Source organism: Acanthaster planci, linkage group LG14, assembly GCF_054643075.1.
Source record: "Acanthaster planci isolate LZ-2023a linkage group LG14, COTS_SCS, whole genome shotgun sequence".
Classification (NCBI taxonomy): Eukaryota; Metazoa; Echinodermata; class Asteroidea; order Valvatida; family Acanthasteridae; genus Acanthaster; species Acanthaster planci.
In genome coordinates, this window is record NC_141790.1 from 6494615 (window position 1) to 6621928 (window position 127314).

Consider the following 127314-nt stretch of genomic DNA (forward strand, 5'->3'; position numbering starts at 1 on the left):
AAGTTTCATGACTACAAATGACAGGAATACGTCAAAGCTCAGCTCATCGAATGACCCTCAAAATCCAAGCTTGCGGAGTCAAACCCAGGTGCTGACACATTAAATGTAATGTAACTGAAAATATGAAAAAGGACACCACAACTGACCAGGCATCAGAATTCAAATTCAGCTACCTCATCCTGTATTCGCAGTAACGAAATAACATAAAGAGCATCAATAAATGGGACCAGTTTAAAAATTGAAATACTCAATCATCGTCTGACCCTGCGCCAGTAGCCTCACTTCAGAAATGAATGCTTTGTACGCAGTTGGATGATCAGTTGACCGGTTCTTGGACTGAATACAACCCTATAGTAGCGCTGCACGCTACCGATTCAAGAGCGTCCGATACATCGGCTTGAGGGCAGTGCCACAGCCAATTAGACTTGAAGCACGTTCAGCAAACGTCTCTTTAATCATTGAATACTAACTCCTGTTTTTGAGACTCTGAATGAACGTCCAAGTACTCACTACTTTCAAGTGCGCTTAGAGAGAGCAATAGCAAGGAGACAATTATGTTGCTGGATTTAGAATTAAACAATAAGATACAGACATGCTTATAATGACAAATTCTGTGCTTGTATTTAGGTCCTTTTCATCACATACCTCAAGAAAACATTTAAGAAACCGTTGGAAAAAATCAGGTTTATAAGGTGCATGCAAGGCACCACACAAACGTATGAGTGTGGCCAGGATACTGGCCCTAATGGAAAAGGAAATCGGCATTCACTGTATACACTTGAGCTTATAAATACACCCGTCGTGCACTGAGAAGGTTACGAAACAAAATGTGGTCGATTTTCAAACATAATGCTAAACTGATGTTTAACACACCCGCTTGAGCCTATTAGTATTGCCTAGAAAGAGGCGCTGTCACTGTTACACAATGGATGAAAAACAGCAGAGGATTTCAGTCTTTGGATAAAATAAACCAGATTTAGGATTTGTACTTTCAAATGGCACCAAATTCCAAATATGCACTTTTAAAGACAGCCCGCTCGCATTTCCACTCTTACAAATACAACATCGATGGGGAAAACACAGTTGAGAACATAAATGATTGTCCATCTCTGACGTACACGTAAAACTCTGTTCACGAAGTCCTTTTCGTGCATTCAGTGATATTTCCAGCAAGTATATTCTTTAAAGGGATATTCATACTTCTACAAAAAGTTAAAGCATATATATATTTGATGAGAAATCATTCACCGTTGGTTTTAATGATGTACACGTTTAACCCAGTAATCTATATCTGGAAATCTTTAAAATGTTAAGAGAGTTTTCGTTTATAACAGGAAACATTTGCTTTTTGAGGCATAGTTTAAGAAAGTAAAGTATGTACTCTGAAAACGTTCATAATGTCTGCTGATCCACTCATTTTAGCTTGCCCCATGGCACTTTACCTTTGTCTTATGTTAGCGCTATGATTAATACGAGGAACACACCCGCATATGAGAAAGGAACTACACCACTGCCAAGAGACTTTTTACATTCAACGTGGGTTGCATTTTCACAGACTTGTGTTTCCACACACGCAAAGTAACATTTCGCTTGGCAGAGGTCATATTGCCGACCTTTCATCATTCTCGCCGCGATACCGTCTGTTTGCCATGTTATTACACTGACTATTCTGGAGACTTGAACAAAGTTGATTGGAACTGCTGTAATGCGAAAACTAAGTATCAGAAATTGATCCCCTTTGTTCTTCACAAGGATATAAAGTACCCAAATAAATGTCCGCCTATCTACCTCTTCGTCCTCACAGTATATGCGGAAACATCAAGCACTTGTTAACAATTCCTAGTTTCAACCATTCAAAGAATGGATTATAAGATGGCAACAAGTGTTCAGTGTTTTATTTGGTACGACCCTGAGCAAAAATCAAAGAAAACAGGAAAAGGTAGCAAGGCAAAACGGTAAGGCGATAATATCATGAACATTCTCTTTTTTAAATATATAATTATATATAATGCCCCAAACTTTAAAATGTCTAACGCATTCTTAAAAAAACAAACCAAACCAAACAATTAGTTGGGTCAGTTTTATACACGTATTGGCATTTCAAAGCTTTTGTCGTTTTCTTCAGCATTTTTCCATTTTTTTTTCGAAAATGGCTCACAGATGTGTGCTACTATGTGATTATTTAGACTCTTAAAATAATTTGCCCGCTTCACCTAAATATATAAACAGATACAAAAGGGTTTTAAAAGTGGGCATGTTTATCTCAATGCTAATTACCTTAAAGGTTACCTCAGCTCCCTTTTGTTAATTAATATCAGTGATATAGTCGAGTCCATCACAAGTCCCTGTGAGTCCACCACAACTCCATCACAAGTCCCTTCAAGTCCCCTGAGTCAGTCACAAGTCCCTTCAAGTCCCCATGAGTCCATCACAAGTCCCTTCAAGCCCCTGTGAGTCCATCACAAGTCCATCACAAGTCAATCGGTCTTAAGCCGGCTCACAGCTGAACTGTGGCAAAAACATTCTTTTGTTATAGTTCACCCTGTTACGTATGACTGGTCTTGTACATTCAACAGATTTGTGACTTGCCTTGTAAAGGGACTTGTGATGGACTCGACTACAGCACTGATTAATATTAAGATCTTCATACAATATTTCAACTAGATCTATTTTAGCTAGGCCTATGATCTTATGGTGAAGAGTTTTGTCTTGAAAAAAAAATGATAAAAGGAGCAAAGTATCTGAAAGTGATGTCTTTATTTTCTGTTTATCCATGCGATGATACTGACAATAATAAGTGTCAATCAAGATTTCGGTCTGGAAATCCAGTCGACATAATTTGCACTCTCCCTCACGCAATCCGTTCTGGGCCTAACCCAATATCGCTATTGATTTTGCCTCAGCCAATAACAATAAAGACGGGCTTAATATCCAATAATGTGGTATCAATGGTGTGGGTCGTACTGGGCTGAGGTGTCAGTACCAAACTCGCTGGAAAATATAAGAGCACACTGCGATACAGTATCAACTCACCGTCACCATGGGAACGTCAAGAGAGAAACGGGAAAGCAATATGGCCGTTTGGAGGGTCTCCCTCCCGAGTGTTATAATGGCCGTCGTATCAGATTCCGCATATCCCCGGTGTCTCTGCTGCAAGATATCGACCGGACCCACGCTGCTTTCTTCGCCGGTAAAGGTCGCGCGGGTGCTGGCACAATGACGGGAAATTTCCCCCATTCAAGGGGGCTGTCGATCGCAACAGATACGGGTGTTATTGGACAAATAAGTCCGGGCGATCTACTTGATCGCAAGTGAGAGACGATACCAACGGGGGAAACGCCAGTTGATTTGCCGCTCTCATTCGTCTGAATACAGCCGTTATTTATCTATCCCCGAGCTATTAATACAACCTCCCGAGTCCTCCGATGGCTGATGTTCTCTTCATCAACACCATGAATTCCTGGCCACAGTCTGCCAAACAATGGGTTCATTGGACTTGTCTCTTTCATACATTTGTTATTCTTGCTATTTCTGTATGGTCTTTTTGCGTTTAGTGTAGCCCTTTTAAAATTCAGATACATGTCACAATTTTTCTCTCCGAAAGGAACAAGAAACACGCATAAATGCGCTGATCCCACAACTGGTGGACTGGGCTAAAATGGTGTTCGTATAAGAGCAATATTTGAAACTGTTGAAACATCCAAGGTGAACTAATTTCACTTTATTTCCTCTTTGTCAAGTTTGCTAGTGTGGCAAGTTACAAATTCATTAAAAACAAAATGGAGTGAAAGATTTGACGCTTTTACACGTCGAAGGATAACTGTTGTTTATAGACTTCAGTGCATGATGGTCAGCAAAATAATCATTGGAATAACATCCATGAGCAAAACATCACACAACACTTCAAATGGGATTTTCGTAGTGGAACGGGTGCTAATACATGTACACAGAATGGCTGCAGTGTACATCGTAGATCAAAGGAAAACTATTCAAAGACATTGCTTTTCTCCATTTCACAAGTTGACTTTTAAATATCCCATTCATACTCCTAAGGCAAGCATATAAACACTGTGTACAGCTCTCGTATACTGAAGGAGTTTGGATCCACCCCGCAATGTACACACGCGATCACAGACTACACAATTGTAATCTTGTAAAATTCTAACATCACCGAGGTCAGCTATCTTAGACAAAAGTTTAGGGTCCTCCTTCCGATCTTTGTTTAGATCTCTGCGGTTGTGAATACCCGGGAATTGTTGACAGCAGATCCCGTTTTGCACAAACTCTAGGTCTTTCCGTTAATTCTTCTTGTGCGTAAAAATACTAAAACTGGTGAAATGGAGTATAGCCTAGGCTGTTGAGTTCTGGATTTGAATGTAGATGTAATAGTCTGTCTGATTTGTAGTCAATATTATTACTTACCATTTAAAAGAAACGTCTTGGGTTGGCCTTCTCGATTATGTTGATCAAATTTAAAAAGTACTGATGGCATCCTCATATTGAATTAGAACTAACAAATAAACCAGATGACCACTCGCAGTGGTGCAACAAGGATTTGTCGGGGGGCTAGGACCAGAATATAGCCCCCCCCCCATAGCTTGTGATTGTCAAGCCTTGCCCCCTCCCCGGTTGTGCCACTGGGGACTAGAACGTACGGCCAAATCAGAGCCAGCAGTAGTATTTTACGGTGTATCTGTGTAGGTTTTCATATCTTCCTTTTTTACCAAAAGTAAACGAAAACAAAAGAACTTAAACCTTGGTGTGGCCCTGACCACGCGACTCCTTGCAGTTGGTGTAACTACGCTATCAATACCAAATCATAGACTCCTGAGAGTTTCTACTGCCCCGTCCCAGTAATTAACAGATTTATCTCATCACCTTTATTTTCAAAATGGAAATCCAAGAGCCTTTCTCATCCAAAAAAGGGCCATGTTCTTAGAAAACATGATTTGGATTTCTTGTGATCTTCAAGTCTGTGCATCTTCAAGAACAGAAAATACTTCAAGTGACTCTGGAACCGATGAATGATACCAACATCTTGAAAATGGGAAGCGTTGTTTAAGTTAGACTAATTTGAAACTAAACCTCCATTTCCTTAACATTTTGACAATCAGCAAACTTTCCACAGGCTTCATTCCATAACCCCAAACTGTATTGACACGATTTAGATAAAAAAATAACTGCTACCAGTGTCTTTACTCAAAAGTCCCTCTAGCAAGACATATGCATCCCATGTGCTTTTGCAGTATATGAAAAGATGTCAAACGGTCTCTACTTCAATTTTACGCAAGAACAGACATTATCAGATCACAGTCCAATTTGATAAAGGAAATACTTGGTCAGGTTTTTTCTACAGGATTATTATTCCAAGTGCTCTTTCCGACGTTAGTCCAATCCAAAATTTTCTCGTAGTGTAAAATGTCTTCCCATTTGTTTTGAATGGCTGGAACAGTTTGATACAACACACCGAGAAATCTGTATCATCGTTATCTCAGTTGCTGTAAGAGACACTCAGTCAGTTTCTTACATGATTTATTGGACTTGATGATGCTCCTGAGATAAGAAGCTACCTGCACATCATTAATATTTCTATCATGACAATTTCAGAGTATTTCTTCAAAGGACAAAACGAAACCTTCTTAAACTTGGGTGAATCCGCCCACGAGTTTTGCTGTTGAGCACTATTCCTGAAAATGCCAGTCACAACATCACTGTTCCATTTGGGGTTCATGACTCATTTCCCTTTTACTTAAAAATACTACCAACCAACTTTTCTGAAAGCCCAATGTGGTCTCTATAAAGGGACAGGTCGTACGAGAACGTTTAGTTGAAGAGGTACCAAAGTATCATCCTCACTCGTTTCATGACTTGTTCCTTTTCGACATAGTGAACAAAACGTCGGCTGGAGGTTGCGTGAACTTTTCTTAATAAAGTAGACAGGCAACAACTCCAACCTTTCTTAATCAAAGGTCGGGGTTATTAGGGGGCGGTACCCTGTTGGCTGAGTTCGCATGAGCCCCAAGAACATTGTACGCGGTTTGGATATACACGTGTTGGCATACTTGCCGTCTCCATTAAGACCGCTTATCATCTCCGACAACAGTCCATATGCATGCACGTCGTCCGACCGCCCGCTTGAGCCATCGTTTCGTCTGTATCAGCGAATGAACTATATTAATGCAGCGAGTCAATAAATACCCACGAAAAATACTTAAAAACAATATCCGAAACTTAATTAAGTACATACATGTGTTTTGCACTGACAGAATAAACTGTTGAATGAACCGGCGAAGAACCATGGCAGAGCAGTATTGTGCAATAACGTACATGTTGGTTCTTTAAGCCTTTAATATAAAAGCTTTCAATATGCCGCTCTTTTCGGGATTTGGCCCAAATATTTGGTGGAGACATTTCACGGTTTGGATGGCGAAGTTGGCAAAAATGTCATATTTACATTGACAATGTGAAAGTAAAGCTCTTAGGCCTATGCGCTGGCCTGGTTTCTGTGTTCTGTGTGACATCAGAAAACGTTTTCAAGTTTGTCCATGCAAATCTATAACTCAATACACAGAACCCAAACTTTAATGTACAGAAAGCGGGTGAAATAAACATTTCGCGGATGGAGCAGAAATAGTCAACTGAAGCTGGGTATTAAGTGTTGATATGACAGACTAAATGGAGCAATTGGATAAACTGGACAATTGGCATGAAAGGCCACTTATTTCCCGTTCTATTTAGCATCAATTTTTTGAAGGTTTCTGATTTGACTTGTCTTAATTTCAAGTTGCGGGATTTTCTTCTTTTCCTGCTCTCCCGTTATCGTCAATCCTCTGCCACATAGGTCTCAGAATATGAAAACATCGTTTACAATTCGTGTGAATAGTGGATTTTCAAAACCGACAGTACATGCCGCAGGGTATGTTCCTTTCTATTGACCAAAGCTTACACTGTTTCACCTCTCGTCATGTCTTATCCTGTTCATCTCACTGTTATATCCTCATTTCGCAAGGTCAGTTTCTTCAGTTTCTGAAAACTGGATTTTGGGGCGTCCAGTAAGCCCATGGCATTCTCATAGCTCATCATCATCCGCTGCGTATTTTGCCTGACTGCCACACGATCTCATCGGCGTCCTACAATTCGTGAATACCCCAAGTATCTGCTTCCAGTAGATCGTATCTCTTGTTGGTCAATATATAAACCGCTGTCCTCTCCTTCATAATACTATTTAGATGATGGTCTCTCCAAATATAAAGATCCAAGAGGGACATAATATTTGATTTATGATGGCAAATTCGTAATTTTCGCCTTCCCACAAGGGCCCGTAAGCACGAAACTGTGCTTGTCCGCTGCCCACGGAGGATAGAAACGTGTCATTCCCCTGGGTAACGTATCCATTGTTTGTTCCGCGTTTGCCGCCTCTAGGCGGAGAGCAAATTGGATATTTCTATGATCGGAGTCCAAATTCAGCAAGATCTAGTTCCGCTGGATATATCTTTGCTCTGCTAATATACACAAAAGTCCGGGATCGCCAATCTCCTCCCGGGCCCATTGTGCAAACTGTATGTCCCTTAATTAAAATACTGTTTATGAAAGTGCAATTTCAATAAGAAGGGAGAGAGGTTTTACCCCTAATATACAGACACTCCAAGGCCACAGTATCGATGTGAAAAACGTGTTTCGTACAGTAAGAATTCTTGAATTAAAAGGGAGGTTCCAAATTAAACTTTCTTGACTAATTGGATACTTAAAGAATATAGGCGTGAAATCAACCTTGCGAAGACACCTTTAACCGAGCAACGCTCTGAAAAGTTGTTGAAGACAAATTTCTGCTTTATAGTTTTATTAATTTACATTACCAATGATATGTACAACAATAAGCCTGAAGTAACAATCCCTGAAGTACAGGGTCTTATACTGCACAATTAGATAAAATAGTGGAGGCTTCTTCAATCCAAATAGCCAAAGATTTAGCATACGGCATATTTATTAATTTAATAATGCCTCAGCACAGCAAGTGATCATGATCCATACTCAATCACAGTAGTTTGGCTTATACAATTAATCGCCTGCAGACTTATAAAATGGTTTTACTTGTAGAAAAGTGCGGGTACTCAAATTACGCGGCAAGCCTATCTGATCAATCTTAAAAGCGGCGTATTCATGAACAGCACCATGCGACCGGACAACATCGTCAATTTCCACTTACTCTTGACTTTTTCGCTTTTTTGAAGGATTATGGCCCTCTTAAAAGTTTTCAAAGTCTTATTTCTTTCCTAAATTCTTACTCCTGATGAAGTTCATATCTTTTTACCATCCTAAGAAAATTCGAACTCCTTACTCTACTCCTAATTGTATTTTGTCTATTTTGTCTCCAATTTCTTATACTTTTCTCCAGAAAAACAAAATAAAAGTTTGATTTGATTCGGCATTTTTCCAGCTTCATAGTATGAAGTGAATCTGAGAGCCAGTCAAAACAACCCAGATGAATAACGAACAAACAAAACAAACAAAAGCATCTCCAAGTGACCCTTTAAATTTTCTTACGTCAATCAGGTGCGAAACGTAACGAAACTAAATGATTACAGGTATTGATTGAAATATCCTTTAGGACTTATTTCACTTCAGTCGATTCTTTTATCTGCAATAAATGCTCTGCCGAGATAAACTCCCTTACAATTTGCTGATGTACACAATCATTAATTAACGTACAATTTTCAAGCGGCCGGGAATAATTTCCACCATTTTCTCGTAACTCCTACTCAGTCTGCATGGAGCTGAGAACGGGTGTGGTTTTTACCAGAACACGCCACTGTATGTTTTTGCGATAGACATTTTTATCTTTTCCTTTTTTCTAAGTGTTTCCTTTTTTCCTTTCCTTTTTCCTTATCGACCTTAACAAATCACAAGATTGTTTTGTTCTCATGTGATAAGAAATTTCGCATTGAAACAGGTCTCTATCAAAATAACTGCCTCTAGACAAATACATTTTTGTGGTTTATCTTCTATTTGAAGTCTATCTGTCTGCATTCATTAGAGTCAATGGGTTGCCATAGGAATATCTTACGAAGCAGAATGTACAGTAGGATGATAAGCCATTTACCCATTCAAAGAGTCATGCAAACAAGAGGTGATGATAACGTTTTTGTTGTGAAACTCATCAGCTAAATTACTGTAGATTGTTCACAATTACCGGTTTCAGGAGGTTCTTTTGAAATCATGCAGACTGGCAAGAGGACATTATAGGTCGTAATCGGCATCGAAAATCTCCAAAAGACTCGGTAACTGAATAAGCGACATGTGCACAGTTTCCAACAAACGGCCAGCACAGTGCGGGAAATTTGTATACTCAGACATTACAAAACCATCTTTATCAGATGTGCTTAAAAATCAAAGTTAACCCATTGTGCACAACCTCGATGAAGTCAGTGGTGGTCCTTAGTGAAAGACAACTTAAAATTCAAAAGTTTTCCTACTCCGAACAGCAATAAAGAGGTTTTTGTTAAAATTCATGATAAATTTCACTCACTTAACAAAGTTGCAGAATTTTACAGTCGTTAAATGGAATCTTTGAGGGTTGCTTAAAAAATGTACCAGCAGGTTTAACACCCGTCCGACGAAACCTTGGTAAGTAGATGCAAGACTAATTAAGCGGCGATTTTCTCTGCCGAACTATTTCAACTTCCTCTAACAAATCATGGCGTAACATTTTGTGGATGATACTAATTCTTTGCAGCGGCCATGCCAAAACAGAGCAATGCATTCATCAGTATGATTTTGCTGACATATTTTGAATGAGCGCAAATGCACCTCTGTCGAGGACACGAGTGTTATGAAAAATTTATACCAATAGTAAACTTCAGTATTTAAACACTGAATGCAAGAGGCATCATGTACCGGGGTGTTTTCCGTTAAAAATAGAGAAGACCGAGTTAAAGGTTTGGTGACTAAATGCAGTCATTTGGTATAGATACCCAAATTCAAGAGGTCATTTGAATGTGTGCTTACAATTTTACCCAAAAGAATTCTAGAAAAATCAATTGTCCCTGTTGAGCTGGAGGTTTGTTGTGATCTCGTTTTCTTTACTGCAGACAGAGAGTGTGGTTACAAGAAAAACAGGCAAAATATATCGTTCACCGTCCACAATATCCTTTGGTGAGGAATTTGAGAAAGTCGAAGTCGCAACATCATTCTTTCAAGAGATCCCCAGCGTCTTGTATCGGCTCTTGGATAAACATTTTCGCCTCCTTGACACCTGTCACAGAAGAAAAACAACAGAAGAAAAACAGACGCCAAATCAATTAAGAAATTTCATGTTACCAGAGTTTACATATACGCAAATAATCATCAAAGACACAGCATATGAAATGAAGGACCGAAACAAGATTACAGGTTGAATAATAAATAGTTTTCCTTCGGGTTTTATACCAAAGTGTTTTACCAAATCCAGAGTGTTTTATTCAGAATCGTGTCCTTAACGGGGAAGTTTCTGAAATTATACATTTGCAACACTTTTGGGAAGCCATGACAGCCTTCAGACTCTAATCCTGTTTTTCTGATGTATTAAGGTTTGGCATATAACAAGCACGGAGTTCATTCCCCGTCCCTGACCCATGATGCTGGTAAACCTAAGCATGCTCCCCAGAAATAGATTGTTTGTCCCAGGCTTTGCCTCACCGCACCCATTACAGCGCCTTGTGCATGGATGCTCACGCACAAAAACTGAACTTAAACGAAAACCATTTTTCTGAGTATAAAGGAAACAGGGAAATAATAGAGATTTTTCCCCCGAAAGCCGGCTGGATGAAAGGCAGTCGGTAGACCGAATAAATCAACCCATTTCTTGTTTGTTAAACTTTGTTTAAACCAGGAACTTAAAATTTAGACATTCAAATGGAGACGAGACACTTTTTTTCATGCGAACAAATGTTTCGAAAAACTTCATAGTTTCACAGTTACTCCTTTTTTAGTTATATAACTTTATAGGTGGACTGCTTTAAAAATCAATGGTGTTTCCTCTTCGTTTTATTTTCCTATGTTTTGTCTGTCGTGAATGTATCACTGCGAATTTTTATTTACTAGCTCAAATGTATTTGTTATTATAGTTCGCCAAATTCTTATTAAATGGATTCAGAGGTTCCATTTCCCAAGAACTGCAATTACGATCAAGCATATGCATAGATCCTTTCTGTCAACTACTCCTCATTTAATTTTACATGTAATGTTCCCCTACTTCAGAATTTTAGTCTTACATGAAAGATAGGTAGAGGATCCTCCCGTGTTATTTTTGCCAACCCATACCAATCTTTTAGTCCTGAAGAAGAAAGTTATTGGAGTTTCTTTGCTACAAAGAGTAACGGCCAACTCGAAGCTGTCAACCATGGTGGCGCTCAACCGATTGGACCACTGATGTTACATTTCCATCATGAGCAGCTAGCATCTACGATCCAAACAAGGAAGACCTTATAAAAAATTCAGCAGCAACGAATGACATCCCTCATGTTAAAAGTAATGACAACGTTTAATGTTGGTATCATCCATGATAATTCATTCACGATCGTCAACTGAGCATTGTGGGAGTTTCCCACTCCCAGGTTTGTTTCAATAGATCCTTTTCTCTTAAATTGCCATCAAATTTAAAGGTAGGGTCAAAATTCCTACACCAGACCAGGGTTTTCATCGCCACTTTTCCAGTCATTCACTTTTTTACTTTCGAAATGCGGTTTTCACGTTTTTCATTATTCCCTTGTCAATATCCCGCAGCTATGAGAGAATCACTTAGTTGGATTTCTGCATTCCTTTCAGAACTCTTCAGGGGTCACGACCTTTGCGACTGACCTAGCCTCGCCTCAGGCGTTCTACCCACTGCAACCGGGGCTACCAACCCCAGAACAATGGGGCCCGAATACCGGATTTGATGAACATAACAAAGCGGCTGGTTCCAGCGTGTCTGGTGCAAGGGTATTTCTTGGCAGGATAATTGATAAAGGGAGTATTTGCCAGGCGTTGGGGGTGTATTTATTCGAGGTCACAACTCAACCACACAATGATGGATTTTATAAAGTCCGACGGATGACTTGGTACACCGAAACTTTGAAAGGGTGGCATGGTCCATAGCACACGAATGGCGGCATGATTCATAAAACTTATTTAAGCCATGTTGGGTTCCATGACGCACATTCGCAATTAGCTTGAATTAAATATATGTGCAGGGGACGAGACACAGACATCACACTTTGGTGTGCTACTTGCCCCTAGGCACATATGCGGAAAAAAATACATTCTAAGAAAAATCAAACCGGTGCTTAATTTTAATTCGTGCTGAACATACATCGACATACATGGAGTTTCATTTGATTGGGATTTTAAATTTCGCGACGCATGCTTTCAATTTAATGGAACGCTGTACTCCAAATATTTGTGTGTGGTACACAGTGGTTACTTTAAACATGTGATTTTATATAATGTTAACATGCACAACATCGCATGCAGTTGAAAATTCACGGGTCTGAAAGTTACAACCTTGTCAAAGAAGAAATAGAAGGTAATCATGTCACTTATTCGAAAGCAGCTGCAAACATGGACATCCCAGTTTGCACTAAGATCACTCAGTCAGCAATTCTAAGATTTCATGTTGGCTAAATAGGCAAAACTGCTGCTTGAACAGTCAGGTGAGATTTCCGGGGCTTTGCCGGCTCTATTTTGACCGGATGCACACGCTTCATTCCCGGGAACGTTGCTCTCACGTGGCAGGCTGTGCTGTTCCAACGTCCGGGTGAATAATGCCTTGTCCAAAACTAACGAAAATTCCCTCTAAACAATATTTCCGCAGTAGATGTGGTTTTGAGATTCAAGAGTGACACTACATACTTAAAATATTTCACTTGAAGCTTATAAATTAATTTCGGATTTCAAAACTTCGTCTGACTCCTGGGAAGGAGCTGACAGCGAGTCATAACTACATAAGTTGAATATACTTTCGTTACGTGGAAGTATTTTTATCGAATGAAATACAACAGGAACCTTCGCTTGGTGTCAATTGTGTGTTATCCAATGGGAAAAATTGGAACCTAAGGAGGGAACCGGTGCTCAAGACAGAAAACGACATTAGTCATGCTCCAAACGATTATAAGAAAGTGCTGCATTAAGTTTCCATTGTATCGGGGTAATCTTATCTTTTCAGAAAGTATATCATCATGTCTTTCAAATTGATATTTGACTTCATGACATTAATTTAGTTGCAAAATATTAAAGGCATGTTGAACTAACCTTCGTTGCAGATTTTATTTACACTCACTACTGTTCCGACAATTAATTGAATTCGCTTGATTCTAACCCAGTTGAACCTTTTTTATTCGTAGTGGCAGCAAACATAAGAAAGGTCTTCAACAAGCTTAACGATGGATAATGACCCGACAATGACAGACGCCTCCCACGAGGGTCTTACTTTATAGAGTTAATATATAACATAACTTGGTTTCATTTTTATGTTGTTGCCTACAAAATTGTTTCTGTTGATAAGCAAATTCATTGTAATGTGGGTTATTCCATTCTTGTACATGTGCAACAGAAATCATTCATCAACAACGCAAATATCATTCAGGAATGTTAAGAATACCAAAAATAGACATTCCAAATATTATGTAAATTGCAAAGAAATTCGAACGACTTGTTTGATGCATTTATCAAACAAATGACACAATCTTTGACCTTCCCATCCAAGGCATGAAAGAGACACTTTAATTACCCAAGGTGCCAAAAGCCACTCAATGCAAATATTTCCAACCACAAAGTAAAAAAGCAAGTTTTTTTTCTTTTTCCGATGGGTGCTATCTGGTGAGAATACTATGGGGCGGGTACAGCCACATCACAAAAGCAAACGAGCCATTCGAAATTCGGCCATTAAACTCTGCCATTACACCCGCTGGATTTTATATTTGCATCCGTCTAGCCCCCTTTCAAGGTACTGGATTTTTCCTGGACCGCTTGGTAATTGCTTGCATATGGCGTCAGTGGGTGATTCCATCCAAACATTACAGAATGGTGATCTTGTTGGAGCGCCTTTTAATGACACTTCTATAAACCCGTAGAAAGGTTATATCCCCGAGTGTTAAGACTGTTATGCACTGATGATATGGTAAACAAGGGAAAGGCGAAAGGGCGCATTCGATTATCAACATGTGATCTTCCACATATCTCCGGTGCAAAAACTTTCAACATCCAAATTACAGTCTGAAGATACCCAATGGCAAGCCTGCGTCTGTGCTTTTAACATCCCCGACAACTTGACATACCTGGGAACTAAAGAGATCTGTTCCTCCCTAAATATCAGAAGAAGCCAATTTCAAGATTTAGGGCAACTAATACTCTTGAAGACATGGAATGACAGGGATATGTTTATGGTTTCATTAGAATAACAAATCATTCGGAACTCTCATTGACTTTATCCCCTTATGTGCGAATTCGCACAGAAAAATACACTTGGAAAAAAAGCAACTGGAAATATGTTATTAAAACTACCGACAGTTACTGCAACTGTTTTAACGAAACATATGGACGATTATTGCAAATTACTTAAACGCGAGAGAGCTACGTCCTTGTTACTGATCACATAGTTTTCCTATGGATTTAGCCAAGCATCATCTCCTCGAAGTGTATACAGACATGACAATTCAGCGAAAAGAACCGAATAAACCTGTATCACGGCTTTTACTGTGACAGCTTTTTATCCACAATAACACCAATTACCCGGCCAACAATGTAAAAACGCCTTGCAATTTTTAATGGTTTCCAACATGCAGGTTTATGATTGCCAGGGTAGCAGAAGAATGAAGCATACTTCCCTGCCTAGACACCATATACATGTATGTGATACACAGCAGTTTCAGAAAAGTGTAGAAATTCAAAAGAACAGCATACAGAAAAAAGCAGCGAAATGCCACCAAGAACATTGCAGCTGACAATAATTGTGCTGAAAGGGGGTCAACAGTCAGCAAAAACGGGTACAGAGACTTTTTAAAACTGTCTATCCGCAGAGAATTCCTATATGATTAAATGGAAACATAAGAACTCGATTTCAGTCAGCTGATAACTGCGCACAATCACTGCTGCATGCAGTATGCTGGAAATGACTGATCTCTAAACTCCTGTTTCATTTCTTCAAGTAGAAACTTCTCCACTATCTCCTTTTTCCAAGAGCTACTCTTAATTAGCCTTTTGCAAGTTAAATTTGCATAAAATCTGACCAAGAGAATAAGAACATTCGTAAACTGGTATGAAATAAGACACATGTACACAGAAACGGAAATATTGCAATACACAAGTACTTACAACAATTTACGTGAAGTGTGTTTCCTTTACGAGCAGTATATCGTGTATATGCCTAGTAATTAGAGGAAACACAGAGGTGTGTGATATGTGGTGACAGGCGACCTTCATGGTCGTCTGATCATCTTCTATCACTTTTCCTTACCGGATTTGTGACAGAACTGGGGATACTATCTCTGAACAACAAAGCATCTAAGGTACTTAAGATCCCACTCGAGCGAAAATAACGAGGACATGTGATTCGTGCAGTTTGCGACGTTTGGGTGGCAGTGCATGTGGGTTTCAATCCTACACCACTTCTGTTAAGGAATCGAGGCGGCAGTGATAGAAGGAAGAGTGTTGGAGGTCCACTTAGGTATTCGGCACTTATTGATTGGGGTATTTGGTATCCTTGTTTGAAAAATCTTTATGGCCACAATGTATTGTGTCTGTGGATTAGCTTGGTTTGGAAGGGTAGAAAACACGAAATTCTACTTGAGAGGAATCGTGACCCCATCATTTATCTACTAGTTGAGTACATTACTGTGCAAAGGAATGTGGTTCATACGCACAGTGGGGTGAAAGCTGCAGAACATTTGATCAGAATTTCAGATCATAACATCATAAGTCAACCCTAACACCCAGAATCAACCCAAATTAATGATGATAAAAATAATAATAAACATTTCTTACAAAGCGCATAATACAAGGAAGTCTCTATTCTCTCATTTAAAACAGTGCGTAACTCCCGTTTCCACAAAGTCTTTCTGTAGGTCCTAAAGAGGAACACAACTGTGATGGCAATGGTCTGAACAGACGACTGGGTTTTGGTTTTGAGAATATTGTTCCCTTTCAACACGTTATTGTAAACCAAAAGCTACAATCATCAGACTGCAAATCACAGATGTAAACTTCCTAAGGCATTTCTAACAAAAAGAGTATTTGGAAATAACAGCTTGGATTCAAACCTCCTGTCCAGCTCGCTTCTTCAAAGCTTTGAGATCAATGCCATAATATTGGAGAAAAAATCGGTATTGAATACTTGCTAATGAATGTATTATGGTGTCGATTTCTCGATTTTCAGTGCTCCAATTTTGTTTAACCGCGTTTGTCAAGGTTGTCCCTAATTCAAAAGCCAATCAGAGGAACAAATTCCCTAGGAAGCTCCTACTTATTATTTGTACAGTAGTTTTATACGTACTATTCCACGTTTGAACATGAAACCTCAATGAAACTGTTGACGTACACTTATGTGAGGGAGGAAATGGGTTTTACACTAAAACATTTTCATAACATGTCTTTTCTCTTTAAACTGTGATAAAATCATATTCTAGTTATACTTTCAAGAAGATGTTATACAGAAGCTGTAATTGTCTAGCTATACACTCCTCTTGAAAGTGTGGAACCTTTCATTATATAAGAGCTAGGACTTAGAACAATCTCCGAAAGGGCAATATTGAGAAGCTATTGTCTCGTGTAACGAAATGCTACTTTAAGGATTTAATAAGAAATTCAATTAACGAGTGGGATTTTTGTCCCTTCCAATATTTCAATCTGTGGCCAAGAGAATCAAACACTCTTTGAATTATTGTTAGTCGTAGGCTTAATTCAGAAAAAGGAACAATTCAGATAATATAACACATACTTATGTACATGTAAAATTATCTGATTTGTCAAGCAATGAACAGGACATAAACGATCCTTAAAATTTGTAGAAAAAAACCCCGACTGTAAAGAGAACAACAATTTAACTTTGAATTCAAACGGGTAATACGCATAGGCCTACTGCCCTATTTGATTATAGAAAAACACTAACTGGGTGTGTTGCTGCACTTTGTTTTGCCCTGACCTCCTACAACATTGTGGGTCGTTGGTAGGCCGTTGTTCAGTTTGGTTCAGTTTGGTTCCCCTAGAGACGTTTTAGCAAGAAAAATACCGCTTGAATGGGTAGATAAACAACATTATTAGCCATTTTGGTTCCCATATCATACTTGGGTCTGACTGATGGGAGTCGATGGGCTGTTCTTTCAAACAGAAACCACTAGGGCGAGTGACCCATACAAAATGCGCCCGAACCTGCTTGGGCCAAATCCTTAGGGGTACCATCCAAATGAAATAAAGTACTTGTGCATGGAGGCAGAAACCTAACAAATCACACCCACTACGCGGACGTCTATACCTTTTTGCAGTTCAGGGAGAAATCAACTCATTTTTTTTCTCCTGCGGGGAAAAATAAAACCTTTTGTTTGCGAAGTACGCTGGCCCGAGGTCAATGAAACTTGTTTGCCTAAAAGTTCAAGCGAGAGAATAAAACGTTGAGCGAGTTTGGGGTACGGATAACGTCTGTCATTGATGGTTGCCAATGTGATTAGTTTCCCTATTTTAAGACTATTGGTGTAATTATAGCTTGAAATTATCTCGCTTTAATTGTAATACTGCGATTGTAATAAGTTGTGATACTATCAAACACATTACTGATTTTTTAAGTATGCTAGGAAACTTGATGTGGAATATTTCACGTAAAAGGGTGGACACGTGGGAGAGTAGTCACGTTCGAGAATAAACATGCATGTGAGATACTTGACGTGGGATAGTATATAGCCTAGTCATGTGGTAGTTCAATTGTGTTTAAGTGGACATACAGCATACAATATATTCGGCAATAGTGTCTTATGTAACCATGTACAGCATAAACTTTTAAATATACTTTACTTTTTTTCAATATACTTTAATTAACGCCCATTTTTCGTGTGTAAGTGAGGGAGCTGTAGTGGCTTTTTTTTCGAAGATGACAGAAACCATATGCGGAAATACATTATGAAGCAGCTTATTCCTATTTCAGTTTAAGTTCAAACTGCAGATAGGATCTAGTTGTTCGGTGATACTAATGTTTCACCACTTGTAGAAGTTCATTTTTTACCACTGTGGAGAAACTCGCCAAGTCCAGAAAAAATTGTCAGGTCTTTCCTAAAGGTTGACTGCATTTGTTTTGTTTTTTTATTTTCACATGTCAAAACTGACTTGCATTTTGATAAAGTATCACTCCAAGCATTAGTTTATATGGACTTAGGGAGGATATTAACTGAACATTTTAAATGTCTACCGGTATCTTGTAAGGGGAAATCCGAGAGGTTTGACAGTGTACCTATTAACAACCCTAAATCTTTTACTTAGTGCCTGACAATTACGATTACAAATTATTCAACACTGACCCTTCACTTAATAACTGCACAACCGTATTTTCGATTTACGAGCGACGTAAAAATTAAAATAAATGCATGCTGAAAATATGATCAGTAATCAAGTAAATTTTAAGCAACAAATACCTTGTACCTTGAATAATAGCACGTGCGTTCTTGATGCAGAGGTCAACGCTTTCTTACAGTTAGAAGTAACTGCAGTGTGGATAGACACTAGCTGTAGACACTTTGAGATTTATTTATTTAACAAAAATTTTAAAAATACAACCCAATGCGCCGAGAACCACGGTAAATTTATTACCCAGTTTTCTAGGTGAGTTTAGTCCCCTGCCTGTTAGATGCCCTGCATGGCTTGATTTTTATGAATTCCTCGTTAAATCCTAACCACCCCCGGTCAAGATCAGTTGTCAAACAACGCAACATTTTTGGTAAACTCTGGCTTCATTCTCCACCCGGCCAGCCGTGTTGGACCCTGACCAAGCGCACTGTATTTAGCCTACGGGGCAAGCGACCCCTGTTTCCCTGTTTCTGAGCAGTATATTCAGTCTTTTGCCTGGCAGTCGATAAACCTTAAGCAAACTCGGCTGCCGATCAATACCTGGCAATACCCGGCAGGGGCCAGGGTTTGAAGTATGCCGACACAATTTCATTTCCCGGTTATTCAATTTTGGGTTTATCCCCTTCGCCCACCTCCGAAAGAAGACAGCGGGCTAAAAGGTGCACGGATGCGGTACACAGCTTACCGTGTCTTGTGAAAGATGGTAGACATCAGTCTGACGGAATAAAGACACTGCAATATTACACTGGTTTATCAGAGGCTGTCATCATTCTTAGACCCGTTAGGCTGATGTATCGACTTAAAAACAGAGCAAGGGGGAGCCGCGAGCGTCATGTGGTGAGTCACATGTGCTCAATGTTCAATTACATGTCGAAAATACTCTGAAGTTTTCTCACAGTACTTTAAAGAAGGCTCACCCAAGGCAAGCATACTTCTCCTTGCATTCTTGTTAATTTGCTTATATTTAAGCAAGTCAATGATAATCAGTCAGCATAACTGGGATCGTAAAACAAATTTACCCATTTCTTGATAACTGTATGATAAGAAAAAGACCCACTTATGCCATCCAACTCGCACTTGATACAGTTATCTGGGGATATTGTATGCGTACATGAGTACATGTACAACATAAACATGTGCATTGAAATGGTAGCTATCAATTAAGTTTAATTGCCGAACATTTATTCAACATTGGTACTTAATTATCACAATACAAGATTTGGTTTACAAAAATATATAATAAAACGAATCTACATTAGCACAGTAATACGAACAAGATGATTAAACGACGTGAGGCATATGTATATGAAGCAGAATAGCTTTCGTTCCCCATCTTGGTAACAACTACGGCCAAACAAGACAAAACGAAATTACATAACAAGCAGAAATAACCATACGAGACATTTTTTTCAAAACTTCGAATAACTGACTTAACAGACTAACAAACAGCAACAAAGTTCGCAACAAAGTTCAGAGTACTTAGTTTTGTGATTAATATAGTTGAGTTAAGAATATTTTAAGAGGGCTACGTAAACTTTTCCAGAAATAAATACATTGATCTATTTCATTTTGGACCATTGTCGATTTGCTGAATGCAACATAAAGGTCTTCTTCTTTGATTTTGCCTCAACCATTCCGAAATTTGTCTTTGTGTGCACGGAGATACCCTGCCTTTTCAAACGGTCAGCGTGTGTGTTTGTAATAGAATTTACTAACACGGTCAAGTGTGAAAAGATGTTTTCAAAATGCTCCCATTTCAACATGAATCACTCTCCTGGACCGAAATTTCGACCGAATGTCCCGTATGTGAAACACTTCAATTTGCGACAAATTCTTACACAATACAAGTGTCTCCTTTTTGAGCGATTTCGAAATACTAGTTTCGTGGAATCCTTGTGGAGACCTATACACTTTTAGAAATTATTTGTGGAGACCTACCATATTCAAGCCATTCTCCTGCGTCTCCACAAGGTATATCATGCACATGATTGTCATCTTAATGAACAACTTCACATGAATTGAATGAGTACGAAAGTACGGCTGTTACGGTGCGGGACACTGCGGTATACTGGGGCAGCTGGTCTATCGTACCCAAACCCATTGCCAAGCCGTTAGGGTGTTGTTTTGGCTTGAACGGAACTCGGCTATTAAGACCTGAAGTCTTTTTGATTTTTTTTAATTCCCAAAGGAACTGTCCGATATTGCTGGTTTCATTCGGTTTCATTCATAGTTTTGGTAATCAGTGGTGATACGGATTTTGTATTTCTTTGTCATTATCGTCCGACACAATGCATTATCCTCGATAACACGCACAATGTTGTCACTGATTAAATAGTGTTCTTTTATTACAACTAAGAGAAATACAAAACGGTAACGCTATTAGATCTTTCTTTATACTTGTCCTCCAAGTATGTGCAACCTTTTGGGTGAAGAGCCGGACACAATAAGCCGGGTTGTGTTTTTTTGGGGGGGTATTTTGTTTTTATAACAGGCGACTGAAGTAAGTAATATTTTGAAGTCCCTTTATCGTTTATCGAAGCCCAGTAATAAATAACATAAAGTGGAGTCTAGGAACCAACGACTGAAAGAGGATTGTCACACACGTTTAGCCCCCGTATACTAATTTGCCCTCATCATCCCTAAATGAACAGTTCATATGAGCAAATTTACACGGCCCCACATGCCGTCTCATGGGCTTTTGGTCGCCTCATTTCACTGCAATTATTCATGGCAAGCTTGCCGTTTGTAGCACTCGCGTGTCACGGATGTTGCTGAGCTAAAACCCTGGGGACGAGGTATTTTTTTATTAAACCCGAGGCCAACCATGATTGCTTTGAGACTAGTTATTCTGGCTGGGACAGGTTACAAGACATTATTTTAGTTGAGGATTGACAGGCTGCGAGACCCATATCTTGAACCTCTCCGGCCTCGGTTCCAATCCAACCGTAGGTCTAGTATTAGGTTCAGACTCACGCATTTTGCTTCCTCTTTTCACGTATTTGACCAATACTGAGATAGAAAAAGAATGTTTTATACTCCTCTATTCATGGTTGTACACCTATCACCTGTCCTCCCAAGTCTTTGAAGAAACAGGTTTTCGAGAAGATGTATAACACAACTTGTTCTAAATGATGGACTTTCAAAGGGTTTGTTAGTGTTTTGAGCTAATAGATTGGTTAAATTGTTGCTAATCCTAAACGGATCATTTTAATAAAATAAGACAGGTACTTCAAGGAGACGATACCTTATAACCACAGCTATTCAAGCACATTTATTGAGATAACTTAACATTTAAAATAGAGAAAATTGGGTTCGCATAATTATGATCAATCAAGGATTATACTTGTCAAAAACATCATTACCTTGATTTGTCCCAGATAAAACAGCGGATCTGTCCATTTTCACTACAGGGCAAGATGTTTCCCTGTATACAAAGTAAAACACACATTTCCATATAAAGCACTGTACACTTTCGAAAATGTAAATTTGACTTTGAAACTCTGCGGAAACTATGGCTTAATGAATCTGCATTCAACTTAATCCAAAAGACGTTTTAACTTAGATATAGTGATGTTAATTCAATTCTGTGCATTTTTGATGTGTATGTGAGAACAAAATAATTTGAAATGATGTTTGTACTGCCAACCACTAAGACCCAGTACAAATGGAAAAAAAAGAGTTGGGAAAAAAGTTATCCAAATTTCCATTGACGTCAAAAAGCATGTGGTTTAAGAAATGCAACATGAAATACGTATAATGTACCGGTTCTGACTCCAAAACACGGCTCAAGTAGAATGTCTTTTACAGGGACAAACAACGTTCTCATGCGATCTAAAAAAGCATTTGACTTTTAAAAAAAATCTTTTTAAATCTAATTTTTACAGGACATTTCTACCAAATTGTCAACAGGTTATCCGTCCCTCTCTCTTGAGAGTTGACGTGCAACACTGGTATGTAATTGAAAATCCGCGTCTTCTTGTTCTCCAGTCATGAAACAATAAAAACACTAATTTAGTTAACCAAGAGCTGAGTACATGGTTTTAGTGCTATAGACGGCTCTTAACATTGTGATGCGAATCGTTTTCTCAAACAAAATTTCCTGACAAACAAATGTATCAAACTGATTTCAGATTTATGTGATGTAAATTTTTCGATTCAAATAAAGGGAGTTGATCTGTAAAACTGTTTTGCAACCTACAGACGAAAGCGTACAAGCTCATAAACAAAACATTACGATTACAAACGAAATTTTGTATATGCTAACAGTTAATACCATCTAAAAGTAATCAAGACTGACCTCTTACATTTTTATGGTAAGGTAACCTCCACATGGCCATTTTACTCAGAAATGGAGACACTAAAGGGTTGACGAGTCATACGACTGTTTTCAGGGGAAGTTTAATCGCTACTGCAAATAGGACATATCACCAAGAAGCGAGATGATTTCAGAAACAAACAATTTAGACGTAAGATCGGATGTCCAAGCAACCATCTGTCTTGGAGATATGTATTTTAGTTATAAAAACTTATAACTCTCTGATATCCCTTTTCACAACAAATGTAAAAAAGGAGCGTAAATGAAATGACGCGAAGAGTGGGCCTTCTACTGTTTCCGAAAATCCTACAGAAATTCCATTTATTGCGTAAAGAATGATTTTTCGACGAACTAAAATGAACATGTGAGGACACGGGAGGTTTAACGGCTTTAACACAAACCCAAACAAACACTGACCGAAATGTTTCTGCAAAAACAAAGTCCTGCTAAGGCCATCAGTGGTTGATTTTATTCGTTTTTCTTCGACATATACGGGGTTTTCGTGCTGGAATACCTAAAAGCGAATTTTGGCTGAGAAAATGGCGACTGGACTTTCAAATGTTTCCCCCTTACCTCAAGTATTTGTAAGCCACAGATCATTACACACGCATACGGAAAACTAGCAATCACTCCGTGACGTCAGGCGATCGGCATACCCTCATTAGCAAACCGACCAGGAATCTCTGTCCTTCCGTCTAAACGGTAAGCCAGTCATTCTCCCGAAATGTTACCCGGGCCAAGCCCGGCAAAAACAGCACCACAAATACCCGCTGGTTGGCTTTATTTCTCTCGCGCTGACGAGAATCGTCCGTATAGATCCATGGCTAACAACTGCACTGGGAAGCCCTCGGAACAACCGTTTGGTATAATGCTTTGGTTCGAAGGGAAAAGAAACACGATTTGAAAAGAGAATAACGAATAAAGACTCGATCGTTGCAAGTTATTCAGGGAAAATAAAGCCCGCCATGGCTATGCTTTGTGAGAATTATCCCACTGTATTGACCCTAACCATACAATATCACAGCGTGTATAGCGCATTCACACGACCAGGCACGCAGAACCTTGCGGAGAAAACCCGTATTATTGGCTTTGCGCGCCCGATACAAAAATACTTTTCTTCATTTGTTGCTAAAAACCATAGAGGGGTTGGGGGTTGAAAAGGAGTTTGAGGTGGCGAAATAAGGCAAAGAAAGAGCCACACAAAGTCTTACTAAACAAGCGAATTCAATGTGTAGGTATTCAGTCCGAAAAGAAAAGATATACAAATTGAATCCTACGAATGGAGGTAAGAGATAAGGACAATGCCTTTGGCTGGCTTGATATTGATAACGTGAGAGCACTTTACTGTTGAGTGTATGCTCTTGTCCATGCAAAGCCTGTCCTTTGTTCAGTCATATTTCCTCCTATTTAAGAAATTCACTATTCCGCTCAAGATTCAATTAATTTCAAACCTCTCGTAACTTCATGGAAATTACACGTTCGTTTGTTGTTGACTTTTGTATTTCAGATTAGATTTGCATGATTTTATTGGGGAATGTATTGTTTATGTTCTCCATGGCCGATTAAAAAGTGCTCACAGTTCATTCATTTTTTCCCATCGTATTACTTAGAACAACTTGCTGGGAAATGCATAATTTATTAATCTTCGGCCCGAATTCTTGTAGTACAACAATAAATTAAAGTGCTACAACTAGGATGCAATACATTATACAAATACGTTGCCTACCTTTTTTCTAATCATTGCTTTATAGATACAGAGAAAAATAAATTATCATGGCAATAAGCTGAGAAAAAATACTGTGAACAGATTCTTTGAAACTCTGCAGAATTAAAAAAATACTGCACAAAACTAAGCAAGATCAACAACTTTTAGAGTTAATACCGGTAAATGAATTTAGGGGCCTAGTCCATGCAATATACGCACTTTACAATAATTCTATCCCCTAAACATTTCACACTGCTACATCCTCATATCATTCTTTTCTTTCATTAAAGACACTGGTATATGAGTGGGATTAACAAACACTTTCAATGAACTACAGTAACTGCGTATTTGAATTAAACATTGCACGTCGAACTAAAACAGATATAGCGTCAATTAGGATGAAACTGTGGAAAGGGGAGAAATTGCTTCAGTCACACAGTGGCATGGAGTCGATCAACTCATAACAATCGTATTATTTTGTATATTTATTCATGCTAAGTTTACTTGTACTTACTTGTATCTTTATGCTGTGTATTTCGTTTGATTTAGTTTGGTATTTGACGAGGTGGCTATGGTGGACTTATTAGAACCAGTTTGTTTAACAATTTCATTATACATGCCTTTGAAACAATGAGACATACATACATGCATATTTGTTTTGATTTGTTTCACTTCGACTGTGACGTAATTTTGGGCACTCATGCACATTTTAGGGATTCTAAATAGTGTACATATTCTGAGAAAATCACTGGATCACCTTAAAACCTAGGTAACATTTGGAAATTAAACTGAGATTTGTTTTCAGAAATAATGTAAGAAATCAACTTTGATGTCCACCGGCTATGAAACTGAAGCTTTTATTTAGGATAAATACTTGTCTTGCTTTTGTCCGAGGTAATTTATATTCTATTTTCATTCATCATGAAAATGACATGAAATAGAAAAGAGGTAAAGTGATGTTGAATATGACACCTAAATGTATATTATGGTTAAATTTAAAAACAAAACAATCTCACTATTATTTCAAAACACTGTCACTGATTTTTCCGCTTAAATCCCTTTTATCAGTACCATGATCATAACACCAGTCATCCCATTATTCTCTTCGTATGCATAACTGTGACTTTACATCTGCTTTTTTCAACTGTAGATAGTTCGTTTACTGCGCAAGACAATTAAAATAACAGAAAAACTTCTAAATTTTAGGGTCATCGTAGCATATGCATTTAAATCAATGTAAGTAAGATTGCATTGTTGGCCTACACGTTCACGGTAACCACCCAAGAGCAAATTGACTGTCGTTAAAAACTAAATTCAGTAATTACATTCCCAAAACATAAAACTCACGTTTAATTATAATTGTGTCAGCTAACTCATCAATTTTACCCTGCATGATGTCCCTCAGCCTCTATATGACTTTACTCCGTTAAACCAAAGTGAAGTTAACACGCATAGAATTTGCCGGATTGGGCGTATTCCTTGTTTTTTCCTACTCAGCAATTCCTTCTGGCCATCGAGGGCAGTGGGATATGTGGTGGTTAAAAACCTACTATCACACCCCGGCTTTGATGATACACCTATTCCTTTGATACCACCCGGTAATTCACCTTGCGGTAGGCAACCCACTGGGCCCAATTTCTCCCCCTCTATTTTTCACTCCTCCACGATAATCAGCTTTACTCCTGGACCCCCAAAGGATCACAAAAGCCAAGCGAACAAAGCAAGCTTTGGATCCAAAAAGCCCCCTTTTTAAGGTCTTGGAGGGTCGATTGTGCCCATTGTTGTGGGTTCTTCTAATTATCTCCCTGACAAAAGGGGTCTGGAAGTAGGGTCAGGACACCCTGGTTTGCTGGGAAAAACCTGGCTACAAGGCTCTTCCAATGGAGACCAAGTTGGTTGTGCTGTAGTGTACTGACACCCACGCACTCAAGCCTAATTCGATTTCTGCATACTGAGTCCGCGGTCGAATCTCATTATCACCCGCGGACTGGAGAAATTTGACGGAGCAATTATCCACCACCGAAAACATCATTTACGACGTGGCCGAAACAGCGGTATTGTTCTGGTGTGAATGGGGCGATAATTTCGTTTGGGACTCTTCACAAATAAAAGTGCACTATCTGAGCACAGGAATCGCTTGTAGACCTCGGCATAATTGCATTCGTACATTCCAGCACACAACCTAACATTACTACTTTGGCAGTCAGAAATAACGATGCTGCGTAAAGTAATCTTATTTTTGGTTTTGAAACAAAGCAGCCGGTAATAAACTGAATACTTGGAAGACAATAAAAAAAATCCAATTCAAAAGCATTTTAACTTCAACATAAATGATTTAAAACAATCGGCCTAAACTAATACTTATAAAAAATTGTGTGAATTATTAACCTTTTATCGTAAGACCCATTACAAATACATTTTGAACGTTCAGCACAAAGGTTCTGAGACAATATGACATTTAACGAGGATGCATTAAGTTTGACTATACGATAGAGATGAATTATATGTACTGATTTAAGAAGTCTCTCAGTGGAAGCAAACTTCATTTAATACGGACATAATTGCTTCTATTTAAATCTGAATTAATCCGATGTAAATGCACTTACAGTCGATTTTTGAGCAGATTTTTATGCAGATGCTCTGCCTGGAACCGTATTGGCAGGACACATTTCTCTTGTGATCTAGTTTGGTATCCCGAGACGACTGCAAACAAACTTTTACAACCTGCCAGTTTCAGGACATCAGTTTTACATTTTGGGGGCCTAAGGATCTCGGCATTGAAAACATTGCTGTTTGGAGATTTGATATTGTTATTCATGATTGCACACGTTATGTTCATTAATTAGAAATAAATGAGCTGTAGAAAATTAAACTGAAACATGGCTGATGTAACAACGTACTATGCAGACATCCTACTCCTAATGCCAGCTTGAGGGTTTCAAACTGACCTTTAAGGATTGAAGAGCTTCTCCCTTTGTGATACTGATCTTTATCTATTTTCAGTTTGATTCGATGCTAAGGCTAGTATTCATTCGATCCTTCTTTCGCTTTGCCACTATAAATCTGCCTTTTCCTTTTTAGATCAGCATTTTCAGGGATTTGATTAGAGAGTGTTCTACGGTGTACATCTTATCTTTGGACTCGGCGGGTAACGATATAAGCTCTCGACCCCTTCCACACAAACCCCTACGCGTAACTTAAAAATGTATACTCAAGATTATGGCAATTCTAGTGATAGAGAAAATATCAACCGATATTGTCCACAAGCGGATTTAAGATTTGCAACAACTCGTCCATCAGAAAAGTTTAAAGATGGAGAAGGTCTGCTACTTTGATCACTGAAATTTTAAACATGAATTCTGGCTCTCAGGGTTCATCCAAAGAAACGCCACCAAAACCTACAGAGCTTTGTTATCAGCCGATGTGTTTGGTAGTCTGGTCTTGACAAAGAGGGTTTACTGACCATAAATACAGGGCTTCTCTGATTCTAGCATGCACAGTCTCAACGGCAAGGAACAAAGCTTGCTTAGGAAATCGTCTAATTTCAACATGAACAGCCTTTCATTCGGGGATTCTCCTTCACTCGACCGTACTCGAGTCTTTTCATCCCGAAACCATTCAACCTGAGTCATGCTTCAATACCGGCCATACTTCAGTTTTAGCAAACAATGAATGATCCCAGAGAAAAAGCATTAATATGTTAATAAGGATGAAGACGTTCAGGGGTGTTTAAGTCGAGAATGACGTGTTAAGGACTATATTGTTGTATTTCTCAGTAACATATTGTGAGGGTGAGCGTCGATTCGTTGAACCATTTAGAGATTCCATCAACTTTTGCAGGGCTTTTTCCAACCCATAGCCACATATATATAAGTGAGCATTTCAGTGTTACTTGATAGCACGTATATGTTTCCTTCTTCAACGTAGTTTTACTTATTATTCAGGGTCGTACACTGGAACACCAGCGAGCTTTTGTGATGGAAAATAGACGTCTGATGGATTATTTTGTCAGTCAATGATCTTATGTAACGTATGCAGTAGCCTTTTTTTCGAGCAGCGAAAACTCATTTATTTCCTCTCTTCCTGTAAAACAAATCAATATATTCTTCCAACAGGGGTTTTCACAAGAATGTGAAACACATACTTAGGCCTATGAAGCTAGCGTTGAACTAAAGGTCATCCTGATGGCTGTTGGCTTAGAAATGTTTTCAAAGCCAGATTTACGTACTTAAAAATCTGGTTCGCTGCTGATTTTATTCTGTCACAGCGCTTTATTGGATAATCGAAACTCCAGTTGATATTCGAATATAGTGTAGAATTCAGTTATGGTTTAATGGTGTCGATAAAAATCAGTTTATGATATGTCAAAGATCGATACTGGCTTCTAATGACGATGTTGCATAAAATGGCTCAATATCACTTTTAAAAACACTCTTCCACTTTTGGATTTTTCATGTCATTACTAACGTCCATTGCAAATATATATATGTGGAGAATATCTTCAGGAAAACCCCAGCTTTGCGGCGTCTCCTTGTAAGACTACAGCATGCACAAGTATCCACCGCTACCTCTTCTGATCAAAATTCGAAGCCATCATCGCAGGAACCAGGACCAGATTATGGCTACTCCGGTCATGCGCCGCCACATACAATCCCATGTGCTACCTAATTTGACACACAGGCAGTGCTGGGTGAACATACGTGTATAGATAGAACTTTAAAAAAAGATCAGTATATACCTAACTATGCCAGTGAACCATTTTATCTATGAATTTATTAAACATTTTTTAAACAAACGTAAGGGTGGAAAGAGTGAATTGAAGTTTCCAAAGTAATTCGTATTTATCATTAACACCCCCACTGATGATTCCTTTCTAAGACAAGGCAACGTTCAAATTAAAATATTATGGAAACGATAAATCTTTTGTAACAAAGCCAAATTCACTTCATAATTCCATGCTGTTGTGTCATACACAGGAATTTAAAACCCAAGCCAACATGTGTTTTTTAAATCCTTCGAGATTTTGCGGGCTATCAGCATCGCCTGTCGGTGGATTTGATATAATGGTGGATTTGATATTTGGCACGCTCTACTGTCAGAGCAGCAAATCCATCAACATGCACAATTAGAGATCCACCCGCATTCCACACACAACGCACGCCAGACTCCAAGATTTGCGTGCTTCTGTGATATAAGCTGAAGTTCCTAAGTCGCCATCATGGGCATCTTGGAGCGATGCATTAAATTAGTATATTCAACTTCACTGAAAATGTCATGCACATTGTAAACGCCTCTGGCCATGTCGCTACGTAGACGATATATGCTAATCCCGTGTCCCGTATATTGAAATACCCCCCAACAAAAAAAATCACGCAAGTCTTTTCTAGAAACAGAAATTTTCTTCATTTGTTCAACCACCTCCCTTAAAGCTGCTCCACTTCATGGTCGTTTTTAGGGGCCTGCGACTAAAGGTTGGAAGACCCCCCATAGGCATTAACCACCTAAGGGTCTACGTTCAACGGCAAAAAAGAAGGTGGCAGGACTGCTGATAGCTTCCATCTTTTTTTTTTTTCCAAACCATCCAGTCCGCGCTTTACAAGATGCTCTTTGTAAGGACTGACATTGAAAGTGACACTTTTATCCCCAACCCACTTCTCTCTCGTAATTCGTATACTAAAACTATTTTAATGTGTTCTCATTTTGTGTTTTTATGTGTGTGTTCACAGTATTTTAGCTACATAAAATCAAAATGTTCCAGCAAAAAGCTCTAGAATCTTTGGCAACGAATAACAAGTCACTGAACCCATACAAAGTTATCCGCTTTCGATAAAGTGGTCTGCAATTATTTCACCATGAAACATTATGGCTGAAAATGTACATCTGGTACTATTCCTTTGTCATTAATCAACAACTAAAGAACTGGTCGCCCTGTTGTAAAAAGCTAGAGAAAAGGATTGTAATCTATTTGTCTACACATTGTTCTGAGGTGGTCTCCTTTAACATCTGAAACAGTTTTGATTGTGTGCTCTATTTTCATCGTCGTAACGTCGGCAATTTAGCCAATCAATTCTCAAAGAAAGTAGGGCTATAACCCAATTTTTCTGTCAATGAAGCGGTTATTTTATTAACTCGAGGTCAAAGTCATTCATGACTGTGTTTTTTGTCGCTAGTATTGATTATGACCTAGTAAGTAAAAGCCTTGATGATGACGCCCGCGAGCAGAGCCAAATCCCAGTTACGCAGGAATGTTGTATTCAAGAAAACCTATATAACTCTGTTTTAGAATTCATTATTAAGTAGTTTTAAAAAGAATGCATTCTACTGACTCCGTCAAATCACATTTCCTTGCATAATATATAATATTACTTTATCTTTATCAACCCTGTCATAATTTCCAACCATATGGTTACTAATTTCATCGACACATTCTCACAATGACCATCGTTACAACTATACAGCGGCCATGATCGTCATGGATGCCAACATTCAGTACCATCAGTTTGACCACCATTCGCGCCATCATCAAACTGACTAAAAACGTTCCACACAGTTATTCACCATCCTCATCTCATCACCATCTCATCCTCATCACCATCTTCATCCCATCACTCTCCCCATATTTCATCACCATCCTCATCTCATCACCACTAATCCTCATCACCATCCTCATCTCATCACCATCTCATCCTCATCACCATCTTCATCCCATCACTCTCCCCATATTTCATCACCATCCTCATCTCATCACCACTAATCCTCATCACCATCCTCATCTCATCACCATCTCATCCTCATCACCATCTTCATCCCATCACTCTCCCCATATTTCATCACCATCCTCATCTCATCACCACTAATCCTCATCACCATCCTCATCTCATCACCATCTCATCCTCATCACCATCTTTATCCCATCACTATCCCCATATTTCATCACCATCCTAATTTCATCACCATCCTTATCCAATCACGGAAGCCCATCTTTTTGCCTTTTCAGAAGTTACACCATCTAGCAGTTAGTACATGTATTTTTGGATTAAAAATTGACTACAGACGTGCAGCAGACAAAATGTGTTGGAATGTTTTATTCCATCAATTTACTTCATACAATAAGAGCGTTTCACAATTGTGCGCCTCCAAGAGTTTGCAACGTGGTGGCCAATCACAAACACGCGAAATCTGTTGCCCCTTTCCAAACGCGCATTGGGTCAACAGATTTCGCGCATCGTGATTGGTCACGCGTTGCAAACTCTTGGACGCGCCCTCTTGTGAATCGCCCGTATTACAGGTATTTCTAATTCTATTTAGCATAATTATACTATGAAATACATGTCCCGCACATAGTTAATTGATCGATTCCACATATAACTAACTTTACACGTATCAAATATATGAATGCAACGCAACTACTACAAGCAACAAATCTTTTACGCAGTGACACGAATTCAAAACCATGATGCTGTGGGCAGTTTCGTTAGACCATGGAGCTCCATGATTAGATACTGCAGTATCAGCCATTTACGCCATAGAAAACGTGATAGGGAAATATGTCATCAATTGTTATAAGTCCATTTCACGACCTTAATATGTTTAAGTTTACGAGTTACAATGCTGTCAAATACTAAACTGGAAAGAGAGGATGAGAGCAGAAGGTGGATTTATGGAAGTGAGGTAGGAAGAAAGAGGAAGTGAATTATCTGTACCTTGGGACAACTTCATAGAAGACCTGTACATGGAAACTGACAGTCCAAGTATCCACATCGGGGACATAGCTTGTAACAGCTAGATAGCCTCAGGGTTCAATCCTGGCAGAAACGTGGGGGGATTGGGTTAAATAATAGACAGGTAACGGGTAAGAAGGTTTACATGAAAATGTGTTTGTGTACTGGTTCCAACTTTCTCGTTTGGTTGTCACCGTCTCTTTTTAAATATTATTCACAGAATGCATGAGCGTAAATCCCGGGGGAATGGGCGTATATATCCCCACTTTTTGTGGTGGGGAAGTGGGCTACTGAACCCCCCCCCCCACATACACCCCTCCCCCGCCCACACACACATCCTTTTTGTGGTATTAAAGCAAAAACAATGAGGCGGATTGTGAAGAATTTTTCGGGAATTCCCAACGACTAAAATGCTTTCAACATCACGTAAAAAGGGGAAAACAACAATAACAAAGCCACAAGTGTGCCTTTCTGGAGTAAAATTTGAACGACTGTAATACGTATTACAAATGTACATCAATATCATGAACATCAACATATAGAGTCATATGGTGTCACCCCCCCCCCGCTTTTCACATTTTCATGGCCGGGCAAGTCTTTCCCCCACCCCAACCCCAATTTCCGGCACAAATTTACGCCAAAGACACAATGCGAACATGTGTCGCCGCTTTGAAGGATAAGAGTCTTCTACTGCATCATAAAACACTTCTTTCCATTTAATTAAAGAACTATTAATGAGCTAGTTATATATGTGCAGAATATATGCCAAAACACAACAGAGGTCAATCGCGGTGACTTCTGGAGTGTTTAAAAAGACCATATTTCTTTTCAAACGACAGCCTTCTCTTTTTAGCTTAATAGTCAACTTGATAAATAGGATTGGGAACTTGCAGTACTGACAGGTCAAAGAGGGGAAAAGGGGTTTCTCTAATCAATGGGGGACTCAGAAGATCTATGGGATTATTGTTATTATTATTGTTTATTTCGCATTGCCGCCAGAGCCCAAAGGCTGAATTGAGGGCATGACACAGACATAAAATAAGTTAAAGTAACAGATTTAAAACTCGGGAAAAATATGAGGATATGAAAATTGCAAAAATGTTAATAGATTGATGTAATGAGCACTAACATGGGTAGAGATCCTAAGGGATGGGGGATATACCCCCCAACACACCTTTTGACGCTGGGGGTTACCGGTATAATCATCCCCCACTTTTCAAGTCACTGACTTTATACGCACCCGTGACCTCCCCCAATTGAAGTGGGACCTTGGACTCTGTGCCTTGTCATGTTCTAACCAAGGATGACCTTTCAGAAATCATCCCCCTACATGTGACAAGAAATCTCAAACCCTTGAGAACTCAGCGTTTTCGTGTGGTATGAGGCTACCCTAAGCAGAATACCAGTTTAACAAAATACTGTTGAGAGACCTCTTCGCCTGTCGCTTTACGCGTTCATCAAAATACCAATGTTCAGCAATTCTCGAATACACTCAATACCAAGCTAAGAACAATGTTGATGACATACCGACAGGTGAATTTAAGCTGAAAAATGATCAAAAATGCACCGTCACGGAAATATCACTCAATTGTATTTTAAAATGCTGAATATCACAAATACTTTCAATCCCGAGCTAATATAAACTATTAAGTACGTATTTTGAAGTATTCTGCATGATTTTCATTTCTGTAGCATTATGAGGACAAGATACTCCAAAAAGGAATCGTTTCATAGACCGTCGGTGGATATCTCCAGTCCGATCATTTAAACCTACATGAAACACTTAAAGTGGTGCAAGAGTACACTATATGAAGTGCATGTCAGCATGACAGCGCGTATTTGCCAGCCTGCCCGACGGTAGCACGTCCAGGACGAGATCGATTGGTTGTTTGTGTGTTTGGCAGGTCATGTGGAAAGCCTGCCAGTTTCTCCTGCTCCAAATTCAGTCGTGCACCGCACACAACGCTACTAAACTCTCCAAACCTACGGGCTCCGTCACTAGCAACACACCCGGTTGAACTCAGTAAATTGGGCCTCGAACTGTATCGTTCAATATGGTTTCATGACTCCCTCGCGGCAAATTAGAGTGTCTTAGCTGTGCTTGAATACGCTTCCTGGAGCTACTCCGTCAACTTGCCGGGGTTATAAGACCCAGAGTCAGTTATCAGCGAGCCCTGCGACCCACGAGTGGCAAATTAACCATAAAACCTCCGCGTTTATGGAGGAATAGGATAAACTGGTTTCATCAACCAGACCAGTTTGCAAGGAGAAACCGATAATTAAAAGGAAATTCGGCGTAACGCTGGCTCCTGGATAAGGATCGGAGACTAGCTATATTGATATCATCTCGGGCGATTTCCCCTGCGGGATAAGATCCACACCTGCCCCATACCGACAAGACGGCGGCCGCGTTGCGATCCACCGGGAAGTCTGGAATTTCAGTGTTTCATTCTAGATAAGAGAAGACTTTATTTTTACACAAATTCTTGCATATTAGGTGTAGCTGAAATGATTAACTGCAGCAGGGGCGGATCCTGGCTTTTTGCTAGGCTAGGGGGTTTTCGGGAATTTTTTGTTCGTGGGAGGGGGGTTACTACAAGTTTAATTGTCGTCGTTGGTGAAGGCGTTTCCTGTCTTGTTTTGTCCTTCACCGTACATGCAAAATAAGACCCCTTGTAATTTTGCTTTTTTAGGGAAGTAGCTCCTCTGCAGACTCGTTATAATGGAAAGGTTATGCTCTTGATAACTTTTATGTTCAGACGTATTGAAATATATTTTGCAATGCACAAGTCACAGGATTCTGATCAAAATGTCTTCAAGCTTCCGTATTGGTGATGGGAATAAGCTGGTATAGCTATCGTCGGAAAGATCTCACTACTTTCGAGTTCGTTTACCGGGATTGTCTACGTAGAGGTTGGTTCATGTTGTAATATTTTTTCCACACTGATCAACAGAATTGTAGCTCTTCTATCTGTGTCTTTTAACCTTTTACTTAGGTTCTTTTCTTTGTTTTAGTGAGAAAAATACATTGAGTACTGAATCTTAAAGGGCAAATTAGAAAACAAATGCAGGAAATGTATCACCAACGACCATTTGGAGAATCTGTTAGCAGCTCAGAAAGCTGTGTACGGTGGCTTTAACAGTTCGATCTAATTACATGTATCAATAAGTCTTCCAACAATATCAAAGCATGTACACCAAACGACTGGAATAAACACTTCTTTGTTGAACTATGACGATTTTCACAATACCACTCAACTCAAGAATAGGCCAATCGACCGGTCGAATGAAATGAATAGACACATCAATTTCTCTACCCCAATCAGCTTGATAGTACGAGTAACAGTAAATTAGATTGATGAATGGCAATAAAAGAGGTCTTGTAGCTCGACAAAGATCAATTGGGGCCATTGTACGGGCATTACCATATGGAAACTCCCTGCATTTTATTTTCATTTAATGGCAATCGAAGACTGATTACTTAAGATGTGATTAAATAAAAAAGTATCATAGTAAAAGGATACACCTTTTGAATTATGTCACACTGAAAAAGAAGACGTGTAAAGCTTATGTCTCCTGACGAAACTCGATGTAGCGAAGCATACCCTTATTAGCAGCTGTTTGGTTGTCAGTTTTTGTTTGGTTTATGTTACTGGTATATTTTTTTCAATTTTATTGTTTTATATATTCCGTACACGAATCTCCTCTCAAACTTTTACAGACGAGTTCTTGTGGAAACTTCACTGGCATAGATGAATGCGAATTACACTGCTTCTTTTCTTGGTCTTAAGTACATTTGATAAACAAACTCAAAAGATCAAGATATTTTTGGCTTAAGACAAAGAAAAACGAATTTCAATGTTTTGAATTTTATTTCAAACATCACCTTCAGACCCTAAATGTACAGAGGGACCCACATCTGATGGGAGCATCAACACACGAGACGTTGAACCCAAACTACATGCGGGTACCCGTATAACTAAAAATGGATTATAAATAATACACTCACCAGTTTACGCCTGCTGGTCCCATATTTACATTGACATTTAAAGGATAACGACACAAACTGGGATACTTGAGCATTAAAAAGACTTCAAGAGATTATGCTTCAGGTGGTGTGCCTCAGGTGGTACTTTGTTATGAATGCAGCGAAGTACCAGCTTGCTTTGAAAATACTTTTATTAAAATATGTCATTACATGTATTTCATTAGTGGCGACCAAACCTCGAGGTGATCTAAAGACTTTCTCTGATGGCCAGTGACAATCCACGTGGAGTACCAATTTGTTTCCCTAACCATTTACGAGACAAATAACGATGTGTACAATTACTGTGGTCAAACAATTCACCAACCGGGTAAACGAGGCTAACCATTGCAAGTGTCTTTTTAACAGATTCCCCTTTTCTCTGAGAAGAAAATGGTATTCACAAAAGACTCAGATATTCGTTTGTATTCTGTCACACTCGTAACAAAAATGTCTGAATAAGTGAATTGGGTTTACTGAAACTCATTCGGCATCAACACGGCAAGGTTTATCAAACATGTATACACATTCGCCCCAATATTACATTTGGCCGCGATAGTTCACATAGACTTGACGGAAAAATGGAACATGGCTGTAGAAAGGGAGGGGTCAGCATATGTCAGAATCTCCTGGCAACCAAACTCGAATCACATGCAGAAGTACAAAACATTCCGTATAAATATGATATAAAAATAAGTACGCCTTTGAAGGGCACATAACAAAGCAGAAGGCAACTCACAAACGACAAACCTGAAAATATACCAGCAATAATGTTAGTGATCGATTCGAATTAGTCCACGTCAAACCAAAAAGTGCGTTTCCTATTAGTTTGTAAGACCAGATATCCTGTCGTGAAGTCTCCTTCATTCTCGCGGAGGACGCCATTATCTCATTTCGATATCTAATTTCCTTGTCTTTTGATCGCAGTCTTGTCTCTGGCCTGGGGCTCTTTTTCATAACAATTTCCTCCTCTGATTGTACCGAGCAAGTGCCTATTGCACCAAATGAATTTTTAACGAATACTCAAAAATCGTCTGGCAAACATGTGAAAATGACAGGAGAAATTGCACCAACAAAATCAAGGGAATAATGACAATGTGCCATTTTCCAAAGGCAAGAAATAAAAGGTTTGAATATTTCTGTTTATGGTTACATATTAGGAGTCTTGATTTGGCGAGATGACCAAACGAAAAAGGGTGTTCTGTTGGAATTGCCATTACACTTCTTCAAACTGTAATTGCTCCCTTCCACAAATACCATTGAGGAAAAACTTCAAGTTTGAAATTCTTCGTTGGGTTCCCCTATTCAAATATTTCTCGGCTACTCGAGAAAAGGGAACAACCTGAACATTCAGAATAGCTAAACTTTTTATCACCTAATGCGCTAAACCTTATTTATGAAAACTGGAAATATATTGTGTATTTGAGACATGATATCCAAACCAATCGTTTCTTATTCAAATAAACAAAGTTAATTCATAGATACCCTAAACCAGATAAGCCATTCAAATTCATGCCGATATAGAATTAGTTGCAAAGCAGGGAATACGGAACTTGATCCATGATAACATTCACAATGAGGAGAGCAACGCAGGGAATTAATGAATTGCTAGTAACCCTATAAAAAATTGATCATCAATTTCGGTACGAGGACTGTTCGGAAAAAGTGCATCACTGCCAATATTCTTTCACCACTGCAGGTTTTTATATCTTTCGCTTGTTTGGTCAGAAAGTGCGTTATTTACAAGGTTTTTTTACATTAAATTTGAAACGGATTTCCAACAGCTTATTCAACATAAATTCCAACGAAGAGAGCGACACCCTCCTCCCGCCTCCAGATGGAAAGCAGTGTATTGGCCAATTTAGTTAACACCGTAATCTATTACAGCTGTGCTGGTCCATTGCGTCTTCTCTCCTGTACGCTGCGTGATGTAAAAGCATCCTCAAGACCCCCCACCACAATGGACAGCAATATCAGTCAAGCATAACGCGTGGCTTAGTGTGTAATAAATCAGTCTGACTCCTGCCTACCTGTTGACGAAGAACTGATGACGATGGATCGCATCATCAGTCGCGTAGAACGGGTTAACGAGAAAGCTGTCAGACCGACTGTGATCGCTATATCCCTGATGGTTTGGCCAATTATTTTAAGGTACAACAAAACCTTGCAATAGAAGCTCTAGATAGATTTATTATGTTAACTTGATGAAGTAAATAGAAGGCTACAAGGTAACTTTGATAGCAACGTGCACACATGTACTGCATGTATCATTTTTTTTAAGTTTTGGAGTCTGGAAACTCGAAGAATCTCTCGTTTTTCAACTAGGTTATTTTTACAAATTAAATCTTGCAGTATACGGTATATCTTCTAAATGCATGACGCCGTCTAATCGCGGATTGTTTCAATTGTTAAAAAGTTGAGAGCCCTTTTCATAATGCGTCTAAGCAGTTCCTTCCATTTTCATAACGCCTACAGTTCACAGGTAGTTTAGAATATTAATAAAAAATATTCCCATAAATAAAACTAAATAAGAAAAAGTATACATGCAGTGTTTGTGCTCGTTACAAGCTTGCTATAGCTTCAAGCACAACAAAACGAGGTGAATATTGAAGGGACAGTATACAGAATACGTCTGGAGTCGTTACTATTGTGGTTAATCCATTAATCGTTTTGATAAAGTCAGGAATCTGACAATAGGCTAAAGCAGCTTTTTGATAAATTTTTCTATCCGAGGAGTGGGCAAAAATTTGTATAAATATCCAAAAAAGCTCCGTGAGCGCACATAGTTACTGCAGTTATGAGCTCACCCAGGCAATATAAATTATTAGGACAAACTGCCACAGCACGTTGCCACTAGCGTTATTCCTGGTAATCCATCATGCGACCTCAAAAGTTAGGTACGAACAACTAACAACAAGCTAAGCAATCTCCAATGTATTTTCATGCTGTTAGGGAAACAGATCCCAATAGTAAAGAAACACTTCTCAGAGAATTAATTTCTATAGCATCAGTGACATTGGTAAGATTTAAAGAGCGCCGTGATCCAAAAAGTATGGCAGCAGCCCGCCTCTCATATCGCATTCCAGCCCATCCCACCCTACCCCCTTCAGAAACATATTTCGTTCATGCGTTAGTTTCGGGTTACTTTAAACCAAACCATGATGCAGCCCTTACTTCAGACCCGCTATTGTAGACGACATTTGTAAGTGAGAAGATCGTTGTCAATTCTTGTTGCACAAGAGAGAAGTTTTCAAACCAAATCATCACTCGAGCATCAAGCTGTATACATTCTTTGTCGATATTTCATTTATTGCTAGTTGAAATAGAGTTTGTGTCTTAATAGTTGCTCTTTATGACTCAGGTCTAGAGAAGCAAAGACGAAATCACAGTATCAAAGTATACATGTACTAATTCCGGCAATAGTCCTCTAAGAAGTAAATAACCTTGTAAGAACGTATTTGGCTCCCAGTGGTTAAAGGGTGACTGTACCGTCTGGGGTGGAAAGCCAAAGGTGGGTTAAACGGTTGGTAGCCTTTCGTAATGTACAAAACACAAAAAACTAAGTTATTCACAAGCACGGAAAACGGGCTTTAGGCAAAGCGCCGGTTTCTGGTTCCACCAACGGGGGTCCGTTTGGGTCTGCCATCTGCGTTTGTTTAGCTTGCCGATCGCCTCTGCCCTGACAATATCATATTCCTGTGGGCTTGATTATTGAAGAGAGCAGCAGTGGCCTCCAGTATTACCCTACTAGCAGTACTAAATCGATAGCAATTGTATTAACAGTATTTAGTATTCCATACTGCATGTTTCCCATGGACTCGGTCTTATGACAGTTTTGTTGCTGTTTTTGTTTTATTACAAGAACAAATTGTTGTCCATCTGTAAGAACACATAGAAACTACCTATTTGAAGGCAATGCCATCCTGGTCGGCCAGAGAGGAGACATACGTGTAATCTAAAGTTGCAAGTGGATATCCACTCGAACTGGATAACAATGCAAATGGCAATTTACATGTCGTAAAAACATATATACGTGCTGATTGTTAAATTTTCTTATTTATGAAAAATGGAAAGACATGCAACGACGCCCAATGGGGAGGACTAGAAACTGGTGGTTCAAACAATGTGCATGACGTAATGGTAGTTACATCGTGCTACATGTTACAAAAACGCTTAAATTGGAAATATTGAAAAACATTTAGTTTGCAACACTGTTCACTATCTACCCAATAATCAGAGCAGTGTGAATTATAACTACCGTGTAAGCATGAATTCTTTGAGGCACTCACTTTCATGAACAGCCAGATAATTAAATCACAAAATGTAAAATAATTTGCATTTATTAAGGAATTTAAACCGTGACTTCTAAAACAGGGTGCTGACGAGCATGCATTCCCTTCAGTGTAACACCATAGTGATAACACAGACCCAGAGGAGAGCGCTTCTTGTGTTACGCAGTTGAGCCCTAAGGCAACGCCAGGTGTCACTGATTTTACGTAAGCGTGCTACTGGGCTTACTCGTCACTCCACGCGCCGTACACATCTTGCAGTGGCATGAAACTCATTCTGCGGCTGCGCAGAAATAACAGCTGATTTTTCGAGAAACTGTATATTGCCCGTCCTAAAATAAGCGCAAATTGCCGCCGTGCATCTAACTAAATGACTATACAATTTGAAAAGGAAATGGGCATCCGTGATTGTAGGGGAGAAATGCAAACATTTGGGCAAAATGCATGGGAACACATACTTCAGTTGAAGCGTATAGGTCACTACTTTCTGCTTGTTTACTAGAGAACAACCTCAGGAAAATGTGCAATTCCAAAATTCACTGCGGGAAGATATCCGACTAGATACATAAGTTATCCTAATGTTGAAAGGGCACCAATACAGAGAAACATCTATGTATCTTTACCCCATCAGCAATTATACTTAACATCTGTTAAAAAGCTGACAAAATATGCCAAGCAGAGGAGGCAGAGGCACAGGTCATGAGGTGGCATTACAACCAGAAGATATAGCCAAAATGATTTGGTATTAACACTTCTTAGTTTGACAGTGATGACCATTAGAAGAAATGGGATCATCTGGGTACTTGTGGTTTTTTAAGCACACCATTGCATACAGTCACAAAGACAAATAATGACTCGCAAGATCGACACAATTATTATTTTATACTATTAGATACTCGTCTGTTAGGCAGAGTGCTTCAAGCAACAGTGTTCTTCTCAATGAAGTCGTCCACTAGTCTGATATTATTGAGTATGTTAAACGACTTAAGTTGTACCAAAGAAGCAACCTGTGAAACAAACTTTATATCGCAGAGGTACTGTTTTGAAATGGACAAAGCAAGCACAAACACACACACACAAGCTGAATTTCCGAGTCAAAATTCTAGTGTTGCAATTATTACGCAAAACAGAATCAAAATCTTCAGTACCCACACTACTTCTGGGCAAACCCAGCAAAGTTTCCGCAAATGCGGAACTTTTAGTGGTATGTGAATATTTGAAAGGTGTTTAAGAACGCTTAAGAACAAAATGTATTATTAGCTCATTAATGAGGAGCAACAAAACGAGAAATAAAATATCGCTGGAAGAGTCCGTGAGAAATTCAACATAACGCCAGTGCGTTGTGTTTGAAACTATCTTGAATACTTCTCACAAAAGCAACAATTGCGCAGATCGAGAGATTCTTCAAAATAGTTTCCCTCTCAGAGCCCTGTGGCTAATCACATCAATATTTTATAGGAAGATAAACCTAAATTATACGTATAGCCTAATTACGTTTTTCATGGAATTTAGCAGTTGGCTCAAAAGCAAACTATACAAGCGACAAAAGGCGGAAATTAATTCTTATAAATCGAACACTGCGTGGTGAGTTTAATGAAGTGTCATGCCTCCATGTTTGCACAAGTGTTGAAAAAAAACAGGAGACAGTCATGACCATCTATGTCATCGTGGTGTTTTATTTTTTGAAAGATAGAGCACCAAAGTTTCAAATAGCAAACAGAATGGCATCAGACTTTGTGTTCATCTGCGCTTTCTCATGGGGCTCGATGGATGTGTCCCACCTCGCTGCCATAAGAAAGCACGCATGTACACAAAGCGTTACGTAATCATAATTTAGGTCGATTGTATCTCACCGACGTGTGATTTTTCAGTTCCTGCAGTACTAATTAACCATAAACAAGCGCATTCTCAGCTTAAGATCTTAAGATGGTGTATAAAACATTTGACATTATAATATGTACGACGCAAGACGTAAATATATTTGCGTGTATACCTTCGTAACTTGCTATCTTTCCAAGCAATCTTAGTGCGGAAATACCTACAATTCCTATGTTCTCACTTACGTGGCCCCTATAACAACTTGCCGTTTTTATTCAGCCGTCGCCGTCCGGCAGTGTCCGCATTTAGGTACATTTAACCGCAAGTGGGGCACCTGCCAACACGGCAGCACCAAGGTCGAGTTTCTGCATCGGTGTCCACATACAGTACAAACGACACGCAAGTCGTGCTCAACGTGTTACAAATTGCCCATTTCATTGAAGGCTAAACAGTCTGCGTACCGAGCATGTTGATTAATTCCCCTCAGAAAAAAACAATGACAACAGTGTAATGTTGTGTGCGTATTTAAAATCATGGGATTAATTTTTTTTATTGAGTCTATGAAATGCTGTTTTCTGCTGGACGTTCTACACCTTACTGCCTTTCAAAAACGTAAGATTGTTTCAAAAACTAAACTTTGTTACTGCAGCCTTCCAATTTTAAGAGAATATCGGAAGGCGTATCCCAAAAAACAATAAATTCTTTGAACTGGGCCGTTGGAAATTGTTTATTTGGAGTGATTATAATTGGAACTGAATGGAAATATTTCCCCTCCGGTGAAATATGAAAGCATATATATACAAAATTGACGAACAAACACAAAATTGACGAGCATTGTGACAGGACTGTAATTTTTAGCACTACAAATTTACGAATGATGGGCGAAAAAGAGGAGGGACTACAGGGGCGTGACAGCGTTTGACTGGATGAGATACATGGGCGTGACAGCGTTTGACTGGATGAGATACAGGGGCGTGACAGCGTTTGACTGGATGAGATACATGGGCGTGACAGCGTTTGACTGGATGAGATACATGGGCGTGACAGCGTTTGACTGGATGAGATACATGGGCGTGACAGCGTTTGACTGGATGAGATACAGGGGCGTGACAGTATTACACGATCTGTAGACTGTTTTCAATGGAACAGGCAACATTTTTGCATAATGTATGTTAACATAACTATAGACTCGGCATTTGATTTTTATTCTCACGACTTGACAAATCAAAATTACGGTGGTCGTGTTAATTTATCAACATCCGATGATGATACGTTGGATTTACGTAATGGAGTTTCGCCCATCAAGACAATAGCACTTTCATCATTAAGTAGAGAGTGGGGCACACAATAATTTTACTAACTGTGTTTGTAAAAAATGGGTTACATTAAAAATAATGTTTTCGTGATTCTGTTCCGCACTGCTTGTATAGACACTACAAACAGGTCATCTTCCCCATCCAAGTATAGGCCTATGTGTACATTTTTGTATTAAAAGTGCCTCAGGGACGTGTAAATTTATTTGTACATTGTTGCTGATACGTACACTATTAGATTGGCAAACGGGGCCATGTGCCCCCCCCCACACACACACACACAAACTGACAGGCTTTTTGGCCTTTTTTGAAATGTGACACAGACGTTTTTAGTATTTCACTTCCCCTCCTGCAGAAACATTTAAAAAGCCCCATATTTAGCCACAACTCAAGCAGTCTATGAAGATCAAAAAGAAATCCTCGACTTTTGGACGTCCCATCCTTAAGTACACTTGCAGTTGAGACAGAATAAAAGCAAGTAGAGTGACAACACACGAAGACATAATTCACTAAAGCACATGGTCATATCAATACGACCATCAAGTCATGTCGAAAGTCAAACTATGTCACCGTCAGTATAGGAGCTACCGAGGGAAGTGATCCAGGGGCTTTATTGATCCACCGCTAAAGTGGTAATAACCCGAGAGAAGACGTCTGCAGACGAGTGTCTTTTCCCGATACTAGCCTTCCCAGGTGACCGGCCGATGCCCTGAACTTAAGCGTCACTAAAGTAATTGTAAGTGTCTGATTATCCATCTGACATATGAGGGTAGTTAAAAACTAGTCCCATTTTCCCGCGAGCGAAGTTTCATTGTAGAGTTTACATTTTTTGAAGTCAAGTGGGAAAATCCTGTTCTGAGTTCGTCAAACTATCCATTTCTATCGACTTCAAACTATACTAGGATTTTCAAAAGACACTAATCATGACAAATCTTACGTTTTACCTACAATTTGATAAATCGCTGCAGTGTTTCAAATAGAAATTCAGAAAACAAGTTGAAATGTAACAGAATCGATGAATCAAATACTTTGAAATCTGTACACTTCACAGTGTTAGATATGAAAACAAATTAAAATCATGTTAAAGTCTTCATTTTTTTTACTGGGCTTTCTTTCATCAATACCTTAGCCGGACATACATGAAGCCCGAAGGGTCGATGGACAAATTCACACCAAAGTGATCATTTCAGTAGCAATCGCTATTGCCATCAGATCTTACTGCTACGCTTACGTGGACTGTAAATTGTGTTTGTTTCTGTCGAGGGATTTTAACTCCCATCGGTTCACGCTCCCATACTTCTTGGGTCCGGGACGCGGGAACAAAATGCTGGACTGGCGATCTCTGAACGAACTGCCTTGCATCTAGCTATCATCCGGCAGGTGGGACCATGGAGCCGGGCTAAGCATCTCCAAGCAGACGGCTAATACGTGATTCTAAAAAAAAAATCGTAAAATGGCACAAGACAGTCCAGCGTGGTTTTGAGCCAATAAAACATTTGACTCAGATGTAATTTCATCCAATTGTGTTTGCATTATTGCCTAGGATAAAGATTAATGACGGAACCAATTTGGGTAAATAATGCCTCAACAAAGCCAATAAACTCTTTCGCTCCTATCATACTAGTTCTTGTACATTACATTTTTTCAAATGCAGAAACTTGTGAGTTCATCTTCTAATTCCATCAACATTGCAAGATCCATAGGAAAACATTAAAAAGACGTCGGCGCACGCTACGTAAGAGCAGGTGACGCTGTCTTCGCAGGTTTTCCAAACAGAGAACGGCATTCTACAATAGGTTTTTGCTATCGTTGTCTGGGCCTAAAGGTGGTGACGTCATTATGACAACAGTTTTTATCCAGAACGATCACAAAGATTCATCAGTACATTTCCCTTGGGTGAGTCCTAGAGAAGTTAAATTCGACTGCACATCCCCTAAGTTTGTTTCTCCAATGGTCTTTTTCCCCTTTCTTTTTATTGATACGCCTTAGGTTAGTATTTTTAGCCGCAAGATAATTTTCTCGAGTGGGTCAACAGTTATTCCTCTCCAGCTTTATTATAATACATTGATTTGTGCATTAATACTGTAAATACAATAGACAGCTGCAAACCATATTGGACACATATATCTTGGTAAACAATAATTCATTAATTGCTTTGACATTCAGATATAATACAGGTATGTTGCAAGAAGCAAACCATATACCTGTTAGGAATTTAAAATTCAACCCTAATCTCGTCATGTAAGATTTCAGTCTGACTATTTTCATGCTTCTTTCACCTTTGACTCCATCCACCCTGTTTCATATATATGTAACTACCTCTCCTCTCCAGAGGTCGATCTCTTCCGTCGTGCTGTCCCGGAAATGAAAAACGAGGAAGCGTTTTAATGAACTAATGAAGACTGGCATTTCGGTGGGGGTACGTGTGTCTGGGTTGTAGCCATGGTAACTACTTTGTAACAGGCAAATAATCAATGGCCATTCTTCAAATATACAAGAATCTAGCAATGACGTAGCCTTTTGCCGTAAGGACCTACAGGTAGATCAGTTGCAGTTCTACGTCCAGTAGGGTCGATCGTAAATTTCCTGGAATTCCATGACAGAAATATTTCGTTTACTAATTGCACCAGAAAGACTAGTCTAGAAGCAACAAGCCTAATGACATGAGCTAAAAGCAAGAGAAATAATTTTATAAATGACTCTACCAAGTCTACTCCTTAGAGTTGAAGCTTGAATTAAGTATATGTTCTAGCACTAACGTACAGACTGGCTATCTCCAATGTATACACACTGGGGGTATGAACCACACCGTAAGGTACCGGCATACAGTTCAAAGAAAATCCTGCCGTTTTGTGAATTAAGCATTGTTCCCCTCGTGCTAAAAATGAAACGATTTTCCAACTTATACCAATAGCAAGAATAAAATCATTACCAATTTGAAAAGTCACTCTTTAGATGACAATCCCATGCAAACTCTATGCAGTCATATTAAGCTATAACTTGACTTGCTTACAGTAAATAGTATATCTTAATTGTGCCATTGTGAATGAATAAATTTTCATGAAGCATTAAGCTCTACTGCGGTGATGGGTTATGATAGTCAAGAGGGAACACTTCCACTTGCTAACAATTACATGCAATCTCTTCATCACGCCATACACAATGTAAGTGCACTGTTTACAGCACCGGTATTAGCCAAAAAGAGACGCTTATAAAATGTTATATTATTAGAAAGGGACTTTTAAACCTACGGTCTTACTATTGGAGCCAATTCAAATTAAATTCTTATTAGGTCGTAACTTACATGTATTTTGATAGCATAAGTGAATTGGTTGTGAGAAGGGAACCGTCTAAAGATTCTATCTGTGTCGTGGAAATCAAAATATAAAAAAAATCACAATGACGAGGGTTTTTGCTAGTGGCAAAACAAATCAGACACAAAGATAACTTGGCCTGAACTGCCAGCATATATTTTCCTCATAGATTTTACACTCCTTACGTTTTTGCTTCATTAACTCCATTAATCAGTAGTAACCAAAGACTAACTGACAAAAGTCTGTTGCATCGATAATAATCATACACTAAGCATCCTCTAGACCCCTTGCAAGGTGGGGTTTAGGATTCTGGCCTCACTAACAAGAAATTGCAATTTTTTAAGGATGGATGCAATGTTTTTTATTATAAATGGCTAGTTTTGATGTGTGTGTTGATCAAAGCGCATATTAAAAGCAAATGCCTGACTACGTGGACATATATCTGTACGACTGTTGCATGCACGGCTTAACGAGTCGCACTACAGCGTAATATGTACAAGTAAAATGACTGGAACTCCGGGTACGGCTGTAGGCTGACAAATGACACCAGTGGAAGCCCGTGCTCCTCTACCATCCCACCCCTTTGAATTTTTGAGACGCATGCAATAAATGTAAAAGGTACAGATAATTTGCTGCTTTTCAGTACCCCTTGAAAAAGTGAGTGATTAAAAAAACTACTGATTCCCCCTCAGAAATTTCACCCAAGTTACGTCACTACTGTCTGAGACTGATTACTAGTAGCTCAAGTTATAGTAATGTGAAACTTAGCTGCTTCATACTTGACATTTTTTCCAAACGTTACTTATCTTCATCACTTTATCTTGGCTCAAAAGGTCATACAAAGGAATCATACAGCTGTTCAATAAACAGTAGTCGAAAGCCTTTTTCGTTGTGGCGGAAGTTGCCCGCTTATAAGAAAAAATCGAAATGTGAGGTTCGTTTGAATAATTTATTGCAAACCGGGCCACCAATCACTTTGTCTTGTATCCATTGACAAAAGAAACGTAAAATCATTTCGATGGAGACTATCAGACCTCTGTTATTCTAAAGCATTGATGCACTTTCACAGTTGCTAGTTTTTAATGATACACAGACATATATTATAATCAACATAATATAAATAATCATTCAAGTAATATCTCAGACCGCAAGCCTCTTAAACGCTGTTCCGAGGGTGATCTTTTGTTACTACTTGAATAAAACAGCGAAGCCTTTTTTAAACAGGAGTAATGATCTTACCTTCTCCTAGAATGTTAGTTGGTCAGTTTTGTTTACATTTACAGCACATACCAATGCTCGCAAGTATGAGTGTGGAATCGGGGGGGGGGTGTTTTTAGGTTGTCTTTGGTCATACCAGTGGCGTATGAACAGCTTCATTTTAGTTGTTAGTTGTTAGTTTTTACAATGTATGCAATTCCTGGTGAATTATATAATACATCTTTTAGTTCATGCATCAGGACCAGCAATATCTTTTGATACTGTCAGCCTACAAAAGTGTGATTATTGCCAATTAGATGCCGGCCAAAGAGAAAAACAAAATAATTCTAGCCTGGGCAGAGACCTACCCTGTAAACTCGGCTGCCAACGTTGCATATTGATTGCGTGATGTAGGGGAGCTAATTAAGACTCTTCCTACAGGTTGGCCACATGTGTTAGCGCAATTATGTATGCCCATTGGATGGCACCGGGTGCATGCCATAAACTATAATGAAGCTACACTGTTTACGTTACATATAGAGTGCCTGTTGCTCCAGTAGAAATCATCACCTGGCAATTATTATTTGGGGCAAATACATCCTTATTATTTTTGTTTGTGTGTTAAGCCATAATAAATGAGTGACGTGAACTTGCACATAGAATAAAATCCTGTAGTTTGGATAAGAAATCGGACCTTTCAATAAACCTTCGAAATATTACGATGCATCCTATGACATTTTATCAAATTGACAAATATTGAAGAATGCATGAGTGAGTAGGATCTGAGAGCTTTAAAATGTTACAGAAACCTTTGAAATTGCATCCATTTTGTAATTGCAGTGGATTGAAAGTAAGAAAGGTGAATGAGAGGGAGAACAAGCCCGTGTTTTACGAGTAGGCCCAACTTGAGACCCACGTCCCCCCCCCCACCGTGCATCTTACAGGGGACATGAAATTTTCAGGCATACTTGAAATTCCACTTTGAAAGAAGTCCTCAGGAATAGTCAGGAATAGGAAACGATAAAATAATTCTCGTATGAATTTGAGACCCTTTTCCACGAACATCAGAATATTCGAAAAGTCACTATTGCGACTTAAAGCAATTCAAAATCGAGTTCTTAGCCGTAAAATGTTCATTCTGGGAAGAAACATTATAATGCATCGGTGGAAAATCACTCGCTAATAATACTCACCATAAATTGGGAACGAGTTGGTAGGCCGCAACACACCATGGAACATGCAGACATACTCCATTCATCTGTACAAGGTGGTCACATTTTGGAATTTACGGTCCGTATGCTTCATTCGGACATTCAGACATCAGCAAGTATTTCGCGAAGATACAACGCAGGCTCATTGTGACTGCATGTTGTGTTGTGAGTTGCTGGTCGAGAACTACTCTGGACCGACGCCCGTCCGACACTGTTATTGCAAGCCAAAGAATTGAGCTTCATCGAGAGAAAGGACAAAATCCCAACCTAATATGAGCCATGCACAATACGTGCATAGGGTTTCTGTGTGTACCACAACAATATAGAGTATAAGGAGAGAAAAATAACTATTGAATATGGTGTGGCTCGTGCATGTATTCATGTACAATCACTTGAATTTCCATAAAAATAGGCCTATTGGAAGCTCTTAATGTGGAACAATCATGGCCTTCGTAATAGAAAGCGTGTGACAATATTGAGCGGGTGTTATTGAAATTAAAGCGGATATTGGGGAGAAAGGAGCGCGGCAAGGCAACCGGAATTGCCCGACAGAACTGCCACCATTTTTAATTGTTTGGCTTGCTTGGTGTGGAGTAACGACAGGGGGAATTCCTTATCCGTTTCGACCCAATAATGTCAACAAACTTCAGCAACGCATCAAAATGCTCAACTTACCATTATTACAGTCGCTTTAGGCCTACTGTGTTCACTGGGTTCGTTTAACATTTACGTTTAGTGAAAGAATTACGAAAAATCTCAATATTAATTACAGTTTTCAAGTAGTTCTAAAATAAGTTGTTGAAGGGTTCTCCTCTTTTCCTGACGAAGACCAATCGCAAAATGAAAATAACAGTTTTCATGAAATACTTTTGGTTAAGGTATCAGTTTTTGCTTCTAGATCATTACAATAGGAAATAAACAAGAACATTTTAAAAGAAGAATTCTTTACTCGTGTGACAAATTTGCATTTCGTTGGTATTTTTATACCACAAATGTTTTGGTCTTGTCTCAATTGACAATTAGTCCATCCTAAGCCTGTGCTGGCTTAATTTATCAGAGGAGCTTTCCACATGTGCATCCTTTTGGGTTTTTTTCTCTCCATTGACACAGCACTCACATAATCGTGACATACAGGCCCATCCGTGAGTTCATGTTTTTAATTAAGTCATTTATTTTACATTTGAGCCCAGCACATAGTTTGATGGATTTTTATTCATAATCACAGACAATTTTCGTTAGTTGGGCAATGGCCTTAAATTAGAGAGTACTTACAGCATGTTGTTAGAAACTAGCGAAACCTAAAAGAATAAAGCCAGCTCTCGAAGGTCCAAAGAGACATTTGGAAAATGTTCCCAACGTGTTTCGGTTGCGCCAATACGACTTTATTGTGGACTTTGCAAATGTTGCCCATGAGAGTGTTCAACATGGGTAGACAGAATTCTTGGGCAATAGAACTCGAAAATTAAGATAAAATAATATTTACTGTACTGTGTGTGTTACGTTTCGTCGCGTTTGATTCAGTCAGTGTAACGCTTTTTAACCCGGATGGACTGAAAAGGCAACTAACAGACGCATCGCGGATGATGCGTAAAAATACTTGTGGACAGTTCACCCATTGAAAAAATATTGTATTGCATTAGTAGAAAGACATTGCAAAACTATAAACCTGCTGGTTTGTGAACTCTGTTCATCGAGAGTTTGTAAAAGTCTTATTAAAAATTCATGGAGAGCAACATAAACATCACATTTTACGTATTTACCGTTACCTAATCACATACTGCACTTAACGTTTTGTACAACAGATTGAAGTAATACATAATTTTCAGTAAGGCTTTTGCACATACATCTACTAAATATAATAAGATTTTAGTAATCATTACGTATTTTGGTTTATTTGAAAACTGTGTGGCTGTTCCTTTTTCTGTGTGGACTGTGAAAGGCTGAAATATTTTGGCTTCTGTTTTTATTCCAAATACATTTTTATCTCAGCACAAGTTCTGATGCCTCAACACAAGCCAGGTCACATTCTAATGAGGGGTCATTTACTGAACAAAGACGGCATAATGAAAAAGCAGCCCAGCGTTAAATTTTGTTGGTAGAGCTTTCTCATTTTAAGATACAAACCCCTAAAATCGTATGTGCAGCCAATGTAATGGTTGGATAAAGACTTACCGGTACCGAATTCGTTCGGATCAATGGCAATAGCGATTCCGGTTACGAGGAGAAAAAAGAGAACCATGATGTGCTGTTTCGATAAGTGCAAGCTCCGAAGTGAAGTTAGTAAAATATCTATAGCCAGGCAACCAAATCATTTTTGTGACGAAAGGGCGACAACAGCTACCGTCTTTGTTTCACGAGAGTTAGGTCAAAAGACGACGGCTTTGCAAGATGGCACGCTGCTCTGTCATAATTACACCAGAGCAATTCACTGCTAATCACCTGCACGGCTTGTAATGCAATGCTGCAAAAATCCATTCTAGCACAGGTGCCTATCTTGATGCACAAGGATAACGTCACTTTCGTCATCTGAGACACTGGTGGAAAACAACTTTCCTGGTGTTCAATTTCATCCAGTTTTTCATCTCTACATTTAGATGATTTAATCTAAATTTATTCCAACGGTTATGAATCATGGTCACATCTAATGAAACTCTTTTGTCTGATCCTCTCTCCATTATTTCTAGTAAAGAACGTGATGACATTTGAGATCAGACCAAAAGGTAACCTACCAAAGCTCTAATTAGCATGGGTGTGTTTTTGTATTTATTTTGATTTGAAATTTCCTTTACTTTTACAGGTTTGACTTACCAGGACTTCCTCAGATTTGGAGTAAGATAAAGTAATGGGCTTGGCCAAGCTAAATGGCAGAATGAATGCCGGTCTTTGCTTCCCATAGACGTTTCTCTTACTACCTCACATTTGTAGTTTTGCCACAGTGACTGGTGAAAAGTGTCTAACCATTGTAGTGGGAGACTAATTCTCAATGTGTTAAACTGTCAAGTAAATATCAAAACATCAAATAATAAATACTGGGTTTTGATGCAAAGGATAAACTACAGCAAACTTACTACAGCAAACGCCCATACAATAATAGGCATTAGAAAAAGATATATGGTGTATGAATGGAACGCATGAATGCATAAATACAAACATACTGTACATGAGATACTAAGGCAAAGTTGCAGTTCAGAAGCCAAACTCTTCATCTTAAGGTTTTCGGCAGGATATGTCCTTCCATGCGCATTTAACACTACCCGGCATAAATACTGGGGCCCTCCATGTGCAGTTTCATTCTCTAACTTAATAGAAAACACTTGATGTAGCATACAAGGCAACATATTGTAGGCCTACATTCACCTTTCCAAAATTCCACTTATTGTCTCTGTTAAAATATGCATGTTCTTAATCTCTACTTCCAGGCAGTTTGCAGAATGCCAAGGGCATATATGTATCTGGTTAGGATTCTCAAGTATCCAATTCGTCCTACCACACAACAACCGGCGTACAGATTATAACACTGTTGTGTCAAAATTTATTTTAACAATCATTTATAAAAATGACTATGATAATATATATATGCTGAGCTCCATGTTCATCATTCAGCGTCGCTGCCCCATAATGCAGGTCTACAAGAGAAAGAAAAACGGACAAAAACAAAATTTGCGAAAAAATTCCAGTCCTCACGCTCAACAGTCATTGCTCCTTGCTTCATTTTCCTCATTTTGTTTTTCCCCGCCGGAGGGAAGTAACGGATGTGTTCTTGCTGATACTAAGCTCCTACAATCCTTTGTATTTGAAGTAGTCGATAGGTTCGATGGTTTGAACAATTAATGGTTTTTGGCCGGTAAACGCAAATTAACACAAATGGATGGTATGCAATCTCCATACATAAAATAATTGGTTTTTCATGCTTCAGGCAAGTTCAAATTGACCACATGTTGTACAAAAAAGGCTCGCATATATTACATTTGGTTTTACAATGGACGATTTGTAATCGTGCAAGTAGAGTTTTTTAAAGCCGAGCCAAAGATAATGCTAAAGCAAGATAAATAATTGGGCGACCCATATGTAAATGTGAAGTTTGTTGAACACATTTAACTGGTATATGTACAAAGAAAATGGGTCGGTAAACAGTGAAGCGGGATCAGCTAACGCCTTTGAGTTGAACGATCTGTCTGCGTGCCAAATACTGACGAAGTTTGTACCACAGTTGAAGTGTACAAAACCGAAATTAGGGCAACGCTCATCGAGAAGACCAAATCTCTGGCAAACAGCGCTCCTAGCCCCGGGGCAATGTCGACTCATCTTCCCGTTGTCAAGGGCCTAAATCCTGGTGCACTGGCAAATTAACGCGACGTCCCCGAAACAACTAAATCAATAAAATCATCATCAATCGTTCGGTTTCTAGTCTTGCAGTTTCACTCTCGAGTGTAACGAGACAAGTTGAGAGGCGGAAAACATGAGATTTCGACCCAAGACGTTGGAGATTGCCGTATGGGCGATTTTGAAATAAAATCTTCCAAGTCTAGTACAACGAACAATCTTACTGAACAATGGAATTTGCTCTTTTTGACAAATACTGGATAAAAGTTAAAATACCTGTGAAATATATTTTTATGGCGGAAGTATGTACAATTTTAGTTTTGACTATATTGTAGGCCTACATGGATTTTCAATCTTCATTCGACGTTAAAATTGAATAACATGTTTTTCATACATGTAGATCTATCAAATTATTGAAAGAATAAATCCACTCATTTTGTTATACCAGACTGTAGCGAACCTGCTTATTAATATTAAGATTCAATTTTAGTGCACATGCCTATCTTGCCAATTAAAACAGTTTCTTTTTGATGTCGTCAACTTAAGCATCTTAGTAGAAATCTCATGCCACACGCGTTGAATTCTTCTTATTGGCGTAGCTCAGGCTCATGATGTAACAATTTGCAAGCCAATAATACGTGGACGGTAATCAGAAATGAATTAGGTATTGCGAGTCCATCCATCTCCCCGCCAAAACATATGTTTTGGCGCGCTCCGTAATATTAGCAGTGCCTGGCGCACAAAGCTCCAGGCGCGCACGGCGCGAATCATTGGGGCATAGCCAATGAGATCCGACGGCCAGCAGTGCATGGCCGACCCTGCCGTTTTCTTGGATAAATCTACATTTACTGCTCGTCAAGGATCTGAATCTAAATCATATACATGAAGTCAGCAAAGCCTCCATTAGGAAACATCACACCAATTTGAGGGTTAGTTTGGGGTGTGGAGCTAGGCATGTCGTCGGTAGCCAAGGCCGTGTCCGAAACTGGATTCCAGAGCTACGGTTGGGTCTATCGTCTTCGCGTCTCCACGCACTTCCAATGGAGTGAAGACCTAGATTTAGCTCTAGACAACAGATGCGGATGCAACCTTACAAGCAGTGAAGGATAAGTCGTGCTGTTTTTCCAAATTGCCATGTCTGATATAATTACGTGCAAAACCCTTGTCTGTTTTCATTTTTTAAATAATCAGGGAATTACACTCAAAACAGTATACGTTCTTCTGGTACGTCTAGAAAGGCAATACGCTGCACAATGCTAAACGTTATGGTTTAAGAATATGCGGCCTTATATATATGCCAGTTTTCTTAAAAACGACACCTAACCTCAATCTGACGTGTGTATTCTGAGACATTTTGAATTATTACTCTCGGCCTTTTCTTCTTTATTATCAATCCATTTAATACTAATTGTTACCCTCCACAATTTGTTTGGAAAATAATCCTGATAAATCGAATGTGGTCTTAAATCATTTATTTGTCTAAGCAATATAGAGAAACACCCCAAAAAGTATACGTACAAGGAAAGTCACGTGCAATTTTACCCTGACATTACAAATGGCAATTCAGCCGTTTATTTCTTTAGACAAACAAAAGTCATCGCATTCGAAATGAAATTTGACAACGAAACTGATATTAATAGCATGGAAATACAACGAGTAAACTAACTATCTCAAGTTTCAGTGTCTCGTATCTTGGCTCAAGAAAAAGGAGAAAGTGACAGGTAAACTTTCAAATATTAACCGTCCAAAAGTAATTGCTACCTAAATCAACTGTTAAGTTGCACAGCTAAAAATGCGAAGCACCGTTTAAAATCGGAAACCATTCACCTTGTTAGTAAGGTTTAACCATAACCACAGTTACTCAATGACAGCGTAAATTAAGCAAGGCCAAAATCATTTTCAGTATATACTTTAAGCGCAAACCTGAGCGAGTGGCTGCCAACAAGGCGAGGGGTTTCCTCGTCCAAATACCACATTGTTTCCATTGTCATTCCGCTATTCTGAAGGCAAAAAACGCGCCATTGTCCTGGACGGTCCATGGTCCTCAACGATGAAACAATATTTAGTGTGCATGAATATCAATGGCATCGTCTAGCCTTAACAATTCAACCGCACGGGGATGCCCAACGTTGCCTTGAATAGACAGCATAAAAGCAATTATTCAGCTCTTGAATACATAAAAGACGCTGAAAAGAAAACTTAAAGACTTATAGTTCGGCTGTCTGGGGATTTCCCAATGGCAAAACAATGTCTGGTTAAATTTCTATACAACTTGGAGTTAAAACTCATTACAATAAATGGATTTGACGTGAAACACTTCTGTGCAGGACTGCGTTTCAATTACGGCAAACAAAACTCTAAGTTACAACAGTGCAAATATATACAAAAATATGGTACTTCGGGTCTATGCCCTCAATTTCATTCAGTTATACAAAGTTAACCCCAAAAAAAACAAATGGCGAAATGATTTGTCGGAATTTCCATGGATTTTTGGAGAGACGACACTTTCAACGAATGTTGTGTTCAACTTGAAAAATTCCAAATACGACTGCCATTTAACAAACTTTGCGTAGGTGAAAATATAACCATTTTCGTAAATGGATAACACTTGCTTCCAACTCTTAAATAATAAAATGGAGCCAAAATTTACACACAACTTTGCAAAGCCGAGCTTAAAAACTGAGAACTTGAAGATAAATTAAATCAAGGTACAGCATTAAGGTGTAAACTCTTGTGTTAACATTCTTATGTATAAAATAACACACGTCTGTAGGTTTTAACTTGACCCCGCGTACTCAAAAATATTACAAAATATACAGAGCGGGAAGACTCCCCCAACTTTGCCTACCCAACCACAATGTCCGTGTGGAAACCGGTACAGGCAGCTTAAGTCCAAAGTTCTAGTGTCTTAAAATGGCGATTACCGTGCCCGCTCACTACCAGTATCACAAGAAAAGCTTTTTCTTACATGTGGGTTAGCGGGACTGTCCCATTGGCACCAGACACACTCTGATGGTAAGCTGCCTGCATGGCTACGGCATGTTGTCTCTGAGTGTTTGGGTCATTAGAGTCTGCTCCAGGCAGGTACATGCTGATCATGTCCTTCAACGAATCACTGGGCATGTTCCGTGCAGCAGCGACAGCAGCTGCCCGGTCTGAAACCTGCTCTGCCTTCGAAGAAGGCTGTTGCATTTGGACATGGGAGGCATAAGGTGTGGTGTAACTGGCGGAGTTCAGGTAGGCTGACCCTGGGGCGCATGTCATGGGCGGATAGGCGATTTGTCCTGCCATGTCGTAGCGGGGATGGAGTCCTGTGTTGCCGGCCATTTGTGAGCCGCTAAAGCTGTGGGCCTGCAAATGTTGCAGCTGGTCATGCTGCATCATTGGATATCCACCATTCATATAACCGTTTAAATGATGGTAACCCTGCATACCTTCTGGTACTTGCCTCTGCATTCCTGGTGGCCCTTGTCCCGGTGAAATCATGCCCGGCAGTGCGTACTTCTCTTTCTTCATCAGGGTCTTCGTCTTGCGCCGTGGCCGGTATTTGTAGTCTGGGTGCTCCTTCATGTGCACTGCACGCAGCCGCTTGGCCTCGTCGATGAACGGCCGCTTATCCTCGTCTGACAGCAACTTCCATTCAGCCCCAAGTCGTTTACTGATCTCGGAGTTGTGCATCTTGGGGTTGTCTTGGGCCATCTTACGGCGTTGGCCGCGAGACCACACCATGAAGGCGTTCATGGGCCGCTTGACTCGGTCGTTCTGTGCATTCTTACTGCCGCTGTTCGGGGTGTTGGTTGTGCCTACCATGATGGGAGTGCCGGGTTGGCCGTGATGCCCCTGGCTTAAGGACTGAGTGGGACTGGCCATCGAAGATACACTGATATTGGGCTTCAACTCCGTCTGCTCCATCATCTCCGACGTTGACTTATACATCTAGGACTTCGAATTATTCGTAAAACACGGACTGTAAATGTGTTCAGCGAACGTGAAATTTTTCGTGATAGCCGTTCGTCGCACGGGAGCTACGGTACAACTGCGGCTGTTCTGTGTGAAACTCTCGTTATTTTTAGCCCTCTTTGGCTATCACGTCCATGTGTAATTGATTGGCAGAGGTAGAATTATTCCGGCTTTGGCCAATCAGCGCGGGCGTTCTTGACGACCGAAGTCTATTGTTATGCAGCCACAGTACTGATGTCATCCAGTTGACAGGTGACGTTGCAGAGTGATAATTGGCTGCGTTGTTATGATAAGCAGCAGCGAGGGTGTTCCCTTTGGAGCGCTATCAATGCGCGCACAAAAGCAACTGAGCGAACTAGCCAATGAGAGGGCAGTTAGGCCACCTATGAATAGTTAACCAAGCCGGGTCGACCTGTCATGCCAACCATACTCAAACAAGCTGGAACACAGCTGCAGGTGCGCGCGCAAAACTGTCCTTTGACTGACATGTTGCCCACGTGCCAATCAACTTGGAAATATCAATAACGCTGAATGTTTGCCTCAGACAGGCCGAGTACAGAAATGGCGTAAAAATTGTACTCCATTCCTTTTCATTAGTTTGACCGTTTCCAGAGAATGAAAGTAAGATTGAAGGAAGAGAATCTTGCAGTTTACTCCCCAAAACTTGAGCTTAAGGCTGACAACAATTATCATCACTTTCAATTCTTTATCAGCCTGTATTTATGCCTGAACAAAACCACAATAAACTGTCAACAATATCCATTTGTACAGCATTGTAAGCTACCACCTCTGTAAGTTTAAAAGCACTACATGGTCAGTAAAGAAACTATTGTTCATGTAAGGTTACTTATCCGTGATTTGTTGACTACTGAATTGACTTCCACAGATGAACTTGTCAAAGCCGGTTTTCTCCGTCTGTGTAATAAGTAATCACATCAATAATGATACAGAAAATCTGAACGCGAAGTTCAATTGCAACCCTCTGAAAATATTCACACTGAAATGTTTTAATGCCATTCGATTCGCCAAAGCTACCCAGTTTTTGTTGGTAGATTTCATATCAGGCAAGGACGCTCTGATAACATTTTTTTTAATTTGACCCCTATATGCTTTTTAAACGTTTTCCCTGAAAATTGTGTTAAAATATAACAAGGAGCCTTTTTATTTTCATTTTAATTTAAATTTCAATGATGGTTACTCGAAAGTTAATTTTCTGTAAAACGTTCTTACCGCTATTTGTTGGTGAGAACTTTTGGAAAGGTTTTTATCCACAAAGGTCTGGATATGTTTTCTCCACTTTTTAAAACCAAAGCAAAGACAAACCTTATACATGTACATAAAACCGCAGTACTGTGCCAGTCGTGTAAGTTTCATTCGTTATCATCTGATACCAGGAATAATCTTTAGCGTGTGCGAGACTGCCTTTCACACGGTGTTTTGGCTCTTACAGCCCGCCGAGACATATGATACAAACAGCGGGTTGTGGAAAGGCTTCGCACGCGAGCTTGTCGCGAGTCGCCCTCGGAATGCGATAACGCTAAGCAAAACATCAACACCTGATAAAAGGTTTAGCAGGTGATACAGATCGTGCCTCAGTGCTGCTGCTTCATGGGGGGGTTGTTACCATTAATTTGGGGATATACAATGCAATGTAAACTTTTCAAATATGTCTTGGGTATGACCTCTCTCCTGTCTTTAAAAACTTTCCAACTATCGAACATTGGGCTATGTTTTAAATTCGTTTTTAAACCGTATAACCAACAATAATTACAAAGTATTTACTATTAAAAAAAATTGAGGAACTATGCGGCATTCTTTGTTGGATCCTGGTAAGTACGTCCATTAATGGACTTTCACTCTTGGTGTGGTACATAATGTGCAATCTTTTATAGAACCGATTTTGTGCTTAACGAGAAACGGTTGCAGTGTTCAAACCTTTCACTTGGATGGCCTCGCACATGGTTGGGCGATGCAAAAAGAAAAATCCAAGCAATTTTAAGTGGTTCTTTTTTTTACTGACAAAACACTGTATAATATAGTTTATATTACATACACAGTGCAATAAACTACTGGTTGAAACCCACCACAAGTGTTGTGTCCGTTGTAAAATGAGAGAACATTGATTCCTCTTGTATAAACAAGGCTCTCGCCTGTACATAGGGCCTACAGAATTGCAGCAAAATGAGGTTTCACGCAAGGTTTCTTTCAACTTTCCGATAAATTTTCAATTGTCAAATAATGTTTACTAAACTAATAATACTTAAACACTGCATGTAGAACAACATATTCCCATCTAGCTGAAAGTTAAATGGTGACCGATGTATAAAAGTAAAATTTGAAATGATATCATGATGGTGTCATTGGTTTTCTATCGATTTTCAAATATTTACTAAGTTCTCTTAAACTTTGTATATGGATATGTTTATTTAAATGTCGCTTGTGTATGTACAGTACGTTATTCAACAATAACATGCTTGTATACTGAAAACGTAACACACATCGTGCAGGTTTTTCTTTTTTTGACTCTGGCGATCCCTTTGCTAGTACCAATGCAGAAGGACGCGGGGTGAAAAACAAGAATAAAAGTTTTGCTCAATTATATTACAGATTAACCTCCAGCTGTATAAATTTGCTTAAACTTCTAAGTTATTTGCACGTTGAACTAGGTATGAAAGCACTATCGTCTTTTCATCAAAACTGAATATTGATCAATTTTGTATTAAAATCAAATTACTCAAATTATTCCTTCTTGGTGGTTTTGAGTAGTCGATGTTTACCAAACTTTATTTTAAAACTCTAAGAGGGTTTTAATGGCTGTGAAACCTTCCCACAAAGTCTCTTCTTGATTTATTCCTGGGTTAAAAAGCTTTCTATTGAGACTAGGGTTTTTTCCAGCTCATAAGCCATTCATTCCTTCACATCACCCTATTCATCACCGCACCCTCTCAATACCCCACACCATTCAATCGGCCCAGGGTCTTCTGGCTATTTTTCTCGGGAGCTATTCACCCTGCCCGCTGGACCAAAACCACCGGTCGTTGACTGAATCTGGGTGTAATTCCCTGCCAAGCAAGCAACAATGGTAAATAGCGAGTCATCTTCGTAACCCTTGCGGGCAAAAAATAACTGGTGATACTTGGCCACTTTTGCGCATATATTAAATGAGTCAATACCTTGGTTTATGCAGGCATCATCTGCATTATCATCCTATAAAATGAACGGCCTAAAATTTAAAAACACACAAATCAGTTTTTAGAATACGTGTTAAGGTGAAATAAATCCACAATCTCAAGTTTTAAAGTTTATTTTGTTACAAGTTACAACACTGACGTTCCAGCTCCAGAATTCTAAAAAACAATCACTAGAACATCATCATAATGACGTCTCTGATCATTGCTTAGCATCCTTTGCGTTACCATCTGTGATAAACAGAAGACGCCGTAATTTAATCATCGACGCGGTTTGGATTTTGGCAGCTGAACTGAATTAGACCCCTCAATGCTATATTCAAACGGTCACAGCTATCATTCAGTTCTTGTTGAAAATTTATACGTTATAATTTATGGTATCGTGAAACGCAGATTTCTTCACCAAAGAATGTATAGATATATTTTTGTAACATGCCTTAAAATGATTATTTGTAATTTTCTCAACGTTTGACGTATAAAATTTATCCAACCTGTTGCTGATAAACTATATTTGGCAGACCATGGGACAGAACCATTTTTATAGCATTTATAATCTTATGCAACTATTGAAACGTAATAAACGCTACGTCTGTATGCTCAATGGAAATACTTTATTTGCCAATTGGGCGAGGGTGCATATCAAGGCAAAAGCTATTGCCCATCAGGGATAAATATTTTGCAAGTTTTGGCCACTCATAAACTGATAGGTAATATTTGTAACCAAAGGAAAGTTCTGTAATTACTGATTTGATATGGGTTTTAGTCATGATACTACTGCAACAAAAAGTGTTGCTCTTCCAAGATTTCGGATTTAACCTGTGTCGGAGTCTACCACTCCAGTTGGAGGGCTCGGTAGCTTCAACTGCTTTATTTAATACATGTTTTTCAGTTATAAATGCAGTGAGACCCACCATTTCTATGTGACCAAACACTGATTTATTGAAGTCCTTAGATGTAAAGTGAAACCGAAACTTTTAACGTACCTACATATACAGCTACAAAAGGGATACCGTTGATTTTAATGACTGAAAAAAGGGATTAAAAGCTTTTCTCTGTGCACGACACTGACTGACATTGAGAGGTTTCCAATATGATCAGCTTACATCCGGGATACCAATTACACGTACATGTACTGTGAAAACCAATTATGTTTGAAGTAATCGCGTGAAATTAATAAATGATAAAGAACAGCTCTCTTATCAGGGTCCTCACAGTAGAAACCAAACCTTCCTTATCAATATCAAGATACATGTACTATCTCGTTTTACAAGTTACAGCTTAGCCTAGAACACTGTGGAAAGTGCTCTGGGAGCGTTCAAAGGGAAATCATCACAAAGTATTAAATATTAGCGGTATGCAAGCCACTTTCTTCTCCCTCAGACCTCTACTTATGGAAAATTATGTGTCTGGCTCGATCATCCATTTCACCCGCATTTAGGGTTCCCTGCATCGTAGAGACACTCGTATTGTTTTCTATTTTCCAAAAACGTTCCGTCAACAGTGACCTACTAATTTAAATATATTCCGCACAAGTGAAGTTACTATGTATTACAATGCATTTATGTTTGTGCTATACATACTACAAAACATTCCAGTCGTGTTTGGATACCCTTTTCTGACGCGACACGTACTTTTTGACTTGCCATGATATATCGACCGGGTCATTACTACCCGACACCAAGTCTTCTTCGAATTTCAGTTCCTGACGGGAAGCATCCGAGCGTTTCCAGTCTAGTGCGCACAACGCCACTAAATTCACGGGAGGTATTTCACCCAAACGCCCGCCTGTCTGTCTGCGGCAACGCTACGGCAGTTCTTGGCACGCAATCCCGCCCTCCACAGAAAATTGTCCAACGATTTCCTCTTCAGTATTTAAAGTCGTTATGTTTGATTCTGTAACTCGGAGAGGTCAATTTTCAAAATGCGTATTTATTTCCTCGTGGGCATTCCAGTGGTATATTCGATCTTGGGACGCTCGACCCTGAGTCATCTGGCACTGTACTTTCGGGCTGGGTTTGAACGCATGCTGCAAACAGGCAACTGCAATCATGCCAATGATTAACAACTAGCTGAGGAACTGCGGTAAATCACAGATTCATTTCAGACTCAGTGTGGGTAATATTTTGTTACAGGAAGTTTTGAAGTTTCTTGCGGTTGGTTAATCACATTTACGGGCAGTGTGCCACCTGTCTATAAAACCTATTTTGGAACAGGGAGTGTTGTTTTATTGCGCTGAATGCTGAATACGTGAAACAGTGGAGCTGTAAAAAGGGGGCCTGGAAATGCGTACAAGGAATCCTCTTATGCTATAATCTAGAGGCTTACTCAACCACAAGACCACTCCGACACATTGCATCACAGTAATAAAGCGCTGCATAATACGTTGTCACGGAAATGAAATTTTGGTTGGTGATGATTAAAAAGTAGGTACTTCATGTCCCACACACTGCCTGAGAAATAAGCGTATTGACTATTGTTCCAAGCAAACAAACAAACAAACAAACAAACCTTTGACGTCCGGCAAAGAACTGAAATGAATAGTTTTGATCTCACTACGGTATTCAAATTTTGTGGGATATCCTACAGAGATGATTCATTGTTAAAAATGTTGCATCTCCAGCCATGCCTCCCCTTAGCAGTCTGCTCAAATATTGCCAAAGAACAATGTACCCAAGAAAAGTATGCACTTGACGGCGATTCAAACGACACGCTGCCACAGCTTTATAAGAATTGTCGTCAAGGGTGATTTTTCATTCGCTATCAACTTTTGTTTTCTTGAACTCGTCCAGGATCCTCATTATATCCAGTGAATGGACTACTAAACCAATGCTTTAGACAAAGTAGTGGAAATCCATTTAGGTGATCTCAGTGATGCCCTGCTTTTCCTCCCTTCTGTCTCTGCCGTTGACATTGCAAAAACAGTCAGGTATTCCTGTTTAATACCATATATCAGGGCGTAAGAATGTTCACGTGTATACCAATTTGCCTTGATCGACGATATTTGTATCTTCAAGTCAATGTAAAACTGCACTCACATACAGCATGGCAAACTGAAGGCTACTTTTTTTCGGAATTTTCCTCTAAATTCTCTGTTTCTGATTTTTCTTACAACACTGGAGTAGCATTTACTATTGCCATCTGAGAAGAGTACAGTCTATGGCTTGTCACTTAACAAAAATAAAAATTACGACGTATAGTATTGAGTAGGCCTACATTGTGCATTAGAAAGTTATTTAAAGACTTCTTTTAATTAACTCACGATGCTGAGGCAAAGAAGTCACAAAGGCCCACTGTGCTATCCTTTGCTTTTAAACTGGGTGAGGGGATATATATTTTGCTCTTAAAGTTTTTATTTCACGTCTCCTCTTTATTAGATGACCTGAACACACAAAAACCGTGGATTATCGAGACCAGTTTGTAAAAAAGAGCAATGTTACATTCACAAACATAATGACTGTTTGTTCATGAAATGTGTCTATACAATTAACGGCTTTAGTACAGTGCAAAAGTACCTTGTGACGTTTGTTATCCCAGAATCCAAGACTCAACCGCGCTGTTGATCATGCACATTTGTGGCACGACTGTCTGATTTGGTTTCTTTTGTTTGTTCAAACCAAAACATTTTTCTTAACGGGAGCATGGCCAGTGGGAGCAGTGAAATAGCTTCATGGGTTTGTGTATGATATTAAATTAGATAATTTAATGCAACAAACATTTAGTAGTTGGTACAGTGGTATGCAACTATGCATAGCTACAAGAAGGGATCAACACCACAGGGAAAGTTACAAAAACTAGCCAGCGGTACATAGCTCTAGGAAGTACAATGTTGGTCCAGAACCAAGACATTCATGGTACTTGACGTTGGGGTCAGCTTGGCTGGAGGTCAGAGTCCAGATCTGAGTCACTGAGGTCTTTCAATTTGTGAAGCCCCTGTTAACGACCCACCTGCCGAAGTAGCCGGTTTGATAGTCCCGTCTACTCGGCATTTGGCCGGGTTTGGCACGCTGTGTGGTGTGACAACAGGGCCCTCGACACCGGAGATTACATATCGGCTTAGTCGCTTCGTTTGCTCAGTGTCAGTTTTGAGTGTCAGCCATATCGTCAGAAAGCGGTGTCCATGTTTGCTCTGACGATTATCAGCAAGATACGATCCTAGATACAGGAGTTCATAGTGCAAAATTACCAACAAAACTCAGCAGAGGTGACGGGCCCTGCATGTTTTTTTAAGTTCGACTTTGAACATTAAAAATAAGATAAAGCAGCATTGATTGATGAGACGAGAAATATGTTCGATGGGAACTAAAGTCGCAAACAACATGAGACCCTCGTGAAAGAAGAAAACGAACAAGTCCGGGGAATGATAATACACTAATTTCATCGGTTCGCTGCATATAGATTTCACGTTGGTGAATTAGTCTTTTCCAAGTTCAGCTGATTTGCATATTGACTGAATTTATTGCTGTACGATGCCATACAAATAGCACGATGGCGCCTTCAAATATACTTAAGTTACATCGATAGCGTGTCGTGAAGTTTGAATTTTTAAGGTCATCAAAACCTATCCGTTCATTTCAGTTATTTTTTACATGTACGTTGTCAAGAGTTTTGTGATTGACGTATAAAGTGGATAGACGTGTATTAAATTGCAACTTACGAAAAATAATCTCTGATTGTAAAATACAGGAAAATGTATTGCAGAATCTGTGATGGTACACACACGAATGGTTACTGTAACAGGTCTTCATTGTGGGCTCCGCATTGATTTGGGAAAAGTTATATTGCAGTGAAGAAAAATATACTGACTGCAACATTGAAAATAAGACAATAAAGTGTTTTTAGTGAAACACGGTTATTACAGAGGCTTAAATATGAACCCTCAGAATATCACAAATGAAGTTCATGAAGCGCCGTGAAATTGTGCATCACTTCATAAAATAAGGCGCCAAGTTCTGCTTGCATTTTGGTACTCGTGTGGACCTACAGGGCGAGGCGATGGTGGCTAACTACACACTCAACCCCGTGGAATTTGGCAAACACAAACAAGGGCCGATATATCCGGCTCATGCACGCAGGCCGCCCACGCCGTCAATCAACTCGTGTTTAAACTGGACTACAGCTTGTCGGAGGACCAGTTGGTTCTGTAAAGCTGGTAACGTAACGGCAAGATAGTTGTAGACTCTGTACTCCGAATATCGAAAACAAACTTCACGCGCTGTCTACCAGGCAGCTGGTTGTGTGTTATTCTTGAACTTGTGGTTAACGGACATATGTACTTGGACCCGCGAATCCCAGCTCACTGTGTGCGACATACGCAAAATGTTTTCGTGGCCGCCATCTTAGCAAAACCGTAGCACTGGTTTATATTATGTTAAATGACTCAACACAGCTTAACTATGGCCGGGGAATCCCTCTTGTATTGTGAGTTATTTACGCTCGTTTGTGCCATATTACATCATTTTATTCTACAGTGTCAATGGTCGGGGTCGATTCATGCAGTTACTATACCAAAAACAAACTAGCCAAAGAATAGGGGACAAAAGGCCGTACTTCAGACCTACTATACGCTCCTCCAGATAATTTTGTGTGGGAATAATAATCCAGAGAGCATTGTAAAAAACTTTGCCTTTTGTCGTGCGTCTGGGCTTTAGAAAACGGGCAAATGGCGGTTATTTGTACTGCAAGCAACGTAACCAGCTCTCTTTTCTTTGCTGGTCTTCGGTGTTCAATGGCTGCCAGATAAAGGCTGTCCTTATATGAACTTTGAAGGGACAACAAGGGACTATTACCACGAATGACTTCAGACACTAATGTTTGTAGAGTTTTTATTTAGATAACACAGCTCACTTTGATAAGGATAAAAGCGAAGATTTATGCGGAGACCTAGATAGTTAAGAAAAAGGAAGCAAAAGTAAAATACCTCAGTTAACAATAATCTAATTTATACCTTTCTTTAAAAGTTTGACACAACGTACAACCACAATAACAATGCTTTAGGTTCCCTCCTAGGTTTATCTTTGTAGTAAAGAAGATGCCCAGCTATGCATTGATTGATTTTTTTTAGGATGGTAAAGTGGTTACCAGAATCAGTCATCACTAAAGTGATACTGCTGAACTCGTAAGAGGAAGTAGGTGAATACCAATAATACAATCGAGACAATTATCACATCTTGAAAATTTTCAATGAAGTAAATGTTGATAATTGAGAGGTTCCTGAGAGGACTTATATCCCCGCAGAGGATATAAGGAGATCGTGTGCTTGTTGACTTCCGCTGAAAAAGAACTATTGGTCGCCACTGTGAGTATAATCTAACTAAACAGATCTCTAAACTGTTATGGAAACAATGGACATTTTTTTAACATATTTCTGTAGATTTTGGATTAAATTACATAGCAGGCTTGATTTCGATTCGAACCGTCAGTCAGGCATTCAGCAATGTGCTAGACTTAGACTCTTTTATCGGTTATGCTTTGTTTCACGAAATCCCCAAACGAAGTTGTTAAAGAGGTTACAATTTGTTGAGATATGATCACAAGATTTACCGGTCCTCTGAACCGAGTGACGCGAACGTTGGTTTCAGACGATAACGGCACCAGAATACATGGGAGAAACTATAGAGGGCGGTACATAAACATGCCTGTCGTCTCAAAGGCTGGGGTGCATTTCAGGAATTAAGCAAGTTGCTTACCCTGAGTGAATCATATTTTGTCGGAACGTTCAGGGAGCTTGCAAACACACGAGGGTTTGTTTGGCACTTTATTTACTGGTTTGCAACCCTTGACATGCCTTGGCCATAAAATGGTACGACTTTCACTCTTTCTTGTAGATGAGTTTGATGGTCTTTATATTCCTGTCTAAGGATATGAGGATCGGCAAAAGCCTGGACGCATTAAAGAGTAGCGACTTGAGTTGAAATTGGTATTGGAATTTGTTTGGCGTTTGTATATGGAAATTATACAAATGAATCCATTTTTATTTTGATAATCTTCACAATAAAATAACAATAAAATTCAATGGAAACACACCAGTTAATTAAGGAAAACTGGAAAACGACAGAAAAAGCCTTTGTGGCCTCCCTGATTTCTCTGTATTTTGTGGAATAACACAATGCTGTTTTAGTAATACTGTGAATAGAAACATTTTCATCAAACTCGCCCGTGCATCGCTTAAAACAGCGGTTATTGTGCTGTATTTGTTCCTAAAACATCGCATGTGTTTTTCGAAATGCTATTTGCTATTGTTAAGTGCGATATAATCGGAAATATCTAAAGCCGCATTGGCTAACGTACTTCATGGTCGTGACAAATTGCAAATGTAATGGAACAAACTGCTGGAACAGTTTATCCATATTTTTCCGTTTTCATTATATCGTACACAGTGTGACAGGAAACTTGCAAAAAAGTAATCAGGAGTACACTTCACTAGAATCTTACTTAACTCATTTCTTGAACACATTGGGTTTTTATAATGTAGAGGTCATTTCAAGTCAACTGAGGTCGGGGTTCTAAAAACGGTCGGAATAGAAAAACATCACCATGGGTCTAATTACATTACACGTATAAATGACGTCACTAAACAACGTGTTGTGCCCCGTTTTATCATTTTGGCTGTCTCCAAGGCAACAAATTCGCCAAACTTAATGTCATTGTTGTGAACTGAACAACTCAAAGAATGGTTTTACACTACGCTGTTCTTTGTATTCATTTAAAAAACATCCTGCAGGGAAAGTGTTTTACGGAGGAGTTAAATTTAACTGTAAAAAAATCAAAGAGTTTGGTGGCGACTGAAGTGCGCCTGCGTGATTAAACACATCACCTTTATTACAGGCCCAAATCAGTCCTTCAGAAAGTTATTGATAACAGAGTGAAAGCTAAGCCCATGTTTCGAAGGGGAGAATGGTTAGTTCGTGCACGGGAAGGGAAGGGGTCAGGACGGATATTTTCTTCTTTCAAATGTGAAGCGACAGAAATAAAGGATAGGAAGAACAAAGTGACCTTGGGAAATTATAATTGTGGTATACGTTAATATTACATTATAGTAAATATATATATATACACACATATACAACAATCAGTGTGCTTGCCCATTGAGGTTAATCCGAGCCAGAAAGTGGTTGGATGGGCGATGACATGATTTCTTAAATTGCCCAAATCTTTGGAGGGGCTGGACATCAAATTACACAGAGATGCTGTTCATAGAAGACAAAACATGCTTGCACGTTTAACGTGTACCTTAATCCTAAATCAAAACGGTACATTCTAATTTTGTAATGTTTTACTTTTTTTCTTAGTCATACCTGATAAATTTAGGCCAGTGGAAAGTTCAGAAATACTACAAAATTTTTGTTTTGTTTCTCCCATCAAAAAGTAAGCGAATTATAGAATGACTCAAAAGAAGATTTAGGGTGGCATACACCCCCCAAACCTATTCCGGGAATGACACCCTTATGATTTCGTTTAAAAAAAGAGAAGTCTCCTGAAATCTTTTAAGTTCATTTCATGAGTTTTTGTGTGTATTATATCAGTCCCCTCGGCCCTATTGGAGTTAATCACACTGTCCCGATTCAAACAACTTCCACTTGTGTGATGATCTATCTTGTTACGCGTCATAGATTTCTTGTATTGAATTCAAATAGGCCTAAACTTTGGTTCGTCTGCTGAGAGAGACGATGACCTTTGCCCAACGCCTCACTCCCGATTTCCACCGTGCCTGTACACAATGTACATGACCAACGCCTTATTCCTGATTCCCACAGTGCCTGTGCACAATGTACATGCGTAGAACACTAAAAGCAACATTTGAGATAAAAACAATAGTCTAGATTGCAGCAGTGGAGTTTCGATTTTCTCGAAATTCATGTGTTTTCCCATAATTAGGCAGCGAAAGTGCAAGGATAGGCCCTATGTTACTTTAAGACGACCTAATACGTCTGTTCTGCCATTGCGCCTTTTGGTCACTTAAAGGTACAGTCCCCTATTTCTCATCTGTGCATCATGTCCGTGTGAAGCAACAAAATTACTCAAAATCTTAATTAAGAAGAGTGCAACCACGATGTCAGACGCTGAACCTACGAATTATAGCACTGCGCGCGCGCGAGTCTTTTCAACGCTTGCGCGCGATTCTAATGGCAATTTTCCGGAAAATGCGGTTTCCAAAATGTGTTGGAAATGGCCTTCTTCCATTGTTTTCTTCAAATGACAGTTTAACAGAAAGAATAATTTCACTTTGAGTATAGTCCATGAATCTTTTTTTAAACCAAGTAGGCCTTTGCTTTTGAACAATAACTTTGATAATTGCAAATGATGGACTGTACATTTTAATATTAAGAGAAGCCGCTGTTCGAAAGAAGACACTGGGTGAAAAATTGAAATTGAAAATTGTACAGAAGCAGTTTCGAATCAGATAGTGTGCTCGATAATGAAAGCCGCGTGCAGGAGGTAATTACGATCGGCAATCAGGAAGAAATAATGCAAAGCAAACAGGCGAGACAACTTACAGTACCTATTCAAGCGCCTGACTGCGTCAAACAAACAAGACTTGCTAGTGATTTCTAAATTGGCAGTCAACGAGAATGGACCAGGACTTGTTTTACCCAGAATGTAGTTGGGATCGCCGTGTTTAGTTCTTTTCTCAAATTTGGAATTCTGCATAATCTATCAAGTGCATGTTCGTGAGTTAAGGTGTATTTAGCGTAAAAATGACCATGGGCGGAAACAAGTTTGGGTTTTGATTGCCATGGCAACACATTGCTTTAAAGATAACTGATTTATTGGAAAGATATTTCCTTACAATATAGGGGAGAAGTATTATGTAGAGAGTGACATAAGTTATTTATTTACTCTGTTTTCTTCGAAGAAAATTTTCTAGATAAAATGCGTTTTAATGTGTTGAATCTTTATCTTCACAAAATCCATTGTGCGATGCTGCTCAACCGGAGCCCTGTAAGTTAACTAGTTCATGCCAAATAAGGGGAAAAGTAGTAGTACCTTTATTGCAGAAAGCATGTACGTCAGTTCTTTGACTCGAGAATGGTTGATCAGGACCAACTTCAGCATCAACTTCAGCTCTTTGATTCCATTGTGTACAAATAGGCTGTAGAAGTGGTAATACCAAATCTGCCGAAAAATGAGCAAACAAGAGGATGACTCCATGCAAACGTGTAGGTTGGTTTACATTGTGTGAATTGGCTAACATTTCCTATAATCAGAATTGTTCACTTCGAGATCGAATACCAGTACTGTATGCATGAGTGTGGCAACTGTGAACCATTACCATGACATGGGGATTTGTTAATGTACATTTGCTTTGTTTAAGCTAAACATGCCAACCCATCATGCACATGCACTTTTTATGCAGCCTTTTCAGCCGGTTTAGTTCTCACAGGCATAAATTTAATTGTTAGTTTATGACTAAGACTATTGGGTAAGATAGACCCGTACCTCGTGGGCAATGTATACAGACAAACGGGGTTGACTGCATGTTATCATTTCCCTTCTTGTCACCCTGAGCAAATGAAGTCACGTTTAAAAAGAAGTTGTAGGCTTTTAGGAAAGAGTTCACGCCCGACTTGGGCTTTTCTCTGGTGAACAACAGCCAGCCGCCAAAAAAGACTCCCTACGAAATGCCAACAATTGCTAGCCTTTGGGATCCACCCAGGCACATAATCACGCTCAATGCCATTTAGTGAAATTCAATTTCAGTCATGTTCATTATGCAGGCGAGGTCACAATCTTCATTAAAAATACGTTTGTAATCATATCTTGTTCAGATTAATTTTTCTTTCCGGGCAAAATGTCGGGGACGTCGTTTGAAAATAAAAAAAATAATTCCAAAGATAATTAGATTTCAAGTTCTTCTACCAATCCAGCCGTAGTTCTTCAACAAGAAAACTGATGAAACTTTCTCACTGGGTTGATCTACCACATTTGTTACACAATGGCATTAGAGTGCACTTTTATTGGTCGAGAATCAATCGCATGATATACCACAAACACGCATGCGCAGAATGCAAGAACATGACCAATGTTCGCCGTGGTACATGAGTGATGAATCCCACAGGGTACATTTAATCTTCCCACGGTTGAAAAAGTGTCGTTTTCACCGCGTTGTATTGGCATGACCTTGGGTACGGGGTTATACAACCGCGCTGGTATTACATTAGTTCATGTTTACGAGATGTGCTGTTGGCGACAGTGAGGCACTATTTCTTCTATGATCGCCATTTTTGTTTACATCGTTCGTTTTTTAACTTGGCTAATTTCGCCGTAATTTGACCGTAATAATGTAAGCAGATGACAGCAGGTTAATTTTTAAGAAGACTTTTGTCTCCTTCAAAACAAATCCAGAAATTTGATATTTGTGCAGGACAGCATCAGCAGGAAGAAAACGGGGGAACATTCTGTGTGTGTGCGGATAAGGAGGTTCCAAATTTTACATCGCCAGAGACTTGACGGGAAGACCCGTATTTTCATAACAAAATTTGAAGACTTTCTTAGGGAAAAAATTGGAAATGTCAAAGACAAAAGATGGTACTCCCTACCAAACATTCATCAATTGAAAAAAAATTCAGTGAAATGAAATGCCTTGTGACGCAAAATGAAGTTCTATTTGTTCCTTTGCGTTCGTTATTACCGTGTTATTATCGTGGTATAAAAACAACTGTTGCCTGCTGTGTAGGGATCCATGGTGTTTTGTATACCCTCGGGGGTATATGGCACCCGAGGCGAAGCCACGGTGCCATTTTGGCACACCCAAGGTGAGTTGTTTGTTCCCTCTGGTGTGCAAAACACCACGGACCCCTACAAAGCAGGCAACAATTGTAAATACAAGTAGGCCTACTCCCATTCATGAACATGATTTTTATCAGAAGGAGAGAGTCACGTTTAGCAGAAGACGTAGAACTGTAAGCTTAACATTGCTGCTGATTTCAAGTCATGTTTTGTTTTTGCTAGGGACATACCTATATCCAGACGTCTCAAAAGTTTCTCTTTAAACCTGTAACTACCGTTCTTGAAGTTAAAGAAATTCTTAAGAGTTATAGCTACACCCCCTGCCATGAGTTTCACCATTTTTTTTCTGGGGGGGGCACTTTTTTCCATGGGTAAAATTTCCAGAGGTTTGTGGTAGCAACATGCATAGATATCTCTTTTGAGTATGTGTGGTTCTGAAAGAACCGGAGGGTACTCAACATTTCGGAGAGTATACTCTGTCCGTCGTCAGGAGACTGCAGAGGTTCCAACGATGAAGCAGTGATGTCTGGAGACGTTGAGGTGTGGAGAAGATGCTGACTCAGGATCCATCCTAGGGCACTCGAGCGGAACAAGGGTGCTTGCAGATCAGTGAGGTGCGTCAGTCTGAAGGAAAGGAGCGTGGGGGAAGGTTTCCAAGGGTATAGGAGACCCATAGGCTGGGCACTTGTCCTAGGGTATCGGAGACCATTTGGACTTGGATGTGAGGATGGGAAGCTATATCTCGCAGATGTTGAAGCCGATGTCATGCAGTACAGTGTTGTACTTGAGGATTTTGATGGTTTCTCCGATGCGGCGAGGGTACCAGTATAAATACTGGTGATGAGTTCGGCTTGGCTTTAGCTGATCTGGTGGTCTTCGGTGTTGGAGTGCTTGATGATGGCAGACTTATCGAATTATTCTTTCCTGATATGGTCTCTATGTTCATTTCATCTCGTAGGGAGGTCCCAGGAAGTGTCACCGATGTACATTTTGCCACATTGGCAGGGGATCTTGTACACTCCAAGCGTGTGCTGTGGGTTAGGCCGGTCCTTTGGGAGGTCAGCAGGTTCTGCATCTTCAAGGGGGCTGTATGGTACACTTGAATATCATGCTTTTGCAGGATGCGCTTGATGTAATGGGAGGTACTGCCTAGATAGGGAGGGTAATGGAACTAGGAGCCTTAACCAGTTGGCTTTGGGTATAGGTGACCCTTTAGCCAGGGGTTGACCTGACATGGCTTGGAATTGGCTGAGCTTGAATCCATTCCGTTGCATCGCTGTGCTGGTGTACTGGAGTTTTTGGGGTGAGATTCTTTGCATTCCCCATTTCCCCCTTTTTATTTCATTTTTCCGGGAAAGGAGGTGGGTCAAGCGCCACATTGTCTCTCCCCGCGACACCAAAGCCCTCCGCCGACAATTTAGCAGTTTACTAAAACAATACGTAAATTTTACATAAGCAGTCTTAAGAAGTCCGTAGGAAATCACTCTTCTGCCTCGTAGAGGTTTGAAACGAGAACATTTAATGACAGTTAAAATGTTGAAGCAGATCGTTAACTACTCATTATAAAATACTGTTAATGATAAAGTGAGGTGACAAACTCATATTAGACGTGTTTTAGAAAATGTACATGGTCTAGGTCTTGTCGGTTTCCCTCCAGACTAAGCACTACCTTCAACACTCATTAAATACAACCTGACTTGTCTTTAAATGTGGGAACGGTTTGGAATGACTGCATTTACTCTTTTGCAATTAATAAATTTAATTATTTTCGTTTTCCCTTTTCCGAGTCCTGGTGTGACAAAACTATGAATTATTATTTGGACAAGACAAAAAGACACAATGCGTAAGTAGTGCAGTTCAATGGAACAGAAGTGCACAAAAGAACTGCCCGTCCGTTCTCGCGGACCTAAAATGCTATTGCATTCCTTCGAGCGTTAATTAACATAGATAACTGTATCATCGAAAGTGTGAATGCACACACTAAAGAATACGCACTGCTGGTTGTAATGTCTCCAAAATTATTTTATGTTCAATATATAGCTTATCCCAGAAGGTATAAATTGATTTTTAAAAGTACGAACAATATGGTTTTATTAGTAGGAATTACGCTTACTGTGGCTGAAAATTGAAAATCTCTAACACATTTTTCCCTCTAAACTCTGAAATGTATATTTTAGATATGACTTACAACAAACTGAATTTTTCTATATATGCAGAAGTAACTGGTCATGGGATAAACTGTGATTGAAAGAATTGCGATCTACTTCTCTGGTATTTGTTTGAGTTTGTGACCGCTTGGGGAAAGTTTGTGATCGTCCAAATCTGCAGAAATATTTGTCAAGAGAAAACAGTGGTCCTCCTAGTGCCGTCCCAAGTACTCGGTATTCATGCAAAAAGTGTTCCCTTGTCACACCACGTCCGTGCAAATTTGCTCAACCCAAATCCCAGCGGTAAACACGATCGATAATGGGTCTGTGCAGTAAAATACATCCCAAGGTAAACAGTGCTGTCACACCGCAATAATGAAAGTGATGGCTGCCACTTGTTGGGCTGAAAATGTTTACGATTGAATCTGGGTGGAAACTACAAAGCTAGCATCTCTGTTGACATCATGCTAGGGGTGAGTTATAACGCTTTACTCTAACAGTAAACCAGGCAACAATCCATTTGAGATCGACAGTTGTGTTCTCCGTTAATGGCATGGGACATTGTTCCGCCATAACGTCAATGAATAAAGCTTTATTAAACCTATTATGAGTGAATGTCTGAAATGCTCAAATCTCCAGGATTAATGTATCGAAAGGTAGAGCATGCCAAGTTCTGTTACAGGAAGGCCTATCAACTGACTTCTAACACGAATCTGATCTGATGAAACGAACGCGTTACATTCGCAAAGGCAAGAATAAACTAGGGTTGGAATATTGGTTTTCAGTGAGAAAAGAAAGACCGAAGTACATAAACTGTACCTGAACAGTAGATGACACTGTGAAAAATACTCGAAAGATGTGACTAATGAGCACCGACATCTTAATCTTAACCTGGACGCAGAGTTTGCTTGCAAAACTGTAAGCAAAATTCTGATCATACAGAACTTGGTGATTACGAGGTTAAGAGTACATATGCATGCTTAATTAAAAGCCATGAGGTAGTTTGCGAAGGTCGGTTAATACTTCGCGCGAAAGCGAAAGATTAAGCGAATTTATCACGCCCTTTTTATTGCACAGAAATCCTCACAAACACGACGGCAGGCAGGGCAAATAAGTATTTGCTCTGCAAATGGGCAAAAGTTGACAAAACAAAATGGGCAAAACACATTTTCAACTCTGGCAAAATATTGCTGCAAATTATTCATAACGTCAAGCTTGATTCGGTTTCACATTCGCCTGAAGTAAGAACTGGCCTTAAATTAAAGCAAATGTTTTTTTATACTCATTCATAACTTTTTAGTCAGAAAGTCAAAATAATATTTACAAATAGGTCATTTGGGAGACTTTTTGTGGTAAATTTTTTAGCATTAGGGAGACATTGGCTTTTAGGGAGACATTTCAGTGTCTCCCTATTTTCAACCTACCAGAAGGAGGCCGAATTTTACATTCCATATTTTGAGGGATGATAGTTTAGGGCCTAAAATGAAAACATACAAAGTTTGGTTCAGATCAGATTAGGGAATATTGAATTATGGGACAGTAAAGTTTGAAAAATTTTGTGCACGTTCTTATGGGAATTTCTCCCTAATGACCCATTAGCGGTAATTATTAGTTTTAAAATTATGAATTTCCAACGGTTTTAATCAACCTTTTTGTCAACAGCCCCTCTCGCGAGTACATGTAGCCATAAACAATTGCCGCACATTGAGATAAGCGCACGCGCCACCCGTACTAAATTTTAACCATACTTGGAGCATATTTTGAAGGTAGCGCGCATATCATTCGTTAACTCCCAACTGTACAGTCGGAGTCGAATATTACGAAGTAAAGCCTGAATAAAACAGAGGCTATCGCGCAGCACGGTGGAGTAAATATTTCTCAATATTTGAGCTCCTCACGGCAGAGGCGGGACGTTTGACGTCTTCCTTGGTCTCGGTGAAGTCTGATACGTACACAGTTTCGAAATGGCTCTCGAGTCAGATGTAAGCAAACAGACTTTCTTCATCATTTCTCCGTAACTACTGGCATACGATATTAGGCTGGATTCCTTTGGACCAAATTTTTGAAATATACTGAGTGAACATTCTCAAAAAAGAAATTTTCAGCCATTTTAGGGCTGCGTGCCCCTTTGCACAGTCAGTTCTTCAATGGCTTAACTATTTATGGGGCATCCTCCAGCGGATATGTCCGCGTTCCCTAGATGTCCCCAATTTGAAATTGTGTCATGGACACAGCCTCAATACAAGCAGTAATTCATTTGATTTCGGTGCCCTCTTCCAGTGTCCTCTTGAAACACGTGTGAGATCCCGTCCCCTGGCATTCCACCCCAGTTAGAATATTACATACCACGAAATTACATTTTTATTGACATCCAGTAAAACAAACATTTTGAAAAGAATTAGAATTCTCCAATAAAATTAAGCGTCCCTTAACCCACATTGGCTTCATCTCAACATTAGGTTCCTGCCCAATGATGGCAAACAGCCTTGGTCTTGCTCTGAGAACAGCCTAGTTGTCGACGGGCAAATGGTATTAGCAGCATGTTTGCCAACATATTTGCCCTTTTTGTTTACTGACCTAAATGTTTATGAACACTTTTGCTTTATGACAGCGTGATGTCTCCATTATAGAGTAAGTGCCTACCTCAACAGCATGTCAGGTTGTTTCAACATTAACACGTCAGAGTGTCATTCAAGAAATTGAAGTGCCACAATTTTTATCTCATTTATTATTTTTTAAAGTAAATCCTTTTTTTAAACAGCCATATTAAATAGGTCTCCATCACAATTTAAAAGCAGAAAATTGTAACTTAAAAGAAATAACCAAGCTGTCCAACAAATTTGGCACTGAACACTTTGCTGGATACACTACACTTGATTAAATCAAGACGGTAGGCTTTAAAAGTGATCGTAGTTGGTTGAACACTGCCCCGCTTTGTCGCAGAAGAATTTAAGAACGAAGAGCGCGTCGTTGTTCAAGTCATCTCAAACGAAACGGGTGACATAGATTATCCTCAAAAAAGTCGAAACTTCGAAGTTTTGATTTGATATTAAACGCAGATCCGTTTGTGGTACGTGTACCGATCTTAGAAACCGTGGTTAAATTCTTGTTTCGGCACATGCAATGCGATCCAAAACTTACGGGTGTGAGTGAACAAGCACAATCTCGACGGACGCGTTTAATCACCCAGATTGGCCTGTCATGACGAGGATTAAATAGGATCTGTTGAGTAATCAATGACGGTGATATTTTGTATTTCTACGAGATTGTTTCACCTTGCAACAAAAGCACAATAGCAACTGTTCCGAGTGTTAGACGGCTTGCTATTGCATGTAAGCATCTTTCAGTTCTGTACAATACGGCTGGTTGTGTATAGGTCCACTGACTGTGTGATCATGCTCAACTAAAATATTAATGTTTATACTGCTTACGATGTCTCATGAAATAATAAAGGATTTTCCTGTCGTGAAAGCCTTGTTCATGCATAATTTAGACACTGCAGAGTGATGATGGATGGTAGGAGAAATCAATTTACGCCACGGTTGACTTCTTGTCAACACCGGTGACACACTGACTCAATGATTGATTTCAATCTTCTATTTCTATATCTGTCTCCTTATAAGCACCAATTTGAAGGTTTGAAGTTTTGAATCTGCAATTTCTACTGTAGACAGTTATTTCTATTTCTAATCTTCTTCTATGCAATCTGCAACCATTTTCCGTATCGAGCATTTTTACGGATCAAGAAACAGTTAATGAGCCACTTCAGTACATGAAAAAAGCAAGATCATTCGGAAAACAGCGCGCACACAAGTCCGCAAAGGGCAAAGCTGATTGGGCAGACCTGGCACGCGCATCCGAATGATCTCGAACGCGCTTCATTTGGGCACGCGCAGTTGAATACCGAATTGGCTCATTCTTCCAACATACAATTTGTTTCCATTTGGTGTAACGCGTTTAAAAATACACCCGGTACAGGCGACAGTCCCAATAGCGAGCGCCATAACTAAACGCTTAAACGTGGTTCTTATTTCTAGATTGTTTGGATCACTAAAACAAAATGAATATAGGATCATTTTAAAAGATAATACAAGACATCAGCAAGCCTATACTGCAATACACAAAAGGCCATCCCTATAAATGCGCTCATTTTTATCCACAAGGAAAGGGAAAAATATATTAGTCATTTAAGTATCAAAATCAACGCAGTGTGCCAATGAATCCATAAAGTGAGCGTGTCTCTGATGAAATGTTAATGTCAAGTTTTAAATTCACAGATGGAATTTCCAACTCGAGTCCAGGACATAAAAAGGTTATCTTTCAACATAAGTTACCAGCACATCAAAGATGCAACATTTCCCCAAATCTCCAAGAGATTATCCTTGTGTAAAACGATAATCCTGGATACATACTTATATTTTATTGATGAAGATGACAATTTGTCGTCGCCAAGACTGACCCGCAGGGTGAAGGTACCACCTGTGCATGGACCTATACGATGAAATCAACGTAGTATAGGATTCTAGTCATGGCTCAAAGATCTGCTGGCTCAATTTTTAGGTTCGAACGTCACAGGTGATCATTGAAATTCAGAGCATCATGACCATGTTAACAAGGCTCAAAATCCATTGGAATAAGGCTGAAAATGGAATGAAACTAAATATCAAGACAGAAGTCAGAATTACTCATTAATATGGGCCAATATCATATGCAAAGCAGGACAAGCGAATTCATTTATGAAATTCCCCTGTAAAAAGGCGCTACCGTACTGTAGCGCTATCTGTGTTATAATTGCTTTTGAGTGCGTCGTTTTTCAACCAAAGCCTTTGCCACTAAAGCATCAGATATTTATCATGAACATAACCATTTACGTTGATTGTCCGGGTCCATTCTGAGACAAAATGAACAACGAAACGTTATTACCAGCAATTAATGTTCCTAAAACCAAGCAAGCGTGAACTAATTAATTTAGGAAATGGGCCTCCAAAAAATTGAAAAATGAATTGTTAATAATTGGCGGCCATTATGTTCCTGGAAAGTGGCACAGGCAATAACGATACACTGTAATACATGCCCGAAAATATTACTGCCTTGTGCAGAAAATATATTAAATGTATTAAACCGTAGTACAAAACACAAGTAATTTTACCGAAGAAAAATTAAGAAGAAGAAATAACATGAAAATTGAAACGATGGCGAGATTCAGTGGGATGGAATTATAATTTATTCGCCGGGTTGAGTCAATAGAGTGGCCCGCCCTCTTACCCCATCCTTACGGTGAAAAATATAAGACGACCTACAGTAAGGTGACATCAGAAGCAATTAATTATAAAGGTTATACATATATATTGTGCATTTGTGTTAACTTCTTTTCTGAGAAATGGTACAACAAAATTTAAGAAATAATTTGGACATCAGGATTTATGACAGTGCAAAATAAAATTAGATTGGATTACACAGACTGGAGGTTCAAGTGCTAGAAATGGAGTATCACAGCCATGTAACACCGTTAACAGACGAGGCGGTAATATTTGCGCATTTGACTATTCACTTCTACGCCCGTCAGGGAGCATACGGCTTATTACTCAGTTGCTCATTACTTGCTTAGTACTATATTTTGCTGAAACTGCCATCAGACACTTTGTGAAATGGCGACAGCCAAACACAACTGGAAGTGCACGTCACCACTCATTTTCGCGTGCATGTCAACATCAGCGAGGCGGTTATTCCGAGTCAGTTCTCCCACAAGCTCATTTGCTTCTTCGCATTATTCTGTGACATTATTTTATTAGCCTTTACAATGGTCTTAATTGAGACTGATAAAGAACGTGCGAATTGTGGCTCACTGACGGTTAATGTTTCTGCAACCAAGGTTGATATGCATGGGCACCTTTCAAAGCTAGGAGTAGTTTTCAAAGAATTAATTTTAGAGATTTAGGGGATTTAGAAATTCCATGTATTTTACAATAACTATTTTGGCTAGATACTATGCATATACATCATTTTGTTTTCACACGAAAAGTTCCTGAAAAATACGGCAGTGTCACTCATCACGTCCGCTTAATGGCGGTCCCCTGTGTGATTAATCAGGAATACTTTCGTTTCAGAGATCCTATTTATATTTGTTGAAATATACATACACGGAGAACAATATATGGGGTATGCCAAACTAACAATGGCCAAATTAGAGTCCAGCCGACGGTAACGTCAACTTTTTCGTTCCACGTGATCTTCGAGCGTCCTATTACAATAGAACTTTGGATAGTTAAAAATATTCGGGATTTCTTGATTGAAAAACAAACGCAGCCAAGCGTTTGCAGCAGCAGGATTAGACCACGGTGAAAAGAGTGATAGGCTAATCAATAAACTAAATTATTAATACTACATTCGGGATGGGAAAAGTACAGGTTATCACCAGGGCTGGACTCAGGAAAGTGCAGAAATTTATGTTTTAGCACTTTGCAACCGGGTCTGTTGCCGACCAAGGGTTGCCCAGGTCAAAACTAATATAAGACGCGCCAATTGGTTTACGCTGAGGGTGTGCCTCCGATGTGGCAAAACGTTGCAGCAGCAGGGCCTGCGGTGTAATATTTCGAGCGTATATGATATGAAGCAGTTTGCTCGCTCAACGTTCAGTATTTATTACTTCGGCGGTGTTAGTGAACTTCATGTGTGTTTGCGGTAGACTGCACGGGGTTTACCTCGCACACTAATAAGATAATTATTTAGTTCACAAACACTCTGTTGCAGTGGTCGTGCCTTGCTAGAACGATAAGCTCAGATTTGAAGGCACTTCCCACAAATCTTGGTAAACAATGAAACTGGTGACTCCTGTTATCCCTATTTAAGGACTCAACTGGTTTGCAATGAGCCATTTAGGACTTACCACTTCTTCCCTACCATCCCAGTTGGAAAGATCTTCAGAAATCAAATTCGAGGACTTTCACCAACTATACGTTAAAAAATTACGACTTTTCCCATATTCAAGTACGGATAATTAACGCAAAACGAAATTATGCCTAACCACGAGAAATGGGTTATTTGCCATGGATTCCTGTGTGTTTGCTTTATGAAATTCGCAGTGACGACCCAATGTTTTACCCCTTGAATTAGAGTTGAAGCGGTTTTATTTTAGTAATTTAATTTAATTTTTCTCTAATAAGCCGTTGTCCGCTGTTAGCTTGGTCAAATTCGCCATGTTGGGACAAAACCTCTAATGCATGAGATATGTTAGGAAAGTTTCTCACCTAAATATTTTAAATGGCCCAGGCTTGACTAAATTATTTGAAGCCTTAAATTTATGCATTTCGTATTTACATGGTGATTCCTACACAGTATCAATTGCCAAAGAGGAGCAAACCAATAGCAATTCCGTTTACCAATATCCTATGTTAATAACAAAACATCAAGATGGACACCCTTTAAGAAACTACTGGAATTAGTGCGTGTATTAGAATAAGTGAACTGATGTTATAAAAGGGTTTGATAGTTCAGATTATAGTAGAGCTAAGTAGTGATGAACGAATAACGCTTTTGCACATCATCGGTAGGTTGAGGGAATAAATAGAAGACACTGGCTGTAATAGAGTAGTCCATTAATTTCAGAGTCTGAAAAGCTTTTGTCTTGTTCAAATAAAATATGCCGGAGCCACAGAACCTTTAGCTCAAATGGCTATCGCCATTAGTTCGATAAAGTAAAGGAGAAAAACTGCATAAACGGTCTAGTTTGGGAAGGTTTGTGATTCTATCAACAGCATAAGAGAGTTATTTAGTTTAGACACAAGTTGTTATCATACAAGCATATCTGCTTCATTCGTTAGGAGAACATTAAAGGTTTTTTCTGGTGACGTTTAGTCACAATTTTTCACAATTTAATGTTGCAGAATCATTAGGATCATGGATGTGTCAGATAACGCCTCTCTACATAGGCATCATCTTTTGTATGCAAACCACTTCAATTCCATTAATTAATTCGAAATTATACACAGTACTACCAAATATGTAAACATTTAGCCATTGAGTTTTTTTTTAAGTTTGAAGCCTCTCTTATACCACACCACCTAATATCAACATGTCTTCATATCTTGAGAACAGGTTGTAGCGTACGTATTATCCTCAGAAATTGCAAAAAGTATTCATTCCCAATAACATTTTCACTGAAATCACATGGTACGGAATCAAACTAAACGGGACGAATTTGTTTTGTTACGTACATGAGGTGACTGGCCAATACGGATATCCAGTTTGATAACGTAACCGAATTTAGTTGCATATCAGGAAAATCTATTTAGTCTCGTCATTTGTGCAAGACAACATCTCTAAAGTTCGTGTATATATTAAATGACGAAGTGAAATAAAGACTTCACATTCAATGCTTAAAGGATGTCGTCATCCTGTGACAAGCTATGTCACAATGTCGTCATCCTGTAACAAGATATGTCACTATGTCGTCATCCTGTGACAATCTTTGTCACAATGTCGTCATCCTGTGACAAGCTATGTCACAATATCGTCATCCTGTAAAATGTTCTCTGAGAACGTCGTCATCTTTTTGTCAGGATGTTTTCATCCCTGTGGTAAATCGTCTTTGGATGTCGACTACCTTCTCCAGGATTTTGGCATGCCATGATGAATTATTTCAGATGTTGACTTCATATTTTCTAGATGCCGTCCTACTGTGATTGATTATCTCAGGATATCGGTATCCTAAATTCAGGATAATGTCATCTTGTGACGACTTATCTAAGGATGTCGACATCTCGTTATACGTTCAATCAGGATGTCGACATCTTGGCTGTATTATGTCATCATCCTGAGATAAAACATGTCAAGATCTCAACAAGTTTAATGACACTTCCAGAAATCTGTAATTTTATTTCTAGGCTCTGGGTATTCCAAAACCCGTACGCTCAAAGAATGCTGACTTTAGCAGAGAAACATTGTACAGATATTTGTATCGATCGGTTGTCAATCACTGCCCAGATTATTTTCCAACCTTTCAAGGTTTTTATTTGGTTTAAAACACAGTCTTTGATATGAATTAATTTCAAGGTGCTCAATTTATTTCTGGATTAATAAAATCATTGCAGGGTGAATTCAATACAATTTTTGTATTTCCGAGGTTTAAAAGAGAGCTTTAATACAAAAATTAGTTTGTTTATATCTTGACATTCGAGATATTTTTGGAATCAACCGAATGCGTATTGAATACGATATCTGTTTCATTCCCCTACATAATTCTCCTGTTTGAAGTGAAATGTAGAAGAAACAACGTACGTTCTTGATTCTCCAATACTTGTGAAATTCTCTTAAGGGGTTGGTTAATACGATGTCCGTATAATTCTCATGCTGCCAAATAAAAAATTACTTTAAAATACAGGCAGTTTATCCCTTTAGCAACAAATCACAAAAAGTAGGATATGCCAGGAATCAATGTACAAAAGCCTCTTGCGACTTTTGGAAAGTGGGAAAAAAATCAAGCATGCTTGCAACGGCAAGGCTTTCAAGTAGAGTTTCAAAGTGGTCATTTAATGAGCTCAATTCCATACAAAACTAAAGGCATTCAATTACGGACTAGTCACAAGACAATGCACATGTTATCAGATGTACAACCGTCCACATTGTATCGCGCTTGCACGACTAGTTTTCACTTAGTGTGACTCGGCGGGTTTTAATTAATGGCGGATTTGAAAGCGAAAGACAACTGTAAGACATTTTTCATCATCAGCGGGTCCACTATGTTAATCACAATAAGACAGGCCCAACGCCTTGGTTAATACAAATAATTGTTCTATAATTTGATGGGCAATTCAAGTTTATTTGAGGGGTTGTTTTAAGCATTTAAATTTGACCCTTCGTTAATCCGAAAAGCAAAGGTCTGGCGACATTGATACTCTCAACAAAATTGTTGCCATAGCTCAGTTCATGAGATCCATATTGACGGGGGTTGGTGGTTTTTTTTACTGCAATCGCTTGGAATTTTACGCTTGATGACGTTATCGTGATGTCATCTTGTATGTACATTTAGGGGTCATACTCGTGTCAAGTTTCAAGTTAATACGTTATACCATCTCGGAGAAAAGACGGGGAAAAGGAGGAAGATGGACCACTACAAACCCAATAGGTGACCTGTCGGTGGTCGAAAATCTAATGACTACAGGTGCAGATATCGCATTGGGTTACATCTGTGGCCAGAGTCTGCATCTCACCTTGCCTGTGAGCTACCGGATATGGCTGTTACTCGATTCAAGCCACCTCCTCACCGTCAGTAGTTTCTTAAAGGTGCATGCCGAACAACTTTAAGTCTGGGAAACTTTCCTTCATTCGATAATTATCTAGGGTCTGTGGGCATTCAGCAGGGTGCATGGGCGGTAGATGCAAGTTGCATTATTTATTTATAGTACCGAAACGGTACGACCACCGTCTTGGGGGAGGGGATAATGAGTATTCTTTTACAGATGAAATTTGGACAATTATTTTAAAAAAAAAAATCCACTTTGCCCCTCGCCCCCCACTCAAGGCCTAGATATGCCACTGTTTAGGGATCATATGGAATATGTGTGTTGAATTTCATATTCCTTTTATTTGCTGGACATCATTTTGGTGATCACGAGGGAGGACATTCTTCTTGGAAAATGTATTGTATGAAAGCATTTGACGTCTCTTTGCAAGATTCAGAGACGAATTTCACTAATTTGGGACTGAAGATTCTCTCATATTTCTGAATGAAGAAAGTCTTTTGTGTCGCACTGTTACAATGAAACCCCAAGACACCTGTTTGCCAATAAGACATTACGCTCACAAAGGTGTCCAGTAAACAAAAGAAGACTGAAGTTGAAATTCTATACTCACACAAAAAATCATAAAAACAACCGTGACATTTATGTAAATAACTTTGCAGTCTCCTCTTATTTCCAAGGGGTGCCCCGTAGAAAGTGCAAGTGTCATTAGCCTACTGCCGTGAAGCAGGCATTCAGGGTAGTGAGTTGGCGTGCCCCCCGGACAAGAAGTTCATATCACCTGCTGCTGCCGAGCTCAAATTTGAACGGATTAAAGTGGCACGTTTCAGCGTTGTTTTAAATACTCATTCCAGAACGTTACTTTCATTAAAAACCCACATTGTTCGTGACCAGTACCACAGAGAGGGACATTTTGTGATTACCGTCGATGTATGATTCAGTTCCTCGCGTACTGACATAGCTTGTTTCTGTTATTTTGTTTTTGAACAAGGAAGATGCTTAATATCAACCCATTCAAGCTACATGTAAAGCAACATGTCTTTCATCTCAGTAATCTCCAAAGGAATATACCCAAAACAACAGTAACTGCAAATAAATTTAGTTATCCTCTGTGCCTTTGTGCCCTTGTCCATGTCTTCCGTACACAATTCATATTTAAGTTTGAAGAAATAAAAGGCATTGACATAGAACTGAGACTGTAATACAGATTTCAACAGTTAATCGGGCCTTGATTTAAAATACTGGAATGCATTAATTTTTCTTGTAATGATTTTCTAATTCTGGCCGCGTTGATTTATTTCTTTCAAGAAGACTTTGTGGGATGGGATGGGATGGAATGGGATGTGTAGTTGTTCTTTCCTCGCCATTGACCTCTGCGGTCCGGATTCGATTCCCAGCTTGGTCCACATGTGGATTGTTTTTTTTTAGTCCCACCTGGTTCCATGGGTTTTACCAAGAATATTCCTCTGGGGTGTCCCCCCCCCCACCTCTGAAAATGTAACTGTTTCTTATTGTCCCCTCTTTACAGGTTTCTTCAAGCTTGCGAGCTACAGTGCCTAGGGCGATTTTGAGGAATCCTTGGTGTCATTACCAGAAATAAATAATAAGAAGAATTGTCATTTTTGAGAAGACTTTCGAAGAGTCAAAAATATAGGACTTTACTTGCCATCTGAAAGTTAGGTTTATCACGCTGACAAGAAAGAGAATCCTTTCTCTTCATCATGACAAACTGTCTTTTTTCTTTTCGAAAGTTAAGTTATTCCATTTTCAATACCTAGTTGGATGTCACTTTAAGTGAATGTACATGAAAATTACACGGAGTGCTCTCATTTAATATAGTCAGATGAATAGTTATTTCAAATAACCTTTCATGCAAAATGTATAGATTTTTATTATTTCAACGACAACACTCATTCAGCTATGACTGTACTCGTCTTCGAGACGTTTTGAATAATTTCTATACCGCATCGTTTCAGTTTATAAATCTTGATACAGAAATTTGAAGATCGTTAACTACCTCTATAATGTTCATCAATTTAGGGCACTAAACACGTTCTCTATATTGGCATTTTGTGAAACGAATACACAATGGGGCGTAAGGGTTACTTCTGAAAAGAAAGCACATGCATAGCCTCCAGATCGTGCGACAGATTCCCTCCGTTGCACGCGAGGCGTGATTTGACTACACAGCTGCGCCGACCACGCCTTGGGAAGTGCAGAGGAAAACACGCCGGCATCTTACAGATGAAGGCACGCATCCGCGAAGAGAGAGCTTTTCATCCTCGTCATCATAGGCTCTTAGGACTCGAGTGTTTCATTAAAATGGAGTGAGGATCGCCAGGAAAATGGTAAGTGTGTGCAGATCCAAAATGTGAGCAGACACACTTGGAGTCGAGTACGCCTGTGTTATAATGCTTCCTAAAACGTCCAGAGCCAGGGCTGGTAAGCGCTTTTCACTAATATCTGTACTCCAGAGATTTAATGAAGAAAAACTAGGCCCATGGGCGTTATTACTAGCCACAGTTATTCATGCACTTTTCTTTATATATTCATTTGAAGATACGAAAGGATGCATTCCCCACTACTGCTGCCTATGAATCTGAAATGACAACTATTTCTAGTATACAGAAGTGTAGCTAATTTGCCAATGATATCATTTTTTATTCACTAAAATGTGGTTCGTCAAAAATAATAACACTGCGAGGAGTGAACAAGCTCCTCCAAATGTCTTACAGTTTTCTCTGTCTTGAAAACAATTTCGATGAACCGTATCATTTTTCTGATAAAAAATTTACTTATCGACAATGTCAACAAACCTTAACCATCTTCCTGCCAAACTGTTACATGTGGTTTTAACGGTAGCTCAAGTAGTTTGTGAATCTCACACATGGCACAGATGCATGACTTGACACTACTTCATTCCTCTTATATCCCTGGTTTGCCTCAACAATTGAGACCGGACTAAATGACTCTATCCGGCCGTCTACCGGAGCGATCACCCCGAGCATGCTTCCTGTTGCAGTTCTCTAACCTGCCTTCGTGGCTGCCACTTCGAGTTCCAATCATATGTCACCTCAGGCTGCGGGAAGAGCTCCCATTTCGTGTCTGGCTGTTTGTACTTGGTGAATTTGGGTCCACCACCTGTCACCTCTGTCATCATCAGGAACTTTCCATAATTTCTTTTGCTATGTAGGGGCAAGGGTTGCTATTTGGTGTCGAGGTAGCACAGCTATATTCTGACTTCATTCTTGTGTCGTTATTTCTAAACCAACCATGTACTGTCGTACCGTTTACTCCTTTGTTACATGTTCGTCAGATTTATGGTGTGTGGCGTCTTGATAAAGTCTTTAATCTTACTGGTGATTGTTTAAATACAGAAAACTAAGCTATCTCCAATGTAATGAACTTCGGATATACACCACATGATTAAAGCCTTTCGAGTGCAATCTCATAAACCGTCAACGGGCCGAAATAATGATAAATTCGTTCTTATGTCTCGAAGCCTAGACCGTATTTTTCGATTGGTTGCCTTCTAGTCCTGTAAAAATACGAATATTATGTTAATATATTCTATGTGTATTTTGCGCAAACAGTTTCAAAGATATAAATTGAGACTACTTATAAGAGTTGTATTGGCCATTGCGAGTTTCAAATCCACCAGATTTGTGATTGATCTTAATATCATTAATTACTACTGGTAATAATAGACAAGTAAAATGAAGTTCCTTATACAGAATATCCAGTACGGTTGATCGGACGGAATGTAAATGAACGACAGATATGTAAAAGTTCAAAGTGCTTACAGAATGCAGTGGGATGCATTTTTAACCTTTTACAATAAAAATAATTGCAAACATTGATGTAAGGAACTAACTCATCTACGCCCTGTGTGAGACCTTATGCCCGCATCCAGTCTCAGGAATGCATCTGCAAACCAACAGTGGCAGCTAAATTCCTCGCTAACATTATTTCTGAGCACTCATAACCTAAATTTGCTTTAAGAGGAAAAAGGATGTTTACATCCAGATGCCTCCAAATGCGAGTATGGGGAGCAACACGATATGACCAGTACGACACAATACCGGGCTGTTCACTTATACCAAATCACACTCGTCGTACCCAATGAAAGTGGATACTGGCGGCAACGCGGCCCCGCGAACAGCCAGCAATCGACACCCGAAACCGTGGGCACGCGATCGCTTGAAGTTATTGCTTTCCGTGCTTTGAATCACTGTGTTTACGAACACATGCCGGCAGTGTGCTGTCACTATCACAACTACAATCATAGGATATGCTCGCGTTTTGTCTCGGCAGTATACGGATTTGATAATATATAGGAAAACGACATTGTCAACAGAGAGGTTTTTCTGCACAAGGAATTGGTCACCTATCATATTAAAAGATATCTGTAACATCAGACGATTTAACCAAAGACCGAACAACAAATACCCACTCCAAAATACATTCCAGCCGACTCGTATCCATATGTATTGCCACAAAAGGCATATTCTTGTAAACGATGTACAAACGATACAGGTAACATGCTCAAAGAGAAAAATGTTAGAAATGATTAGTCATTAATTTCTCAAGTTTATTGCTCGAAAACATTTTGAAGGCGGGATAAATCCGTCTTACATCTAAACGTAGGCCTACATTCTGCATATTTATGTTTATTACAGATAAGAAATATGAAGCAATAAACGACAAATCAAACAAGCAAATTAGAAAAAGATTTCAGAGAGGATATCGAAAAGGAACTGTAAAAGCGAGTTTCCATCAACATTTGGAAAAAGAGTAATGTTCATGTTGCAACGAAGACTTGAGATCAAACGCATATTGCAGACTAGACCACTGGGTGGGTGCTATTTCCTTGAGCCTGGCCTGTGGCTCTCACAAATGAACCTACATTCTAAATATTCGAACTCCTAATCCTCAGTATTTTGGCGCCAACTGAATGTCGACAACCCCAATTTCGACTTCACTGGGGTATCACAGTGTCTAAACTAACGTCTCGTCGCCAGCATTTCAGGGTGTGTAAGGTATCATGCGGTGTAGACATGAACTTGCTTCCATGTAGTTATCGCGCCTAGTTTAATCGGCATTTGTTGATTTTAGTACACGGAGTGCAGCACCAAATACATAAACTGAGGCTGGGATAGCAGGTCTCCACCAATAACATTGTCTTGAATTTCCAAACACACGTTGATACGGGAGCTATATAGTGTGAAAATATAAAGTATAATTGGAGATGAAAGTCTAAAACAAACCGAAACAAAAACAAAGAGCCCAAAAACCTTACAATTTTTAATTCAAACTGAACGACTACTTCAATTGATGCTGTTTTCACTTTACATTAATATGTCTCTCGGTTTCTTGATTGAAGGGATAATCTAATAGCAACTTGCTTTTAGATTGTTCGGAAAGTAAAATTCAAACTTAACATGAAGCGCTAATCAATTATCAAATTTTAAATGTCTTGAGAATAATGTTTCGGTATTTTGGAAAACTGAAAACTATTAACAAAGTATTCGGTTCTCGTATGAAGGATGAAGACCTCAAAATTAAATTTACAGTCAAGTCACTGAAGATCAAGGTATAAATTTGATTTTTTTCAAGGAAGCACAAAAAAGTTATGTTTTCATAAAGCACAAGGTGTTTTGTCCTCATTTGCTGTTAGAATGACTAAAAGATTTGCTTGTAGTTTGAAACAATCTTTGTGATACCAATTATACAATCCCCACGGATCTAAAATGGATGATATTAAGAGTTTTCTACAAATAAAAGTCTTCTGTGTTTGATAGTTGCAAACTACTCATGGCTTATAAGTCTCAGCTGATCACCATCTTAGTGTAATTTTTCATTTTTAGAGGCATGCCATTGTTAATTCAGCAAAATCTCCGTCAAAATGAAAACGTTTCTGCTCTTTTGACCGTCAGTAAACATTTCGGTCAAGAAGTAAATTAGCTCAGTTTCTGGTGTCGTCTTTAGTGTAGTGCCGAGTCAAGACGGGTATCAAATAACGTCCGTTCAACGAAATTACAAGGTGGCAGACCCCAGGAATGTTGGTATGCATCTGTTCCGGCAGTGTTCGTGTCCTGGCATGAGCGGTGTCAGATGGCTGTTATTAGGAGAACCCAATATTGGGTTTCGCCATAACGTGCATTACGAACGAAGACCGTTGCTTCACCAGTACGCAGAGGGTAGGGACAAATCTCCCAGGAGAATGTTGTCAATTGTTTCTTTCCATTTTTTAAAGGAATTGAAAGCGCCTTAGAAATAAAAGTATACCTGGGGTGCAAAAATGTAGACAACCGTGTTGAAAAAAACTTTGCCCCGACCTGGGAAATTTTTGGTGATTTCAATTAACCCCCTTAATTTCCTCGCATCTATGACCTTAATGCAGGGGGGAGTCAAGTTGTGTAATGGCTCTTTCATTGCCTTCGACCTCTGCTACCCGAGTTCAAATCCCACCTGGGTAAGCATGTGGATTTGGTTTTTAGTCCCTGCCTGATTCCCTGGGTTTTCCTGCCACTTCTAAAACCGACCCTATCTTGATTGTCTTCTTAATGATCACTTCATCCAGTAACTGGCGCTAAATGCACTGTCAGTCAGTCGCTTTTATTAATTTAATTAAGGGATCAAATACAAAAACATACAAGAGCGACGAATGCATTTTTAAAAATGAAATTATTTGTAACATACACGGGTTAAATGGACCATGCAGTGCTGGTATAAATATTTTACAACAGCCCTTGAAATTGCTCCTTTGTGTTTCAATTGACTTCAGTTTCAATTTTTGTTTGCTATTTTAATATGTATTTTTACCTTTTATGGTTTTATGCTAATGTAAATTTGCATACTCATGAACAAATGGACAGACACTGTATCTCATTGTTGTTTTGATTTGCACTCAAAAACCCCTGGAATTCGGTATAATTTGCTGTCGTAAATTTCCATTTCTGTGTCAGTTAATATGTTGGTGTGCATCTATTATCCTTTGCGAAGTATATGACAAATAGGCCAGTGTGCATCATTTTCTCAGAAATGTTTTCAAAAGCGCAAATTTAGGGCTCAAAATTTGAACATGAAACGTATACCGAACGGTGTCTTGACTGGTTTACATCTGAGTAACAGCGCCCTCACTTGTTAGGGAAGCTTTGGCAATTTTCAGTGTTTATCCATAACTCCCTAGGGTGTGCACAAAATCATATTAAACTTGGAGGATTCGGGGCTGTTAGGGTTAATATACATGTAGTGCACTTTTCAACAAACATAAATCCAAACTGTTCTTAAACAGGTTTCATAGGGTTTTATAAGGTTTTAAGATCAAGTTTTGTCGAATGAAGGGTATATAGACAACAATAGTGTTTTGCGAAAATTGCTTAATTTTTCGTATGAAGTGAAGATTTTTAAGTAAAAGAAATCATTTTTAGTCTTCGCCCTGTCTCTGTTTTTCAATTTTTTTTCGACTACCATATCCTGAATGACAAAACTTCCGTTAGATTTACCCAAGACTACCATTTTCATTCCTGACAGTGTTGTTAACGAGAGTCTGGAGCAGTCAGATCTCTCTTCGCTAGGGCTTTTCAAAACAACACCGCTGAATTTCCTGGCAAGTAAAGCGCCTTTTAATATTAGAATTTTCAATCAGGTTGGAGTATACTGTCGGTGGGAGTATCTTCCACCACCGAACGTACTTGCAGACTAGCAAAACTGCTGTTTCTTCTTGTTTCTTTTAATATCCTTTAATTTGTCATTCTACCCCTTGCTGGGGGTTTTGAAATGCAAAGGATGAATGTAGCCATTTTCCCTGGGGGAATTTTACAGAAAGATCGCCGATGTTGTCAATTTCCCCCAAGGAATCAACGTGGCCTTGGAAGTTTGTTAAATGCATTTTAAGTTAAGATATAATTTGACAGAACGTGAACAACGCAGTGATGTGTGTGATTTCTCAGCGGTCGCTTGATGGTCTTGGTTATTAGGGAGCAATGTTGAAAAAGCAACCGTTGAGCTTCTACGCACAAGTCCCGTGGTTCTGGCTGCTGTGTAAGTGTTCAAGGCTGATTTCACTGGAAATGTAATGTTCGTGTGTAATTGGTGTTAAAAGTCACATGTCGTATTGAGTGTAGAGGGAACATAAGAACAAAACAAGACCGTGTGCCTACGACAAAGGGGTTAAACATGTCTGGGATACCGTAGCCAGGGTCTTCCGAGGACGGGGCGGGGGTAAGATGGGGTGCAAGAGTTCTCGCTGGGGTAGTTCCCCCTCCCCTTACTACGCCTCCGATGCCCTTCTCGTCCTGTTAGAACAAGTCTCAATGAATACACAAATGCACGCATCACTAGCATATACACGATCAGGCCTTGAAACCAAGCAAGGCCATCAATTTAAAAAGAAAAATCGCAAGCCTACTTTTCTATTTGCGCCGATTTGTTCGGTCGTCATTCCCAACATTTAAATATTGTGCAACATATATTAAAATCGTTTCATAAAAGTGGTGACTCGGAGGCAGTTTTCATGGCATTGTAAGCTAATGGCCCGAACCTCCAAAAAAAATAGGCAAATGAAATTGAGAAACTGTGAGTTTTCATATCCGCCAGAAATTTGGGATGCCGTGGCAAATGTTGCCCCTACATTATTTTGAAAGTATTGAACACAGTTCAACTTGGGGAATTTCATGATGCTTATGGCGGGGAGCTCCGTTTGCATTCGCTTTAGCTCTGGACTGGGCTTTATATGTGGGTCGGAGGGAAATTTGATCTACCTTTGTTTATATCATCTACACTAAAGTTACATATTTCCAAGAACCTCTTTAAAAATCTGCCATCTACGATATCGAGTACTGGCCAGCTGCCTACGGGTACGGCCAGTCACTGTGGCGCGCTATTTTAAAAGCCGAATCTGTAGCCACATAACATATTATTTGAATACAGCCTGAAAACTTGCCTGGAAACGACACAAAGGAGTCTTTTTTCTAGCGCAGCCCTTACTTCGTTCGCATGTGTGTATGAAACAACAGACATTGGCCGATACGAAAAGGGCATTTCATCTAATTCCCGCTCTGGTCGTTTCACCAGAAAGAGCTTCAAGAATTTACATTCCGTATGAACTATGGCAACGGGACATTGGATTCTGGTTATAAACAGTGTAAATATTTAACTATGTCATAAACTTTTACAAATGTGACTTAACCCTAAAAGAGCCAGGGGCAGAATCAGCCCCACCTCACTCGGCATTTTTTCTGATATCACCGCAGACAGAGCCTTTATGAGTTTTAGAGTAACTCTTTGCAGTCATTTTGACACCATTTTTGTGAAAATCGAAAATACCGTTGTGGCGCAGCGCTCCTTTTTCCGAGACAGGTCAGCCACAAATGTATACTTTTTCCACTGTGGTGCTCGACTCTCGCGGGCTGGCACATATGTAGCCTTGAACTTCAAATGACCGTTACAACAAAATCGTAAAACTGATTAATTTCAAAGTTCACATTTAAATTAATAGAAATATCTTTACATGCTTGTCACGAATCAAAACATTGGGCGAGACACAGCCAAGTTCTTTGGTGGGTAGAATCCCCCCCCCCCGTTGTGAGATGGACCAAAGTAACCCGCCTCTTTGACGGTTAAACTTACACAATTGAAACATTTATACAAACAAAAGGTAAAAGGACAAAAATAACAAAATGCCTATTGATAGAGCTCAGGGCCCATTCCATATTACCCAAAGCCCGTTCCATAGTGCCCAAGATCCATTGTATAGTGTCCAGGGCTCATTCCATGGTGCAGAGGACTCATTTCATAGTGTCTAGGGCCCATTTTATAGTGTCTGGAACCCATTCTGTAGTGCCCAGGACCCATTCCATAGTACAAACGACCGATGTTAAAGTGCTAAAGGGGCCAGTTCATAGTGCACTGGCCCCCATCAACAACAAATCGTCTGTCAGTTGTTACTAACTTTAAGAGGTGTGTTTCAACGTGGAGCTGGACAATCTCATGAAACAACGAGTTGTATTTCTTGTTGGTCAAGTGTAAGCTGAAAATCATTGGAGTTACATAACTTGATGAAGGTAAGTTTCATTTCATCAGATCAGATTTTTTTTCAATGACCTTGATATGACGCAAACGAGCAATGAGCGCCAACGTTCCTGTGAATTCATCAGGCGAAATGTTTACAGGGTTTTTCTCCCCGATTACTTCACAAAAGTAAAATGGTTTATATTTTGCCAGTGTGCCCCAGGATAGGTCTATGGAAATGAAGTTAGTGGATTAAAATCATATTGAAATGACCGTAACACATCCAAATCCTCCGATTTCAATATGATTTTGCATACACCCTAGGGGGTTAGGGTTACGTTTTAGGCTACTGAATGACCTACATTAAAATTGGGGTTCATCTAAATTAAAACAGACGCTGCTCAAGTTAACTATCGTGGATCTTTCAAGGAAACGGAACTTTAGCGCAGCAAAAATTTCCAATCAACTCGGTTAACCACTTGTTAACTCATAAAGATTTTGGTGATTTTATTTCTCGCACATGTCTTGTTATTCGTACAATATCACTCATTCTCTGGGGTGAAAGTTGTTTTGCGAAAATCACTTTTCTTTGAGACGATTGTTTTTTGGATCTATTGCTCGAGGCTTCCCTGATGGCTGCACAGTATGCAGGTGGGTTGCGTATAGGTGCGGGCGTGCACTTCCCCGGCAACTCCCAACAAAGACCGTGGCATCGTCACAGTGTCTCTTATGAGTCTAGCTCACGACTCTGTCGGTCTCACACTTTGTCTGCTCCTCACACAGTTTTCACACACAGGCGGCTTGCCAAAAGAAGGGGTCTCGAAAGTGGTTTTTAATGGTCCAGATCAAGGAGCAAATTGGAGGCAGTGAATTTTCCGCTGGGCGTGAAAGGCTAATGATGAACTCGCAAAGGGAAATAGTTGAGCCCCGACAACTTGGGCCGTTCAAGGTATGGGTCTCACGATCAAGTCCTGATTCCCCGCGTAGGCATTTACCAACTCGTTTGCTCCTAGTAATGACGATTACACACCGCTTCGGTGTTTCTCGCTGGGTACATCCTCCACAGATTGCTAACTCAATACTCTTTTTATCTTTTTTTTTTCTTTTTATCTTTTTCAGCTGGTGGAAATACTACGCATTACAACTACTCCTTGCTTCGCATGGGCAAGCCATAATTCTCTTTTCCACGGTAGATTAAACAAAGGAGTGGACAGACTTGAGTGTTCTGCCGACACAGAAAGGCGTGCCACATAATGTTCGGTTCGTGGGTTTGAAACACGGAAGTTAATCTTCAATATAACATGACTGCTCGATTCAGTTGGTAATCTTTCATTGTTACACAAACAGCGAGATAAACGAACAAGAACAAAATGTGAAACAAATTCTTTTCAATTAAACTGAATTACTGCGTTCATTATTCAATCATGAGAATCCAAAAAGGCCTTGGATGTATTGGCGTTAAAATCCTGACAAAAGTCTCAGATCTCAGCCTTGAAATATTAAAGGGTAATAGACAAAAACATCGAACGAGACATACGCAGATTTATTGTTACAATTTGCGCTCAAAAGATTCTGGGTATAGGCCAAGTTCCGCCTAACATATCGACGTATTCTTGAATTATAGTTATGATGGTTTAGGCTTGAAATGTCACGGATATGGGCTTCCCGTGTCATAATAAAACATATCGAAGTAGATTGTATGTCTGCTTGACTATAGAGAGGACTATATTTCGTTACGTTGAGTGCAACGCATTTGAACTGCCACTACATTTATTACTGCATTACGGCTGTGATTCCACCAATACGATACAAAAAAATAACTGAAACAAGACTCCATATTGTTAAACTGAGAGATGGTTCGTAGGCCTAAGTAGGTTTTTAAATTTTGTATCAATAACCTGCGCCTTAACAACATTTATCGACACGCCTTTAATCACAGGGTGTTTAAAAATGAATTTCTAATTCATTACGTAATTCGCAAAAGACCACAGTATAGTAATTTATTGGAATCTGAATACTACCTTCTTTGTTTTTTGGTAGGCTTTTATTCATGCCATCAATAATTTCTGACAACTAAAAGTTCAATATTCGTGAACACTTTACGTCGTAAAGTCTGAATTTCCGTGCATTGAAAGTCCAGACGAAAATAAATTTGCCTCACACGCCATTAAAATTATCTCTTAAAAACATTCCCTGCAATTACACAATGGTTCGCCGAGCAACATCGTCCTTGGCCGATAGTGTAATCACGTTTTACAATTTACTTCACAAGTGGGGCTGTAAGTATGCGCTGTTTAGACGTCAAGTCAGGCACGGCAGGTCTATTGTTCCTAAAATATCCTCTTTTTATTGTGATAGGAGCGTTTCTTTTGATATGGGCTTTATGAATTGATAGCGCCCCGGGGCAGAAATGTGCGGAATGAAAGGGACAGGCAAATTATGAAAACACGCTAAAAATGAACAAGGGCGGGAAATAACCGACGCCAGATTTCTCGTTACAGGGAACGCGTTGAGGCGAATGTGACTACCGATATGGGTGTTACGGCCTAGCTAGACTTAAGGTTTTCGATGACTTCAAAAAGGCCTCAGGACTAACCCTTCTATAAAATCTCGTTTTTTTCATCGGCAGGCCCTACAAACTGTAAAAATTGCATCCCATTTTCGTTTAACGTATTTCAGGATTCATATTTCTATTTCAAAATTTTTATCCATTTTCATTAAGAGTAATACTTCAGCAAACACCATCCCTCGGAAAAAGAAATGATCTGTGATTTGCTTAAAATGGTGGCTGTGTTAAAACAAAAAGATCTTTACTCCTCTACATGAAAGGCGGTATTTCGATTATTAAAGGCTGAATAGTTAAGATTTTGAGTACGCTCAACAACACTTTCTATCGAAAGGTTGTTGACTAGTGAAACTTTTGTAAATTAACTTCGCAAAACAATAACTCACCGAAAAATCGCACTTTCTTATAGCTAGTCGCAGGCAAAATGATATGTCATCATTGTCAATGAAAGTACAGCTATGGCAATTCCGTTCTTAGTCATTGTAACATTAAACATAATTTGTTCTACTTCTGTGCGCGCTTCCCACTTATTGGCCTGAAGTGAGATCATTTAATCATTTCCCTATTAATTTTTCTTCTCAGAGCATTAATATATGCAAGAAAGGATTGAACTAGGTTTTGGTTTCAGGTTCACACTTCCATTTGACAAACAGTTTCTTTTAAAAACACTTGCCTTTTGACTAGGATAGGGAAAAACTCCGTGTTCTGACTTCTTGATTACTGTGCCAGACAAGACAGACTTTGTAGAATTTGTCTGGGGTTAAAAAATGTGATGAGTCCGCATCGCAACGCCTCACTACTATTTTTCGTATCTAGATCCCATGCACAAGTTACGACGTGTCACACCGAGTTTGTTATTACACACGTAGCCCAGAAGGCAAGGCAACGAGAGCTGCGAGTATATAGTATGTTTCTTTGAGTGTCGAGATAGATCAGAAAATGAATGAGCCCATTGATCATAAGTAAAATAACATCAGATGAGTATAGATTTAGTAATCGATGTGAAGCGTGTATTTGTCAGGTCGTAAAACAAAATCGTAAGGCCTTCACCATAATTGTGAAACAAAAATTGCGTTAGGAAAAACGTGACTAAAAAGAGCTCTCCCTCTCTGCATTAGTTTGAAAATGTACTTTGTCTCAGGTACTCCATTACATGTATTCTGAAATGTGATTAGCAGACCATCGTTAAGGAAAAGTTGGGAAAACACTCCTATAAAAAATGCAGTTGTGTGTCAGCCATGATGTTTCGTCAAAGCATTTGAACCTATAGTGTAGATGGAAGACAATTCAGTGAAGAATTTTGCGACGTTCTCCTTTGATACTGGAAATAAGTCAATTTCCTGTTAATTTATTTTCTGTTTCCCGTGGTTACCAGCGAGCCAACCACACGCCCGTTACGATTACCCTGCCTCTAGCATGTCAAAGTTCCTTACATGTAATCGGATAAAGAGTCGACGAAGTGGACGATTCCATCAACCGTAACTTACCTACATGACTCGCCTAAATACCTAACTTCAACCTCTACGTCCAAAAGCTTATAAATCGCAAATATTTGACTGCACTTTTTAATCTGTGAGAAAGTTTCTTTAAAGTTTCTTTAAGAGTTAAGACGCTGGTCTGATCCGAACGGTAAACCTTTCGAAAGCATCTCTTGCGAGATTAAGAGAATAATAAGGTTACCTCGGTGCGCTAAAACAAACGTGAGTGGATCATTCTAAGAATAAACAAGAGCATGCAATATTTATTCATTTTAAAAAATAAAGAGCCTACACTTACCATGTCTCTCCGAACAGGTTAACAGGACACAGCACTCCTAGATTGCTGTTTTTCCAGGTCATGAGCTTCAACCTGATCCCATGAAAATAATTCCCTTTAAAGAAAGTTTCATCATTAATTTCCCCATAGACTGTCAAATTTGTCTTGGTCCTGATGAGGAATCACTGTGTGTGACTGCTGACAAGGGTGTTCCTTGGAATATACAACTAAGACACCAGGCTTAAAAGTCGACCGCGTCATTTATACATAACACCTAGACCAGAGCCGTTCCTTCATCTCGTATAATTTCCCCGTTATGTCTTTCCTAGTGTTTCGAACATGGCTGCCCGAAAGTAGCCATCATAGTCACATGCACGTACTCATTCACTCCCCTCGTTTCCTGCGCACTACACGGCCAGACCAAGTCTAACAGACTGCAGCCTGCTGTAGCGCCTGGCGTCCACTTATATTTTCAATCCTGTACCAAATGGCATTGTCCAATTCAGCATTGGATACAAAAAATATCAAAAGGGCCTTCTTTTCAATTCTGAAAACAAAATCATCGGGAAACCAAGGATAGCGACAGCCCATTCTTCCTTTGCCCTGGACCATTGTTGCACGTATAGATTTTCACGTGGTGAACAATGGCCGCAAACATTGCGTTGCCCCCAATTCTCCTGTCGATATGTCTATTTGATTTATTTCAATACATCCGCGCACGCAGTGCCGTCGCTGCTACATTCGCAGGCACTCAGAAAAGAAAGGCCACTTTTTCAATTCACAAAAACGAGTTCCTTCCATTTTACCCGCGCATACAAGAGCGCGTCTCATTCTTATATACAAAAAGGCTTCTTTCTCTAGGATGTCTGCGTTTCTTTGACAAACAAGGAGGAGAGGGCTCACTGCGAAATGGATTCACCTGCCATCACTAGTATAAGTAAAGAACTAAAAACATGGTACAATGGCAGACGCTTTCTTTCCAGTCAACAAACAAAAACCTATCAGCGACGCTACGACAATACCGCACTTTCAAACTGAAAAAGAGGAAAGAAACCTGGTCGCAATATCCCCCAGAAATTGTCGCCTTTACCGCGTGGGAAATCAAGCGCAGTGTAGGCTCTGCTTCATACAAGAAACTGATTTGTACAGGAACAGAGATTGCCCCGTCGCTGGCGTCCCTCAGGCATACGATCAAAGAACCTCATCTAGGGAAATTTGACTGAGTGTTCCACTTTTTCCCGCCTGGAGACCAGATCTTGGTGATGAGCAGCAAGCACGGCGAGAATGACACGAGAACGTGACGATTTGTAAGCGGACACCTGGACTTGAACAAAACGACACCGCTGCGTTCGTGTTCAGGAAAACCAGTGTTCAACACATCCTATTTTAGCTAGTTATTTAGATGTAAAATCAGACATTCATATCAGTTGATGGTAATTTACAAAATTTAAGTTCTGTATAATAACACTTTCATTAATTTTCTACGTTTTACAGGACCTTCGCATACCATGAAAAGGTGTTAAGTACGCGACGACTCCAAGTAGGATTATCAGTAAAATCCATATTAAATTGATTATTTAAAAAATTCTCTTGCACCGTAAACAATATTTTCCGCTTTTAACTCACTGCCATTTAAACCTGTTCGCTGAACCTTTACACCAGACTAAAACAACAGCTCTGAAACCTTAAAAATATTTTGATGTTGTTATTTGGTATGCTGTTTTGGGCAATTAATCATTCATATTCCATCTGTCACATACGCAATGTTTGGAACAAAACAGCTGGCTTGTCTGCCTGCATGGCTTTGACAGCAACATTACGTTAAAAATTCTAACTTATTTTTATAACATTGTATCTATCGATATTTTCAGTAATAAACATACATTTTGCTTTTGCACATGGGAAGTCACTGCCACGTTATATAAGCACGTAAACGCTTTGCACATGGTTTACAGCTCCCTGAATTTTGTTTTTGTATTTCGAAAACTAGTCTGAAAATTCCAAATATTGGGTTTTGCTGGTAATCCTAAGCACGCCTTCATGAATCTATCATCAGAAAACGCGGATGAGTTTGTACCGAAGGTCATTGGTAAACCGGGAGTGGAGGACAACGGGGGCAAAGGCTTTATTTTAATGAAGTGAAATGATTTGGGGGCTGTGTCATTTCCCTTTCTTCCTGAAGCATGTGAAAAGCTTGTGAAAATTTAAGCCTCACCCTTCAAAAAGGTTACTTGCTGACGGCATTTGTAGTATGAGATGCCATACAAGCTTTGTAGGATATAATTGATAACGAACCTTACCTGGAGACACCGTTTAGTACTTACCTGATATTATTACACTTTGATTAACTCCTTCCCAATTTTGGTGTTGATTAATTAAAAATTTGGATTGGAAGGCTATTTTCCAACTTTACAATAGAAAGACAGATTGTAAACAGTAAAAACTTTAATCAAATATATCGTTTTGATATGAGGTAAACGCACCCAAGTGCAAACATTATACATCAAAATTTATGTACATTTCTATCATGAACAGCACCAGCAGATATATGGTCTCGAATCCACAACCCCACCCCCAACGTCCGCGGCCGGATAACCTCAGCATTTGGTTACCCCATCCTTCCACTGACCGACATGGATTTACGCCATTGTATCTTATTTTCTCAGAAATACGAGTACAGAAGGCCAGTGACAAAAATGCCAAATGAAGAAACAAGTGTAAGTTCCCGAAAGATTACCTTGATTAAAGAGACGAAGTTTCCGTCGAAGGGTTCTTCAGAATGAATGGAGAGAGTATATTGTAAGTTTAAAAGTTATAGACATTAGAGGTGAGTAAATACCGGGTACAATACATTTAAAATGGAACACGTTGATAAGAGGATAAGCTGTATTCCCGTTTCCCTTTTGAAAATTCCCTTTTGAACATTGAAAATAAGAGAATGAACCAGTATATACCTGTAAACAGAAATGACTAGTAGGCGTGCTTGTGCTTATGTTAGTGTAACACCAGCAATGGAAAATTAATTCACTATAAAGTACATGCACGATAGAGTTATGCAGTGCAATATAGGAATGGTTAAAAATGAATAGACCTGTGATACCAGTATGTGGTCTTGACGGAATAAATTATCACGTGAGGAGTTTCTAAAAATGTTAGCTCGTCACAAAGGTTTGTTTGACCTCAAGGAGGAAAAAAATTAAAAATCTTGAGAATAGATCAAAGCTTGACACAACATTAATCCAGCCATGGATGGGGTTGGATAGGGTGGAATGTTGTATAATTTGGGAGCCTTTCTGTTCCAGCTCGTGCCAGTATCATAGTTCGTACAAAAGCGCTCCTTTCATCCAAAGACTAAATTTCGAGAAAGATACTAAGTAGATAAAAATGATTAAGCAAAACTTTCAAAAGCAGTATGCACCAGTCACAGGAGAAGCATTTATCATCTGCAGTCATCGCATTAACACTTACAACCTCGTTAACTCCCTCTGGAATGCACATTTCTTAATCCTGCTCAGTTCGTATCTGTTTTGACGTCAACCGGATGTCCATCCATTCATTGGAAATTTCTTTTTTTTTTCTTCAGTTCAAATGTTTTCGACATTCATTTTAGCTTTTCGTATTGGTGCTTATCACAGAACACATATGACCTAAACAAGTGTGATTTACAAGCCCCTGGGCCTTGCATTAAGCTACCTTACGAGGCGATTTCTAAACTGATCAACTTTATTCTTTTTCTGATTTCCGATCCAAAAGCAATCCACTCCAAAATGTCAACGCTGCTCTTCCTAGTGAGAGAGGATAGGTGCAGAGGTAAAGCCCAAGTGGCGCTCAACGCTTCTAGGCTGAATTCCCAAGAGAAATCTTACAATCTAATTATACTTCTACCAGTACGAAACACGAAATGCTACTGGATAGTTTCTCTACTGGAGCTGATCGTAGGAGGGGCCCCATGGGACCGTTACACCACCCTAACCCCAGGTCAGACCCGCCGGCAAGCAGTTGGTCTCGTTCGTCGCAATCGCGCCGTAAGCTCCAGCAATCGACTAACGGTGTCGCCAGTAAAGTCTGTCTTGCTAGCTCTAAGTAGAAATAAAATGTTGAATAATTCGTGAGTCCGAGGAGGGGAAGCTTCTGGTATTAAAAAGATCCCCAAGCGACAAGCCAGCCGGGGCATGTGATACACATGTTAAGATTAAATTGGTGTCGACTGAGATCATAATACGAGAAAATCTAGGGATACAATTTTGACGCTTATAGCACGACGACTGTTTTATTCTTCTTGCTGTATTTTCACCTAATGGTTAAGGATTAATGAGTAGATTGTTAACATACCTGGAAGATTACTGAATGATTTCGGGTGTCCAGAAGCAGGTTTTAATTCATCTTAACCTATTATCTTCAACATGTCTTAGCCTATTATTTTCAACATATCAGTCTACTTTAATCTCTGGAAGAAGAGAAATGAAATTGCAAAACGGCAGTGTTGTCGGATTATGATTATCATTGTATCTAATCTTTCTTGTGCACAAACAAAATAGCCCCTGACATTTTCTGAGGAACAAGTGGATTAAATCTGACTGAAAATAACATCAATAGATAAGGTGTTACAGAATGTATGCAAGTTCCAAACTCGATGGAGTGAGAGACATAGAACATTCTGAGGGTAACTGGAAATCAAGGAGTCCAAAATGCATGACGGTTTGCCATTCAGCGGCCCGTTTGCTCGTGTTCACGTCACGGCTGTGGGCCATCCAAATACACGACAACTGGTGTAAGTATTAAACTGGCTGTAACATCACCTTCCTCGTAAGGATACAACCGATCCTAATCTAACACCTGAGCGGTAAATTGGCCCATGCATCTTGCCTTCTGTATAGTCTTAAATTTCCTCTCGACTGACACCATAGTACTCAATACACATATTGCTTGCTGCTGCCGTAGACACTTCAGGGAAATGAAAAAAGGATGTAGCGCTGTGCTTGACAAGCGCTTTTACTGCCTGGACCATGCAGCCCTCAATTTTCTTAATGCGCAGGTTATTAGATAAAGCCGTGGGCACCCTTGCTCTTCTTGCAACACTGCCCCGTTTCCTGGTTTGTTTCCCCCAGTAGCAACAATGTCACTTTTGCTAATGAGCGCAGCCCTGAGAAGAGTGGTTCAGGGCAAGTTTCTTGTCCCCGGCAGACATATTAACAGAGGGTGACTACTGAAGATATGGAAATCATGGAGGAGTAATGACTCTGAGCATGGATTGTGACACTACAAGATAGGAGAACCTAATCAATGAATTCTTAGTGGCAACGTCATTGGTGCCTAGTTTTGTGTTAGAAAAAGAATTACCTATAACTTCGCCATCTTAGCGCAAGCTAGTTTGGGTGGCCCATGAGGAAGCAATTAATGACATGCTCATGTACTGAGGTGCGTTAATTATTTACGTGGAAGAAAATCTGGCGTTTAAAGGATACCTTAATATTACAATTAAAATATTTTCGTTGGAGATCATGGCGCATACTCTGGTTTTGTTGGATTGCTCCCTACAAGTATTAAAATGATGCCACTGTGTTTACTATCATTTCCCTTTTGATTTCTGCTTATAATGGCCGTTCTTTCCTTAGCCATAGTACACGCACTTGCTACTACTGCCCTTTGCAGTCCACGTTTTTCTTTCACAAAGAAGCAAGATTTATCACACATCCCCTTCTCCATCTACGCTTATAAGATACTGTTTGTACGACTACTGTTTGCCGAACATTTTACACAACGCGCTGGGGAAATTTTACTTGAATGAAGGCTATACTAATCGTGGCTCTGCTGGAGGATTTTTTCAAATCGAAGTAAAGTCCGACATTCAACAGGAGAAGCTTCCATGAGGCGTGAGGACTAGCCTCCTCTCAAGACTGGCAAAATAAAACCATTTCCACGTGGGAAAGTACATGATTTATCCCCAGACAGGTATAAATTTTTTTAACGTCACCAGGCCTAAATTTCTATATTCGTAACGTCCCGACAGATTGAGATCTGGACAAAAGGCAAACAGGAACACCAATGCAAAAAGGATGATTCAGTGGAGTTTGGGGAGATAGGGTCTCCCCTCCTATAGACAAACATTTCAGAACAGTGCATACACCTTGGTCTGAACAATGTTTTATGTATCTCCTGGAAGTAACAATCTTGTTTCAAGCACACAGCGACTCAAATTCAGCAATGCTCATCAGATAACTTTATTAGATAACATCAGATAAATCCTCACAAAAAGCTTGTGACTACTCCTGCCCAGAAAGTCCTCAACTAAAATAGCTTTTTGAAAGTTATCATCAGTATAACCTTGACACTTTGTATAATACTATACATTATCATACAAGCAGGCTCTTTCCCATTACAATTCCCGTGACATTTCGCATGACTTTCTCTTTTCACTCTTGAATTGTGTACATCTTTGTGTGGTTAATGCAGTGTAAGCGTCCGCGTGCATTAACATCATGATCTTCGCACAAATGTATGGATATAGGGATTTGACCCTAAAACAGATATTAATATTTGTAAAAGTGAGAGTAAGACACCCTTTGGGACACGATGAGAGAACCATCCCTCGCGAATTTCTTGAATAGCAGAACGTTTGTATCTCTGCATCATTATTCAATTAAACAATTATTTGCTTGCTTGCTTGCTTGCTGGTTGGTTGGTTGGTTGGTTGGTTGGTTGGTTGGTTGGTTGGTTGGTTGGTTGGTTGGTTGGTTGGTTGGTTTTGGTGTTTGTTTGTTTGTTGGGTTGTTGGTTTGTTTGTTTGTTTGTTGAAGTGTTCGTCCGTGACTGTCTAGTTCCTCATCTGCATTTCGTGTACGATACCGGCCACAAAAAACACGACCCACCTGAGATGCCATATGGGGTTATTTGCGGATACAATTTAGGCAAGATTTGGCACTGGCAATCTACGAAATGAACCGCTGGGGTCTGACATATCATTCTACTAACTAAGCGCTCACTCAGCTTGCTGCTGGTCTCCACAAGTAATTCATTAGCCAGTCCAATTCGCCTCTATATTACACGGAACCCACGCCGAGAGAGAATTGACGGGAATAATTACCGATGTAAAACACGGCGAAGAATGAATAAGATGTCGGGACGGGTTTGGCACTACGGCTGACTCGAGGTCCCCCAGGGCTCCGATATTGATATTGTATGCCGTTTTTATAGGGTGTCTAATTTCATGTTTTATTTAGGCTCAGCGAGGTGTTACACAGGCTCAGGATGTATACAATATTATCCAAGGCTCAAATCAAACATCAATGCAGGCATCTCAAACTGCAATATTCTGTATTGTTATTTCGCTCGATTCCTCTGTGATCATCAGTAACTCCTTCCGTTGTTGTCTTTCTGTGTTGCGTTTCTCCTTGGTTTTTTTTCTTTCTGTAGTCTCCCATCTCTTTTTCGCCTGGTCTGCACCTTCTTTGTATACCTTCCGTGATTTTTTTACACTTTTCTATAAACCTATTTGGCGTGTTATTTCATGTAATACGACTGTTTTCCTAATGTTCATCTGTCTCATGAACTTGTCGTCCTCTGGATATCGTAATATTATTATTCATTTCCGGTAATGACAATGAGAAGTAGTTACAGTTTTAGGTAGGAATCAGCTAGGGACTAAAAACACAATCCACATGTGGACTGAGCCGGGAATTGAACCCGGACCGCAGAGGTGGAAGGCGAGGAAAGAACCACTACGCAAACCTGACTCCCGTATTTACCTTTCTTTCATCATTATCTTACATTTGGCCTTCATATCCCCATTCTTAAAATTTGTTCAGTATTGCTCTGCCGGCATTTTACCATCGGCGCCAGTCAATCAGTTTATTTTCAATCAACAAGAATAACTGACATAATACTAATTATGTTTGGTACAAATGCATGATATATCGAGCAACAATTAGCAAAACCCTTTTTCATCCAGATGCTATCACGTGTACTTAGTGAATGGGGCTTTTGGTTCTGGATTCTCAAAATTCTAACCCCTTCATTGACCCCTCAATCAATAATTAGGCCCGTACACCTTTTTCAAGTGTCATTATTGGTGAATTCAAATTCAATCAAATTAAATTTTTATTAAAAGTCTTCTAATATTATTCTAAACGTGCTGACTTCCATAATGATTTGCGAAAGTGTGCCATCGCTTTCAACCCAATTTGGAAATACGCTGCCGTCAATTTTTTCCGTCTGTTTACGTCATGTTTGAAGTTGCAATAATTCAACTCTCTACTTTCTTCATGTTTTTCACACCTAAATAAACCTGCACCTTCCTCATAATAATTTACATTAATTCCCTCCTTCTGATTTCTTATCCTCTTGGTGTGCAGCATTCCATCCTAAAGGATACAATGCTTCGATAAAAAGAATACCAATCTTATAAAGATCCTTAGAGGCACCAGATTTGTGCCTGTTTAAAGCCACTTTAGATTTGCTATAGTGTTTACTATACCAAGGAAATTATTCTGTTTTGATAATTTCACCAAAAAAATTTAAAAGACAACATAATCTCTAACTCCATCGTCCCTGACGGGAATGAACAGGCCTTCTGAATCATTAACTGCTCGCACTGTTGAAGATTAATTGTTCACTTTAAACCTGTTTATTAATTCATTTTTTTCTCGAGTTCCATAGACAGACGATAAATCACACCATAATTCCCGTCGTAACCCAAGAGGCAAGTCCCTTACACACGTTGCACGCACGACGGCAAACAAGATACCCGCCAAATTTGGCCTGTCGTACCCTCGTTTCAGTATTGTGTCGCGGGCGTGTTGCCAAATATACACTTCCAATCAAGCGCAGATTCACGTGCGAGACGGCTCTGTTAGCCAGCTATGGGTACAAAAACGTGAATTCCGACAATGGACAGAGACGACAGAGAAGAAAGAGGAAGAATAGCTGGCCGTGCAGTTCCATAGGAACACTTACAATTTGAAAAAGGTCTCTGCTGACACTATTCGAAATCGTTTTCTCCCATGGGTAGACGACTTTTTAAGGCATTTGATTGTGGTAAATGTAAAACTTGCAAGGATGTCTTTTATTTCTTGTGCAATGTCCTTCCTACAGAGCCCAGACGTTCCAATTTTTAGCATCAAACCATTTTTCTTGACTAATATAATTCTTCTATATTGAAAATTCTTCCAACCCTGAAATATTTCGCCCAAAGAAACCCTCTTAAATACTGCGTCAATTTGAAAAAAAGTACAATTTGCATTTCATCTAACGCATTCGGTATGCTTCAAAACTGAAGTTTTCTATTTAAAATAAAATTACCCGAATGTCCTGAGAAACAGGTTATTTCAATTTCAATTCAATTACATTTATTTCCTCCTCATACCAAAATGCAGGTACTAACAACTTACGATATAAAAAGGCAACTCGAGGTGGTAAAACCTTAAAAGCAAAGCTTGAAAGCAAAGAAACAAACAAAACAACAAAAGAAACAACAAAATACAAACAGAGAAAACATTACGTATACAAAATGAGAATCAAATAAGAATAATGATGAATGAGAGGGCTACGGGAGAGGGTAATGAATACTTGATTTGAATTATTCAACAAAAATATTACCATGGAACAGTCGTTTGGCTCATTTCTAGTAACACGGGTTAACCAACCATTTGTTAAACAAGCTTTCAATCCAACTTCGTTTTGTTTCAACTCCTCTCGAAAGTTCAAAACGTGTTGACTGTGATGTGAGTCTAATAAGAGCTGGATACCGCCTGAGCACGTACTATCACTGGCCAAGCAATTTAAATCAAAGTGATCAACAAACTTTGTCAAGACCCCAAGTAGTGTTGAGAGCTAGAGCTATTAGTGTTGTGCCATTGACGGAAATAATCATATAGGGTTCTTTAGTAGGGTTTCAGTTCCTCAACCGCAGTAGGAAAATCGACGAAATTGAGAGTTTTACGTGTATAAGGGTAACCTCATTTCAACTCGTGATAAAAATTTGCTGAGATCAATTAAATGCATGTATAGTGTTTATTGTATTTAAATGATACACATAAATTCCAAAGCATAATGCACTTCAACGAAACATTTTGCTCATCTTAATTGAATAGTTTTAAATGGGCGTAAACACTTTTTCTACACTTTTCATACATATTGGCCAACAACCTCTGGAAGTGAATGATACATGGTGGGTGACCTAGACATAAAAATGGCTGGGAAAACGTATATGAAGAAGTAAGTCGACAGACACTTAACATTAAATTGAGGAGGTTAAAGATTTGACATATTTAATACGTATAAAATATTTGATATTTCATACCTCCCTTCTGTAATGAAGTGATGTACTGACGAGCCGGTTTTTTATCCTTTTCAAATAAAAAGAAGTATTAATACATGTACACTGAAACACAGACTGAGATTGCAAAAATCAGCTGAAGAGTCAAGGCGCAAGGACAACAAACAATAGCTAGCTACAAACATCCTTCTGACCTTGAACTTACCTACGACCGAACAATGGACGGCCCGCTATGAGGGAACAATACCGGAAAGACAGCCATGAATAGAGAAGTCTTTTTTCTTATCAGGAGTACATTTTTTAATCAGAAAGAGCCTTCATCTTGTCTATTCTTCATGGTCATTTACCTATTCAGCTTCCCCGCAGTCTAACTCAATTCCGGATGCATTTCTTAGGGAAGGGCTGGCTTATTAATATGAAAGAAATATGAAAAATGAAATCGCTACGCTAACGGCGGGCACTAAGAAATCAACAAAGACAGAGCGCAGAAACTTGCTTGTTTCGAACCAGCAGGATACAAGAGGGATGGCGCCTGGTTAACTATTGTTAGAGGATTTCGTTGATACTCTATTAAGATTTGATAGAATAGAAATGTTGCAAAGTACAACGGTGTCGCGGCTTCCAAACCTACCTTCCGATTAACCATTAAATCCTAACTCTAAATAGGAAAAAAAATAGGTATGTGACTTAAATCGTGATTCATACTTGTGTGTTAGAAATGGCAATGTAAAGAATCTGCCCATACACAAACAGTTGTCAGAAAATACCTCAAGCTTTATGTTGTCACTTTTCTCCTGGCATGAAAGGTGGTGTGGAGATGCGTAGTGTGGCGCAGTGTGGCTGTTGGAAATAAGTCTACTGCACCGTCGCCAGCTTCAGGCATTAATATAAGGGGGCCACTGTATCAGCTAGGGGAGCCAAATCACAGGAACAACATATATTTTTCATGCTTATCCTTTTCACTGATGGGGGGCAGCTTCCCTTCAAGGGAGCTCGACCCCCTCCCCCCCCGGCGACGAGCCCGTCTACAGCACGTTAACGATCTACCTCAAGTTTCGAGAGACTTAACTTTCAACTGGTGCACCACCACCGCCCTCAATACTCAATGGCTGCTTTAAAGCGTGAAATGCAGTCACTCAATAAGCCATTTGCGAGTTAAATTTGAATGAAATCTGAGTTATCTGACTGCACATAAAATAACGATTTGAATTCCCCAAACTAAAGACACTGTTGCTATACCTCGTGATTCGGGGCAAGCTTTCGCATAGCGACCACCATCCCTGGAATGGACTGGTTCCTTTGTGCCCTCCTTATCCATTGAGAACAGTGTATTGTTGCAAGGTGTCTCTTATGCAACTAAGCAAAAGCTTGCTCCGAATCACGAGGTATAGCAACAGTGGTTTTAGTAAGGAGAATTCAAGTTGTTATGTTCACGTGAATTTAAAGAACCCGGTGTACCAGATTTGGGTCAAAGTTAACTAGCAAATATACCCAGCAAGAAATGAGACCGAAGGGTACCCCCCCAACATGTCCAATCCCTATACACATTCCAGACTATTGTTACTTAACACATCCCCCCCCCAAGATGTCTGAAAGGAATTCCCCAGATTCCTGCGAGACAATGACTAACACAAAGCAGGGGGGGTTCTCTCCGTCTCATACCGTGCTGCATGTGTCAAGAAGTTGTCATTTTTTACACTATCTGAAAACAAAGATAGAATATACACCTAACTACTAGCTGTAAAATAATCGTACATTCAATTCCCATGTGGCGCAACTGGGGGGTGGGCTTCAGCATCATAAGCTATAACGGGGGGGTTCCCCCACGACAAATCGTGGGTGCGCCAATGGCCCTACCCTACAATGGCTGCCATCATGCAGTGAACAAACTTTGCTTTATTGGATAAGCACGAGAGGATTTGTTTGTTGTTACTGGATTACATAACAAAAGTTCCAATGAGATGGCCTTTATACATTATGTATATTCAACCGGCGGAAAAAGTGCAAGTCCTTCATTTCTCTCGGAGTCTTTTCAACTGACAAAAATACTGATGTTGCCCTTTAACCCAAGTCAGGTCGGAAAATTGGGAGAATTTGAAGAAATCAAATTACTGGTCTAAAATGGGAGTAAACTTTTTTAAGAAATGGCTAGTTTGCAGCTGTCATCCAGCTGCCATCCAGACAACTGTGTAAGATTCAGACTTCCTATTACAATAAAAAAAACTCAGCACTTAAATTCTACCAAGGCATTTGCTGGATATTTTATTTGAAATAAAGTTTTCGTTGAATAAAAAGGAGAGAATGGATGTCGCGCCAGTTTTTGGATACGTGCGCTGATATGAAAAAGGGAACCTGTTTTTTATTTGGGGGGTTGATTTACCCAACTGTAACAAACGTGACTGATTTTGCCCTGTGTGCTTTTCTTTCTTCCTTCTTTTCAACTAAAGAAACATAGTAAACGCACGAGGGCGCACTTTGAGATTTTAGGCGGCAGATGGAAGTTCAAGACTGCGATGTGACACTTTAGCGGAGTTCTCCGTCATAGTTACTCCGTGTCTCCACCAGTACTTCAAGAATAATACTAGTGAGACATTTTCCAGTTTCTTGTGTAGATGCTGATAATACACAGCGTTAATCTGCTTGAAGCACGGACTACAAGTACGAAGTACATCTACATTTCTTATGAATAATCATTATTAATACAGAAAAATCGTCCAGAAGCTGATGATCGATTACATTCTATAATTAGAACACATTTTCTTACTTACCTTTGCTAAGTTATTAGTCTTGGTGATGATTTGATGGATGGCTTACCGGATCGATTACCAAATTAATTTTTAGGTGAAACCCGTAGGAAGTGCTACAATGGACATACACGCAACTCTTAGCTGATGATCTGATCAAAGCAACGGACTGCGATATGCACGGTGCACATTGAATACGGACCGGTGAAAATATGGCGCACCAAATGAAATGCAGAATTACCAAAGTTTGCGAATTCGCACATATCCTGACTTAATGTTTTGCCTCTCCCAGAAACATGAAAAACGCCACTGGGCAATCGGTGTGACAGTAACTTTTCTGCATCAGGGCACTGTACGTATGAAGTAATTATAATCATGCGTGTACGCCTTACAAATTATAATCCTTAGCTACAAGGTACAGTAGTACATTCAGGCCATAAGTCGTACACACGAGGTACAAATCGTGCGGCTCGGTCAAGTTGCAAATGCGGTTTATAAGTACTATAGTAGTAACTAATATGCTTACATACGCCTCATGAATTCATTAAACCGTACGCTGTAGTGCAACGGATATGGATTTTTGCCATGAATTTTTCCAAGGGATGGATTTTTTGTCCCCGGTAAATCTCCGTAAATAATGGTGCCTTTTATACTCCTGGCCCTTTTGGGGGGATGGTCATAGGATCAACACGCAACCCGCGTTTTTTGTACCATGCACAAATCCAAATGCTTATATTGTCCGTTTTTTTATGTTAGAGTGGGGAATCACCCCCCCCCCACACACACACACACACACACTCACACCTTCTGGATCAGCACCTGCAAGTTGCAATCAATTTAGAGACAGAAATAGTGAAATGGCAACTCGGTAATACATCACTTTTTGTGTTGGTTTCAGGGAAATGAAGACGGGCTAGAGGATAAGAATACCATGCTAATAATAAGATGTTTTTCGTATGATTTGGATGACTTTTCAGAAACAAGATTTCTTTCAGCCGTTTCAGTTAGTCTTGATTTCAGTAGCAGACTACATGTATACCTTCAATTCATATGTTCTGTGTTAGGCTCATATTATTGTACGTTTCATTGGAAAACAAAAGAGAAAATATCACACGCGTCATTCAGGCAAACATCGCTTAACCTTATACGATACATGACATCACACCATCACACCAGGGAATTTCATAGGCACTGGAAAAATCCTACAAAACCCATTTTTATGGGAGACCCGTGCCTGAAGGGCACCAATGGTAGTGCCACATGGTTTCCAGCCGCCTCCCACCCCGCCGGTCATCCCTTTTACCCTCCCCACTTGGCAACACAAGCGTGACGTGAAGGTGAATGCACTATGTTTATTAGCCAGTTGTGGCATGCAAGCAGTTATTACGAACTAGACTGCGACACGAACTTGCAGCGTGCACGTCTCGTCTGCCGAGTCTGTGACCGCGTCTAGTCAACCTACAGTCTGGGTGCTCTCGTAATGCCATTGCACCTGGCCTCGTAGACGGGTTGCGTGTACCGCACGGTGCTTACTGTATTGTGTGCCCTCAAGCTATTGAGTCTACCAATAGTTGTAATTAAAGCTGAGCATATTAAACTGGAAATGTAAAGTGACTCATAGTTTTCCTTCTGTCATTCTGTCATTGGTTCGAAAGAGGAAAAACGTACATGTACATGTACATGCATGACGATTCCCTTCATGACCGGTATCTCGTCAGAATCTATTTGGAAGTTCCTTTTCAAACATTGGCACGATCTGTGAAGACTGTTGCCAAATGCATGTTCATGTACATGTATAGCTTGACGGTAGTTTGGTCTGTAATCATCCAATATAATAGCAGAGTTGTAATGACTCAAGTCAATATCTCGACGCGAGTCCGACTCGAGTCACAATTTAACTACATGTAAGTCATTTTTTGGTATTTTCATTTTCATTTGGACATACTGAAAGTGAATTAGGGTGACAGGTATCTATCCAACTAAAATTTGCTTTTAAATTTTTTGAGACTCGAGTCTAATACGCTTGTACTCGAGCTGAGTGTCCAGGAGAGATTCGAGTCAAGTCATTTGGTCGCAGAGACTCTCGTCGAGTCGATTCGCCAAAATTATGGCTCGAGTCGAGTCACTGACTCGAGTCATTACAACTCTGCTATGATCCCAAGTAATCACCCTTTCGTATAGCGCCTGCAATTACAAACATAAATACGATGGTGCACCCTCATTTGCAGTTCCGACGGGACCGCATACCAATTTTGGTGAAGAGATAGATGTACTGGAATGTGCCGCTAACTACCACGGTATGGAATCAATATCGATATCTACGAACAAAAAGTTTTCACAGTTATCTTCGTTAAACGACACATATATTCAGAATGTGTGTCTTATATTTGCCGGATTTAACATTTGCTATTTGATATTCAAGCTTTCGGAAATTATGGTGGTAGCAATTTCTGCCTAAAGCTATCAAGAGCCAAAGACACTGGGCATGCACAAGGTATACTGCTGCCTGATCAAGGTAAATGCAAATAGCGCCCTCTTTTCAAGTTAGATTTTCTCGCCGCCCCCCACGGCGGGCGCTGTTTAAAAGGACTTTTTAGGAGTACTATCTTACCAGAGCCCTGCTGTGCCATAAAGTATATTTTTCAAAAAGTGAAGTATATTATTTTGACGTCTGTTTTTAGGAGATACCTTTTTCCAGCTTTGTTTTTACAAGGTATATTTATCGTTTTTATAAGTTGCATTGTTGAAGTTCGTGTTCACGAGTTATATTTTAAGAAGTTCGTTCGTATGAGATAACAAATAAGACTTGAAAATGTATCTCTTGAAAATTAACTTGGAAAAGTGTCTCGTAAACACAAACTTGATCTAAATATGTCTCATAATTAAAAATGATGTTTTCACATATAGAAACATGATGTTTCAAAATATAGAAACAACTTTTCTAAAAGTAGACCAAATAAGAATGAAATGTAGAACATATATCTTGTACACACAAACTTCAGAAAAATATCTCTCGTAAAAACAAATTTGAAAAAATATACTTCAAAGAAACGAACTCAGAGGAACTTCGAAAGAAATATACTTCACTTATTGAAATATATACCTGAAGGCACTACAGCGTATCCGTACTGTCTCAAGACTGACTGACATACGGATCTGGTTAGAGGGGCATTCTTGCGAATTGAAGCCACTGGCCGCCATGTTCTTTCACCCGAAAAGCTTCCGAGATCCCATGCAAACGCGTGTACATCGAGGCAGTTGAAGAACGATTTCGTCTTGAAGGAGCAAACTAGCAAAATCCAAATTAGTGTTGCAGTCGAGTACTTTTCAAGTATACTCGTAAATTCTGAAAAGCGGGGGGGGGAACTATATGCCTCTCTGTAGGGGGCGATGTTCATGATATAGATGTACATCTATAATGTGTATTGCATTCATACCGAATCTTAAACCAAAATGGCATTGTTACATCCGCCTTAGATGAATAGCATATTTTCCAGTCCTTGCGTGCATAACATTCCTGTTGCTTTAGCATTGTGGCACGTTCTCTTACAAACCTGGGTGTGTCGACGTCGCGGCAGAGCTTTACTTTCCACGAGGGGCGTATCATCTGCTGCCGCTCTCCAGCTTACTACCAATCGTCAGCGGCTCGTATGGCCCACGCCCAAGGGGCCATGCTCCGGTCAAGACAAGCTAAGATCAAGTCGCCTCAGGCCTGAGCTCCCGCTTGGATTCCTGTGAGGCCCGCTCAATACCGAGACCTGCCGCTCACTACGGTCTATCAAGACCACGACGGTCAGCCTGGATGACCACCATTTCCCGCTTGGGACCCAAGACCGGCCGCGGTGACTGCACCAGGCTCCCATTGCAACGCCCCTCCATACATTTTAATTGGATACCGGTATCTCTTTTATTATTTCAATGCATTTATGATTGTATAATTTTTCCTTTGTAAATAGAATACTTTTGTTGCGTTTACTGGTTTTTGAAAGATTAATTTAAGTTTGATTAAGTTAACCTTTGTCTCCACTGTCCTTCCTTTTGGAGTTCTGTCTTTTGAAATCCTTGTACTTCCAAGATGAATAAGCATCACTGCGATCAGAATTGTCTTGAAATCCGTGACTGCGGCCGGGCTGAATTCGATGTAGCCAATATTCGCTCAGTTGCGCGATGGGCATTATGTCATTCTACGAGGGTCCTGTGGAGCCCTATTCCTGTATTTTTTGCCATGCCTTTCTAACGTTTGGACAACATAACTGTGAAAGGCCCCGTCAACTTCTCGGAGGACTAGTCGAAATTTTAAAAATTATGGATATTTCGAGTCCATTGAGTGAAGACCGCAGCTAGCTTCGAAGATATGACAAACACGGAATTTAACAGGCATTCAATCTGTCTATGGGTCAGTTGTTCCTCCACGGCACCAGTTTGAAGGGCACACCATGGTATGGACAGTAGAATGTGTCTTTGGCGCTCAGTCGTCTGACATCGCAACAACATTTCAAGTGGGTCTAATGAGCCATCCTTCAAACATGCATTGTCCCCAAAACGTGAAATAAATTCAGTCAGACTGCGCTAGCCAGAGTTGTAGACTCGAGTCACTTGACTTGGACTCGAGTCGAACTCTAGTCAATATTTTTGTGACTCCTGACTTGACTTGCAACTATCAGTTTTTGACTTGTGACTGGACTTGGACTTGCAAATAATGACTTATGACTTGACTTGGGCTTGCAAAAAAATGACTTGTTACCAACGCAAGTCAGAGAACTATTTAGTCGAACCCATGACATGTACGGTTACGTTGTGTCACAATGTGAGAAGTTTATAAATCCTGTTTACATTTAAAATCACAAGTTGGGAAATATGTAAACCGTGTTTATATAAAAATTGGTGGAAACAAAAATTATTGGGAAATTATTGGTATCTCTAAGCCCAAAGTTGCAATTCGTGGCAAATTATTTGAATGACAAAAATTGTTGAAGGTTATTTGGGTTATTTGTTAAAGGGTTTCCCTGAGGGGAACTTAAAACCTTGATGTTTCTGAGTGAAGCATTTGTTACGAGTGAACAATCATCGTTCTGAAGTGAACGAGCTCCAGTATCGCTCCACAGTTCTTAGTGAACTAGCCACCCCACCCAGCTCGAGGTGAAACATATACGGAGAAGTTTCATGCCAACTATCAGGCCAGCAGGGGGTACCACCCTTCGACCTTCCTGGTGTTCATCCGTTCACCCAGCTGGAGACAGCTTCAATCCAGGGAGCTGGCAAACATCTTTCAGAGAACTGCACGGTACACGGGCGTGGGCATCATTCCACCCAGTTGACTGCTGTGAATGTGGCCTTGTGGGGCCTGAATAGTTAACCGATCAGGTTGTAAATATTCATTTATTTGTTTTATTTATTTTCATGAAACGGCCGTAGGGGGGATAATTAGGTAATTTCAAATTTTACTAATTCACTCGGAAACTGCTGGCATGTTTGGATCTGGTATACAAGATTTTTTGTGTAGAATAAATGTTCCTGGATATCAAATGCAAAAACGGTTGATTGATTTTGAAGTGTGATTGTTTGAACTCCAAAACCTGTGTGCCTACTACCATACTGGTGAGATTATCACTGGTCCACTGAAGGGAAAGTCCGACCCTATGGTGTGACACGTTGCATCTGCATCACTTGGCTGTTATAGTCTTGCACAATTATTTGTTCGGAAGTGCTTTCGCTTTTCATTGTTTTTCCCTCGACTTTCCGGGGGCGCCAATCAACAGCTTCGTTTGAGCCTTATATTGAATAATTCATATCAGTTCTCGGCATCGCTCAGAATTGAAAAAAAGTGGCGTCCCGATCTAGAGGACCGAAGATTTCTTTGCGCTGGTACTTGATATCACGCAAAGTATATACTGCACATACACGTAAGACCGATGAACATCTAGTATGCATTAGGGGCTTGTTTTGAACTGAGAGAATAAAGCAAGAGGTGACTGGTGCAGGAAGGTTATTCCAAGAAGGAATTGTTGTCAGGTATATGGAGCATTTGTAAACATTGGCACAAGAAAATATTTGGCAGTACTTGAGCTCATGATGGCCAGGTGTTCCAGGGACAGCTGGAGTTAGGACATTACGTAGGCTAAGAGATGGTAACTGGCTGTGGGCCATGGGGGATACGGTAACATACCGTAAAATTTCCTGGTAAAGTAAAGTAAAATTTCCTCGTAAAATGCCGCGTTTACGTGGTTGTAACATCATGCCTTTAAGACATGCTAATAAATTATTTTTATCAACAACTATCAACCTCTAAATTTCTAGTCTGGGGAGAAAAGGGCCAAATTCGCGATACTAAAGCGAGCGGAGACATCATACATCGTGACCGTATGTGCCGGCGACAGTGTGCGACTTGGGAAAAACAATTTAAATGACTGAAAGTTTTCGCGTATCTGCGCTCATCGCAAGTTCTTTGCTACTACCCCAAACTATAGACGGATATTTTTGAGTACTTAACTCAAAGCGTCTTTTTAAAAATGTTAAAAATGATGCTGGCTGATATTTCAGTTTGAAAACGTTGTGAACGTGAAGTATGTTGGCAGGCTGATGGTTATTTGCTTAACTTCCACCGGTAGTCCATCAAGTGATATGAATAATGCATATCCTACCATTTATTAACATAGTATGTTGCCGCCCCTTATTAAAAAAAATCGAAAACCTTCCTTTGTGGTTCGTGTCGTGGATCGCAGAATAACTATAGAATGTCATGGAACCAAGACTAGACTCTGGCTTGAAATCACATATTGTGCGACTTGACTTGTGACTTGCTCGTTCTTGGACCAAATTGACTTGTGACTTGCTTGTTCTTGGACCAAATTGACTTGTGACTTGACTTGACCTGTGATCAAATCACTTATGAGCGACATGTGATTGGAGCAAATGACTTGCGACTTGGCTTAGACTTGCAAGAAGTGACTTGTTACCACTTCTGGCGCTAGCTCAATCGGTTGGTACCGATGAAAAACGCAGCATTTCTCCGACTCGTCAATTTCATCTTCGCTGACTTCATCCGCTTCGTCAGAAAGACAGCTCATTGTCACCGCCTTCCTCAACGATCTGACAGTCGATGTCTGCATTCCACAAGTTCCAGGCTGGAAAAATTTAATTGGGCAGGAATGGGCCGCTTCTGACTTGTCTCCACCTTCTCGGATTCTACTACTTTACGTGTCATCTTCTGTCTTTTGGTAGACACTGATTGTTTATATTCTCTTATCTTTTCTATGGTTGTGTCTTCCGTTATGATTTTCCCTGACTCAACGTAGCTCATACGTTTTCTTTTTTCGCAGCTTTCTTCCCAGTCTTTCTTCTTTCGCCTTGAAAAACGTGTCCACGTCTTCTACTCTATCAGTGCAATTCTGTCATTTGCTCGCACCGTTCTGTTGACGATCAACATTTTGACTACCTTATGGGACATCTGCTGCCGATCTCGATGAGGCGTCGTTGACACTTGCTTTCAATCGTAGTACTTTGAGGTTTGCAAAGAACCTTTGCGGGAACAAACGCACACTTATCGACGACTGTTGGATCCAGTGGGTAAAGTCCTGTCTTCCTGAAGAAACTTGGCAGGTTTCCTGGTGAGAGTGCCTTCTCATAAAGCCTTGAATGCCAATCACATATCGCAAATTTGTCAATTCCGATACAGGAGTTGGCCCGCTTTACCTGTACCATTTTGCATTGTACAAAGCAGGGTCCAAAGCGACCAACATCCAGGGGCTGAAGTATATGGCTGGTATGTACTGGTAGAACGAAAAGCACGATGTTCTTCTTCTTTGCCCAGTCAATCACTGCGAGATGTGTGATTTGTGGCCATCGATAAACACTAGTACTGGCTCATCTTCACGACCACGCACAGAGTACCTCATCGCGTGCCAAGGAAAAGGTCGTTAGTCTGAGTTGGACCATCCGGTTTCACTCACTTTTCCGTCAGCTCCTGGAGAACTGTTAATTAAGGAGCTCCTGATTCATCTTTTTACCGGAAAATACAACGTATGGGGGTATCTGGTGCCCGCGGGGCGTTGCCACAACCTGTGATTGTAATGGTGGATCGTTTGCCAGATGTAACTGCAGGTGTTGATGATGCTCTGACGATTGAGGGTGGAGTGTGATTGAAATCAAGGCCCTTTTCATCAATGTTGTATATTGTTTCTGATGACATCTTTAGGTCATACCTGGTCATGATATTACCTAGCTCTTCGTAGTATTCAACAAAACAGAAACATCTACAAAAATATTTCACATAAATTTGTTTCCACAAAAAAATTGCAGCATGAACGCAGCAATGTGTTGATGGTCTTTGTTATCCCGTGAACTGCAAACCATAACCGTAACGTAGGCCTAGGGCCTTTGGGTTGCAGCTTGCTACACAACACCTGTACTTCGACCTGCATGTAAGATTTGAACAAATTACATTAACATGGCAACTTAAATACTCCAGAAATACTAGAAGTACACTAGGAAAATAATATTTTATATATATTTCCCCAAATATTAAGCATCCTATACAGATCTGTTTTTATTATTTCTCTTTAATGTTTAAAAAAAATTATAAAATGCAAGTCCCCTTCAGATGCTCCGTATTTTTCACGCCCTCTGTTGTTAAGAAAAAAATCACCTAAAAGTGATCGTCTGTAGTTTGGCTTGCATGCTCGGTTCCTGTAGCGATAACTCTGTTATCGGGGTATCGGAAATTTGAAATTTTGCGTTGCCAGTGATTTCCCAATCGGCAATATTCGTCCAGGTATTCAATAAACTATGGCCTGAGGATAAGTTTTATTAAAACAGAGTAAATAAGTCGGCGTTTTTCCGTCAGTCTTCATAATCTTTAATAAAAGATGCAATTTTTCCGAACTTTGTAAGTTTTCCTTCACCGTGTCTGTCACTACCTATCATCTATCTCTTTAACAGTTATTTTTAACGCCACCCTGCCCTTGGATATCCGTTGCTTGTTTCCCATGTGTCAATTCTGAAATTGCCGAGGTGTCTAAAGGCACATTTAACTGCAAAAATGCCCTTTTTTTCAGAGTCACAATAAGGGCTTCTGCGCTGAAATTTTTTGATGTGCGTAAAGCTAAAGTGCGCCCCCAATCTCCATTACAATAGACTTGTGTCAGTCGTACTTTTACCCTCTGCGCCCGGTGTGGCGGTCTCAGCTGTCTCCCGGTCTCAGCGGTCCCCCCTGACGTAGACGGACATTTCAGCTCGACACAAGCACGGTCTCGTTGGTCTTCCGTGCTGAGATGTCCGCATGACTAACTTGCACGCTACTATAAGCTGTGCTGTTATCTTTGGTGCAGGCCTGTGTACAGTACACGTCACGTACAATGTGAAGCATGCATGGACTGCACTGCTCAGCACGCCACTTAAACGGACGATTTTCCCGTTGTTGTGCGAAGAGATGCATGACGTATTGTTACCATATTTGGTAAGGGGGACTGCTGAGACCGGGGGACAGCTGAGACCGCCACACCTGGGCAATTAGCGAATAATTACGCGCCCGTACTCCATTCGTTTTTACGGCATCAACTGTTTCTAAATGACGTCACACTTCGGTACCAAAAAATACGCCCTCTTTTGTTCCGCTCGGAGCGGATAGAGACTCTACCTCCACTTGCTTGCGGTGCGCACACAGATTTTCTAAGCTATCGCAGAGGGAAATAAATTGAACCTTAAACAATATGTTATGAATCAAGTTAAAAAGTAAAAGTTAAACAACAGCAAGGATAAGATCATTCAGGAAGGTGAGCAAGCAATCTTTATTTCAATTAGGACATGTGATAACCACCGCAATAATAGAGTAACCCATCCTACAATTTCGTGAAGTTCCTTGGGAATGTTTGCTATTGTCTGGGTCATTGAAATCATTGAGTAACTGCACGTTGCTGGGATTTGAAATAAGTAGGCCTACTTGTGCGTTCATAAGCCAATCTAAATGCTCACCGAAAATGCCTTGATTTTCCACATCGTGGCCGCCAACGAAGGACAAGTGACATTGGAATCTTCGAAGGTTCAAATTAAGTCAGTGTTCATTGTAAACAAAAAATACGCGATGGGAAAGGCAGGCGCGCGAATAATTATGCGCACAGTTTGATACATTAGCATTTGACAGTACATGCACAAAAGTAAGATTACAAAGTAACATGATGACTTCAGACTATTACTATATATTTAATGAAAATTCAGTTTTTATGACAAACGTACTCGAAAACCGAGTACTTTCCGAGTACTTTTCTCCTTAAAACTTACAAATCTCCCAAACGTTTCGTTTGTAATCTTACCTTTGTGCATTTACCATCAAGCGCCTTTTACTCCAGCTTTGTTCCCTCTTTACCAGTTCCTTATTTGGCAAAGAAACTTGGTACTCGAAAAGTACTTGACTAAAACACTGGTCCGAATCCCCATGCACCACTGGAGACGAAAACTACTGATTTTTTAGAGTGGAAGATGTTTCGAGAAACTATTTGTCAATTTCAATTCGCAAAACGTGCATGTTCTGGGTGCTTAGTTTAGGCACAGTCGTCCATGCACCTTCCCTAGCACCCCAAACCAAAACACCCACGCGCTCCAGCAAAGTACCGGGTAACATAACAGTGCATTAGAGGAATGAGAATGCTCTACGCATTTAATCAGATGTCATAATGAACGGCACGTAACACAATTTATTCAGGTTCAACTGCATGCTTAATCCAGGGGATGATAGCAACACATTTTAATGTTATTGATGAATAAGTAAACAAATAGCGTCATTAGGATGAAATCGTTACAACAAGCAAAACTTTGTTTTGTATGTTTTGTAAACATGTGATAAAACTACTTATTCGTTATGGAATTGTAAGGCGTCTTGATCAAAATTTTGCCCAGCTGTGAAAATTTTTGCACTGCTCTCAACCACATGTACAGTGTAAGTAGTTCTATAATCATCTGCTGAAAGATCTCCCATTTTTTATATAATTGGGAAAGAATATAACACAAAATTGTGGGGCTTTTTTTATCTAAGTCATGTTTTCTGTAGTATATGCACAATTAGGAGAGAAATAATACCAAACAGTCCACTTGTTATGGAAAAGTACTTTATTAATTTATGTAAATAGCACAAAATGTCCAATTTTACTATGTGAAGGGTTCTTCCATATCACATCACAATTGACTTTGCTACCCTTCAGCTCTTGAATACTTCATCTTTTACACGCACGCGGATGACCATTGTGTGAGGACCCACAACAATGATTCCAAAACGTGTGTTAAATTTACATAGAGGGAATACTCAGATGCACCGGCAAAGCATGCTGCACTACTGGTGCCCGAACAGAATTAGCTTCAGCGTCTACTTTCTGACCTTCTTTGACCTTCCAGTGATGGCCTCCATCTGCCTTTTCCCAAGGTGAAAGAGCTTAATCTTTCCTAATCTGTCCTAATCGTCTTAATTAAACTTTAAGGTTGTGCTATGTGTTTATACAATTCTGATCAAACTTGTATTGTTGTTTAATCTAATTTTTTGTTTCGTGATAGGCGTATGTTTTTCATGGTAGGGATGTCAACGTACGATCTTTGCACGCTGCAAACAAGGGACAAATACCGTGCATAGCCAGATGCCGTTATACTAAAGTTAAGTGTTTGAAATCTGATATACGGTTTTATTTTGAACTTCCTATGAAAATTAACTCCCTTTTGTCTTTGGCTGCGCTCATCTCGATTTGTACATCCACAGACTGCATATTGGGCGACATTTTTCCGAAAGAGGGGGGAGGGTTGATGTTACGATCCCAGTTTATGCAAATTCTTCGTGCACTTGAGTCTCCCCTCCAAGGTAATTTTGTAATTCATTTGACGGAACACGCGTTTAAAACCTATACTAGCCATTTATTTCGCTTTGTGCTTTCTAAAACAGCCAGCACTGGGCCACCACCTCCATGCTGTCCTCTTCACATCTGCTGCCCTTCCTCATCAGACGGTGGTTGAGGTTGACGACGATATGATGTGGGACTGCATGCGGACCCTTGAGAGTCATGGCTCCATGACGAGGCTCAATCCCTGGGTTCTACGCCGACCTACCTACCTGTCTGGGCTGGTTTGATCTGGTGCGGTGTGTGGAGGTGCTTGGCATGATTGTAACGCTCCCTTCGTCGAGGCACTGCCTAGACAGAGCCTTTTCCTGTCGTTTTTAGAGCTCCTTAATTAAGGTAATTATGCTCGGCCAAATATAAGTGATCATTGATATTAATGATCACTGACATGTTTTGCCGACTTCCTACTTGTTTTTTGTTTTTTGTTTTTTGGGTTTTTTAATAAGTTTGGCGAGCGAGGAACAAGGACGCTAAAAATAACGGGCAAAGGAAGGCCAGGGGAGTAATTTAAAGCAAAATTTAATTATAAATTTAAACCAGCAAAGCAATGCCTTAAAGCAAAGGAAATTCAGATTGTTTGCAATTTAAACTTATCATGTAAAACACCATGAGTTACAAACAATAGCAAATCAGCAAGGCAAAATTATCAGTAAAATATAAACCTAAGTGATTTATACTGCGAAGTATAATGCATGCGATTTGTACGGAAGCGTATAAAGGCCACTTGCAAAAAAAAACCCGGGATACGAACTCGCCACGGCGAGTTACTTTGTCACCGTGGCGAGTTACTATCTCGCCACGGCGAGTCAGCTAAAACTAGCTCAACTCGCTGCATATTGAGACTCAGTCTGGATACAAGACCCATTGATTCCGAGTACTCTTCTAATCAAGGCTCCTGTATCACCCAATGTCCACGTGACCAACACTCCTCCAGATTTCCGGCAATAAGCGAACTATTCCGAACTTATTCTGTCCATAGTAAATTCAGGTTAACGTCAACACGTTTTCTTTAATGCTCCTCAAAATTGTAAAAAATGTTACAAAGATTAAAATGAATAACATTGGTAGCCAAATGAGTAAACGTGGCAAAGCTAGAAGAAAAAGACCATTCGGGAGTATGGGTAATGTTTGGGCATTTCCGGCCGCGTCTGTATCAAGAATTTTGAACTGTCCGGGTTATATCGGTCGGAGTACTCCCCAATTACGAAGCAGAACTAGGGTCGAAAAGATTGGAACATATTTTGATAAATGGAAAACATTTTCTTTAATTGGACGTGTTTTAAAGCGAATGTCTTTTTAAAACATTCGTATTTTAGAAATTTGGAATAGATTTTTCAAAGCAGAACGAAATTTTAAGGATCTAGTACATTTTTTTCTAGATTTGAAAGAAGTTTTAAAGAGTGGATGAATTTTCGTTGACACAGCGTATTTTCTAGATTCCCAGGAATTTTTCAAATAACGTAACTTTTTACAAAGCCAAAAATTGTTAAGATTTGAACGAATTTTTAGAGTCCAAATTTTTCAGATTGAAATAAAATATTTTGTACAGAATAGATTGAAAATGTTTTGGAAATGGGAACACTTTTTCAGCGTAAAGCAGCTATTCGGTGCACGCATTTTACACAAAATCTCATGCCATTCTAAATGAGAAAGCACCCAAATTAACACAAATCCAAATTAATAAGCCACCACGAATAAAAAGCAATTTGTGAAAACTTTGTTAAAAACATCTTGGGAATATATGCTTCACTTTTTCAAAATATGTACTTGAAGCACTATGAGGCTTTCACAGAATACCGTCTAAAAGATCGAATACGTTGTATACGCGGCTTTGGATGCGTTCTCAATTCGGATGCTTTCTCATATCAGATGATTTCTCAGTTCAGATGATTTCTTTAACAAGAACATGTTCCAATTTTTTTACCCTAATTCTACTTTGTAGTGGATGATGTACTCCGACCGATATACCACGGACAGTTCAAACTTCTTGGTACAGACGCGGCCGGAAATACCCGAATATTACCGATACAATCCGAATGGTCTTTTCTTCTCCCTTTACTCATTTAGCTACCAATTTTATTCATTTTAATCTTTGTAATAATTTTTACAATTTTGAAGAGCATTACAGAAAAAGTGTTGACATTAAACTGAATTTGATATGGACAAGATAAGTTCGGAATAGTTCGACTATTCCCGGAAATCTGGAGGAATGTTGGTCACGTGGACATGGGGTATACAGGACATTTGACTAGAAGAGTAGTCGGAGTCAATGAGTCTGGTATCAAGACTGAGTCTTAAGATTTTGGCTAAGTTTTAGCTGGGTCACCGTGGCGAGATAGTAACTCTCCGCAGCGAGATAGTAAGTCGCCACAGCGAGTTACTCGAAAAACAATTTTGCAAGTGGCCCTTATACGCTTCCAAAGCGCGTGATCAGTCATGGAAAAAGGAAAAGACTGGGTCAATCGAACTGCTCCGAAGTGCAATGATGTGTACGGTGTAGGTCCAGTGATTACAATTTTTTATACGAACATCTTAAGTGCCCAAAGAAGTCGTTTCAAAGTCAAAATCTGCCTTGGATAGTGGCCCCACGGTCTCGTTTGATCTTAACAATCCACTTTTTCCGCAGAATCGTGTTCTTTGAAAATTGATGAAAGCTTATTTCTCGAGATGATCTTCGTTTATGGTTGCTACAACACGGCACTGAACAATGCTTCTGCATGTTCAGCAAACATGGCGCCGACATGTTCGCCCTACAGCATCGTTTTCAGTCCTGATGTATAAAATTTGCATAAATATTCAGAAAGGCAGGTATTGTAAAAATGAAGAATGAATGTTTTATATTCGTGCAATGGTAATAATTGTTTCATTCAGTGACAGATGAAATGTTCGATTCCAAGAGGCGAAGCTAAGTGGAAGGGAACACTTCGTCTGCCACCGAACGAAATTATTGTTACCATTTCATTCAGAAACATTCATTATTTGTATAGCAAAAGTTAGAGTATGAAAATTTTGTAGAGAAAACGACGGCTTGTTATTTA

The 127314-nt window shown here is 39.6% G+C and overlaps 2 protein-coding genes and 1 long non-coding RNA gene across 9 annotated transcripts; 1 reads left to right on the forward strand and 2 right to left on the reverse strand.

The window, feature by feature from the left end:
- Positions 1 to 7809: 7809 nt before the first annotated feature.
- On the reverse strand, positions 7810 to 100127 carry LOC110985308 (uncharacterized). 7 transcript variants are annotated; one of them, XR_015427602.1, is made up of 6 exons: positions 99408 to 100127; positions 70924 to 71052; positions 49451 to 49679; positions 32285 to 32386; positions 21924 to 21985; positions 7810 to 10252 (listed from the first exon to the last, which is right to left on the reverse strand). XR_015427602.1 is itself a non-coding variant. In XM_087145324.1 (5 exons), exons 3-5 carry the CDS (start codon positions 49513 to 49515, stop codon positions 10185 to 10187), a joined length of 195 nt encoding a protein of 64 aa, XP_087001450.1. In that variant the 5' UTR covers positions 49516 to 49679; positions 70924 to 71052; positions 99408 to 99857; the 3' UTR covers positions 7810 to 10184. The 7 variants fall into 7 exon arrangements, 3 of the variants coding, with proteins under 3 accessions (XP_087001450.1, XP_087001448.1, XP_087001449.1); XR_015427601.1 differs by lacking the exon at positions 49451 to 49679 and adding an exon at positions 23450 to 23747 and having other exon boundaries at positions 99408 to 99874; XR_015427600.1 differs by lacking the exon at positions 70924 to 71052 and adding an exon at positions 23450 to 23747 and having other exon boundaries at positions 99408 to 99868.
- LOC110985307 (transcription factor Sox-3-like) lies at positions 55336 to 57878 on the reverse strand. The gene has a single exon (XM_022246247.2). The coding sequence runs from the start codon at positions 57725 to 57727 to the stop codon at positions 56756 to 56758; it is 972 nt and encodes a 323-aa protein (XP_022101939.2). The 5' UTR covers positions 57728 to 57878; the 3' UTR covers positions 55336 to 56755.
- Positions 60827 to 88920, forward strand: LOC147796792 (uncharacterized). Its single transcript, XR_015427603.1, has 2 exons — positions 60827 to 63021; positions 86580 to 88920. It is a non-coding gene; the product is annotated as an uncharacterized LOC147796792 (long non-coding RNA).
- Positions 100128 to 127314: the final 27187 nt, after the last annotated feature.

Coding starts and splice junctions, on each gene's coding strand:
- LOC110985307 (XM_022246247.2), bottom strand. CDS start 57,727: ATGTATAAGTCAACGTCGGAGATGATGGAGCAGACGGAGTTGAAGCCC.
- LOC110985308 (XM_087145322.1), bottom strand. Junction 21,986..70,923: donor ACATGCTTTCTGCAATAAAG/GTACTACTACTT, acceptor CTTTGTATACAG/GGAAACATCTTGCCCTGTAG. Junction 10,253..21,923: donor TTTATCTGGGACAAATCAAG/GTAATGATGTTT, acceptor CTTCTGTGACAG/GTGTCAAGGAGGCGAAAATG.